This window comes from Plodia interpunctella, chromosome 7 (assembly GCF_027563975.2).
Source record: "Plodia interpunctella isolate USDA-ARS_2022_Savannah chromosome 7, ilPloInte3.2, whole genome shotgun sequence".
NCBI lineage: Eukaryota > Metazoa > Arthropoda > Insecta > Lepidoptera > Pyralidae > Plodia > Plodia interpunctella.
The window spans coordinates 4,891,023-5,012,918 of NC_071300.1; the positions used below are offsets into that span (position 1 = coordinate 4,891,023).

A 121,896-nucleotide genomic window follows, 5' to 3' on the forward strand; every position below is an offset into this window, starting at 1 on the left:
ATAAGTGGGCCCATAGATCCCCTATTTGTTATCAGTTCATTGTTTCTCTATTACATAATTCATTTCAACAAAATCTGAATCAAAATCAAAAGCTTAAACTTTTTAAGGTGGAAAATAACTATTTATAAGAGTACCTAACAAATATATATAACTTTATTGGCACAAAATTTTAAATTGTCATAAAATTATCTACGCTTTCTTGCTATTGGATTTTGCATGGCAGCCGCCGATCAAACACTGAATTTAATCTTGCACAATTTGACTTTTTCAACATTCTCACAATTCCATGCACGTCTTTTGTTCTTGTAATCTGAATTGGATTTATGAATTAGAGTTTTTACACATAGACAAAGATTATTTATTTGCATTTTTTTTTATTTGAGTTAACATTTTTTTACAATGTGGTGTTAAAATAAAAACTTGTTATATTATTTTTATAATCTACCTGATAAGCAAACAGGCATGCGGTCCACCTGATGCTGTGGTGACCGCAGCTTATGGATGCCTTCAACACCAGAGTTGTCATACGCTCGTTACTTACTTTGTGGCCTAGGGTATTTTACTACAGAATCATGTAATTACACTTTGTCTTATTAATGAAAACATTATAACCTACCTACTTTGACCAAATCATGAGAATTTCACGCTTAAGCATCGCTTTCATGTAGGATAAGTTCAAATTCGGCAAAAGAGAGTACAAATTTTCTTTGCAGCTCGACAGCAGCGCGCCTGTGAATAGCTAAAGAAACACCGTCTTTGAGGAAATTTTTATAAAGAAAATATATCTTGCACCGTCTCAGCTCAGAATCTCAGCTTCCATTTTAAAACGCAACCTTAAATATAATCTTAAGGCATTTCATGTCAAAACTGTGCTGTGAACTATTTAATAATGATGCCGTCTTAGTGCTGGCATTTGACTGAGAGGTGCATGTAATGCAATATTTTATTTAAGGTTGTTTGTTTATTTACATCTGAAATTTTTAAGTAACCAATACAGGAATTTAAATATGAAATGAACCATTTATTCTATTCTTGCTTAGAATATTTATATTAAAATTATCAATGTTAAAGAATTTGCACGTAGGTATATATTTTGAATGCTTTTCGAGTGTTTATTGATAACACTGTCAGCTTTTATTCAAGTCGCCCAAAGATACCTGATACGACTTTTACAACTAGCTGCCGATATTTAGTGACAAGTATAACTACTAAGTACCTAGATTATACAAATTAAAAGGTAAAAGCATCGTTTGAAAAGTAGATATATAAAACCCGAAGATATAATACACCTTTATATTAAAGAGGTATGTATATACGCACAGATATTAGGAAAAGAAATCAGGATTTCCAATATTTCCGGCATAAATTTCTAGAGAAGATATTATTAAAACAAGATATCGTTATACAAAGCACAATAATCTTCTAAGTTCATAAAATATTCATGAACAAATCTAAAGAAAACTTCGAAATAATAATGAAGGAACGAGTTTAGAATGTTACATTGATTTTGTTAAGATTCCGAAGACTGAATATAATATTTATCTGAAAATTTTCAACTCCATTCAAATATATAGGTTGCCGTAGTTGGGGCTAGTAAAGTTGATAAGGCTAGCGTCGCCCCTCTTTGCGAATGCTATTGTTCCCTATCAGCTGTCAAGGTATTCTTAGTCGCCTCCTACAATTTTCGAGAGAATATATGGAGTGGTTCTACACGTTTAGTTTGGATGACAATGCATTATTGAGATACGCATGACTCGATGTTTCATCCAGGAACGGCTCCAGACATGAGAACTCACAACTGCTTGCACTCCACTACGGTTAACTGCACGGACATGACTTTTTTGTCACACATTGAATGCAATAAGCTAAGGCAATAAGATCTCTCGGACAATAATAAAAGCTTGTGAAACATAAAAAAAAACTTATTCTTGTATTTGTTTTTCTCGTAATTTTACACAAAATCGACCCATAAGGCACTAATACTGAATATCACTAATAGGTATTAGGATTACGAAAGCATATTTTGTTGACAGGCAAAGTTTGGAGATCCTGGCGCCAGATTGCGGGCAGCGTAGACCCGGGGACAATTAGAAGCAAACGTCACACCGGACCTTAAAGGTCAGTGTCCAGCATAACGGAAATATGAATGAGAAGCGATGTCTTGATTGACTTGAGTGATGTATTTATTTTATTATTCACAACTAGCTGCACGGTGTTACCCTCGTCATTATTTGAATAAAATACCTACGTATTTATGGACAGTAACGCCATTGTCATTGACTATCATACTTTTTGAGCAAATCCTATGCGAATAGCGTACTTACGGGAATAATAAGTGCCACATGTGTCAGTTAAATTTTATAAAAATTGGCCCAGTCGTTTGAGAAAGAGAAGTAAGAAATATACTCACAAATTTTCGCCTTTATAATATTAGTGGGATTTAATAAAAGATTATTGTAAGGTGGCCTTATCTACATGGCATGCAATCGTAGCGCCCTATTTTCATGAACCATTTTTTAATTAATTAGAAATATACAAATTTGATGAATTTGGTTAGGTAATCAAGTTTTTACTAGAAAAAAAGAACAATATAATCATCGGAATAAAAATGGGTACTAGTATTTATTTCATATTAAACTATGGAGTCAAATTTGATACCAAATCTGAATTTATAACCAAAGCTTACAACTTATGTACTACTTCTGTCTGTATTTTTCGTAATTAGGTATAGGTATACTAGTTTTTTTCTAGAGTTATTATTATTATATGAAGATAGTGTTACCATACAACCATGTTACTATAGTGTCAGAAGCGGTATCTGCTGGAAGGAATGAAATATACCACTTGAACAACTTTTCCCTTAGACCACCTGCGCTCGAAGTTTTTAATACTACAAGTATACACACGGGTAACTTTCTAGCTATACCACTGCTACTCAGGTGGTTATTATTGGACCAAATGTGTGTGCAAACACAAATAAATATAACGAAGAAAACATACGTCATAATAATTTGAACCGTATTGTGGCATAGGGCTGGAATTATGTGAACAAGGAATTAATTCAAAAAACAATAAACCTGCTTGCAGCCTTGCAGCTTAACTGCAATTAGCAGCTTCTTTGTATTCTAATAGTGATATCGTAACGCCACGCATTATGACCTCTTTAGTCATATCGCGTGCGCGCTGGCATGATTTTTATTTCTTTCAGTCTAAATTCAAAATTTTAAATTATTGTTCCACTTGATATATCACATGTAGTACATCACTATTAGAATACAAAGAAGCTTTAATGTTCATCATATAATAACTTTAATGTTCATACATTAAATATAAAAACCATTGACAAAAAAAAATGATATGAACACTAACGATATCATAAGACCTTTCAAAATATATTAAACTAGAACAACATCGATTCATCCATTTGGAAGGAGTATGATAGCACACAGACAGACCCACATAAACACTTTTGGATGGCACTCAGACTCACACCACATAAACACTTTTTTTTGCTTCGGTAAAACGTAACAAAAATAATCTGTTGACCTTTTGTTTTTAATAGTATCTCATATTCAATTCGTCAGGCCGTATCATGGAAGCCTATACCTGCACCCTCACCCCTTTAATTCGTATAGGCACGTAAAACCGAAATTAACCCACTGTTCCTAATTACATTTTCGCATGCTTTACTTTTCCTTAAAAGGGTCGCTTTGTACACAGTTTACCCTTCCTACCAAATTCGAATAACTGAAAGTTTTAACCCAACTTTTTATTATGATTAAAATTTTACAGTATAATTCTTTTGTTGAGTGTTTTTACTTTATACTTTTATTAAAATACTTCCTGATGTGTAAAGTGTAGTTTCTTGTTACTTAAATTAAAATATTTCATTTCAAAGGGCGGTCTCAAAAGCGAGAAATGTTAAAACTAATGCACAATTTAATTTATTTATTTGCGCCGTTAAATTTGACGTTGATATTAACCGGCGCGCCGCTGACGTTTAGACAAAATGGCGTACTTTGCGTTTTTCTGCGCACGTTAAAAATAACGTCAAAGTTGACGGTGTAACCCACCCTAAGTAAATGTCACTTTCAACCAAAGACATTATACCTACTTTCAACTGGATAATTTTATGACCATCAATCAATCTGAAATTTCCATTGAAATAGTAGGTACTCGTTGTACGAAATACTTATTAAATCCATGGAAATTTCATAAAATAAAAGATATTTTGATGTATCCCTTTTTCGAGTAAATATGCTTAATGAAAAGATACAAAATATCTTCTTTTGTATCTTCATCAGGAAATCAAAGTTCATGAACTTTGATTTCCATTTTAAATGTTTAACAAAATAATCTCATTAAACTCCAATTACAAACTAGAAACACAAACTAATAGACACCGACAACAACCACAGAGGTATTAACCAAAACAGCGAAGACCATATCGTATTTCAATTGAGGCGTAAAGAGGTTTGACGAGCGAAAACATGACTTATTGCGTTCCTGTTAAAATTCAAATTCCGAAGTTACAGATTGTTGAAAATTATAAAGTAAACTTGTCATGCCTAAACGACTATGTAACATGTTTCGCGGGAGCTTAAAATTCCATCAAATAGCGTCGCTTCGAGTAATTTCCTCTGCATGAGCCCAGCCGACGCGACGCTCGTAAAAGACGTGCGTTTCGTTTCAACGTAATACGATAAGTAAGTGAAGTAGTTACACAATCATCAATAATCTATCTTATCATTATACGCGCAATCTGTGACAGACTTTGTTATGTTCTTATGAAACATTGAATAAATTGTCGTTAATTCAAAAGTACCAATCTATTGTATTCGAATAAACTACCTAATATATTAAGTAAGTTGTTAAAACGTAAATTTTTTTGTAAGAGATTAACTGATAATAATGTGAGAGTTAGAGTTTATTTGATCAATTTTTATATACACTAACCAATATAATATCAACCGTCTTATTTTTTTGGAAATATACGAGTACATAATATTGTAGTAAGTGTACGGAAAAAGTACATACGAGTATCGTATATACTTTTTCCGTACCCAGAAAAAAGATCTGTTCCCAAAAGAAATTTACTTCAATAAAGCCATAGGAAAAAGCTAGTTATTTTGTGAATTGCATATATTTTAATATTTTTCATCAACAGCCTCATGGATATTTACGAGTATATCAGCTCAAAATAAATCCCGGAGCGGTAACTATTCGGAATTCTAGAGATATCTCAACATTCCGGGTTGCGTCAGAATGAAAAATATGGTGCGAACATTGTGTTTATTTAACTAAGGTTCTGTAATTTATTAGAACAGATAAATTTCACCCCAAAACGCCAGTGGGGGAGCACAACGTATTACTCGTATTGATGATATCAACCAAAAGGGATTAATATATATCGCAGAGGCGCCCTATTTCGCACTCTCATTAATCGATTTCACGTGCTTGGCTATAGTATATTATAAGTACATACACAATATTATATGAGTACGACCAGATCAGGGGATTATGGAAAGAACAGATAATTTGCGCCGACTCAAGATGATCGCCTGACCGTACAAGTTGAGGCAAATGATGAAGTACAGTCGAGGGCAGACAAACCTGTCTCACCTCTTTTAACAATGGTAAGAGGGCGGTAGTTTAGTTTTATCTGCCCCCGACTATGTACGTATAAAATATAATATCACCAAATCAACTTTCCATTTCGACCCGACATATTATTCTTCTAATCATCATAGTAGACTACTAGTAGTAGTCCAGAGATTATAGACCAAAAATACTAGTTAGTATTTTTGGTACCAATCTCTTTCTCGTCTGGTTTTCCCGGTTTCTTCCTCAGCCGCTGAACGTCCGATAATTGGTACCAATATGATATTTGTTACCGTTGGTCCCATCTGTATTTGCAGTCACTAAAGCGACAACAATACGCATTGCACCCGCGCGGTGCGTCATAGTCCATACTCTTTATCCATTCATTTGTAAGTTTTATATTTCTACTGTTATGCTGTGTAATACGTAAAGAAATAAAAGCCAGTGCCCCAGCTGTAAACATTATAATACCTGATGATGATAGTCTTATAAACAAGCATATATATCATTAGAAGTAAAGCATAAAATAATACTTAGAATAAAATGCCTAGTTTTCCGATATTTGTTAGAGAATCATTGACGGACATATAATTTTGTGCCCATACTGGGGCGGGGTGGCGAGCCGTACAATTAGACATTTCAAATGCCCCATATATCGGTGTACTAAGCTCCTCACATGGCAGTTTACTTTATCCCCCTATAAATCCCCAATTGGTATATTTTAATCGACATAAATTATGAGGTATTAACGATAATAATCCACAGGGAAATGTATGAAGTCGGTACTTATACTTATAAATATACTTATAAACGTATTGGCAGACGTAGTGGTGGACGTTCACCAACCAGATAGTGTGATTACATCCTCAAAGTCGCAGAAAGACAGACGCAAGCTGCGTTCAATCGAAATTTAGGAAAGGCCTATGACTAGCAGTCAGTGGATTTTATGTGTCTGAGATGATGAGCATTCAACCGATGTTACAAAGTAGGTAAGTAGGTATGTATGTATGCAATCTTGTTTGATTGATTACTCTATCACGCCACATAGGCCGCATATTGCGTGTAATTTCCTTTCTGGAATAGGACCGTTCCAAATTTTCATACATTTTGTAGGCAACTTATAGTTAGTTGGCCATAATATCATTCCTAAAAAGGTCTCGGTATTAAAGGTCCCAAAAAGGTGGTTGAAGTCAAACAGGTGACAGATCGTAAAATCACAACGGAATCGGTAAAATTTGAGTGAAACGTTATTTGTGTATGTGTGTGGAAGAAAGAATATGACATTATATTTTGTAAAAACAGTAAAACTCGTTGAGCTATGAAAAGTGATTAACCTTTGCCCATATATTCTATATCTCAAGGGGTTAGACACACAGTATATTATCATTGAACTGACAGGCTAGCACCTGCCCAAATTGTTGCGTGCCGATGGACCATTAATCAATATATGCCGAAACTTGTATAAACGATACACTCTTCATAATAATACTCCATGATGTAGGGCTAGAAAAGGTATTGTGGATTAAGTAAGATGAAAATTAGTTAACAATGGTGTACAACTTCATTAATTTTATTTCGGGTTTCTTTCGTCGCTATAAAATATCGTAGCCCAGAATCCGCTTTCGAATTGTTACATCGTATATGACTATATTTTACAAGTCACTAAGTATATGGCGATATCTTCAATTAGAACGCGGCACGCGCTATTCTTCCGGTGTAGGTAGAACATCGTAAGGAGACACACACTAGTTGACTCGTCTTTCCATTAATGATGATAGTCGAAAAAAAATGTCGGCGACTTAAAAACAATCTGACAACAGTATTAGCAATATTACAATTGATTCTTATCAATTGTAATATTGCTATAGAATGGCTGATTAAAAATTGTATTGTAAAACAACAGTACCTACCTAGAATATTATGACGTTTGAAAGTTTCAAAACCTGCTTTGTCTATACCAACTTTTTTTTATGTATGATATATTTTCTAAGAATCAATAAGCCAAGACATTAAAATATTATCGGCTCGAAGTCGCACCAGCATTCTTGATTTCACCTGAGTATTTGAACTCTGCTTTGGTCAGCGTTTAAATTTATAAGTAGTTTAAAACTTATGGCTTCAACCGAGAAAGTTGAGTGGTCGTAAATTGAACGTATGTATTCCATACAGAGGACTCATTCAAATATCATCTGTTACGAGAACACAAACCTATTTCATTAAGAGCACCTATCAATTCTTTGGGATATCTTTTGCTGATTTAGCTCTAAAGAAACGGCCAAGTGCGATTTTTTTTAATCATACATATTAAGATTAGCCCTATAATATATAAATGGACAACACTCAAAGGCCCACATTAAGCTCCAAGCTTATATCGCGGGTCCGATGTACACAAATACAGAAGCAAATATACTTAGGTGAACATAAATACAATAAATATTATTTATGAAAGCAGTTATTCTTGAACAGATTACTTTGTCAGTAAAGATTGGCCTATTTCGATAAAAAATCTTTCTTTTTAAACTTTTCTAAGAAACAACAATATTTTTATAAAACTCCACTATTAAGTTATACATATATTAGTTATATATAGTTACAATTATATATAGTTTTACCTATTAAGTTAAGATTTTTTTGAAATTTTGCCTTATGATATAGGTAGCAGGCAAAGCAACTGTTGCCGAATCGTGTTGTAATACTGTTCTGTATATCCATATATACAGAACTAGTATTACTAATAGGAAAGTGTCTATTCTTGTGTCGTGCTCTCACGACTATAACGCTAGATCGATTTCGATGAACTTTGGTAGGCAATAGCATACAGTATATAGGTAACATAATTATACCTAATAGCAGCAACTAAAAAGCTGAGAACATAAACAACGTTTGTTTTTCGAGTTTTGACATAACAAATAAATAGATAATAATGATCCTTCCTGGAAAATAGGGAATATATATATTTTTTCAGATACATTTATCTTTTTTAGTTTAAGAGAGCTACAAATTCTTTACCTTTTATTTCTCTATTGGAAAACAGAGAAGGGTCTCACATACTAGTACCCTGACCTGGCTTCGCTTGGGTAAAACCATACGCAATCAATCACCATTGCTCTTTGCAATGAATAAACTCAAAAACAACTTTTTGAGTTTATTAATTGCAAACAAAAATAAAAATCTTTTCTCTATACATTCTTTAAATATTATTAATATGGAAATATGTATATGCAAGATAATGCAATTGATTTTTCTATATTATGTAGCGTTTAATTAGAAATAGGTATAAGACTTTTTGTTTCGTAAATGAAAAAAAAAACAAATTTAATTGTCTTACCCTAAAATTCCTACGTCTATGTTGGAAACATAGACGTAGGAATTTTAGGGTATTTGCCCGAACAACAAGCGAACATAAACATTGAAACAAAAACTTAAATCAATACTTATTTTTATATGAAAGTTAAATTTAACGAATTATAACAACTCGTTGCTTAAGCGTTATTCTTGACGATATAATTCAATCAATTTAACCTTTAAGTTTACTGGCGTTTTTCAAGTACCTAACCCTGTATGACCTACTTAAGTATTGACTAGATTTCTAAATTAGTATAATACGTATAAACATGTTATACGTATTATACATTTATACTCTTACTCGTCTTTGTAGTCTTGATAATAAAAATAAAAGCTTTTTTTATCAGCGGATAACATCCTTATTAATAATATCAATAGCTATTTACCTACGTGGAATATATTCTTACGGATCATAATTTTCCGAGAAATGTTATCCGGAAACATAGCTAATAGAAGAGAAAATAACAAAACGTAAACAAAAAGACGATGTCTAATTTATCCGAGTCGCTTGGCTTAAACATCTTTACTCAAAGAAAAATACAAGTAAACCACCAACCAACAAGAAAAATGGAACCAAGGCCAGTTGCTTGGGGCAATCACTGCGGAACACTCATTTATCCTTAAGGTATCAGTAAGTTAATAAGATGGATGTATTTTAAGGTTATTTCAGCGGGCATTATCTAAGAGATTATATAAAATTGAACGCTTAAATAAATGATTATGCAAGTTCAGATTATTTGTACCTATTCTTTTGGCTTTTAGAATTTAGGTTTGCTTTTATGTAATGTAAACATAACGTGTTTTTTTTAAGTAGATTATAATCTCAAAACATTTTGCCAATATTTCAAGAATCTAATTATACTTACCGATCATAACAGCTTAGATATTCTGACGTCGTTTTATGCGTCAGAGGCACAGATCAAAGCAGCTTAGAGGCAACAGCATTCAGGCATGATTCCAATCCATCTTAGTTTGTATTTGTGTCGAGGCCCGATCATAGAATTGGCTCTTGATGATTAGGCCATCAAACTCTGGATATATGGTTCAACGCTTAACGTTTGACAATTTGGCCAACGACACATGGGCATTTCACGATATGGCTGGAAGTGCAAAGGCAAGTGTTAATTATAACAAATTACATTCAAAAGTGAAACAATCCATCTTTCATGAGCGGGTGGCGATTTGCAATGCACAATGTATGTAGATACGGCATCTGTCTGTCCGTATACAGGTTAGCGACGTGTGTGGTAGCTATATGTCACCGGCGGGACACTGCGGCCTCTGAATTATTCATGAGACATATGGACCTAAGGCAGACTGGATTTTACACTAGAATTTTAAAGTATCTATACTTATGCTGCTTTAAAATATGAAATTGTTTTGTAAAAATGGAGGAAACGCTGAACGTGGATTTCACTGTACGTTGATGTATATTTATTTACTTTTTAACTTCTAATAAATATTAGAAAATTCTAATTCGAATATTAGAAAGGATTTTTATATATAATGTACTCTCATGTTTCTGTACGTAAGGGAGAAGTGCGTTGTTATGCGTCAGACAAAGCGATTTTCTTTTACGTTTGGAAAATAAATTTTTATTCTGAAATATTTATATAAACTTGATAACTAGCACGCAATTGATATTATCAAATTTTTGAGCTATCGAACTTCAAGTGTCATACTCTCGTTTCGCCCGTGTGTTATTCGTTTTCCACTATTAATCAAGCAAGTAATGGACATTCCAATTCTTTAAATATATCAATGAAATTTGGTACACAAATATAATTAAAAACTATATAGTTACGTTAACGCTCAACACTGGAATGAAACTTTGAGACACAGGTAGTTTTTTTAATCCATTCGGTTATAATTTTTGTTTGAAGTTTTCATACTTAAGTCAAACTATATAATAAAGTAAATAAGTATATTATTTTTGCGTATAGATATATACGCAAAATATATAAAATAATAATATAAGAATAGCAATTGACAAGGTAAAAACTGTAATAACAAAACTAAATATAAAAGTGCATGAGTCAAAAATCAAAAACGAAACTAGATACGTTCAATCTCAAAAACTGGCTTAGATTTGGCTTCGGTTTCCACTTGAGTTATGACTTGGCCCGCTGCCACTGCAAGCCTGGACTGCAAGCACGAATAATCAATTTTGGACATTTTTATTCCTTCATCTCTTAAACATTAACAAGCGCTCGAGTTAGTTTTGTAACATAACACTGCGTTTTCATTTCTATTGATACTTACTTCTTTTCGACATAGTCAACTGGTTTGAGAACATGAATAGAAAAATTGAGTGGAAACATGTAATATGCAGCCCCTTAAAAATATAGCTATCTGCATTTATTTTAACGTAAATGCTGGCTACAAATGTAGATTTACTATTTTAGCGATATTAGTCGCTAAAATACTAAGTCTACATACTACAGCCACTTTAGCGTTTCAGATTTCCGTCGTGTAGTATCGACGTGTATCATTTCGTTCTCTAATAATAATTTGAATATAGGTACATATTGAAAGCAGTGAATCATTTACCGCCGGCAAAAAATTTAAAGTCAAGATCTCAATTTCATTAGTAGTGAAACCCATTATAATACATAGAAAATCAGACAAAGCAAAAAGAAACACTTATTCAAACCTTCAAAGTTCAAAGTCACGAAAATATGTAAATAGATTCGTCTCGCGTTAATTCTAAGTTCACTTTAAATAAGTTCTCAAGGCGAGATTAGAATAATGATACAACTCGTTAATTAAAGTACCTGTAATTAGCTGAAGCACTTAAAAGTGGGTACATATTCTAGACCGGCGACGAAGTTAATAGGAATAATGTGGGTATAAATGGGAAAAGTTAACTCGTTTAGTACCTCCTTGGCGTCCGCGAGTCCTGCAGACGCTCCAAATTGGCCAGTACTTTACAATCACCCTTTTTTGTAAAATTACATCTCTAACGTGACCAGACTATGGGGAAAGCAATCAGAAATGTTCGAGTTGTATTTTCATAACATCTCAATATTTTATGTGCTATAATTCCAATAAGAGGTTTAATGGTTGACTGGTAGGGACTACATGGAATAAATTCGCCGATAAATACCATATCTTTTGCTATATTTTGCGAAAAAAAAAACAAATAGAGCTATATGGTAGAAAGTAATTTTAAGAGCAATAAATTTATTTATGGCCCAATGTGGGCGTTATTTGTGTTAGATAATATTTGAAACAAAATTAATTTTCTAAATTGTTCTATTTTGTTCGTCAGATCTAACATTTTTGTCATTTTGCACCTGCACTTTACTTCGTGTCTAGTCACATAACACAAGATAAAAAAATATCAATGATATATAAAATTGCAACAAAAGCATAGAAAGATAAAATTGTCTATGATCCCACGATTGCTAACTATATGGAGCTTTTGTTTAGAGGAGAGAACTTGCTCTTTGTGCGCGTTCTACCATTCGTATACTTCCTAAAGACCATGCTATAGTTCCATAACTCGACTACAACATTATTAAAAAGAGGACATTGCATTAAAATCGCAGGTCCTGATACTGCAGACTACAATACGACGCAGAAACAATATTTATCGTAACATATATCTGTCAGTCAGGTGTAGAGGTGAGACACGTTAAGGACCAGTATTTCCCAGTTTCTGGTCCGGCGTAAAACTAGCTTTGGGTTAAACCCATTTATGGTTAGGTGATATGAGAAGTTTGACGTGTGGTTATACTCTCGTCCGACGTCGTGAGAAGCGAGGAGATAAAAAAGTAAGGTAAGGGAAAGCTTTCTCAGCTGATAAACAACAAGCATTCCCTTCATCACTTTGCCTTATATTAACAATTATATTTTTCGAGTGAACCTCTAGGTTTGTCGCATTCGCATCACAACCGCGTATGTAAGAATGAGAGAGAAAAGATTGGTGAGATTATTTCAAGAATATAGGATTATAATAAAGGGGATTTTCGACTCACATCGTGGGACCATCGAGGAAGTTCAAAACCGATAATAGTATAAGCAACACGGACTTGGGAACTGTCCTGTAACAGTATGACGGAGGAAGCCCCAAACTTATTCTAATTACTTAAGGATACTTTACCTTATTGATGACATTCACTAGCTATGTAACGGCGACTTGGTTCTGTGTAAAATTTGACATGGCAGTGTACTTTGTATTATTTGAAGTTTTGCTAGTTTAGTTATTTGTATACAGGTTCCAAATATCGAAGTATCAGTAAAAAGTATATATTTTCCATTTTGTCTATAAAACAATTGATGTGGTAGTTGTTAAAAATATATAATAATAACATTTAAAATATTCAATTCCTGATATATACTATAATTACGAACAAAAATTGTATTCCCTTGGAGTTATGAGGTCAATTTTTGCGGTATGTTACAAATATCCGACAGAAAACGATTCAAAGTTTTAAAATAATTCCATTTATACGAACAAAATAATACTTACAGTGTTCAGAATACAAACAACAACATTTAGTTTGTATTACTTTACCTTATTTATGGACGCGGAATATCCGCTTGAAATTAAATAATAAAGTCTGCGCGTGGAGATGCGCGTCCGGGTCTGCCGCTCGATGAAAATTTAACGAATGACCGCCACAAAAGGAAATTGCACCGTGTTCCGTACGTGTGAACCCTTTAGGTACCGCTCCATCCCTCGCTTTGTTGAAAGGATCTTAAATATTTTGCAATTGAGATAAATAAAAAAAATATTTTAAGTAGAAAAGAAAATCAAAACTTAACTGTAGTACTAGATCTAACATGGGACTACTTGTGTATTATATGGACAACTTAGATGTCTTAAAAACATAGCAATCCTGCTCTGGCCGGCCGTGTAATGAAGGCGAAACTTTGTGTCGATATTTGGAAGTATACAACAAGATCCATTTCTATGGAAAGGCTTCGTAAAACCGGGATGATTCAATACTTTTCATTCTAAAATCCCCATAGGAACCCCGGTTAGTTCGGGGAACTCCCGAAGTATCTAGCCTACCTTTAGATCAATACATTTGAATATTCCTTACCCGCTGTCCTGAGTGAGTGTTAGAATGCTTCACAACGCGATACACTGTATCAATAGGATTGAACAAAACACAAACAAACAATGAAACAATATCACTAGTGAGTAAACGAACACACATTTGATATTATTGCACAACTTTTAAGTAAGTAACAACAAACCATTGTACAAAGTTACTATTTTAAGATCTAGTTAGGCAGTTCCAATACATAATACTGAAGTTAAGAAGTACATGTATTTCCTAGCTTAGGCATTAAGAATAGTGAACAGGAGTCCACTATTCTTTTGTCAAATCACGCATACCGAATGTATTTGTTATATGCTAGAAATAAACTATATTTTGATTTTTTTTTATTAAATAATCGTGTTTTCCTTATACAATCCAATATCAGGTATTAGCGAAACTCTCAACAATGTTTTTCTTAATAATTCAGTTTCAGCGGGACATGTCGGTTTCCTTTCAGTGAGTGTTCAAAAGTTTATTACCATCTAAATAGGCGTAGGATCTAAAAGGCGCGCGGCACGTGACGCTACAAATAAAAGCCCACTTAATTCACAGATCCGACTGGCAAATTTATGCCGCGCCGTATCTCTAATGCCGGGGTCGTGACAACGCGTACATATCAACGGCCCGTCAGGACAAGTCGTTTGAATCAACAATCGAACCCTCGTATCTTTCCGACTGCCTACCCTATAAATAGTTGGATGCTTGTTTACGTTGCTGTCGCTACTATCTATAAGGTTGACTATGGTTATATGTTACGTTTATGAGCTCAGTTACATATTTGGTTGAAAGCTAAAGTAAAACAGAATTTACCAGCTGCATCTTCCTGCACAGTTTCTAAAATTCATGGGAACACACCGAAAATTCTTTATAATAGATATGGGTAAAGAGTTCCTATTTGAGGATCTCAGTTTATCAATAAGTGTACGTGGTCCAGCTAAACGTGACCCTTGAGTTTTGCGACTCCTGGCTCTATCTACTACGTAAAGACGCGGTATTGTATTAGTTTATTCGTGGGTTCCGTAACGTAAACTAGCATCTTTATAAAAATAGCAAGACTAAAGTACCTATACAAGTAAATATAAATCGTTAAAGACTTATATAAAAGAAGTGGCAGTTTCTGTAAAAATAAAAGGTTTAGTAAAAGCTTTTCAGACTGACCTCATTCCTGGAATTGTAGTCTAGACGATTCTAAAGTCTAAATTTATAGGCACTTCTAAATTTGTGCCATCAAATAAACTGTATTTATTTGGATAGTTACAGTTTATTTATATATATTCTTAGGAATAGATTACGTCAAATAATACTTCTGTTATTCTCCATTACACGACATGGAACTCATAACTAAATTTGATTAGAATTTTAGTACTTAAAGTTTAAGACATTCCTTAAACTAACCTTATATAAAAGTTAAAGATTTTTTATTTTAGTTATCGTTTTTTTAATTTTATTTCAACGTAAAAGTTATCGTTCGATTCGATTTAGATCAATTCACATCAATTTAGTTTTACAAAAGTAATTTTTTTTTGAGGCAACTCAATTTTATTCGCAGCTAATGTTTTTTTTTTTTTTTCAAATTATGTGTTAATTCCGCAACATAATAAATAAAGGTTAATGAACCAGTCGAAACTTACGTTTGTGTTCGCCAAGTTTTTTGTCGTAAAATAACATCTTAACAAAGAAAAACAGGGCTGTCACTATAAATGATTGTATCGCGAAGATGGGTTTTAAAAGTAGTATTATAAACAGTGTTCTGTCTTGACAGGCAGGAAATAAAGACAGACAGATAGTCTTAACTTCTTACTATACCTAACATTCTTGGTTTTCGTCGTCTTTATTATCTCATCACGTGTGATGACATATGTCTGGATGTAACGTAAAAAAATAGCAGTAAAATTATATTCTTAATACGAAACTATTGCATACATTAATTTCACGAATTAGGGCTTATGTTACAACTTTCTAATTAAATACCGTAATCTGATAGATAAAATTAACTGCCAGATAAATCTGGCTGATATAATTGTGGTCAGTTAAACATGCAAAACATGTAAAACACAATTTTTAGCGCTATCTGTTCGATATGTTACATACAGTCTATTAGATACCTACTTTTTCAAATTACTATATTCATATTATATTACATAGGTTGGTCTCTTAGCTTGCCTAGTACAGTTAGAATTAACTAGACAGCCGCTTTATCAGTAGTTTTACATATTCAACGACGGACGGCTTGTTAACGGACTTCACCAAAAGAGGTGGTTTTCATTTCATCGGAGTCTTTTTTTATTGTTTATAGGCTAACCGCATATGTATATACCGAATATTCATAGAAAATAAGTAAATAAAAAATAAAAAAGCGGACTCTGCCCGCTCAGATATTACTGATTTAAGGAATGACGACGAACGACAACATATGAGAAAGCTACCGGGAATATGCTTAAATGAGAGAGAACCGAAAATAAATACTTAGGAAACATTTGTATCTGTTTTTTATTTGTGTATGTCATCTTACCTATATCCCGCTTGGTTATCAGATGCAGAAATTTTCAATAAACTCAATGTTGCTACAACATGTCTGCTCATTGTGGAGTTTGAAACTTCATAATATTACAACACGCTGTATACTCGAATTGTGTTGTTAGGAGTTTCAGCGACCATGTTCTGAAATTAAAATTCAATTTTACGTAATCAGCCAGTGTGTTCACTGTGATTTTAGATTGTTATATGAAAATGTAAGATTTTATTATAAACTTATCTACATATTTCAAACATAGATAAATAGAAGAAAATTCTAGATGGTTCTTAGTATCAGCAATTGACACAATCGAAAAGAAGAAGCGTAATTTTAAATTAGAAAACACCACTCCATTAATAGTGCCAAGAAATTGATGTATGTGTTTCATTCCACGTAATCACCACTACCCTTAGCCATGAGGAATACGACTACGAAAGAAACGAATGAAGCTTTGAAATATATTAAGTGAAACAAGATAATATCATGTTAATATAAAAAGGTTTTCGAATATAATGACGTCTTTTCTTTCAAACAAAAGGTCACGGATATTTATTTTCACTTCTCTTATTCATAGCAAGTTCTACGAGCTACGAAGAGGCTACGAGCTGCGGCTCGAGTAGGCTCCGCGTGTAGGCATTTCAGCTGATCTTCAATAATCATAATTTAAAACTTTACTGATGAATGTTATTAGTAATAAGAATGGTGTCATATGTTGCATATATGTATGTCAATTAAATTCCGGTAATATTCGAAAAGCAATAGTTTGAATGTGTGTTAGCGTGAGTTTGGTAATGACAATATCATGATAAAATTTGTCTGGTGTATTCAAAATTTTATATCAACATTGTATCCCAATATTTAGGAAATATGTAACATTTTTATATAAAAAATAGCATGGTAAAATAATAATTACTATCTTACACCAAAATAATAATTTTCCAAACATATTTAAGGTTATTTTCCCTCTAATTTGTAAATATTTAATCGTGAAACGTCATAAAATAATTTACTTTTGCAACGAACAAGGCTTATTCTAATTAAGCCGTCAAAGAGTATAACATCGTAGGCTGAATGAATAATGTAAGTCTCATGAGAGCTTTTATCCTTTTTACAGGCTCTAATGAAAACATGGCATTGTGACCTATTCCTAGAAATTAAATATGTTGCCATTTAGTGGTCCCTGTGGTATGTCTGCTAAACTTTTATTAGTCTGCCGTGTCTGTCTGTCTGTCTATTCGCGATAAACTCAATAACTACTACACGGATTTTCATGAGGTATTTGAGGTATTTCGTTCACCTATAGATAATGTGATTCCTGAGGAAGGTTTAGGTGTATAATTTATTGTGTTTTTGCCCGAGCGAAGTCGGGCGGGCCGCTAGTGACATATAAAGAAAAATCTTTTTCTCTTTAGACTTGAAGAAAAATAATATACTGGAAAACAGATTATAAACTTTCTTCATAAAGCTGTATTCAAATGTTTCCTGTTATTAGTAAATAATAATATATTAGGGGTATTTTTTAGGTAAAAATAAAAGTACACAAAAAAAATTAAATAATGTATTATGTTTAACGTATTCATTTTAAACGAAAATCACAGTTGTCATAACGGTAGTCCATAAATATTTTATTAACTGAAACAGGGCTATTTATACGTTGACATGAAATAAACTTTATTCGCTTCCGCAATAGTGCCGAAATAAAACTAAGAAAAACCCGAAAACGGGCTTCCGCGAAGCGTTTCACATATGAAAGTATTCAGGAGCTACAAGATAAATGTATATACGTTTACAGCAGTACAAAGCCGGGTGTTCGTGTAGCAAAATCCGATTCGTCATAAAAGTATAATAATAGTGGGTCGGGGGCGCCGCAACAACGGGTGGGTGACCTACCGAGCGCGCGCCGCCGCGGCAGTCTTCAGTGGAGCTTTCTAATGACCCCAGGCGTTCTCTGTTGCGCGAATACACACATAAAACCAACTGGATTGTTTAAAACTCCAATCTGATTGAAATTCGGCTTATTTCACGCGTGGTATACCGCCAGTGCGACAGGACAGGCGCACTTCGAACCACCCCTCTTGCGATTCGACGTCTCCAAAATGGACCCTAACACGGACGGAATAAGCGTGTTTTGTAATTAGTGCCCATGTCCGCGCAAAGCTAGGTGAGTTTATAAATATTTCATTATATAAACTTTTTGAGTTAGATTATAAGGGTAATAACTAAATAAACTTTCATGCTTATTCACTAAACTTGAATGGAATTGTTTAGATTAGAGGTAGAGTAACTGAGGATATTCTGTTGAAAGTTTTATTAAAATTTTATTATTGCTGTGCCAAATGCATTAAAATAATATTATTCATTAATATAATATATATTGATAGTTTTTCGTAGATTTATTTTGTAGTGAAATCGGTTAATTACCCGATATATACATACATATAAATATTAGCCCATTGTTGTAAGAGTAGCATTATAGCCTCAATTCTTATTGCCTCATATTGCGTAAAATGTCTGGTTTGTGCAGTTTCATTGAATTTTCATTTCTCTTTCCTGAATATATCATACATACCATTAAGAGAAGTGGCTTTGATTCAGCTGAACCAAATTTCCATTGAGGTGTAGCAGTAGTAAATCTATACCTAACTTTTAAACCAAGATTATTATATATATATATATACACAAATAAATAAGCTAGTATTTTCAAATTAAAAATAACAGTTTTGTTCAAAAAATGATTGAAATATTCGGAAATCTTGTCAACAGCTCATCAATGTACCCAAGTGCAATGGAAATTCGCCCCAATTACCACAGCATAAAGATCTAAGATAATTAGGTACGCGGTTGACTGTCCTCTATTAAAGAGTCCATGATATAATTTGGTGAAGTAAGTTATTCATGCAGTCCGTTTTCGCGGGAACCTGTAACAATCTCAGCCTTGCGGTGAGCTCGTAAACTGCCTGACGGGACTCCTCGTAAAACTCAGGCCTATTGTAGCTTTTTCAAATATATACACCGAGTGAGGATGTTTGAAAATTTCTGTTCAGTTTTTGTATCTTTCTTTCTATGTTTTGTATATTTATTTTGACAACAAAGAGATTCCAGCACGTTGCCGAGAGGAAGGGTTCCAAGAAGGCTGGCAACATTAACCCTCTGTAATGAGATGGTAAACCTTTGTGCAAGGAAACTGCCCGCTCTTGGATCGCCCGTTACGTCGCGGAGACGAGCTGAGATCTCAGTCATGAAGGATTTCATTCTATCTACCTTAAATATGTATTTATATCAATAAATTTGGAGGAAATGGTCCCAGAATGGAAGTACCGATCATCGGTTTGGTGCCTGCGCTGGCGGCCACAGTCAGGAATAAAAAATAAATAAGTCCCAAATTCTGTAAATAAATTATTTAATATGGTTATTTCGTTTCAGGTTATAATCAAGCTTATACTAGAATGTCATAAACATTGAGTATAATGTAGTTTCATAGTTATGAAAGAGATTTTATGCTTTGGGACCGAAAAAAATTATGGCGACGTTTGGAAAATTGTTTCATTATTACTGTTTCTACCCGCCATTTTGCGAGCTCAAAATACCCTGGGGTGTACCGACTTAATAAGGAGCAATAAATGTTCCTGTTATACGTCTGAAGAAGGTAAGGGTACATTATATAGCTATTTATGCCAAAAGAAATTTAAAATTAATAAATGTAAAATGTTTCACAGGTTTATTTTTAGATTGCCAGGACACTGTCTTAAAAGACGTGAAAAATGCTCTAAAGAAGGCTTCGCTTATCCATTCATTATCTATATTTGACCTCGACGACAACGAAGAAAACCTGGGACCCCATTTCATACCTCAAGGCGTTTGTATAAAACACATACACATATCGAGAACCAGTATAAGAGATATTGCTGATGACACATTTATGCCATTGAGAAAGTGCCTTGAAACATTGGGAATTGTGTCGAGCAAAATAAAATTTATACCGCAAAAAGCGTTCTCCGGCATGCTCAAATTGATGTCAATAGACCTTACTTCTAATTACATCGAGGATATACCAAGTTACAGCTTTTATGGTCTTCCGCTAATGAAACTGAACATAAAGGGGAACGTGATACGTGATATATCGGATTCAGCGTTTTCTAGCTTAGAACTTTCTCTGTCGGAAATTGATTTGAGCGAAAACAATCTTACTGCCTTTCCTATTGCATCTCTCTCGAAGTTACGCCATCTTCGTACCTTGAGATTAGCTTGGAATGAAATGTCTTCTTTCCCTATTGTTGAAAATTCTGATTTGATTGCTCTAGAATACCTCGACCTTAATTCGAATAATTTTGAATTTATTTCAGAAGACTGCCTTAAATTTTGTCCGTCCCTTGTTAGATTATCATTTCATTTTAACTTTATTCACAACATACATTACAGAGCTTTTTATTCGTTAGCTGAATTAAAAAATATAGACTTAAGCCACAATAGAATTAAAATATTAAACCCCAATCTGTTTCATAATAATAAAAAAATAGAATACATCGATTTGAGCCATAACCACTTACATCATATACATGGGTTATTTTCTAATTTACCATCTCTTGGCGAGGTATACCTTAGCCATAATAACATTTTGGATGTGCCAATAGATTCGTTTTTTAATTCTTATAAAATAAGTTCCATATATTTAGATAAAAACAGCATTAGCAATATACATAGTGAGAGCTTTAGTAATTTGATGAATCTGACTAAATTAAGACTAGATTTTAATTATCTTCATCAAGTGCCACATAATATTTTTGTAAACAACAGGAATATAGTGAAAATAAGAGTAGACAATAACAACTTTATTGATATAAGTAATAACACCTTAGATTCTCTCGGTAATTTACGCGAGATTAGGTTAAACAATAATAAACTTAGACTAATCTCTAAGCATCATTTTACAAATTCACTTAAGTTAGAAGAAATATATTTAAACAATAATGAAATCACTTTCATTGAGGCAGGAACATTTATTAAAATGTCTAATTTAAAGCTTTTAAATTTACAACACAACAATTTAGTGGATTTCAATGATGTATTGCCAAAATTACGATCAAATTTACTGACATTACACTTGGATTACAATAATTTGTCTCTTCTAAGTGCATTTATGTTCCTTTCTCAGGAAAAATTAAATCATCTTAGTTTGAAATATAATAATTTGAAATTCATAACACGAAACATATTCAGAAATTTGAGTCATATAACGCGACTAGAGTTGAATCACAATGAATTTTCTATTATCGATGATTTTTCATTTCAACATTTAAATTTGACGAGATATTTGAATCTGCAAAATAATTTAATTCGTAATATAACAAATTACACATTTTTTGGTTTAAGTGAACTCGAAGATTTAGACATTTCATGTAACAGGATATATTTTGTATTTGATATGGCTTTCGACTCTCTTAAAAAGTTACGGAGTTTAAATTTATCTTTTAATCCTCTCCAAATATTACAAAAAAATATCTTCCAACAGGGCTTGCCACTAAGTTCACTTTATTTGGACAATTGCGAGATTCAACTTATAGAAAATGACACATTCCAAGGTCTGAATAATCTAAAGATTCTCTCTATTAAAAACAATTCTTTAAGAGCTAGTGATTTATTGTCGATAAATATTCCAGGTTTGAAACATTTGTACTTGTCATTCAATATATTAGATTATTTACCCTTGAAATCTTTCTATCAACTTCCCCTTTTAGAATTTCTATATTTGGAACACTGCAACATAGAGCACATCATTGAGGGCACATTTAAAAATAACAAAAATCTTCTAAGACTGAACATTGCACAGAATATAATTAGTTCAATACCGATTAAATTATTTGACGTTCATAATTCTATTTCGGAATTTAATATAAGCAATAATTTTTTAGACTATGTGCCATATAACACTCTCCATAACTTCACTCAAATTGAAGTATTAGACATTGCTGACAATCTTCTACCAAGAATTGAACTTAGTGGTCTAGAGTCGTTAACTAAATTAAAATATTTGATACTAAGGAAAAATGAAATCAAATCTATAACATCGCGAAAAAAAGTTGAATTTACTGAATTAATAGCATTTGATGTAAGTTTTAATAGACTTGATCATCTACCTACGGTTATATTTGAAATTTTCCCTAACATACAAAATTTAAATATTTCTCACAATGACATAATTTACTTCGACTTTCTAATGACTTACAAAAAGAACAAAATTTCTTTAGTGAACATAGATATAAGTAAGAATCCTGCAGTTTCATGGACTTCAAATCACAGAGCAGACAATAATACGCTTGTAGCAAACTTATACGAATTACACATTTGTGCCACAAATATTACCAATGTTGACGATATCACTTTTGAATTTTTCACTAGCTTGCAACACCTGTACTTAAAATTTAATAAAATAAGACGATTATCTATAAGCCCTTTTTCAAAGTTAAACATTTTAGAAAACTTAGACTTAAGTTACAACAGAATTTCACAACTAAAAGCGAGTAATTTTCGTGGGTTAACGAAATTAAGGACATTATGTTTATCTAATAACAACATCGAGTCGATGGAATCTTTTGCTGAAGACTTGGGCAACTTGAAACTTTTAGACCTTTCCCACAACAAGTTACAAAACATTCTTAATGAAGATTTAATAAACTTGAAGGAACTTTCAGTTTTGCACCTAAGCTATAACAATATTAAATATATATCAGTCACGGCTTTTAGAAATTTGAACAAAGTTATAAAAATAGACTTAGACCATAATAAGCTTCAGGCCATACCAATAGAGTTGCTCAGTTCTGTAGAGAATCACGTTCAAGATATTTCTATAAAAGGTTAGTATAATACATTTTAAATATTACAATGAAAATCGATATAAATATTTTATAGTAATATTCTTATATACAATTATTTTTCAGATAATATTTTAATATGTAATTGTCAAAAAGATAATACGTGGATATGGATTCAAGATCACCCAAAAATAATCAAGTCAAACACAGTAACTTGTCTCAACGACGATTATCCCAAAGAGAAATGCGATGTTCCTATAATTTCTCAGTTGTCAGTGGACAAGCATAAAGACAACTCGGTGTCCGTTTCGTGGTTTATAAGAAACAGGACCGCTATTAAAGCGCTACAAATCTTATATTACGGTGAAGATGTCAGCTCTGAGGTAGGTGCATGTAATTAATTTAATTTCTGTATTTAGTTGCTGGTTACTTGAGGGATTACCCATTCGAAAACATAGAAAACATCGATTGAGCAATGTAGAAAATTTATTGCAAACTCAAACTATCTTTTAATTTCAGGTGAAATCAAAATATTTGGATGCGAATGAGGTATCAACTCGCCTAACGGATTTGGATCAGAATGCGAATTATGTAGTTTGCGTTATTACTTTGTATGATGATCCCGTTATAACTGTCGAAGATTTTGAATACAACAAAACAGCTGATATTAATTTAAATATTACAGCAAGGATTACTCAAGACATTGCTGCAGCAATTCTAATGCAATCGCCATCAAGTGAATGTATTTCGTTTAACACAATTAAAGAAAAAACTACAGGTAAAACCAAAATAGTAAAACCTTTTGATATATCCCAAATATTAAATCGTCGGATGGGTTTGATCGTGGGTTGTTCTCTAGGTTTTGTGGTATTTTTTATTATGGTAACAGTGTTGTTATATACAAAAATAAAAGAGAGAAAAAGGATAGCTAAATCTGATCCAACTTGGCGCGAAATGAATGATTACCATTCAATGCAAAGTAAGGAAGATATTTTACAACATTCTACCACTGCTTCTACAGATAATATATTGTTAGGTATGACCAAAAATCGTAAACATTCTATAGACCACTTAAAATAGATTTTAATATTGTTACACATTATACTCATATGCCTAAAACAAAGTTTGTTGTCTATTAGAAATTAGACTAGAAAATAATGTCAAATCTAAAATTCTAAACTACTTAATAGGCATGTTTTATTAATATTAATAGTACCAACTTGTTATAGATGCTTATTTAGAATAAGAAGCTAGTTTTCATAGATAGTTTAGTTCTTAGCTAGTCGATATTTTGTAATAAGAAAATTCAAAGATTATTATTTTAGTAAAATTTAGTATTAGAATTTTCAATATTAAATAAAACTGTTACTATGGTTAACTCATTTTGTTTTATTTCAATAATACCAGATAATGTCACGATGCCGATTGACCAGGAAATTGTTTTCTACATAAAATTATTTTTATTATAAATAATAACAAATGAACAATGGGTGAAACTTTTAAAAGTTTAAATTGAGTTAATAAGACCTTTAGAAAGGATTTTTATGTATTTATAACTTCCCGAAAACAGTATCTCGATTACGAAGAACCATTGAAAGAAGTAAAGTCTTCCTTTGATGTAAGCCTGAAGTTGGTCTTTAGAACGTCAAATTAATTTAAGTAAGTGACTTGAATAGCGTAATGTAAGTAATACTCGAGAAGAGCTATTTTTGGGACTGCCAATTTATGTGTTCGCTTATTGATTTCTACAGATTTAATTATATATTCGGTTTTTCAACTGATTAACTTTATTTACATATATAATATACTTTCTTCTAATATTAAAATTAGAGTGATTTCGATAGAATTAGATACAATGACATATAGAATGACTAATGTTTAGGCAGCTTAAGGAAGCTTGAATTTGTTACAAAGCCATGTAACTTGTATTAAGTTGCAATTACTAGCAACGACTGTTAATTCAACAAGATTTTTTACAAAAATTAATTATTTGATATATTTTTTATTGCTGTCAGAGAGATCTTATTGCATTCGATAAATAAATAAATAAATAAATATATTAGGACAAATCACACAGATTGAACTAGCCCCAAAGTAAGAAATAATGTGCGTTACTTCGCCGGGAGCCTTTCCTAGTAGCACCATCAAGTTATTCTATATATCATAATAATACACTGTCATCCGTTATAATTAATAACATTGTTTTTAGAAAATTAAACTGTCAATATTAATTACAATAATTATCATGCCAATTCTGATATAGCAATAATTATGATAGCCCCGTGGTCTAATTATGATAATTAGTGTAACATTGGTCAATTAGTGGCATTTTGAATTACTTCTCCACTTGTCTAATTATTTACATAGCCAGCAGTTTATTTACTAGAGCATAACTAAAATCTAATATCTGTATTTGATAAAACAAGCAATACTTCCAAAAAACCTAGTTAAAATTATACTGTGCAGTACAAGTAATTATATTATAAAGCTTGTATAATGCAGCAGGATGTGGCGACCTTTCTTGAAGCGAACGCCGCCATGAAATTTGGACAAAAGTAAAATCAGATTTGCAATGTTTAAGATAGTTTTTTCATAAGGTTCTATAATGTTTTACACAACCAAGCAGCAAACAGACATGTGACCCATCTGATGGGAAGTGGTCACCGCAACCATATAGTTTAGAATAACCAATTATTTATTTTTTTATTTATTTTACATGATCAGCATCGTTGATTTTCAGTTGAGGTTTAAAGTATTGGGAGTTGCTGGTGTGTGCAATGGATTGGCGCCCTAAAAATTGTACATGTTGTTGAAGGCAAAATACAGTTATCACCCATTAAATGAACATCGTTGTTTGCCGAGTGTTAATAAATTGTTTATAATAGTTTGACAAATGTAAACTCGAACAATAAATTGGCAAACAAACGAGAAGTTTCCTTCGTTAGTAAACTTTCTTCAAACGCCCTAAGCCCAATTGTAAACAAATTTTAGAGTGCTCACTTCAAATCAATTTTAGAATTATTTTCAGTGTGAGTCGCAAATATTTAGGTTCTTATATTGGAGATCGTGCAAACGGGAGAAGAAAAAGTAGGACAGTAGACTCTGAGCTTCGACGCTCAATGGCAGATAGAAACCGGGAAAATTAGAGGAATGAAGATGTTAAGATGAGAGAGAGATTTGAGGTAGATTTAGTATATAAAATATGGGCCGTAATTTCTAATGCCAGACTCATGACCGTGTCTATCCGAATATAGCCCGATTAAAGATTTATTAATATTTCTTAATTAACATACATTTCAACATACATCAGATAGTGAAGTCGTAGGTATGTATAAATATAAATAAGCTGAGTTACCTACGTATTTCGGAGATTATCGTTATAACCTGATGCATCTTCACATACTTAGATACAAATGTAACAAGATAATAAAACGATACGCGATGCGACAATACCCATAAAAGGTATGTCTTTAATTTTATGTACAGCCAATATTTTGATGTTGGCCGCTATATGCTGTGTAGCCAGCCACCTCTTTCTCCGCTCCTGTTACTCAGGTCTAAATATAAATTTACTTTTTGGCGCCTTACCATTGGCCACCCATAATATCTGGTCGCCTTAGGCACGTGTCTACAGAGTCGATGGCTATAATTTTACGTAACTATATGCACAGCGTTTCAATGAAAGATTTTTGAAGGAAAATTCAAATACTCATGCAACCGACAGATCTATGGTGAATCTTCGTGATATTTGTCAAAGGCTCAAGAGTTGCTCCAAATACTAAAGTCAAAAGACCTTTATGGCGGCTGGCACTTTAATGCCATTGTTCGAGTACACACTTACAAAACAACGGCAATAATGGCGTATGTGCCGGGCGCCATAAGGTCCCTTTTGATTTGGATGACCACAAAAAGTGCTACAAAATCAAGATACGACTTACTCACATGCACACTACACACGACACGACAGCTTCATACAATTTGAAATTCATTACTAGTGAAAGCGCGCGTGTTCTAAATTTATGATTATGATTTAGGAGACTTGAATTAAATCTGACACCAGTGTAAGCAGTAAACACACTCGAAAAGAAAGAAATAATCTATGATTAATATTTATTCATAAAAAACATTCTAAAGCGGAGTTGTACTTCAAAATAGATACCATTTACAAAGGAAGTCGAGCGTCGTTCTCACATAATAAATTAACATGACACGAATAGCTGTTTAAATGTCACCTAAACTTAAATTGTCATAAGTTAGAGAAAGACATTTACAGATTTATTAGTAATTTTGGAAGTAGTTGTTAAATTTCACGACATTTAAATTTAGTGAAAATCTTAGTAAACTTAAATACCCTGGGTTTTTCTCAATAGCATAGGTACATGTACTGAAGTTTACTATTAACCAGCATCCCATCCCGGTTTCGCTCAAAATACCATAATAAATTATACCTACACCTAAATCTTCCTCTTGAATACATCTATTAAAAAAACATCAAAATCCGTTGCGTGATTGTACAGATATAAGCGTACATAGGGACAGATAGAGAACGGGAACCAACTTTCATTTTATACTATGTAGTGATAAAACGTAAGGAGACGACGGCGTGCGATATACATATTGGTAACTAAAATAACAATAATATTTTGAGACAATAAAATATTTGCTAGCGAAATTCTTGAAGGGGTCTTGCATTTATTTAGGTACGTTAATTACAAGGGAGGGCCGCTTTTAATACCCAAGGGTCATGTGACAAATAACTGCAGAGATTTTTGCTAAAGAAGAATTTACAATAAAGTAAGGCATTTTACGTGTTGATGACACAGTTCATTTTTAAGTCTTTTTTGTGTAAGTTTATGTAAGATATAATTTCGTAAAGTTACAACTCGGTTGCTCCAGTCAACTTTGACGTTAACTGTAACCTGCGCAAAACGACGGCGCGCAGGTTAAAGTTAACGTTAACTTCTCTTGCGGAATAGACAGAGCCAAAAGTCCGAAATTCGAAAGACACGTTGAGAAGATGGAACTCACTCTCACACTCACTTGGTGATGGAAATGTGATTTTGAAAATAGTGACCAATTCTAAAAAAGTTATAGTAACTATCTCTATAAATAAATTAATTAAAATATCAATATAATAATATTCTTTTAAATAACTCTTCAATAGACGTGACTCCTAAATAGACTTAAATGAATACCTACTTCTATTTCAATAAAATTCAGATGCTACGGTTATTGGGGATGATTAAAAAGGTATTTTAAATAAATTTCTTAAGATCCTCTGTGTCAAGAATGACTGACTTTTAATATTGACTGAATTTCAATTGGCAGTTATTAGATAATTATCCTAGTACGAAATTATTAACATGGACAAGGTGACATTTAATGCCTAATAAGTTACCAGACATCTTTGAAAAACAATACGAACTAAGATATGAAACTACTACATTAAACTGTTGAGACGCCGAAGTATATTTCATGGAATTAAATACGAATAAAAATGGATGTGTCAAAGAGGACAAAAATCTTTTGGGATTACATCCTTGGTAGAATATTTTATGTCCTCTATGCAACAGTGAAGTTTTTTGTTACCCATTCACGCTATTTCAACTCAGCTAATATTTTATTTATTGATACTTTTATTGCACAATATAAAAGTTAACAATAGTATTATCTTCTTGAAATTTCATGAAGATATCTTTAAATAGGAGTATGAAAGAGAATATACGGTACGAGTACGGAGAAACCTTTCATGTTCGGTTAAATGTATATTGAAGCCGCGGGCGCACGTCAGGTATATAACATAATAAATTATTCTACCTATTGCTGCATTCATTGCACATAGCGGACCCTGGGCTCCAACGCAAGAGAGAGAATACTTGAAGAATGCTTCTTGTATAAAAAAACAAACAAAAATAGTATTTCCAGTCGTTTTATTATTGTGGTTTCTGTAGTATATTCCTATCTCGGTGAAAACATAAAGTCTTGTATGAAATATTCATAAGAGCTTAATTCGCTCACTAAAATGAAATCTAGTGAGATTCGACTCGACATGTCTCTGCGGTTACCGACTCAATTGAAACTGAGGACTTATTAGAAACCAGATGAATGAAAATAAGAAATACGACAGCTCAAGTATAAGAAAGGTTCATAAATACATACTAACTTATTTGTTTTTGTTTCTGTAAATATATTTTTATATCAAAAAATAAATGCCAATTAACCTGAAAATCTGCGACCCGTGAAAAATTTAACCCATATTAAAGTATCAGTAAAATCCCTCTATTCGTTCTAAAAATAAATTATGCAACTGTGTCGAACAAAATTGAGTTTATCAGCTGCTGTGTTCAATCTGGACTAAGCTAGTGCCCGTCGATATCGCAAGAACATCCATGTCAACTAGCGTCCGCTGTTGGAAAACTTTTCTCGGTACGAGGTCTATCTAGTTAAATATTTAGCAGCTTTTAATATATTCAATTTATCGCTAGAATAAGATATAACAATGTATTCTGCGTTCACTTTAAGGCTGGGTTACACCATCAACTTTGATGTTAACTTTAACTGAGCAGAAAAATGCAAAGTACGCCGCATTTTGTCTAAATATTAGCGGCGCGCCAAATTTATAATAAACGTCAAATTTAACGGTGAAACTCGCCCTAAATTGAGAAAAGACAACATGCCATAGTATATAACCTTTGTCTTATTAGTACGAGGGTAGATTAAAATAAAAAGCGGGCAAGTGCGAGGTAAAAAAATCGACATATTAGATCTCATTCAAACCAATTTTCGGTGGAAGTTGATATAGTAATGTATATAATTTTTTGAGTAATGAAGAAATGTATGTAATTTTTTTGAGTTTTATCATTCTCTTATTTTACCACTTTGGAAGTGTCTCTCGCGCAAACTATTCAGTTTAGAAAAAAATAGATATTAGAAACCTCCATATCATTTTTGAAGACCTATCCCTAGATACACCACACGTATGAGATTGATAAATACAATTGTAATTTTTTTTTTAGTTTCAGTTCTTTATTTAAAATTATTTTTTACATTCGCGCTACAGTTTGCCTAACTTAAGCGTGCGTATCGACTTAAAGCCAATAATCAAATGTACTCATAACACGTATACTCGTACTGCTCATCCTCAACCATTTTCCGTTTCAATTCAAACGCACACAGTTTCCTGTGGTCACTTGCAATTGCAATGACCATATACAAATCTAGTTTATTTTAAATAAACATGTAAATGTAAGGCCAAAATCTTCTCTGTTCCTATCCATACACAAATATTTTATAAAATACGTCCAGCTGGTTTGGCATAACTAAGTAACAAACATCCCCACTTTCAAACTTATAATTCACTGGAGTCACAGAGTCCACGCGAATGAAGTCACGAGCTAGTACGAAATCTGTGAAATCGATTTTCACTTGACCGGTTTATAATAATAATAGTAGAAGCACAACCAGTCACGTGTTTGTCGTAATTTATGATATGGATTATACTTGACCTGTTTTTGAAGGCTCCTGAGGCCCACTCGAACCATCCACCCTGGCTAATTTTAAGGGTTCGCAAATTCAAGGGATGTCCCGACCTTTAATCATAGTTTTGGGTAAAATAATCGTGTTTACATCTTTCACTTTGGTTTTCCATTTCAGTTGATTACGGGCAAGCCGAAAGTTTTATTCGTTAAAATTCATAAAAGTTAATGCCAAACACATGATAAACTAAAATATATACACAACGTTATAAATTGTAATTATGCAAGTGACTGATATTTCTTAGTTATCTAGTTACATAATTAGATCACACTTAACACAATAAGCTGATACTTTTTAAACCAAAAGGTTAAAGTGAAATAAGCCTGGTACACAGCTTGAAATAAACAAAGATTTAATAATATATTTTTGTTATAGTACAGTGTATTTTTAAGCAGGAGGATAGTACTATGACAAGCTAAAAATAATAATAAACTCAAATAAAGCACACGCAATATAATAAGTTATCTAGATCTAAACAGCATACTTTAGAATCGTATTCAGCGAAATCTCCCTTGAGTAATGCGGGTTAGACCCATTTCCGCAAATAAATCCCTCTTTCAAAATAAATAACCGCTTACCATGCTCGTGGCGGCCGATTAAGGGACCGTTGTCGAACTTGTTAAATGTGCTTATTTTATCACCATACATGGCGGCCATTATTATAATTAAGCGGGTAAATGAGAATAATTTAGTGCAATATAATTGGATTGAGAATACAGATAATGAATTAATAAATAAATATAAATATATGTATTTGTACTTTTATCAAATATCAATAAAGTGTACCTATTGTGGTTTCATAAAACGTTTTGTAGGCGATTGATTTAGGTATTTCTTACTTAGTTTTCCACGTGTGATATTTAACATTTTTTAAATATACATTTTTGTTATACTACAGAGCAAGGAAACAGACATGCCGCTCACCTGATGGGAAGTGGTTACCGCAGACGCAGGCCCATGAAATATTAATTTTTAATTTACAAATTCCAAGCAACTCAACTAATTTTCAAACTGTCCGTTGTAAATTTTCTATCCAGGGCGTCCAAGGCGGTTCGACTTGGATAGATAGATCGTCTTGGATAGTGACGTGTGGAAAAGTAAGGGGTTCCTTAACCGTCCTTGGGATCATGTCTCACAAGCTAATAAAAAGAGTCTTATCTTTACATATTAAAAAACAAATCTTCTGCCGCGCCGCCTGTTCGCGATAAACATGGAAACTACGCCACTGATTTTCATATGATTTTCACAAGTAGATAGTGTGATTCATGTATAAGGTTTAGCTGTATAATTTATTATGTGTTCACACGAGCAAAGCCGGGATGGGCCGCTAGTTGTAATACAGTTTGTCCTTAAAATTCTAAATCGTCTCGACCTATCGTGACACAGGCACACGCGTTCCAATAAATTAGTAGGCGTCAGTCGGTAAATATCAGCACTGGTAATTGTGCTGAACGTCAGATCCCGATGTTCGTTACGTCCCAGTGTTGCCTGAATACAAATGAATCCATTACCAGAAAGTGGAGAGATCGCTGGTCGACAACAATATCACGTTCGTCCGTGTATGCTGCTTTCTCGAGTGCTAATAGGAAATTATTCTGTTACATGAGCTTATATTGTATTAGAGTATATTAGTGTTATTGATGTAATGTGGCGTGTTGTTCCGTCCTAGAATAGGACCACTGTATAACCTCTCGTAGAATTTGTACAAGGCGACTAAGGGACACATAGCCTATGCAGCTGACAGACAACAATAGCATTCACGGACGTCAGGCAGACGACCGTAAAGTCACAGCTGAAGAAGCTTGTAGATCAAAATTCCGAGCTTCGTGGCTTCACATCCCTGTACGCCTTTGTAAGTCTTTGTGTCTACAATACACTAACAAGACCAAAAATAATTTTTGTTTAAAACTTTATAATTTTTTCGTCCTTCATTTAAAACAATGTTTATTGTTTTAACATTTAAATGTTTATTGTGTAAACATTTAGTATGATTTCAACTTTAACGAAAGAAACGGAAACTGAATATAGCCAGTTCGTTTAAATCCTTCGCATTTATTAATAACTGCACGTTTTTTATGGAACTAGATTTCATGAAAAATTATTCGATCTGAAATTCTCGGAACTGAGAAAATACACTTCCAGACAAACAGATTGAAAACCCAACCATACTTATTATAAAGCCTCTTCAAAAGTTATTTTCATATTCACTCTGGCTATTATTATAATTTTTTTATACCTTCTCCAAACGGGTATTACATTTTGTTACTATAGGGCGGATTTCGATGAAATTTAGTACATAGGTAAAATATTTCTTGGTAAGATAGTACTACAATTAGAGTATATATAAATTAGTTTTTTTATATTATTTTTTTTAATTTTTGTTTTATTCATATATAAATTTTTGCAGGAGTATAGAGCATCCGAGTGCAGCATATTGTGCTAGATATTTAAAAAATAATTTAAACAACACTATCTAGTTTACAAGACGAAGACGAACTATACGAAGGATCTATTTAAGGTATAAAAGCACTAGGTAATTATAATGAATAACTAAATTATTACTACTAAATTATTTAGTTATTACACCTCAATGAAATAAATATTCATGATAAGGTTCGTATGTAATTCAATTTTTGTATACAAATTTTGCATTACTTTTATTATTCTTTTTTCATATATTTTTCTATAATTCTCTATGTTTGAAATAGAACATTTTACAATAAATAAAAGATAATTATTTCACATCCACTATCAGGCAATGCAGGTGTGTTCGTGCCAGTTATCTGACACGCAACTCGCAAAGTTGGAAGCTCCCGTCAAAAACATTACATAGCAAAACGCTATGGTTTGTTACCTGAAAAGATAAATGATATACCACATTAGAAACATAATATACTTTTACAATCAAATACAAAAATAATACAAACAGTTTTCAAAACAATTTATTAGTTTCATGGAACTATAGCAATCAGAACCCTTTCAATTTACTATTTCACGAAAACTATATTTTCATTGAATCATGATCATTTACAAAATACACATTTATTTAGTTTTACCGAAAACTCTCTTCTCTTATCTTCATAGTCGTATTCCTCATGGTTGAGGGTCAAGATCGTTACTCGTGAACGTGAAATGAAACACACAAGACTTTCTTAGCACTATTAATGGAGTGGTTTGCCATTGCCTTTTTACACACAAGTAGCACCGGATGCAAGTGGTTGACGATGTAAACTACTATACATGAGTCATATTGGTATACAAACTCATGCGGCACGAGTAGGATTCGAACCTATTCACAGACAGGATCGTAAGCTATCGTGTTCAGTCGTTCGGTTATCCTCGAAGCACCGTTGCGTTTGGATAATAGCATAGAAGTGTAGTATTGTCGTTCCATAGGTAGCTGTATCGATGCGCTCGCCGGGTAAGGCTATAAGTGTAAAGTAGGCAGTGAAAAACTGGGTGCACTTTGATTCGTTTAAAATTATTATTTCTAATTTCACTTCGTCAAACCTTATTGGCCTAAACTTACAACGCACAGTTATTATCTAGTCTAATAGATTTTTCTGCACTTTTACAATAAAGCCATTGTTAGCTACAATTTTAGAATCTCTAAGATATCCTAAAATCGTTTGGAATTCTTTAGACTTAATAGTAACCTAGTTAAATAACATTTGAGACAACATTTTCATATCAAAAATGTATGTATGTAATAATAATTTCGAAATGTACTACAACAGGTTAAAAACTCAATTCGGTCAGCAGGAGGTGCAGAGGGGCGCAGCCCTGCTGAAAAAATATTTTTTGAATCTCTTGGTTATAGAAATATAAAAATGGATTACGAATTTTATTATCGATACCTTTATACAAAATTGAATTTTCTCTTCATCAATGTACAACCCTACAGAATAGGGAGGTTAGAGGTTATTCTGGAATTAACCCCTTTCCATACTTGTTGAATACGTTTACTCAGTTAGATTAAACGAAAACATTTAGAAAGGAAACGAACCGGTGGTTTAATACAACTAGTGTCCGTTTGGGAAAATAAATTGCTTTCATTCTTCCTATGTGTTTTCTTATCTATCACCAAAGTAACATATTCAGCAAAATATTCGTTTTAATATTAATTTTCGTTTGATCGCTAATCTTTGGAACTACCAAAGTCTGACAGTCTTACTGACTGTCTCAAAAGTTGTTTCAAATATATCCTTTTAGATCAATCGGGAAAATAGACCGATTGTTCCGAAGGGCTTTAAGTGTATGCCATGATGCCTTGTGGCTAGTGACAGAAAGTGTTTCCTTTATTTATATTGCGTAATAGAAGGCAAATTTTTACAACAAGTGCATCTATATCGGGCAAAGTGCAAATTCTTCACAATATTTTGTTTTATCGAAGACATCACTGATGTTAATAACTTTGAAATTCAGTTTTTTTTTTTTTTTGAAATTTTGGTGCTATTTATGAGTAGGGCTCAAGGCTATCTCATCATATCGAGTGTGTTATTACTTCACTGGTGTCAGATTTAATTCAAGTTGCCTAAAGGCATCTGACATGATTTTTGCGGCTAACTAAGCTAAGGCTAACTGGAATTCCGCAATTTACACGGAATTTAAGCAGCATAGCAGATAGGTAATGAAATCTAAAAGTAATACAAATATCTTCTGTTAATCGCTTTTAGGCAACAAATTTATTTACTGAAGAAAATAAAGAATATTTCAACTTTACTAAAAATATAATAGAGGCAACTAGTTCTCTCAATTGTTTTTAAAACAATACCATGATGTCAACAATTGTGAAGTGAATTGTGATGGGTTCTTGCTACTGACGTTATTCTGAGATCCAATTTTCAAGAAAACTCCATTTGGCAAAAATCCATTTAATACTTAGGTTTATTTCGTGTGATATGTCCTGCTTTATCCAGCCAATATCCCAGACCCTGTTGGTTTATAGTTAAAAAACTATTTTCTCTAAAGAACATATTTTCTTTACATTAAATGTGCGAGTGCCTACAAAAAATGGGAATATAATTTATAAAATAGACCATGTGTTCGCATAAAGGTTTATAGAAGAAAGTGTTTATCGTTTACCTTCTAGGCATCTACTTACGTACATTAGTGAAAGTTAGGTTGGCACCACAATCGAGTCAAGTGCCAAGAACACTCGCGGCAATGTGCAGACTCATCCTCGCCAATTACAAAGCCGCCCAGTTAATTAATCAACCATGGAATATATGACTACGAAGGAAAGGGCTAGGGTTCCCCTACCCAATATCTCTTAAAAAGGTAACTATTATTTTTCTCATTTTAATACAAACTGATATTATTATACTACTAATAAATATTTATTTTTTCTGTACTGTCAGGAATTTTTAAGTAGAATAAAATAGCAATTATCTACGCACAATTAGCTACTTCAATAATTGAAAATCAACTTACTGAAGAAATGATGTGATGACAATATGTTCAAGACATTTTCCTTCATATCTGTAGTGGTATTTCTGGCAACCGCTATAACAATGCATTGAAATACTAAACAAACGATGCCTTGTCACGTCTCAAATAGATAAGCGTATTCTAACCCCACTTACCAAACTGTCAATATTGCATAGCAATATCGAAGCACAAAACAGCAATACAATATTTTATTCTGTAACTACAAAAAAATTGGCGGGAAGCCAAAGTCGGCCATTTGCAACCCGGAGGCAGCGGACGGAAACATCATGCCTTCGATAACATTGTTTTGTCGTTGCTATCGTATATACAGACTGTCTAATCCGTGGACATGTTTGAATGTTGTTGTAGACTTAATAATACATTTCTTACGAATAAAATAGTTCTAATAATAATAACAAGGTGTTATATAACAGACACCTATCAACTATTAAATCGGTCAATAATATAAAAATAGTTGGAATTCGGGAGTGCAGCAGAAATACTTCGCTGCGCCAGAAATAGAGAGAGGAGATACAAGATTGACAACTAACCTTCGCTAGTCGGATTGGCACCAGATTAAATAACAACAATTTTGCGTTTTACTGCACCGGTTAATATTAACGTCAAAGTTGCCTGATGCAACTCATCCTTATAGTTTATGCTACAATCTCGTATAAAACAAGCTATTAAATTGATTTACAGTAACTCGTTAAATGTCAGAAATAAATGAACGTTATTATGTATACAGGTATAAGGGATCTAATAAACCCTCGTATGCGAAAACACTAGAAAACATTAGTTAAACGATACATTCTTGCCCAGATCTGCGCATCCGCATACTCGACAGGTTAGTTAATGTTTGTAAGTTCGTTAGATTAATTTTATCTGCCCCCAACTTTGAAGTTACACATTGGTGCAACACCAAAATTAGATTTAGATATTTACTGAACTGGATAAGTTACGAAAACCTACATCACCAATTTTTCGATATCTTAAATTCGTAACTTGCAACCATATTATTAAAACATATTTGCTCTAGTCGTCAGCCCAGAGGGATATGCAATGCAGTGGCTATTTGATGTAGCTGTCTTGATACATTACTAAACAGTCGATCCAATCCTGCATAAGCTTTGTTGCCTTCCTCCCCTAAGCTACTTTGTTTCAAAGTGAATGTTTGCTTGATACATATACGGTCCCGAGATATTGAATTAGTTTATTTGGCTATTCCTTCCGGTGGTTTGGATTTAAGAAGTAGACTAAAAAGCCTTGAAAAATAGGTAAAAAATAATAAAATGAGGTATAAAAAATATTACAATCAGTATTGCTGCAAATTTTAAAATGAAATAATTTATTCGTAATTTTGAATTATGAACTAATGTTGAAATTGAGCTATATTAATTTCATTCAAATTTCTACAAATGACATAAAAAAAGTGAACAACCCGTCATTGATCCGAATTTTATATTTTTATTCTGTCCGTAATAAAATTAAAACAAGAAATGAATCTGCATTTCCATGTGCATTTCAAGGAATGAAAATATTAAGAAACATATTCAATTTCATCCCTCATTTCGCTGGATTGGTCGCATCCCCGAGGCATGAGAACGGTCATATATTAACTAAGCCGTAGTCTGTATACAGAATCGTTTCGTTATTATGCAACATCTGCTGTGATATTCGCATAAATGTTTTGTTGTCGTCGAGTTATTATTAAATTCAACGAAGTTTTGGTCTAATATACATAGATTAATTCCAAATAATGACATAAAGTTTGTGTACCTCGTATGAAGAATTCAGTGAAGCTTGTTAGAATTAGCTGTTATATATATCACTTCATTGAAATAAAAGTTAGAGATCGAATGAATGAACAATGCGTAAAAGTGCCCACTTGAAAAACTGTAACGATTACGTGTATTACACGTGCTCTTCACAGACACCCACAATTTCATACAATAAACGCACACCAACGCGCAATAACACGCAAAACATTAGGTCGGTCCTACCCTTAAATCGATTAAGTTCTTATTTTAAACTATTATTGCTAATTGGGTCAGAAATGTCTAAAAAAGGATGAAGATAGAGTTAATAATGTTATTTTCTCTTTTACAGTTATAAAACTGTAAAAGTTAGGAATAGTTTCACATTTGATGAAATTTTATTTCTGTTTCGACAAGAGTTCTGGCTTAAGGATTTAAATTCGTTGAGCGAGATCAAGGCAAATAGCTTTATTTTGCATGAAATGCAATAAGCTCCGCTTATTTTATGCTATTTAGATTTAACGGATAAATATAATAATCTTGAAATAGCTACTTAATTTTCACGCAGTATTTTAAAATAACATTTCGATTTTTTCATATTTATCACAATAGTCCAATAGAATATAACGAATAAAATAACAATCTAATAGTATGTGTATTCCATAGATATTATTTATTTTATCTATGGTCTATTTCAACAGTCCAATAGAACTAATTTGTCGATCCTGTACAGATCCCGGTGATCAAAATTTAAAAGTTTTTTTTTTTGTTAAAATTAATCAACAATGACGCTTTCTCCAGGCTACATAAGTTTTTTTCTTTTGTAGCTCTACTACCATTGTTCGATGATGCAAAATCAAAATCAAATCATTTATTCAGAAATTAGGCCTTCACAGGCACTTTTTCACGTCATATTCTAAATTAACTGATGTTTACCAAAGCTACAAACTACTAGCATTTCGAAACGACCACTGCTGAGAAGAAATGCCGAAAGAAACTCATTCAAACAGTGTTGGTCCCTATTATGCCAGAAGGGCTTACCATTTTTTAAGTATAAATTTATGTATAATTTTTTATCAGTAAGTACACAATAAAGTACATAGTCAAAAGGTATACTGAAACATATTATGCTTGTGATCAAGTGCTTAAGTATTATATATATATATATATATATATATATATATATATATATATATATATATATATATATATATATATATATAATTAACCAAACAAAAATAACTTTTAATAAAAGATCGAGCTGACCAGTTCCCCCGGCAGCACCCGTTCACGAGTTGACGTTGACGAGTCCATCCATCCGTCGATCCATCGCGAAGCTCAACCACAATAGAGGGAACCTCCCGACCCGATCCACGACACCGCTACCGGTTTAACCATTTGAGTGTGCATGACATACTCGATCTCCATAATCTAACATAATAGATACCTATGTTACTTTCAGACACTTGAAGATCACAAATCACGTATATGTTTTACAAGTAAATGTCAAAATATATGTAATAAACATGTCAAGAAAATATATAAATAATAATAAAAAAGTAAGATCAAGTGTGAGAGGTGGAAGTTTTAGGAAGGGTCCAAGGTTTTTTATCATTTAAATAGTCGCTAATCGTGTAATAAGCATTAGCCATTAAAGCATTTTTAATATATGATTTAAATTTAGGCATTGGCAAGTTAATAGCCTCTACAGGGAGTTTATTGAACAATTTTACACTTTGACCCACGAAAGACCGCCTAATCATACATCAGCACATCAGCACAATCATGATGCAGCTACATCATGCACTCAACCTTAGGCCACAATGATCGATTCATCATTATTAATCTTGCACCGGTCGTATTATTGAATTAATGAACACCTTTAATATGAAAAATTGGCACTATAGTTATCACATTAAAAATTACTACATTAGCCAACAAGCGGATTGACGGCAGTTATAAAACGACAACCAAATCTTTAAAATTTTAAGGATTTTTTTAACGGACCCCAGATCACAGCCACGAATGCAAACGAAAACACACTCACATGAGAGGGAATATAAAATTTTGCGAAACATAAACATGTCCCGATATAAATTACAGCTTTTATTAAGCTTTGCGTGCATCAATTTGCGTTTATCACCGAAACAATACTTCTGTTTAATGGCGCTACTTAAAATCTACCATAAACAATGTCTGAGGAAAACAGAATGAACATCTTGTTATGTTATCACTGCGGTGTCGGAATTCAGCGGTCTCTTGGTTCTGCTGCGGAAATAACAATGGACAATATCGTTAAAATTTACCACATAATAAACAATAATAATGAACAATAAATCATTGCAAATTCATATTAAATAGCATTTTAAATAAATTCAGATAATATATTTTTAAAACATTACGTACTCAAATATGGACTAGTTACTGGGAAAATTACAGTCAATTTTGACCTTAACTTTAACCTGCGCGCCGCCGTCGTTTAGATGAATTGCCATGCTTTGCATTTTTTGCGCAGGTTAAAGTTAACGTCAAAATTGACTGGAGCAATCCATCACATATTGATGTAAAAATTTTACTTAAAACTAAGTTTACTCTGCCAAAGTCCATAGGCCTCCAAAGGCGTGAATTGACAAATCCCAATAAAAGCAATAGACAAACTGATATTTAAAAAATAGGTACCTATTTAAATCAGAAATTTTAATTAACTTGAACAATAGAAGAAATACAATTTTCTTACCGACAAAGAGAGCTTATATGTAATAGCGAAGCTAATAAATCGGTCGCTTAGATCTTTATTGGGTCCGATTGAGAAACAATGGTGCTACACGAACATAAAATAACATTTTCCGGGTCGACTGGAAATATTTGCAGCATATGGGAGTAATTTTGTGGTATAATACATGTACTATTGCTATGTGCTCGGAATTTTGTTCTCTATAAGTTTTTTTAAATGTGCAATTACGGCAGAAAGGGATGTGTTACCGATGAAAATTCGTATTTGTGTCAAAACCATTAGGTATGTTTATCTTTATTACGTCTAGTCAAGAGCTCGGTAAAACATATAAGTTATAAAATAAATATATATTTTCGTGTAAATGCTTGTTTTGATTGCTATAAGCCTTAATCGAAAAATTAATTCCTCGAAATATAATTATTTTTCAGAATAAAAGCAGTGGTACTGAACGTGTAATTTGTGACTATAATTTAATGGTGAAGAATAAATAAATGGACAGCCCTCAACATATATTTCACTATAATCATAATTCTGGGTCTTTCAAATAAACATGGCAATGGAAAACATTGGAATAAATATTTATAACCGCAATCTCACATTATTTTAAAACTAATGTTAGTTCACTTAGATTTATTTACATAACGACAAACCAGAAAGCAGATCGTCGACGAAGATTTTTGAAGAAAAATGTAAAAAGAGAAACAGCCGTGACAGAGTGCCATAAATGAAACCTTATTCCCGCTAATCTTAACTCGTAAAACGGAGATAACACTAAAATCTTACAAAAAATTACAAAAGTCCTTCTCTCTAGGTATATTTCAAGCTATTATCCTTGAGTGTGTAGTTCTGGTGTCAACACCTTTACGACCAGGTAGACAGAGGTTGTAAAGTCTCATTTTAATGTTCACGTTGATATTACAACAGATTCACACGCCAACGTACAACATAATTTCGGTGTTCCGTTATTACTTTTTAGAACTTCAAGGGTTTGTTGTATTTAATTGCGTGAACACTTTTCAGGTATGTTCGTACTTACATCTCGTATGTACGTACGTCTCGTCTCCTTCTCTTTAGGTTGATTCTCATAACTCTTCCCAATGTCCCTGCCCCATATAATCCAGAACAATCCTTCTAGAATTGGGAACTTCCAATAAAGTAATTTTTGTCATCTTTAGATTTGGATAAATACGCGAGTAATAACATCATACTAATATTATAAATGCGAAAGTTTGCAAGTATGTGTGTATGTATGTTTGTTGCTCTTTCACGCCAAATCTACTAGACCGATTGTTATGAAATTTGGTACACGGGTAGAATATAAGCTGGAAATTCCCATGAGAGCAAAGCCCCGGTGCACAGCTAGTTATTATATAAGGATAATTTAAGCGAATCTCATCTTATAATTACATAAATATTCAATTTGTTATTATTTATTACCACATTCAAGCTATTAGATTTCAATGTAGGGTAAAAGTAATAAATATTTCTTTTTTCTATGGTAAAAGTCCTTAGATATCTTTAATTATCCTAACTTGAACTTTTAAGAACCTGTATACAAGGTTCCAAGAAACACGGTGCCCTTTTATCTCATTGTTGACAGTGTGTGTAAGTATATTTAGTGGGCAATATACAAGGTGAATTATTTTCGTACCACAAAATAAAATGCTTAGATTCCTCCAACCAATGTACTTATTTAATATGTGAACATGAATAAAACAATAAAAAATATATCAACTGAGAGGGTCGGGTATTTTTTTCTTTTTACTAATCTATGAGGCAGCTCAAATGATTTAATGTTTGAATTCTGATTCCGATTTCCATCTATCTATAAATCAGTGTATGATACAATATCATCTATCATATGTAGTTTGCCGTCAATTATATTATGCCACATGAACAAGCCTCGGTAATTGCCGTAGAGCTATCGTAGCTAGTGCTACGATCGTGTCTACAAAAGCCTACGAAGCTACGCGTCTGTTCAGTCTAAATAATCCGTTAAAAAATCCTATTAAAGAATCCCGAACGCAACCGGGAACATGCAGAGATGAGAGATTGCATACAAAATGTAATTTTGTAGCGAAAGTTTTCTCAACCTGCCAAAACAACGTATGTAAAATTATATGAACAGAATGCCTGCCTATATAATTTTATTTATATAAGTTATTTCAACAAGTTGTAAATCATTTGAGTACCTCTACCACACTAAACGGAAAAGTACTTCGTGAACAAAATAAATATATCCAACGAAAACTGAAATACAAAGTGCCTAAAATTTGAAAGTTCCAAGTAGAAAGAGAATATAACGATTTAAAGAATTATTATCGTAACAGGTTTTCTCAAATGTGTCTATATTTTCAATTGTTTTCCTTTAATTATAAATGTATCTTCTTTGTAAAGAACCATGAAATATACGATATTTTCGCCAGATTATCTTTAATGTACAGACTTGCGCGTTTCATATTTAACATTAACATCTCCGAGAGTGTAGCATAGTTCGTTATCAGTTGTCATACATCGTCGTATTTCTCATGGCTCATTAGCCACGTGGTCATTAAGTGGAATGAAACACACGCCATATACTATCTTGGCAATATTAATGGAATGATTTGCCTTTACTTTCTCCATTTCATAACTTAGATACCTAATAAATCATTAAGTAGAGTGCAGGTTTCCTCAGGATGTGTTTCGTATTTAAATAACCAAACACGACTATATAATACTAATTGATCAATTTCAATTTACTGTTTTAATTAAAATATATTTTGTGACTTATTTAATATCATAAGACATAACTATATCGTATTATTGATCTTTGACATTTATAAAACTTTTTTATATTTGTTGTAGTGAAATAGTCGTCTATTCGGATCCTGTCCAGATCAATTAGGCAATAGCAACATCTTAAGCACATTTTACAAAATATTGTCATCAATTTCGTATGTTTTAGTAATCTGTCTAACGGGTCCTCTTTGAAACACAGCGGCGTTAATGTGAATGTACATTACAGTGTCCTATATAGTCTGATACATTTGGTATTTTCGGATCGTATCGCATCGCGCAGCTTTTACTCAAAAAGGACGCGGGGTGATATTAATTTATCAATAAATGCTTTTCATTATTTGTGGAAATTAGGGTGGATTGCTCCAGTCGACTTTGATGATTTGTGTAAATCAATCATGCAGCCTCACTAATAAATAAATATATTAGGACAAATCACACAGATTGAGTTAGCCCCAAAGTATGTTTGAGACTTGTGTTATGGGATAGTAACTCAACGACACTATATTTTATAACAAATACATATATAGATAAACATCCAAGACCCGAGTCAATCAGAAAAAGATCATTTTCCATCATAACCCGACCGGGGATCGAATCCGGGACCTCTCGGTTCAGAGGCAAGCACTTTACCACTGCGCCACCGAGCTCGTCAATACATCTGTCTTGTTTATTTATACATCTATAGTTTATGGAATAGGAGTGGGTGAGTGACTGGGTGTAACCCACTCTTAGGGCGACTTACATCTTACTGGTATTCTTTAATTAAAATAAAATTTCGTAACAACTGTTTGAGTTGTCTGAAAATTCTCATCCAATAACCTGTAACATGCAGTGATTGAACATCAAATTGATTTTCATAGAGCCGGGCGCTACGTTTTGATTATATCAAAATTGCGACTCTCTATTCTGCATCTTTATGCCTTGTACATAGGGCTCAAATTGATCGGGAATGTCTATTCTAGGTTGACTAGGATTCACCAAGAGTGTCTATTCTAGATTCGGTTGAATCAGAGCAAACATTCCACTTTTAGTATTAGCGATCGGTAAATTGTGATATATGTCCTACATTGAAGTAAAATTATAAAAGATAATAATTTTGTAAAGTATGTACAAAAACAACAACTTTCTAGTGTTATATTTTCTTTCCAATATATTTCTGTGTCGTTCGTATCCACTAGTTTACTTAACAATAAACGTAAAATGTTTTACAGGCCTTTTATATATTCCAGACTATGATTCTAGCGAATCAAAGTAACTATTTAGGGTGAGTTGCACCAGTCAAGTGCCCGCGCCCCACCGACCTATAGACAAAATGACGTACTTTGCATTTTTCTACGCAGGTTAACGTCGAAGTTGACGAGTGCAACCCACTCTTAGTCGCATAACAGTAAAATTATCGCGTGTACTTTGTCCCCAGCGCTAATGCACCGTTGTAGGACACCGTACGTTAGGAGATAATGCGGACTGAATCAACATGGCAGGTGTGGGTGGTGATATAGAGGCGGAATATTAATTTGTGTACCTTGGCGCCTGCAGTATGGTAGGTATTAGCCACATTCAAACTCTGATAGCCTGTAATTCCGGCGATTAAGCTGCGAATATACGTAATGCGATGTCTTGGGCTTAAGATAGGGTTGTCTGGTGTTATCAAAAGGAGCAAAAAAATATCAGTTTTGAAGTTACAACTTTTTGATGTCCAGAGATTTCTTATAAGTATATTTTTAACCAAAATTGACATACCTGTAAAACAAAAATAGTTTTCAAATAAAAACAATAAAGTCATGTCAAGTGCAATATATTATTTCCATTTTTATCACAAAAAATAACAATGCTTTTATTAGTCCACGAAATAGGCATGCGGGTGGATATATTATGGATATAAAAAGTGCCAACCCTACAAAGCGGGGCGCTCTCGACAATATGGGTCCAGCTAATCCAAAGTAATTATAAAATTATTTAACGGGCCCGCGTTTTGCTTTCCCAACACCCATGAATATGAATAGGGACAAATTAAACGTCATCTTTGTTTGTCCCGCTTTCGTCGGAAATAACAGGGTCAAAATTAAATAAGTTGTATAATTGAAATTTATCATGCATGATTCAAACACCGACTCAATTCAGGCTTGACTCGCAGCAAGCCTGAATTGAGTCGGTGTTTTATTAAATTTATTAGTACATCCAGGTTATAAACAGAAAATATAATCATAAACGTTATAAGTACCTTATTAGGGTTGAAGTAGCAAATCACTGTTATTATTGTGTCAATATATATTTTTATCCAATCACAGTTCCACGAAATGATGAACTCACTAACATTAATATTTGAAAAAAATACTTCATAATAGGTCCACAAAATGTTTAGAGGGTACTCGGAATAGATTTATGACATTCAATTAGTCTAGTAGAATACGACACTTGTTCGAAAGAAGCAGCGATGGCACTAATTGCAAGGATCCCCAATTTGTTACAAAAATTCCCGCCCAAAATATTGAAGAAACGTAGACTCAACAGCTAGTCTACCTATTATACAATGTTATATACTTTTATAGCATAGTAATTTATTTATGCTAAGTAGTTAATACAAAAAAGTTATGGAGATTAATAATTAAACTTTAATTTTATTTTATTGTTTTTATTATAAGGATAAGTTCTCTCAACAATAATCACCTCACAGTTGTTACTACGATAAATAAATAACGTATATCTACTGGCTATTTATAAAGTTAAATTTGTTTTCATTCGTCGTTTCAATATTATTTTTCTTTGCCATGGGAAACGAGTTATTTTTAAATGTTACTTTATTATTTTTACTACTATGGATTTATTTTCAATAGTTTTGTCCAGAAATCCCAACTACTTACCTATTTATATATGAGAAAATAAGTTGTTTACCTCTTCGCGCTTTATCTATTCAACCGATCTTCTTGAAATTTTTTATACTATAGACTGTTTAAATGCGTTTCATTCCGAAATGCCTGTCTCTATGAAAAAATATTATGTTATTTTGATTTTGAATTTCTGATTAAATTATTTGAAGTTGAATTTATAGTTGAGAGTACGGAGAAAGGCTACTTTTGATTCCGGGTAAAGTACATTCCCCGTGAAAAATTCATGCAGATGAAGCCACGGGTAAAAGCTAATTTAATACAATTGTTTTAATAAAAAAAAGCTCCGTCTTGTATTTCTCTCTAGGCACAGTGGTAAATTTTTCTACCAAAATTTACGCCAAGCTGGTTAATTAGTGGTACAAACGTCGCATCGCAGCTGTTGAGAAATGCTGGCAATTGCGGCCAAGTTATGGGCCTCGTTTATTTTTGCCGAGAAAAACATACCTTCATTTCCTTATTTTATTTTACGTAAACTAACAGACGCTCGAGAAAATAATATTCAAAATTTTTAATTACTTCAGTTCTGTTTACGTTGATTTTCCCTTATATATAAGTATTTAGGTATTGACCTTAGAAGATGCAGAACGAACTACTAACCTTTTAAAATAAATACTATTGTTAAAAATATATATAACTTTCCACGGGTATCAAATGGTTGATTTTTAGTTGCGCATATTTAGTTGCGCGTATGTTAATCTGTTACTGTAGAAATTCTACACATTACCATACATAAATCATATAACTTTAAAATAGTCCCTACATCCTACATCGTCCCACTGCAGGGCAAAGCGTAAACCCTTATCACGATTAAAATCTTCTTGGAAAATAAAATTAAAATGCTGATAATTAAAAGTCTAAAACCGCGAACGAGGAGTGTTTTCCACGTCAAACACATAGCTATACTAGCGGGATAGGTCGGGAGCTCCCTCACTGCTCTCGTTAAATTTTCACATGCACTTGACGATCCTGCCTGGCTTACGTTAATTATGAAATCTCATTTCAGAGAATCTACACGTTTGAGTAATGGCCCCTGAAATGAGAAGTGTTCGGCAAACATAAAAGTTTCTATTAACAGCCGAGTAAAGGGATTTAACCACTAATGAGGTTCTTCGAAAACATATTTTATTAAAAGCAATTCGAAAATAAAATCGAATTGTTCATTTTATTGAATGAAATGAATTTTGTAATAATTGGTTTAATTCAATTAATTGAAAAACATTTTATAAATTATATCTGTCCCGCATCGTCACATATTTCTAGTTTCATTACCGGCCATGACGTCCCGCGTAAAAAATTTCGCGTAAAAATAATCCTTTAATTAATGAAGATCCGGCTGTGATTTTACGGCGGTCGCCTGCTCGATGACAGGATTTTTTTAAAATTTTATTTTTGCCTATCAACTGTCTAGGTTTATCCTTTAGTCACCTCATACATCATCCATAGGAATACCTATATGGAGTGGTCTCGAAACCACACACCCATGATCACTCAACACGTTTAACTATGAAAGGCTTACGTACAAATAAAATTACAACGATTCGTAATGTATTTAAATGTTTTTTAAATAAATTCATTCATTACATAGTTATAAATATGACATAAATACGAGTGCTGTTTGACTTATTGTGAATTCACACAGAATAATAACATAAATAGATAGATACTTTAGATAGTATCTACCATTTACAGAAGTTATGACTAGGTAGGTATTCAAAGATAAATGAGCGCAAAGGCAGTCTTATCGCAAATGCAATTCCTTCCAGGTAATCTTTCAAAAAGAGTATGAAGTGAACCAAGACGGTGTAGTGTAAACAACATTTTGAAAATGCTTTACAAAATACACATTGCATGTTTTTAAAATAACATACAGACTTCACTTCTAAACCTGGATAATGTTAATGACTACGGTTTTATGTCAAATCTCAAGGACAACATTAAAAAAATATCGAATATTTTTCCTAAGAACGGAGGGTTTTATTTTGTACCTTAGACACATAACTTCCGTCGGCCGAGGATCTCGGATGATAGATGGCCTCTTTCAACTGATTTCCTTCCTTTAGCTATGAAATTTTTCAACTTTAATGGTATGCCCCCACACCATACCTCTATATAAAAACATTGATTAATAATGCCATACTTCATATTCCGCCATCGTTTAAAAATGCGATTTGTAGCCATGTTCCGTTTTATTATTCTAGATACTTTTAAAATCACGTTGAAGTCAATTATATTATTTTCGTGGTATATATTATTGAGAATACAATATATGCATTGGAATTTCGTATTTAAAAATAATATGTTCTCCTGATAATATTACTGTTAAGATTTCTGAAAGTGAAGGAAGAAAAAATAAGTCATTTTAAAATATTTTTTCTTTTATGAAAAAATGTGATAGTTTGTATTACAAAATCGCTAAATATTAACTGCGGGTATTCCTAGTTATGTTTAGGTAAAATATAAATGAGAAAAACTTATTTTATTAACTATTCGTTTTCCTTACTTTTTAAATTATAAAATGGCAAAAAAAGTCATACTATCACATAATTCATGTAAAATATTACTAACGATAACAAGGCTCTATATTATTTATACTATCATTGTGGACTTTCAATGAAACGTCGATTTTAATATAGAAACTTTACTGTTCGAGTAAAAGTAGCATGCACTTAGAAACTTGGAAGAACGGATGGAGGCGTCAATATAACAAAAGCCTCTGTGAATAATAATTAATAATCGAACACAAAGGAAACGCTCGAATAATGAAAATTCGTCCTCTGATTTATTGTACCGATATAAAATTTGTCGAATGCCGCAATCTGAGTTGACAAAATGGAACTTGCACAATATAGTTTTTACATCCAAAAACGTTATTTATGTATTTCTATGTATTTCTTTGGTACTTAGTTAAAAAGCTAATAAAATACCATAATTATTAATTAAGAAATGCTACATTTAATAAATGTTTAAGGTTGCAGATACTATCAACTGAGTAATTATTAAGCTAATAAATTTGCCGAGCCGTAAAATTTGATATTTTGTGTCATATGACACGCAAGACACTGGCCATAAATCCGCGAACCAATGATACAAGTAAACGCGTGCCGTATATATGAACCGATAAATAAATTTCAATGTGCAAATCTTGCTAAAACGTCCGTACACAAATATATAGGGGTCGCATCGCATTAATCTTCCCTTCATTTATACAATTATTCGTATTCCACAAACGTTTCGTTTTTCACAGATTTTTTTTCCTCTGCCTAACATTTTTGTTACCTGGAACTAAAATGCTTGAATTTATCGTTATGTATTGATGGTACCTGGATATTAAAGCAGTGAGTGAATGTAGAAAGTATTATAGGTGTTTGAAAGTGCGGAGGTTTTAAATTTTCGTGTGCAGCAAAAACGTGAGAGCGGAAATTGTACAGCAGTGAAATATTGCGAGCGGCTGCGACACCTAATGAACTCGTTTCATGTCACTAATATTGTGCATAATATTGTCCAAATTGGGAAAATTTCGTCATAAAATGTTACATACAATTACATTTCTTATACTTCCTTAATTTGAAATTTGAGAAAGTTATATGTTTTATTTGTTACCAATTATAATTTACGAAAAATAATATAGAAACCGAAAGGTATTATAAGAAATTATAAGGTATGTAAGTAAATCACTGCATAACAATAAAATAAAAAAGTTTAAAAAAAATATAGCCGCCAAATTATTTTATTAAATAATCTACTAATTCGTATCATTCGAAAACTCTAACTGCCTGAGGCAACATCCTGATCTGAACCAGAGTTTGGACACAAAAGTTCCCCGCTAAGTCGCACAATAGGTTTGCGAAAAGATTAATCGTCCGAAGAAAACCCTCTAAGCCGGAGCGAACAATTTTTCATCTTTATCAAAATGTTGAGTATGAGCCGGTGCGATTGTCTGCATATAGCGATGCTCCCATAATCTTGTATTTTTACCTTGAACAATAATTTATTGTTCAAGGTAAAAATACAGCGCAGTTTTCTTCCTCAAATGGAATAATATAACTTAAGATATAATTTGCATGCTGAGAGATATTAGGTTTAAATTATAGGGAAGTCATTGCATATTTGATATTATTTCTATTCGGACATCTCCTTTGACACTGTATAGAATCAGGATTTCTAGGCTAACACCATTCCGAAAAAGTTTTTTACAACTCTTTTAACTTGTAAAGAATACAATACGATATCGAATACCTACTTAGGCATTGAAAAATGTCTTGATCTTAACTATTAGCTCGATCTCTACTTTAATATATCTTCATTTGTTTAATTAATTACACACTTCAATAAATATTCATTCAATATTTCAGTTACCAAGTCACGCGCGGGACGGCCATTGCTAAGTGAGTATTGGGTATTTCTTTTTGAAAATAAAAAGATTATTTCTTCTTATATTTTGTTTCATAGATCGTTTGCTACTCAATTTTCGTTTTAATTTACGTAATTACAAAAATCATATTCCACTAATGGAACAAAAAATAACCAGAATTTTATACAAAGTTGTTAGTCTGACTGCAACCAAGTGGTAGAAACAAGTTTTTTTTTTTACTTACAATGTTACATACAAGCAAAGTCATACAGAATGGAGTTTATGAATTCATGAAAAAACTGTTGGTTTAACTAAAATGCAGTAACTCATTCACTCAACATTCATTCTGAACCCTGGCGTGCACTCAAAAATAATAATTTTGAAAGTTGGATCCGTGATTTTCCTAAACCTCTTTAGGAGTACTGTTGATGTCATAATAATATGTCTGGGCTTTTTATCCTCTTATGGCATCCATGGGAGTATATAAGACTAGGTACTCACCTAGTCTTATTCTATGGCGGAAAATACACTTTGCCATTTCCTAAACAGTTCGTTAACTGGCAAATATGCATCAGCGACACATTGCTTTGCGATCAAAGTTCAGCGGTGGGCACGGCCACGTTTAATTCAATTTGGAAAAGCGCCAGATTTCCGATTCGCTGGCAGCGTGTCCTTTAAATAATAGAATAGCCGAGTCACATAAACGGACTGCTTAACGTTTTCATTTTAAAAGCTTTTGTTGCAAAAACGAGTCGGGAAACTTGTCTAGGTGGTCAACTATTTGAATGTAACACATTCATTTAAATTACTTCATTTACTACCTATATTTTAAGAGTTATTGAAATACAGGGTCCTTGTGTCTGTTAAAAAAAGTTGTCTAAAGGCATTTGACACGACTTTCACAACTAGTACTGCAATATAGCAGCAGCATTTGTATACGCACTAATGAAGAAACAATGACTTTGTGTGCTGGATTTTCCAAGATGTTTTCCTTCACTGGAAGTAAGTGGTGGTCAATGAGAAGTATTATAAGAGTCAGATCTGGGGGCACAACCTCATGACGATAGGACAAACTTGGTGATACAAACTCATGACGATAGGACTTGAAACTCGATCGGTATGACGGACCAACTGAACAATTAAAAAAAATACAACATATTTGATATGAAAACGGCTAAGTACTTGATACTTTCAAACGTAATCATGGTCTGTCCGTTGCAGAACAAATGGAAAATAATAATTCTGAAATTGAGGGAAACTAGCACCAAACAAATCATAAAAGTCCATATATTACATACAGTACTCAAACGCTGACACCGAATCTACTATTTTACTGAAAGTACATTTTTTACGAGATCGTTGGTTCGTTGCGAGCACCGTTCGTTCCGGCTCTCTGCGTTTTCGAGCTTTGTGGAAATAGTTCAAAGCAGCTTCGCAGCTAAGCTCGTTCTAGGCTATGATAAAAATGAAAAATTACCCTCATATCTTTTGTTTCCCAATCGCTTCTTTGACGGTTAAAACGGATGCTTGTTCAAGTATAGAAAGTTGAAGTTTTATTGATACTTTTGTCTCTTTCTTTTTGGTATTCTACTTGCGATTGTATTTGGCCAGTAACATTCCTCATCATCAATCACTAAACACAGAAACTAGCGAAAATATCTTTCTTATCTTACTGAAAGACAACGAGCAACCAAAGCTACTGAGCGAAAAACAGTTTATAAGGACTCAGGAAGGATTTCCTGAAATTCCTACGGAAACGGAAAATACTGAATTTTGACACTCGTGTAAAGTTGAAAGGACAAAAGTTATACCTATAGTTTACAATAAAATAAAATAAATTTAATTGATGTTAAGTTAAGTTAACAACTTAAATGCAGTTTAGAAAAATATTAATTTCATCTAATTTAAGTGATGATAAATGTATATAAACTTCCTGGGACGCAATCTTTGCCAAGGACTATGGTAATTAAAACAATATTAATTACTAGCGGAGAAGCACATTATCGAACCTTATTAAATTCTGCGAAGAGACGAAATCATTAAACTTAATGGAAAAATCCCTTATTTTCCCTAGCAGCTGCTTGGTGTGACGGTCACGACTCCAAAGATTAAGGGAGGGAGCAACAACAAAATAAGACTTAATTAAAGTGGAACAGCTCTCATTCGCATCTACGAATTTTTGGTAGCGAAAAGGATGCTAGTTGTAAAAAAAAATATTGCGCCAGCTGATTTTCTCCTCGACGCAGATTGTAACGTGCTACTCACAAGCCAGCAATCTATAATATTATATCTGAATTTCTGTTGACAAGGTAAAAATTGTGTACAAATTTATTCAGAACATTGTCACTTTGATTGATTCACTTCATTAATTTTTATAGTTACTTGGAATTATCTTTAATTTCAAAGTATTTTCCTAACTTGCTGTCATACAAGTCCCATAATATTTGTTTTGTTTTTTGACAATTAGTAAGTAGTGACTGATCTGGCTTCATTAAATAGCCTATTCCACCAACACGAGTAAGCCTCCTACTATGCGTGATTTTCAAGTCTAGTGATTCTTGACTCTATCCCCTATATACGAAGTAGATAAACGTGATATCTGAATGAAAGTAAGAAATCTTGTAAACCGACGTTGCCGACTCATTCTTTTCAAACAAAGCGGTTGTAGATTTCGAGTTAGTAACAAATGTTTTAACGTTTCGATACAAGTGGAAGTGCTAAATCTTAGAACGTAAATCACGGTGCAGTATAGCTCACAGCTATTCGGCAAATAAATCTGTGCCGGCGTTTTGTGTTCGCAGCGTCAGGGATTGTACCGGCTTGAGTCCTACTTGAATAATTTAAAGATCAAGCGCGACTAGGTCAGACGACGAATAAGTGATGACGTCACGGCGAGGCTGTCTTGAGAAAGGCCTCTTTTATCACTATACAATTTAAATGGAAACAAAAAGTGGATATAGAGTATAGTGTATTTGGGCACCATATATCTGTGTGAGATATTTAGTATCTTACTCCAGCTTAAGAGAATTTTAAAAAATAAATATAGATACCTAACCTAGCTAACAATTAGAAAAAATAGGTATAAGTAGCTCATTGGAAAACTCAAATCAAATGATTATTAATATTGAGTCAAGATTACGCTGGCGTCTACAAGGTGTCAACTATAATTTGGCTACAACTTTCAATATTAGGATCTTTTTCTCGAAAATATTATATTGTTAAATTAAACACAGTTGCACCGTCAAATTTGGTATCGGTAAATCGGTAACCGGTAGATGCAAATAAAGTTATTAGATTTAAGTTAGCACTTAAGTTAAACGATAATTCCAACTATAGCCGATCCATTTCATCTCACTACAAATCCGAACAGGAAATAATACTATCCGAACGTGAAAAACACAACAGTGTCACTGTTATAGAGCTGACAAACCAAAGAAAAAAAAATAGATCAACAAGGACAAAACAAAGGACGACGAAAATCCGAGGCGCGAGAACGACTTTGAATTTCAAAAACGCTTTGATGTGCCACTCCGGCCTCAAATTGTTGAGCAAACAGGCCCCTCGGCCGTGGTCGCTTTTTTCCATTTATGTCAATAACCAACACTTGATGCCTTCTGATTAAACTGTCGCTGGTGTGACGATGTGAACAACTGGAAACAAAGCGATTCGGGCATAGATTCTCTCTCCTGATGATATTTTGAATTTGTTTTGATACCTGCCAGTATTACGTGTGATTTTTCTGTCCTGTGATACTGGCTATATTGTAGGTATTGAAATTGAATGTGGAAGTAGTTGAGGTGAGGCTAAAGCACAAAATGTTGGTTGGATAAAGTCTTTTTTTAACCCCCGACGACATACGAAGGGGAGTTATGAGACTGAGAAACACACGTATAGTTTTTATAGATCGACTATCCGGAAGCAATTTGTATGAATTATATTAATAACTGCAAAAAATCCTAACTAATCCTAGTAAATCATATTGATGATGGAGTAATTAAAATTTAATGTTATTTTTAAATTTTGTATGACATAGTAAAAATAAATGAAATTACAAAAAATCTATTTGTCTTGCAGTGCGGTGTAAAGCCGAATTGAAGACAATTTGATAACAATCAAAGGAAATGAAATTGGCAACGCATTGAAAACAGGCGACGGCAGAAAACCAACAATTAAATTATACGAACGAGTAATAAAAGCGTATATTGGAATCGCCGAGAAGGAATAATTGTATTCCATTAATTGTCAGAACCAAAACGACCAAGTTTCCTTTAATAATGTTACATAAATTGGATTTTTAAGTTCTTTATTGGATTAATTAACTCCTTTTCTCAAAAAGAACTTGATTTCTTAAAAATAAAATAAATACTTCAAATGCGAAAAAAAAAATTGTCTTTCCACGCTGAACTAGTAAACGTTTTTGATGACGATATTCATGGATATAGTTAAATATAGCCCTTTTTTGAAATATCGTCGAGGCACTGTAATCATCTGTTCGAATCATTCGTTGTAAGTACATTTTAATCATTTTGATTAATAAATAAATTCAACGTCTATTTCTGTATGTACAAGATCCACTGTATTGTTTAGAAAGTCCCAAATACCAGGAGTCCATGCGAGTCACAAGTTTCTAACAAACATTTCTGTTTAATGAAATAGTTTAACTTAACCCAATAACAACGTTTATCAACTATTGGGATAGTGCACTCAGACTGTTTCGGAAATAATTAATTAATTAAAACGTTGAGGCCTGTATCACCAAAATAACCTGTAACCTGACAGATAATCTAGAATGTACATGCCAGTTAGCTTCTGAAATAATTTTCAACGCTATCTGTTCGATATGTTACATTTAGTAACCTATAAGATACCTACTTTATCATCGAACGATGAAACAAGCCCTTTTTTTATTGAATTAAAGTAAAGGGCGTTTTATTCCACTCTGTACACCTATCTTTCCTTGGAATTTGTATTGTATTTACATGATTATTTTTATGTGATGTGGTGTACAGGTAGAGCGTGTTCATTCATACATAAAATTAGTCAATTCTATAGTCAACATTGAACTGTATTCCAGGATATCTTACATAAGTTCCGCACATTTGCATCGTTCCGATTTAGTCCATACTAGGGAAGCTTCCGAGTAAACAACAAAGCTGAAATGTAAACGGTATTTTACAGTGAAAGACATAGTTGTTGCGAGCCACTTTCCCAATATAGGTACAATGGAACTGGCACTCGTATAAAAATTATGACTAATAAAGTTAAAAAATAAAAGATCGTTTCAAATTATCTGAAATGAGCACAGAACAACGACGATAGGACAGTTTATCCTAGTGCCGTAGAATAAGGAGAATTGGGAAGGGGCATTATGTTGTCATATATTGTATATCATGTGTGAAGACTAATTTTTTTAAAAATCCCGTCATTATCACCTGATTATGGCTTTCAAAGCTTTGTACGAACGCAGACAGTCATTGTGAAAAATTAACATTTTTTAAAAACATTTTAATTTTCCGATCATCTGATCGGCAAACTTTATGGGAACCAGAGAAAAACCATCCTTTTTTGTTTTAGATTTCCTTTTCAATTTTCCTATGACGTCATTCTAACCTGCTATGAATATTTATTTGGTCGCTAAAAATTTAAGTAGGTATCGCTTATTTTCTTACAATAAAGACTCAAACACGACAAAAGCTAAATGCAAGAACGTTATAATATTCCAATTCATGGTCAAACGTGCTAAATATCGTTGACATTTAAAATGTTTTTAAAACCAATATGTCCTGTAGTTTACTGAATATTTAATATCCCTAGTGCGTTAAATATAAATGGTATATTTATATAGCAACTGCAAATATCACTCATGCAGTAGTGCAAATGTGAAGCCCACGTCACGATATACTTTGGCAGTAAAAACACGGCGCCAATATTTACCCACTCGCGAATTCGGTACCCGTCGACTGCCTATTTAGTTACATTTATCTGGTTACGATGAAGTGTCCCATCGACACAATATTTTCCAAACTTAAACTTTATTTACTAGCTGCGTCCCGGGGTCTCGCTTTCGCTTTCTTTTCCCGTGCGATAAAAATTTACGACAAAAAGTACTTTAGATACAAAAAATTTTTCAAATCGGTTAAATTCTTCCAAAAATTATATATGGCTACTAAAAACTACCTATTATACTAAATATTCCATTTTTTAGCTACCTACTTTATGACTAGTAGTGATAATAACCATGAAATAAAATGTAATTTTCTCTCTTGGTCATTTATTGGCTGACTGGTAGAAAAAGACCTAGGCTTTAAGTCTCCCTTATGAAGATTTGTTATTGTAATAAAGTTAAATAAACATGACTATGTCGAAGAATACTGTAATCCAACAATCTTAATTCAATATCTATATAGTCGTATCTAGTTGTCTGGATTCTTCGGTAAAGTGGTTCACTATCTGTAAGACGCTGGTCGCAGCATTACGACCGTAGACTTGTATGTTAGTTTAGTGCGACTAGTCTCAAACTAGCTGAACCGCTTCAAAGTTAAACGTGAACAGTGGTCAGTTTACTACTGTCTGTACTAAAGGACGTTATCGCGAGACTTGTATACAACTGGTTAATTTATATAAAATTGCTAGGTCATATTTGAATAATTCTGTTATAAATCTTTTAACGTGTAATAACAATAACAAAATATTGTAAAAATATTTTTGTCTATAAGAAAAAATGACAAAAATACCAATTCAAAATGAAAGTGTATATAAACTATTAAAAATTTAATTTATATTCATTCAATCATTTCGCTTCAGTTTAGATTTTAATTATTTTGATTCAAATGTTAACTTGTATGTATAAATACTTATTTTCCTTAACGTTAATAAACGGTAACACATTTTACCTACAAATTTCCAAAGAAATTTCTCCACGTAATAAAACGGCCGGAGCAGTCTTTACAGGTCAATTTCGTTGGATATGATGGCCGAACGATTTCAATATGCGGCGTATTTGAAATATCTCCTCGGTGCGGTTCCTCCACGGCCGCCTTATGGAGACCGTGACAATCAATTAAATTACTCGAATAAAATATTAAATTAAATTCCTTTCTTTATAGTCGTTTATTCCACGAGCCATGATTAAATTTTTAAGGATACTCTGGGCGCTGTCAGCACCTTTAGCTGTCTCAAAAATTCTATACAACATTTATTACTTATTATTAAGTGTTATGGATGAATAATGAGATTTTCTGTTACCAAAAAGTTTGTTAGTGATTGCAATGATAAAAATAACAACTCGTTTCGACATTGGGGTCTTCAAGTAAAGAGCATATCGCTTTCTCAAAAAGGCAGCAACGAATCGGTTACCCTTATAGTATTGGTGTCCATGGGCTGTGGCGTTTCCTTACCATCAGGCACCTTGAAGACAACAAAGACAGACAATCCATTCGGCAACTGCAGACTGATATGAATTTACGTAAATATCTCAAGGTTCTCATTATGGGGCCAATTAGAGCAAAACAAAACTGAATTTTAATTAAATTTCTCCTCGCGACGTTCCGTCCTTCAAAACCAGCCATGCGGAACATGTGTCGTCCGGCTATATTTTAAGTCGATGTACTTTCATTCTGAAGCCCTAAGACGAATTTAGAGGGTCGTAGGGTGATTTATATGTGGGATAAAAGAAACGAGCGTTTTTAGAATGTGCTGGAATATTTTGGTCTACTTAATCGTTCCAATAGACTTTCAAGTTTAGCATTTATAATTTGACGTGAAAATTTATTATATATACAATATTTAATGCAATTTAATTATATATATATATATATATATATATATATATATATATATATATTCAATGCAATTGAATTGACATTGAGTCTAATAAGTTCGCGTATCACTCAGACACTCCACCCAGACGATCGCATGGCGACTTGTGTATACTAGGTGTGCCGACTGGCAGGGTCGCCATGTAGGGATGTGCGACTAATTTAACCGAGTGCTATATTTATTCGACTCATCCAATACATAATATATGTCTATCTAACTCTAGCTACTACTACACCATATTGTATCCTGTATAAAGTTTGACATTTATTCAATAAACGTTGAGTTATTCTTAAACTTGAGATTTTCAAGTTATCTAGTGTCTCTTGAAATTGTTTAAACTTGCAAACTTCAGTAGTTTCAACTTACCAGAAAAGTAATTAAAGTACCACACAAAGTAATAAGAAAATAGACTAGCAATTTCGTCTTTTACTAATATATTCTAACTTCTTTTGAAAGGTAGTCTAGAATAGTTGTTTTACTTCTATAACTTTCCTTAACGGTGCAGACAGTCCTTTTTGTTTGGTAAATATATTTTTTGAATACTCAATATTTTTCTGTAATATGTAATATAAATTTAAATGTACTCAAATATTAATATAAACAAAATATTAGGAATAAAATATAGTGAAAACATGAAACCGCCTCCTCCTTTTTCCATTAAAACTATTATGTCATATAATTAAATCAAATTTCGGATAGGTTGATTTCCATAGTACCTCTCTTGCCAGGGTTATATTGAAGGGTGGACCGCATAGTAATTACACTGATTGACATGGCACACAACACCTTCCATTAATATAGTTCAGTAACGGTAGCATAGCCTCAATTATACGAAATTATATAATCAAATTTAGATCATTATATTCATTAAAGCCATTAAATCGCCAATTAGACTAAAACATATTACTTAGTTGTATCAAAATTTTCCACGTGAAAATGTACTTACCTTTAGGAGTGGGTCGCACGGTCAACTTTGACGTTAAGTTTTAGCCTGCATCATTGATTTAGTAAGTACTTAGTACCTACTAAATCCATGGTCTGCGCAGAAAAACGAAAAGTATGCCATTTTGTCTAAACGTCAACGGCGCCTAGGTTAAAGTTAACGATTGGCCGACTGCCTTACGCCATCCTTCTTTGGGAATGCTTTTGTTACCTATTTAATATTTTAGTCATCTCGTGATAAATTTATGCGATATAACTTTTCTCAGTTCTACACTTAATTTAAAAATATTATGATTATAGTTCATTTTACAAACACTATTGCAATCTTATTGTTAAACAACATTTGCTATTCGTTATTATTCTTACCCCTTGAAAACAGAAGCTCAGTACGATGTCTTACATAATTATATGTACGAAATAAAGATAAGGTTTAATGTGTATACCCGAAACCAATATTCCAAGATCATAGGCGATCCTCGAAGTACATTGTGAAATATTCCGTTCTGTGCACCAATTCGTTTAGCTCTTAACCGTTCGGTTTGGATTTTGGGTATATAAGTACCAAGAACCAGACAAAATATTTGTCTTCCTCCTAGAGCACCTTAAGCTAAGTAGTTATTAATGATGGAAATTATTGTAAATAAGAGATATCGATTCGAATAAATCATCAGCACAGAAACTATTTTACGTCAATTGTTATTAGTTTACTATTTTTAACTCCGAATTCACAGACACATATTATCTTACTTATATCAGTTTTTTTTTTACATCATACATACTGAGAGCTCAAAAATATGTTGCTTTACGGGCGAAATCATTTTGGAAGATGGTTCAATATATGTAAGCCGAAGCTGGTAATGACCTATACGTTTAATCTGATTACAATGTTGTCTAAGACAAAATAATACCTAGTATTGTTTTTAAAGTTAATTATATTATTGTATATTACATTTAAAATCTTCAAAATAAATAGACACCACCACTAGTAACGTATTAAGTGGGAACTCATTTTTTTTTTTGTAACTCTAAAAAACGTTAGGTGCTCTAGACGGAACAGCGGCAGCTATTCCAATTGGTGCACGGAACGGTTACCCTCACATTGTATATACACGAATGTAGTTTTGGAGGGTAGTGCACAAAAGATCCCATGGGATCGAATTGTCTCGAAGGTCGACCCATAGATAAGATTAACGCGACCTTTGATGAGAGCATTCTGAAACCACGTGTATATCTTGTATATCTTTTGTTGGACATCTAGTCAAATAATTAATTAAAGCAATATGTATTATTGCTGTTTATTAACAAAATGTGATGTGTAGTCGAGCTGAATATATGCACAAAAATTTTGTTAATGTTAATCAATTAATAATAGTGACACAAAACAAAACCGGTCTATTGCGAGTTGAACTAGCGTACATTGATATACCAGACAAAAAGTACACAGTTTGGAAAACCTTTCCTAATTTACCCCCCGAAAATTATCCTTATATGGAAAAATATTTATTTGTACTGCACGTGTTTGGGTCATAAGATTACGTTTTTATACCATCTTACCAAATTTCACCTGATTTGGTCCTGGAGATTCGGAGCAAATTGGTTGTGACAGACGCACGAATTCTCTATGGGTTTCATTTTTTTTTATTTTTGTACGAAACCCTAAAAACAATAAATTATTAATGACATGCAATATTTATATGTTGTAATATTTTTATAAATTGTATATGTTTTGTTTTTAGATAAACTTTCCAGCAATCAGAAAAGTTTATTTGCCATTGGAGGCTATTGCAAGGGCACTCTCTTAATTTACGTCTTAGTAGCGGACCCTCGTTGCCCTCACTAATAACTGAAATAAAGAAACCAGGAACTTCTACAGTAGCGACTTAAAAAGTTAATCACACAAACTATTGCGTGTTTGATTACAATCCTGTTAACTACAGACCCGTGACATGCATCAACGTGTACGCAATAGTGGCGTAAGAGCGGATCAGGGTTGAGCGACCGCTCAGGGCGCTAATTTAAAAGGGCGCCTCAGGTTTATGAAAATGGCATGCAACCATAACCGGCGTCCCTGTTAGTTGTATAGCACAACACAACAAATGGCCACTGCTGGATAGAAAAGGACATGCATTAGTTTCTACAAATGATGTTAGGGCATGCCGTAGAAATTTTGTACAGGGCGCTAGTAGTGTTAAAACCGGCTCTGAATCGAAGCTCAAGCGATACATCCTTTTTGTTAACAGAATATTTTTATATTAGCGAAATAAGGAAAATGGGAATATCTTGTAGAAAATATACCGTCCTGCTCGCTGATGAGCAAGATTAATGAAGCAGAAAGACTTTGATCGATCGTGGTTTTACCTAATAAATGTCCCAAGATTCCTTTGGGAACAACAAATCCCCATGCTAAATCAAATGCCCCTGTAATGGATTTGTCAAATGTAAGTAAATACTCGATATCTAATGTTCGTATTTCTATGTAGCTAAGTGCGTGTGTCAGGTAAGTGAGCATATGTAGGCACGTATATAAATAGTTCGATAAACATTTTTCAGACACGTTAGTAGTAGTTTTTATTTTATTACTTTTTTGTTTTTTTTATACACCCTTATGTTATGACGTTTCATTCATAGGTTTTTGTATTTTTATTTTTGATCGAAATGGTTTTTGATAAAATCAACATAGATCGACCTTAAGTTACCATTACCTGTGAAACGTTACATTTAGTAACAAAAATAGTAATTTTCTTACTACTAAGTATTGCAATGTAATATGTATTCTTAAATCATTATTTAAGAATAAATGTTACGCTGCTAGCCATGTTGTTCTACGAATATCTAAAGACAAGGCTTAAAGGATGTCGTTAATTAGAATTAACACTTTACATAAAACTAATCTCGCGTATACCGCCGTACAAAGGAAAACAGCGCGTTGTTTATGCAAATTTCATATAAAAAGAGGATATTGATAAGAATTATTATGTGCGAAACTACTTATGTTTTAAATACGTTGGTTAATTTATCGTACCTGGACGATCGAGCGCCGTCTGTATTTTTTTGCGACAGCAAATTTCCCAGATATGGCATCCAACGTGATCGATATTTTGTGCGCACCTATTTAAATTTCGTATTTCAACAAAATCGTATGTTTCCAAAAACGCAAGTATAAAAATATTTAATACAAATATTGCTCGTTTAATAGTAAATGATAGTTTTATTTTCTTTATAATAGATATTTTTTCACTTTAATGTAAAAAATATCAGACAAAGAGACCACACGTTCGTGTGCCCTCAAATGGCTGACATATCCTATTCTTTTTCTAAATTTTCTAGTTTCTTAACAATATGATGATTTTTAACTGCGTATGTCAAATTTATTTTTATGTTTTGACTACTCTAGATGTCAGTATTATCTAGGTCTTACGCTGCCACTGATCGAACCCGTGTGTATTTGTTTTCAATTGTTTCCAAACTATCAGCATGCATTTAGGATACGGGAACGTTATTACCATGTAGTTCCTGAACTTCTGCATGTGCATCAGATTTCACGAAACGTTAACGAATTACCGGAGTTATGAGTTGGGCATACGAGAGTTGCCTGTTAATTCCCACAGCCGAGAAATCCACAAACCTACAAGTTATGTAGGAAACAAATGCCAGGGCCTTGCAAAATGAGGCAAACCTAAAAAGCGCTTGCTTGATTTTGTCAAAACAAATTTTATAAGTGCCAATTGTCTCACTAGTAAGGATGCTAAGGCCGCGTGCGAAGTGAAAAAGAAAAAATAATAATTCGGACCCTGGGCTTCGACGCTTTAAGGCTAGGGAAGGACCTGGGAAAACGCTCTGATGCGAGAGAGTTTAGTACATAAACTCATGTGCCTATATATATTCGATGATGGAATACTTCGTGTGTTGTGTGGAAACCTGCATGCAGTCTACCCACTATATTATGTTGACTAATGTATACCGATATTCCTATAAAAGTAATATCAAATGTTTTAAGAAGACTTTAGTAAAATCCGACAATACACACTGTATAAAAAAGAAAAAGATTGCAACTGATTAATATTTCCTGCAAATAAAACGTTAAATGGAAATAAGCAACATTAAGCAACCGTTTACGATTCTGGTAATCCTACAAGTCGTTTGAAAGTCTCGTTTGAAACCACCTAAGGGTCGGTGCAAATTAGTCACTTAGAGGTTGATGACTGCTGCCATTTAGAATTTTGGAGAGAAAAACAAGTGTTTATCAAGCAACAAAAATACAGGAACATTCGCTCTCGGAAAGATGATAAAAATACAATGTTTTTGTATAATATAATCGTACTTCCGGGTCGGATAAAATTCAACTAAAAATATATGACATATTTTTTTAGTTACTATTTATACTATATTACAAGACACAAACAATGATTTATTTATGTAATAAAAATGGCCTAAACCAAAGAAAAACGGAAATCCTCCAAAACAAAAAAGATTTGAAGACTTCTTTAAAATTATAATAAAAGTCATCAAATATTAATTAGATTTTCTAATGGATCTTTTTATCAAAATTTAATGAATTTGGACTTGTTAAAATGGGGTTTTAATCGAATAAAGAAAATTGGCACTGGTAATAAACTCTTCACCCTCCACAAACAACACATTATATCGGCTCACGCGAACATTTTCAAGTTAAAACAATTCCGAAACTAACTAGACTGACGTTGTAATTAACCTGGTTGAATAAATGAGAATGTCCAAAGAGACTGGCTTTAATTTATCAGCTTATTTTTATTTCGGCATGTTGTTTTCGGTCCCATGATAATTACGTCGAACAACTTTGATGGCACCAGCCCGTGTTCGTTGTAAAATAACTGGGCGATTTTTTTATTAATTTCTAACGCGAAACTCATTTTGGTTCAGCAAGGTTTATAATGGAGTTTTATTACATTTTAATAAATACTCGTGTTTTCCTGATACTTCTAAAAATGTGACATTTTTATGTATATTTTCACAAAGTTTCACCTATTCTTCTTATCTATAGGTACTGGCTATACTAATACTACAAACAGAAAAGATTTGTATGTTAGATGGTCGAATTAACTCAAAACAAGACCGTTTTATCGTGAAAAAAAAAACGATCGAAGTCACGAGGTCCCTCGCTATCGACAAAATAATAAAAATATTTTTCCATTTCATAAAATTATACGGTTTTTACCCAATCAACTCTTACTTTTACAAGCTGTCGTTACATGAGAAGACTATAAAAATAACTTTAATCCTTTTATTAATTAAAATATTATTAACAGCGTGTTAAAATCTGACAATTTTCATGATCGAGTGTCGAGCGCGCGCAGCCTTAGCCTACATTTTAATAACTATGACCCTTGTTTAGTTTGCAAACATTATTAATTAAACTTGATAGAGATATCGATAACCTGTTAGCAGAGATGCATCTCTCGAGACGAGGATGGAACGTTGTATATTAACTCGCATATGATTCATTTACTGATGTAATATGATGTAAAATTCTTAGAGCGCATCATTATACCCATGACGTACGTATCCCTGATACTCATCAACTTATTTTTATGATGAGTTTATTTTATTCTCTGAACTGCAGAACCTGAGCTAATTTTGAAAAATCTATATTGGTAAACTCATATGTTGTAAACACGTGAGTTTATATGACCAATAGGGATTACATATCAAAATTTAAAGTGAAAATCATTTATCCGGAATATTGGAGATGGTCAGACGAAATCGTATGCTTTTGACTGATCTAAGTTAAAATTACTACTTCATTGGACTCATTCACTAAGCAAAATAATATAAAACATTATTTTTTCCGAATAAAGTTTTTCTTTCTTTCATTCATCATTTTTATTTTAAACTGATATGTAACACTCTATTAAGAACATAATTGATACGTTTGAAAATGTTTGTTGTTGAAAATGTTGACATAAACATTGTTAATTTTGACCAGTTCCTCCGCTTAATTTCAAGAAAGTTTTTATAAATCACTTTAATTTAATAGTTCCTTGATCCTGCACATTTAACCTCAATTGCCGAAACATCTATCATTCGTAAAATTCAGTTAAATAACTCTGAAAACACAAAACAGCTGCAGGTTGTATAAGCGCTGTTAAATTCCCGGCCCAAAGTCATGTTTTCGTAATGCGTTTTTAATGTTCTCATATTGCTATAAATCACCATGGCTACCCTGGTCCAGATAGCTTTAATGGCTTATTAAATTAGTTTATAAAGCTTTAACCGGCAATATTCCACGGTTTAATGAAACCACAGGGTGGATCCTATTGAGCCCAACGAGTGAATTCATTAGAGTAATGAAAGATTAACGGAAGGAAAAGAATTTGATCTTTCCTTGTTTGGAAGCACTTTGTGCCTTATTTAACATATTTATTTTCGTCCATATTTATAAAGATATATTATTAAAGGTATTATATATTATTAAAAAAAAATACTTGTTATTTTTTTGTAAAGAAATAAATTCAAAAGATTGTTGGACAGACTTTTTATTTAAGATAGAAATCTTTGTGCAAAGTTTCATACCTTTCAGTTTCAAACCTGCAGAAGTAATAAATTATACACGTACAGGAATACACTACATATTAGTAGATACAAAAAATCCGTCCGATAGTTATTGAGTTTATCGCGTACATACAGACTGACAAACGCGACAGGGCACTTTTTATAATAATATGTACCTTTTCACAATTTGTTACATTGTTAGGAAAGCCTACACGTACCATTAAAGGGGCCCTGCGTATTACCTAGCGAGCGTCTATGCGAAGAGCTTATTCTAGAAATGATTCTATATAGACGAATTCTATAAAAAATCTATGTAATTAGATTGTAAGACCTCATGAAATAAATGAACCAAAAAATGTAAAATATTAACATAAAGATTTTAATGGTTTGAAACATATAAACGCTGCAAATTCTATTATATAATACCGAAACATTTTAGAGAATAGTTAAGTATGTGCTTTAATTTATTTATTAAAATGAGTTGCCGCTATCATGTCCCAACTTTTGGGTCCGAGTTTTAACTATTTAATGGACCTGAGAATTCGTAACCTAGATGTAACCCCGAGGGTAAACCCTATGATATAGAGTTGGCCTCACTTTAGATGTTTTATTGTAAATACATTCGTATACTAAATTTAACCCAAAACATTAACTTTTAGATTTTCGTTAGATTCACGTACCAGACATTTAGTAGACAGACCTGCAAAGAAAGTACATACGCATAAAAAATAATGTATTTTTAGAAAACCTTATAACATAATGTAATGTTTATATCGATATTTTATGAATTTACATAAGCTGCAGTTTAAACGATAAGTTATAATGTTAATTTAAAGATGTGTTTTTATATTTTATTTGCTATAATTTATAAATATGCAAAAAATAACTATGGAGGATGCTTTAAAAAATATTTTTTCAGATTCCGTATCTCTAATAACAGAACGCTTACGAAGTGACCCTAATCACTTCGCAATAATAAAACTATTATTGCGAAGTGATTAGGGTTAGTAAGTGAAGTTAAAGTAGTAGAAACCTACTACTTTTTGCGGTGAGTCTGAACTTGGAGCAAACTATGACTCGTCTCCTATCGTTTAGGCTGGAATTCGACCAGAGCTACACTACGGTATGCCTACCGACTCTAAATGACGGACAACAAATCTAATTCCGTTAGTCAAAAATTACAAAATTCTATTGATTTCGGTCGCGCACCCCGCTCAGCTGAGCGGGGAGCATTGAACAACCAATAGAAACAAATGAGTAAATTTTATTGGGTCTTTAAAATTTCGCTCCGCACAGCACAGCTTCGGTCGAGTGCGGTCCTTACATTCTACCCTTGTCTGTGCCTGCACCGCAGCTGAGTGAGGCATTTAAATGAGTCGAATGACACAGCAGTCGTAGTGGGGAACAACAAATGGTTTTACAGACGAATACTGTGTGACAACTAGACGCACCACAATACTACTTGTCTTTCTTTTAAAAGTGAATTACTTTAGAGGCCATGATGGCCATGTTTATCTCTCTCTCTATTATTTAAGCATTCGTATCCAGGACCAGCAATGTCACTTGATTTGAATATTTGGCTAAATTAAAATTGAAATATTCTAATTAATTTATAAGTATGCTTTTACCAATGAAACGTGTAAGTATCTCGGCAAATTCTATAAAAAAGGTTCTTATTCTTAATGACTTCGTTACAATCTCGCCCTTAAAATCGTTTTCAATTACATTGTCTGACGTTATTTTCGCATTGAAAAGAAGCTCATTATTACATCATTAACACAAGGTTAGTTCCAATACTCGTATGTCTGGCATAAAAGCTTGTGGCCAATCCAATTAGACAGTTTCAAATGGGCACAAAGGCCATGTAACAAGATATATATTTTATTGTACTCAAGAGATTTAGACCGTTCTGTTTAAAGCGCTTTAACTGTTCTCTTCATTCAATTTGAACCTACTTGGTCCGCTTGAAGTCATTTACACAACGATAATGAAATTTACATAGAAAAAGAAGATTTTATAAACATAGCTACTAGCATGCGACTCTTGCTTGAATACAACTGAATACAAGTGTTGGCAATAACACATTCAATATGAAAAAAGACTCCTGCTAACATTACCTAAATTACTTACCAATTGAAAGGTATTTACTTTATGTAAGCATTTTTTATCTATTTTTAGAATTTAATCAGTCACGGCTAAATGATTTTTGATACCTACAGGGGTAAAACCGCTGCGTATCAAGGCCTGGATTGAAGCTATTTATATCACTTTCTTCGCAAATCGTCTTGATTTGTAGTCTTTTTACCTAATCGAATTGGGAATTCCTTGGGAAAGAACCTTGATCTGAATTTCATAATTGTGAGCTACCACAATTATGAAATTCAGATCAAGGTCCTCCCAAAATAATTTCACTTTGAACTGAACTTTTGATACAAGATCATCGAGATTGTTATATTGTTATTACAAAAAATATATACTTACTCAAATTCCATTTGTTTTTCAGACATGGAGTTACTTGTTATTAGAAACTACTTATTTAAGTTATTCAAAAAGTACCATTAGACTAATTTCACTAGGGTGAGCGTCAATTTCGTTGTTATAAAAAGAAAATCTAATCATTTTGAAACGAATGTACTGTTAGTAACGATTTTAATTGAGCGATTTATTAAACTTTGCATGCCAATAACAGATAATCATAAAAGAGTAAATATTATTAAAGTCGCCTAAGGGCATCTACCGTGACTTTTTAGACTACCTACCGCCATCCAGGGGCAAGTAATCGCATGCAAACTCAACGTCAATCAGTATGCAGTCTAAGTAAATAACAAAATCTAACAATTCAAAACAACACCGTACAAAATTCAAAATCTGTAGTGTACCTGTAAACAGATACAAAGTGTAACACATTACACCCACCCTCGTCCCTCCTCTCGTAAGTACTCCTACAGTAAACAGAGACCAGTGTGTCGACATTTATCACCCGTGAGCAATCACACTTACATATTAGACCCATACGTTAGCGCTGGGGACAAAAACCACTCATGTTATGGTAAACTTAGAATTGATTCCGAGCTCTTTGAGAACGGCCTCTGTTTTTAACGCCAGTAGTAGACATGTGTGTCTGGAGACATATTACTTTTTTCATTCGTTTTTCTATATCCCCTATGTCGTGTTTTCGCTTTGGCAGACTTCAATATTGGGCTTTTTTCGTGTAGAATGACGAATACCAAGCGTGACTGTAAATCTAATAAGAAAGAAATCGTGAATGCTTTCAGTGTTTTAAATACGATTCGAAGAACGGGATCCGAAAAAAATTACTGGGATGTACATTGATTTCAGCTGTCTAAACACTCTCTGAGCTAAAAAATCAATGTGTAAAATAATAAAGATTATTTTGATTTCTAGTAGGTAAGTATTTAACTATACCAATATGTAGATATTAACAAGACTTAGGACGAACCTTTTTTATTCTTTATCAAATTAGTGAAGACCAATAAGACGCCCCCGATACATCATTATCTGTAGTGTCATGTGGATTCTTCACCGTGCACATGTAATCTTTATACAGACTTCGGACACAACTATGTCGACCGAAGCAAAGAAAATATGTCCAAGTGCGGATAGCCCGGAAACTGCTTGTCTGTGTGGCACATTTCCCCAAACTATTATTCCATGCTGTGTTTCCCTGAGTGCTTCAAAAATGGAACCCTTATAGAATCGTTATGTATGTCTGTCTGTCCGTCCGTGCGTCCGTATGCAACTTTTTTCTAAAACTAAAAGAATTATACTGTTGAAACTTGATCAGTAGGTGTATTCTGTGAACCTCATTAAGATTTTACACAAAAATAGAAAAAAAAACAATAAATTTTGGGGGTCCCCACACTTAGAACTGAAGCTCAAAAAATTTTTTATTAAACCCATAGGTGTGGGGTATTTGGGTGAATTATCGAGTGTTTTGAACGCCGTCATTATCCTCCTTCAAAATAAAGAACCATTATAAAATCTTAAAAATCAATTGTTATTTAAATTTTACACTACGGAGAGGGGTAATGACGGCGGTCAAAACGCTCGAAAATTCACCCATCTATGGATAGGTCTTCAAAAATGATAATTATTGAGGTTTCTAATATCATTTTTTTTCCAAACTGAATAGTTTGCGCGAGAGACACTTCCAAAGTAGTAAAATGTGTCCCCCTGTAACTTCTAAAATAAAAGAATGATAAAACTCAAAAAATATATGGATGGTGGAAGTTTACATAGTAATGTAAACTTCCACCATTCATATATTTTTGATTAGATTCGATTGAATTGGTTTGAACGAGATGAAGTAGTTTTTTAGTAAGTAGTTTTTTTTTATACGTCATAAATCGTAAATCGCAATTTACCTTTCATTTAATCAACGCAAATATAAAAATATGCAAAAATCGCTCAACAAGAACTACGGAACCCTTCATAGGCGAGTCCGATTCGCGTTTGACCGCATTTTTTTTTATTTAATTTAAGTAATCACTTCCAGTATGTTCAGCAAACTAACAATAACAATCCATTAATCTCGACAAAAAAATCTAAAATACAATCAGCAAATATGGATGCAGTGAGCGTCCTGATTTCCTGGTTACAATACCAGCTGTGTACCGGAAATATATACTGCAGCTAGGTCCCGAAACCTCTCGTGTCTCGACGTCCCGGGATTTTCCGTACCTAACTTTCGAGATAGTAGATTCAGCATAACTTGCTTCATTACGGTAAGTACAAATAAAAGGGGCGAAGCGATTACAAATACATAACATGTTGAAATACAACATGAAAAAGTGCCTGCGAAGATCTAATCTCTGAATAAATGCTATTACTTTTTACTTTCACTTTGTTAATTTAATTAATATGGTCTACCATGTAACTACTAAGTAACACAATCAATGTGTTGTGTACCCAGTAATTTTTCTTTTTATTCTGTTTAATAAAAATATATATTTTAAAAAATTGTGTTTTTAAAATATTGATCCAAAAATTTACTCAATTAGAATTCTTCAAAAAGCCATAAAAATACCAACAATTCCTCTCAACAGCCCTTCTTAAAAAACAAAAACTGCAACTGTCTAAATCCCGGCACTTTGATTGTAGGCTGTCTCTTGTCCCGGAACTTTGAAATTGTAGGGTAATTCCCCATCCCTAACTGACCTATATGTATCTCTATTATGTGCAGATGAAGGCTTATCTCTAAACTGACCGTGCCGGCACAGTACCGGCGACTTTGCCGTGCTGCTGTGATTAAAATTTGCATGCAAAAACGTCACGTCTTTGAATATAATACTATCGAACAAAGGACGTAGCAAATAAGGATCTTAAACATAATATTACTTTAAGACGTATATGATTTAATAGGGTTTTTTAATCATTTGTCTAATTCCAAAATCTAAAGAATATTTCATGTGAGAGTAGAATTAAAAGCTTTATCAAACAAAAAAAAATTGTAAATCACTCTACTATTGCCGGAGAAACCATTAAAAATTCATTAAAAAATATATTACGTTCATAATGTACATTGAGTTCATTTCAATGAATCTGTTACTATAAGTAGTATTAAATCTTATAGGAAACGCGATAAATCAATGAAAGGCGCGTTTATTGACAGACGTTTCATTTCGGAGGCGAACTCGAAATCAATTTCCTAGCAAAGTTTAAAGTCGGTATCGGGTCCGGCCCCGGGCGACCTCTGGACAACCTGAAAATTAGATTTTGCTGCTCGTGACATTGCCCATATACGCCGATTTCCTAAAGGTAATTCTTACATTTGAATTTAATAATGATAAATTTATATCCAATATTATTTTGTTTATGAATCAGCAATTAATGTTAAGGCTATATTTAAAATTTTTGGTGTAAGTTTTAGCTTAACTAATTAAAATGTCAGCATTTTAATTGGTTTAAACTATTCTGAAATCCATGAAACTCAATAATTTGAATGGCACTTGCTCGAAATATAACCTACATACACGCCCCACGACACAACACAAAGGCACAACTGGCAGCGATAAATTATTTTGTAAATAAAAAGGAAATGAAACTACTACGTATAAAATGTGCCTTTTTTCATGACTATGAGCCATAAAGTCCACGCTTATCTTAAAAAATTATAATGCGACATTATTCCAAGTACTTGTCTGGGGTGAATCAGATAACAGATTCATTTAGGTCGCATAAAAATGGTATACTCTAGCCGTAACGAAGGTAGGCGGGCCGCCCTAACTTGCCGTCGTGGTGTCGTCCATAAATGCCCTTAAACCTAACACGACACTTATTACAAATAGTCTTTTCATATTCATTTCATGCGTAATCTCCATTTTACATTTAAGTTGCCAAGTAAAATCCCAAAAATTCAAAAAGTAACAGCCGTAATTTTATTCTCGTTTGAACGCGATTTTTTGTAACAAAAATTCGAATACTGTTAACACAGTGGAAAGATTCGAAAAGTTCACTGCACCGAACAAATTCAACGGCATCGTTTGTTTTTGTCAGTTGCGATAGTTTTTGATATACGGACTGAGCAAAACGCATAATGGATAAATGTTAGTGGGAACACGCTGAAGTAGCGCTTGATAAAATTCGCGGCAGTTACTTGTCTATTCGGGCTCGCATAGCAACATATCAAGGAGTGCTGAAAGCTGACAGCATGCCCCCCGCTGTGTATCCCTCCCACTCGTCCTATGTTTTTTATCGTCTGTTTTCGCATTGGTTTGCGATTCAACAACATTTCATTGTTAACATTTCCAGCCAGTGCCAGCTCAAAGCAGTCATGTTCAAAAATTGAAAATAGAATGTTAAAGTTCTGCATACGGTTGGCTATGAGTTTTGTTGAGCAGATTAACGGCGTAAAAAATGTATATGAACTGCCATTTCCAGACACAGCGAGAATTAGGTCAATTCATAAAGAAAATTAATGTATAAGTGGTTCAAACTGCTATCGTTCAAATAAGTGGGCTTCATAAAACTCGTTTTAATACATTATTTGAGCTTAAACTTCCGTGCCGCTTAAATTATTTGCCCGTAGAGGCTGGAGCTGGTCCAAATTAAATTACACGCAGAAAATTTTCGGTCATATCGCGAAATTCGTTACGATTTTTGTATAGGGTGATACATTTTATAAAGTTTTACTTAGATTCTGTGCCAAGTCACTGGCTGTTGGGAAGTAGAGAGTTGAGCTGTATATTTCTGGTTACTAGAATAACAAAATTATTTTATTGTAAAAAGTCAACGAAATAACTATATAAAAGTGAGGCAATGTCTAAAGTTCAACCGTAAACAGCATCAGGAAAATAAAAATCTTAGGCTTAGCACACTTTGGAGTTTTGAAATCTGAGCTTCGAATGGATCTATTATATTTCACGCATTATATCTGACGAGGTCCGTCGATCCGTACATTGATGTAAGAATTACACATTACACCATTCTTGCCCACCAAATACAGACCACGAAACTCACTTTACATGAAATCTACTTTGGCATTTTAAACCCTGCGTCTATAAAAGTTAGAAAAGTAGCCTTTTTTTCTGATAAAGAATATGTAAAAATTTGAAAACTGACATAAGTCGAGTTACCTCTGTTTTCACAGGACATATAATATGATCTTATGCAATAACGATATAAAAAAGTAAAATTCATTATGGGGACATATCCCATGAGAGATCGTGAGATTCAAATCAAAACTCTATTCTAATTCACGGCTGCAGGTACGATTAATATATATTTTGATAAAGCTCATTGGTACTTTTATCAGTTTTCAATGTAATAAAAACGAAAAAAATTAATTAATAACCGGTATGCTCTGAGCGTATGGGTTACGAGTATGAACTAAAATATTGATTATTTCGTGAAACAGTCGAAACATTGTGAATAAATAAAAAAGGGCGGCCGCACACCGCAGCCGCGGAACGATATAGTTGTGCCGCATACAAAAAGCCGCAATCGCTCTTAACCGGGCCATAAAACAGTTAAAATGCAAATATGGGATGTACTTATGTTGTTTGTTAATTTAAAATCTTAGTTAATAAATAACATAGATACGTATATATTCGACTATTGAATGGTGGGATATAACTTAAAAATTTAATTTGTTTGGCCGCTTGATACGTTACAAACTAGTGTTTTATTTTTTATGATAATAAATCAAGAATCATTATTATCATATTATACATTGGTAAAACCCACATAAAAATTCACGGCGACACGGCCCCGCATACAACCGGTTCAATAATTTATTAGGCTTTCACAAAATTAAATTCCAACAACTTCCATAATTACTTTTGATAATGTTTATTAAATGCCAAGTAAATCTATGTACGATTTTCAGAAGTGGACCCTCAGACCGCACGCACATTAAAATACATAGTTAGTCTTATCTCTAGGTTTCGTTATTTTACTATGTGGTCACGGATTGTATCCAAACCTACAATTTCATCATACCGACCGGAGGATTATTTACACAGTATGGATTTCCGTATACCTAGTTAAGCGTCGCATACAAGTCATCGTCACCGCAGTTTATAAATACAAACCTATATATTGTAGACTAAAATTCATGCAAACAACTAAATATTTTATTTAAAAATGTAAACTGTGTACTTACATATAAGTAAGGTATAGTTGAAAAAATATTTAGAATGAAAACTGCAAACTTATTTTATTACGGCGCAGTAGTAAAGTTCTTGCCACTGAACCGAGAGGTCCCGGGTTCGATCCCGTTCGGGTCATGATGGAAAATGATCTTTTTCTGATTGACCCGGGTCTTGGATGTTTACATATATATGTATTTGTTATAAAATATAGTATCGTTGAGTTAGTATCCCATAACAATCTGTGTGATTTGTCCTAATATATATTCATATATTTATTTATTTATATAAGTCACAGACCATTTTGCCTATTAGTCTTATTTAAAAGTTAAAATTATTGTATTGTTCTTTATACAGAGACCTGCTCTTTAGTATTTGGGATGTTATAATCTATTCTCATATAAATGGCTACGAGTCTTGATAAAAATAAGATTTATAAACATTGATCCTTAAAAGGATCTTCAAGAAATTAAGTTTCTAACAATCTAAACGCACCAACGAGAGGTCAAATCAGTTGAACGAATATACCATTTGAAGTTTGCCATTTTTTCATTGGAACGCGAAATGCAAACTCCATTTACGCTAACAAGTAAAAGTATTAATCACAAACGTAAAAAGATATCGGAACAAAAGTGGGTACTTTATCAAAGAAATCACGTAGCAATGTTACATAAAAAATGGTTTCCAACGCGAAATGTAACCGCTTAACTTTTAAACCGTATACGTGATTCAATTTAGAAGTTGTATCTCCAGACGCAGTGAAGCCGAAAACTGTCGTTGAAACCTATTCAACTTTCCGTCCATATTTTAAAAAAGCTTTTGACCCATAGACCTATTTTGGTAATAGACGAAATATCCGATTTCAATGATCAGGTGATATGATTACGCTAAAAAGGGATTCTCATGGCTCAAATACAACACATTATTAGATTTTTTTAATAAAAATTCTTGTCAGAAAACAAATTAAATGTGCCGTCACAGTATACTAATGCCACATTCTCATTAGGCGACACCTGCACCACCTTCGGAGTCATCACGTGGTGTTGCCGATTCCTTGTTAGAAATTTGAAAAACGAAATAGTTCCTATTTCTTATTCTATACCTATTTAAAAAGTAGTATTAAAACGTAGTGGGTGGTAATATTAATTACAAAATAAAGGTAATACCTAATAATATAAGCAGCAAGTCAAGACCGTTTAAATTCATAACAAGTTGCATTATATCATCATGATTCTGTCTTCTATTCCGTACATGTCACTGTTTCGGTCATATGCTACTTGGAAGTGAACGCTTTATCAATATATCTCAATTGTGTCGAGTTTCACTTCTGCGAAATTCTTATAGAGTACGGATCAAAAATTGGACTAAACAAATTAAATATTCTTTGTTTCAACTTATTTTTATTATCGATATTAAGTTAATTTACTGTTCTGTTCAAAGACAACTGTTTCACATAATATGAACGGAATAATTCTTTGACTAATTAATATATAAGTGAGTTTATTAAACATTCCTAGTCTTGTCACCTATGTATTTTTATTTTTATCTACGGTCGCCTAGATACTACTAAGTCCTTTGTAAACCGGGTTAGATAAATATATCAGATTCTTATTTATTAGCAGTTATAGAAATTAAAACACTCCAAGTATAATTTTAAATAAAAAAAATATTCAAAATAAAATCCTCTCTTCAACTAGCGGCGTAACAGCCTGCGTTCACTAACGCACCATTTAAAAAGTCAACAGAAAGTTGTTGAGAGTACTTTTCTTTCATTGTTTCCGGGCGTGCGGAGGGCCCTCAAGACTTGAGGAAATTGTCAATGAAGGTGGAGTTTATCTTCCGCAGTCAGCCGTTTGGGCCGCGACGTGACCCGGCTCTTGATTCTATTACTGGCCAGTGACAATAGAGAATTAAAACTGGAATTTTCACGGAGCCAACGAGCCGCTTATTCAATTGAATAATCAATATCTCTTAAGGCGAGACATTAGCAAGCGGACACAGTAAAGTTCCTTTTCGCTGGCTGGTTGTCCAGACAACCAGCCAGACAAGGGCCCAGGCCCTTGTTAGACTATTGGGGTAATTGTTTTTAAAGTTTTTCTTTTAATTATAATGTTTAATTAAATTTTGTTTCTTCAAAAAAATACTACTATTATCGCTTAAATTACGGTGAATTTCGCCGATAAGGGAAAGAAGAGGATTTTTAAAAATCTAGTCTTATTATTTTTATTTGTCATTTTGATTGTTTATTATACCATAATTATATAAGTTTAGCATTTTATCTTTACGGGATATATTTCCTGCTTCAGTACTTCTAACCTATTGTTCAAACTTGACATTTAAAGACAATACGTTTTCAGAAATTCCTAATTAGGCCTGGCCTTAAGTTAGAGCCGCGAGACGACAGTCCTTATCGCCATTCTTTTGTATTAGAATAAGTCTGCCGGTTCAATAGGCATGGACGACGTAGTGCATGACTCACTTGTTTACTTGTTACGATACGCCTAATAAGTTTATGTTTGAGGTAGTTTTAAAAATCGTCCGATAACTTCGTACTGGGGTGGAGGGTTGATATCCTGAGATACAGGATATTTTCTAGTTTAGGTATCAACCCACCATAATTCTTCTTCCTTTTTACTCCAATAGAATAATTAGACGAGTTGTGTTGTATACTTTTGTGGTTATGGTGACAAATAAAGAATTATTATTATAGTTGAGTCTTTAAAACTAATGTCAGAAACTTAACTATAATAATTTGAACTAAATTATTAAATCGGTTATTTCCCAAAGTCTTTTAACTAAAAACATTTTAGCTCATTCAGTGTAAAAATAGTTAGCTAGGTATCTAAATTGTTTCTATAGTTCCCGAAATAAGATCTGACGAAATCATATTTTAAATTTAAACCCTTAATATTTTGCTTTTATTACAAAGATACAAATTCTAGAATTAATCATTATTCTAAGACGAGTATCTAACTAATTATTTAGTTATCAAAGAGATAATTGAACCATTGCGGGGGCTTAGTATAATAGGTAAGATGCGCAGCAATGGCTTAAACCCGGGTAAATTCATTTACGACCAGTTTATGCCCAGGCGCGCACTAATCTGCAAGAGGGCTTTCGCCAGGCAAAATAGTTTATTCCCAGTTTACGACCAGGCATATACCCATCTCAGGAGGGTGTGGTTTCAATTGAGCTCGTGAGGCGCTAAGTAGGCTCCTACTTGAATGTCAATTGCGGTCTCACAAAACGCCTGCATTTGCATGATTATTCGTGAAATTTTGCATACATTTAGCTCAATGCTTTTATCGACTCATCTTATTACAAGATAAATTGATGAAGAGAAAAACAGTGAAATGCTAGTTAGCATTTTGCTAGGTTTTAATCGGCTATATATAAAAAAATACATGTGTATAAAATATAAATAAGGAACAGCAACTTTACTCCTGCATGTGATAAGTAATAATATTTCTGTAGTCCTAATTAAGAAAATTAAACTCGTTAATACCAATCAAACAAATAATAAATAGTTGTGATGAAATTTCTATGTTATAATTCAATAACTTGATCCGCTTTTATGTGTGAGGTTTATTTGACCTATAAATCAATTCCAGGAATTATAACATACACGATTTTGTAGTCAAATTTGTAGTTAATATTCAAAGATAATAGTTTGGTGAAAAATCACCACCTTGATTGTAAGCTAATAGAGCAGTCAGACTGCTATAACAATACCGTGTAATAAGCACCTCATCCGCAGATATTACTCAAACTGTTCTCAAAGAACAAGGTAAGTTCGCAACTACCCGCTAACTCGACTATCAAGTTTACAAACAAGCGAACAACATCGAAAGTAATTGATTTTACAAGTTGTTTCACTCTACTATTTGATATTATTGACTTAACTTTTATTATATTCAGAAATAAAGATACTAAACTTGCTCAATAATACGATTAGCCCTTTACAACATAAACGAAAATGTCTCTTTGTCTGTGTAAACAACATTTTTTCCTTTCATTAAAAATTATTATTCCTTATAACGTATTCATACTAAACAGAACGTGCATAACGAATTTCTAAATAAACTAAACCATAATTTGATAATATGCTTCAGTGGAAATAATACCGTTGAAAACCATTTGAAAGCTGTTGGTTTGAATTATGTGAGAATAAACACGATTTGCTCTCGCCGCTTTGAATAAGAGCGGTTTACCGGCAATGCAATATCACATGCAGTACTTCTATTTCAACAGAATTATTATCGATGACAATTGACATTAGCCGTTAAATTGGGGTTCGACTGAGAGTCTGCTATCGATCCAAATCGCCTAAAGCTGATTTCGTTCAGAAATTTAATAGAATCAAATCGTATGCATTATCTGAAACGTGTTTCATGTCATCCATAGGGGAGCGCGAAGACATCCACGCCCTGACGGCGGCGGTTCATCTGTTATTTGCATGTGAAAGAGCGTCAAATGTATACTTGAGTATGAACGACGCAAGGGGGACAAGGATAAAGCAATAAATTGTCTACATTTCAGCCGACTTCAATAAACGAACAATACCCGACAATGAAAATTACGTTTTCTTTTCTTGCATAAAACACGAGTAACAAAAGCCATCGTCGGATATAATTTAAAAAGCAAAAGATAAATTATCGCTTTATCCTTAACTATGCATTTTTGTTATGAAAATTTAAAGAACATTTTTTATGTGTCATAAATTTATAAAAACAAAATGCCTATATTCATTAAACGTTAACAAAACATTAGTAAGAACTACATTAGAAGTTGTGAAACTCAATAACAACTTGTGTAAAACCCAATATTGCAACTAATTGATTTCGTAAACTTGTTTTATTTAATTGCTCCCGAGCGACTGCTTCGAAGTTTTTATTGACTGACGCAAAATTCCAATTATTCTGTACGAACCCTGTTGTATAATCTGTATAATCGAATATCGTGCTTCTTAAATCAACATATACAAGTAATTTTGAACATTCTTCACTTGATTTCGTAATTAAGATAAGACTTATTTAAGTTTAGTCTACAAACAATCTAAATAAGATCAACTTATAATTCTTGTAAACTTGAAAGTAATTTATTGGTTAAACTTGTAAATTGATGCGAATTAGATTTAAAATAATAAGGCCCTAATATGTATATAAAAAAACGTAAACTTATTCAGCATTACAACTCACACAGAAGTGTACAATAAAACACATTAAAAAAATGCTAACACATTTTTAAAAAAACAATAAGATTGTTAATTGTTATGTTTATCTTTTTGGTTCCAATTGTATAAAAGTAGGAAAGAATAATAAAGTACAATAATATATACAAAGACAGTATCTTTCCTTTCCTTAATCATCCCGTACAACCATAAAAGACAATGTCCACTGCAAAGCAAAAATTCTAGCGGCTAAAAGTAATCCACATCTGAATTTGGTAGTTCTTAAAATTATACATAATATAAAAATAATTACAGAAATTAATTAAATGTATGTTATGTGCATTAATTTATGGTCAGAAACTTCGGAGGCTTCCTCTGCGACATGGTAGCGTTTGGAGTGTCATTATTCGCAATAATTACTGCCGCGGTTGATTTAGGAGAAACAATTCCCACTTCAGTAGACTCGTTGCTGCTGAAACAACATTTTAAACAAATCTAGTTGATTTAATTAAAATCTGAACTTCTACGAATCCGAAATTACCGTAGCTCAATTTATTTTCAACGAGAAATTTAATTACTCTTTTTGCATTACTCATATTTCATTCACTTCACGTAATTATTTTATGAAGTGGATTAATACAATTCTATTCAGGCATTAAATTTTATTTAGAACAAATCATTGCGATAATCGAGTACTGGGATTAACAAGCTTGAGAAGACACCGAAAAATGTTGAATAACCTATTTTGAACCAAATAACATCGTTTTGTTATGAACTTATCTGATATTTATGACACTTTTTTCATAATTTGAATACTTTAACAATTTAAAAGTTTCAAGCTTGAAGTTTGTCTAATGCGAGCGCCATTAGAAGCCTTTAAAGAGAAATTTAGCGCCAAGCTTCGAGATACTGATAAATAAATTTCAAACATCGCCGATAAAACAAAATATTTTAAACCCTACTTGAATGAGGCTCATAGAGTTTATTTTCGAAGTAATCTCTGAAGCTAACAGAAGGATTTGAAGTAACAAATATACATGCTAAACTCCCAATAAAATGTACAGTGAACGGCATTTAATCTAAGCAAATTTATTGAAATATTGCTGCTATTTCCCACAATATAAAAGTCAATGTTATAGTATAGGTGTACTCTTTTTACATAGCAGCCAAATTTAAACACCGAAAACGCAAAAAGAAATAATAATAAATGACAAGGAACGATTAATTAATGATAATTTTTCTTTCCAAACTCCGATTATCTGATCGATACATTTTTATAGAAAATTAAAAATCTGACAATTATTGCTAATAGATTTATTTGATCTACTTAGTTGCCTGCTCCATTCTGCCTTCTAAACATGATGTGAAAATAATTCAGGTTTTCGCGTTTGAAAAGCTATCCTGTAAAAGTGAGTATACACGCAAATAGGATTTGGTTCATGAATGGGCCCAAGTGGAGCATAAAATTATAGGAATATAAATAGTGTTATTAGTCCGCGGTGGTGCAGATAAGAGCCTTTCGTCCAGCTTGTCGGTATTATTTAGGGGGCGGTTGGCTCCCCGCCAAATTGAATAACAAAGTGGCGATTAGGCGACAATTCCACAAAAGAGAAAAATGGACATCGACGTTTCCACTACTTTTATCTACTTCTTTAGCTGTAAAGCAAATTTAATTGGCTCAAGTAGTCAATTAAATTGGCTTCCACAGAAAATAAGATAAGTACTCACTGCTGTTGAAAATTAAGTGAACTGAGAAAAACAAACGGATCTAATCCTCTGTGAAATACTCTCGATCCTTTCTTACAAAGAAATCGTTCTGAGTATTTTATTAGTCTAGGAGCAACTCCATGTACTTGTGCGCATAAGAAATTGAAGAACTGTAATGGGAAAAATATAGAACCAGGCAGCATCTATAATTTCCTGTAAATAAAATTAATTACAGTAAAATGGCTCAACTAGTACGACACGCAAGTACTACGGCAAGTAAACGGATGTTTTTTTAATTTTCGTTGAAGTTTAACGTGTAAACTGTAAGCTTTAAACTGAAACTGCTGTTAGCAGTGTTTTACGTAATCTTGTTGGGCTTAGTAATATCCTAACTGAAAATTCCTATTTAACCTCTCGCTAAGCGATGCGACGTTATCATGTTCTAATAAATATGGATACCTGTTCAAGTAACACAAAATTTTAAAATATTATATTCATCTCATAAAATTATAGGCATTTTAAACAATAGTGAGATTCAAGTAACTCACGATATTTGAGTGAAGTTGTTATAACGAGAACTGTAATGTGGCTGAACGCGCGGAAAGCCAATTGGTTCGCATAAACATTTTCCAATTTCCCAATATGAATGACAAATTGGATTTATAACGTACGTCTCGGATCCATAACTTTTTATATTAATTTTGTACTCGATATGCCGAGCATATTGCTATTATTTAGTTTAATTGATTTATCTATAAATATGATTTCTGAGAACGAAAACTTCATTATAATCATATTAGCACTATTTGATAGCTACGTAGTATATGCTTTTGAATACAAAAATTTTTCACGGCAACCAGGAGTATCGAAAGCAAGTATTCAAATAAATATATAACAAAATATGTTTTTTTTTACCCTACCGATGAGCATATATAAAGAGAATGATGAGTATAGGAAAATGAGATTTTTCCAAGAGAGATTATCAGAGATTTATAGATTTATCGTAGTAAGTGGGAATATGGTCCATTGAAACAAGCGTGATAAAAAGTTAAAAGTAAGACATAGAAAGATAAATATGATTAGTGACTTGGGTATTTTTATAAAGCACATCTAAATAGCTATACCTATAACATCCAACGTCATAAACGTATGCAGCGTGCCTTTTTACGAACTATTTCAACATGAAATCGCTAACGTTGTTTAGTTGACGCTGTTTACAAAACGTGCGATATTAGCCTATGGGGCGAACGTGGAGGGTCCATTTTTGTTTGCATGTTTACTCAGTCGCGTGTTGTACCACGCCAACCCCTCCAATTAAGGGCAAGCAAAGTGCGACGAGTGCAAGTAAGCAAGCCCGGGCGATATCATAACGTTTACATATGACTTTTAAACGAGACTGCGCCAGTATTTCATTCTTTACAACTTCGCCACGGTAGTGGAAATTTTTAGTAGGTAAATGGTTTAGACCAGGTACACACATGTGCTTACGTAACATAGAAGTCCAGGCACTGTATAATTAATATTACGTCTGTGGTTGAAGTAGAGATAGATTTATGGTTAAGATTTATGGTGACTATTTTGTCAGTTATGCCTATACAAGGCATAATTTTTACAACTTTGTATGTCGAGTAAGTTCAACGAAGCCAATTTTTCCTTGGTATTTTTTTCCAGACAACATAATACGGTAATGTTCGAAAATATATTTATATATGAAACTGCACTTTTAATAGCAATAAATAAGAAGATACCTAATTTTATTTTCGAGTTCATTATAAAGTTGAATTGAATATTTTTATTAAAAAGAAGTTCATATTAAAGAGTTTGAAGTAGCTCGTACGTTTCAGCAGTCATAGACCGAAAAGTACATTACCCATGATTTTCTGTCTATAAGCACATTGGGTAATATACTTTTCGATCTACACGAATCTTGACGCGGACATTATGTAAAATTTACAGATAAATAAACGGGTCCATTAACCGCAGAACAGTGGACCGTAATTACGCAAGGTTCTGTTAGATTCGCAGAATGCCAGATTAGGGGTAATTAAGTCTTGTGGGAGAGCCACCGACGAGCACCATTATATGGGATAATGAGGTGTCCAGTCAGCCCACTTGTAATATGTAAATTGAATTTTCTATTTGCACTTGCATCGATATAAAAGTAAATATGTAATTTACAAAGTTTCTAGCGATAAATTTTTTAGTCAGTATATAGCAAACCAACGAAGTCGGCGAACTGAATTCCCAGTTTTAATAAGATATAAAGTAAGTTCTTTGGCAGGATGAATCTTCTATAATAAGCTCTCTCTCTCTCTCGCTATTTCGGTAACTCCCTCAACCTTAAAGAGCCGGAGACCAAAGTCCACATTCCTACATCTTCATTTCCACTGATAATTATAGTAAATGCTGTTGAAAGCTGCTAAATATGGTTGTACTAATCTATTATCTAAATATTATATAACCTAAAATACATTATTTGAATGTAAAGTATTGAATGATTTATCATTTTAGTAAAATTCTTCTTCCCGTACTTTGAAAAAAATCCAAGCTTTTTGGACAGAACTAGCTGAAAATCTTTTTCCCGCGATTTCCGAATCCAACTGGTAATAAAACGCGATAGGTTGGCGCGCACCTACCAACCGGCCAACATTTATTTTCTGGTGAAACCCTTTCTAGTGAAAGAGCCGTACACAGGGGCAAATAGCGGGAAAAATTCCAATACCGCGTGCTAGCCGTGCTCGCAAAATGACGGGAACATGTATGGGTATGCTTCCCAAACCGAAGGTATCAAATTTTATACTGACTTTTTGAAATATAATAATTATTATGGGTATATTTACGTACATATGGATAAGATTTATTACATAATATTGTAACAATGTAGCTTGTACCCAGTTTCGGGTATTTCGCGATAAGTCCGTCTTTGTGCCTTGTATTGTGTGATATTTATTATCGCCTGTATTTTTTCTTTGGTGCAATAAACAGTATGGTACACCATCGCTTCAACCCTATAAAAAGAACATGTTACCCTTCTATGTATCTATTTATTTTACTCGGTGCCCTGGCCCTAGTATTGCGTGCCTAACGTTTTCGGGTCACACGAACTGCTTGCAGAAAAAGTGGGCTGAGATCAAATATTCATAACCGACGGTCGATGAACCAATGTCGCTATACTCAAACTATACCTACGTGAAGTCGTTAGTAAATACATTGTGATTGTGAATAAAAATGTGGTTATTCGAAAGCCATGTAAACACCGTACAGACATACAATCACAAATGGAAAATAACCCCCTGGTGGGTGAAGCTAGAGGGTGTACGGGTCCTAAAGTAATGTTATAACAAATATAAACATCGTTCTAATGTCTTAGTTCCACTACATGAAGTAGCATTGTATCAATTTTGAGGGATTATGACAATATGTCATGCATATTTTACAGCTCCCTCAGAGTAATTGTCTGTAAGTAGATAAGCTGCGCTTTTAGTGTAATCGTATGTAAATTAACCCTTCTGTACCTATATAGTATAAATACATTTCAAAATGTCCTCAATATTTTTATAACAAGGACGAAATTTATGCATAATTTAATATAAGACAAGCTCAATTAACATTGTAAAAAGATTACCATAATATGATGATTTTGCGATTCTGAATTGCTTAAGAACGAAATGACGATATGAGAATGAAAGAGAGAGATATGAGAAAGATTTAGCAATTGCCGTGATTAACGCGTTCAAACAAACACCATCTTCATAAACATATATACCTATATAGACTCTGAAGTATATCATACCATGGTGCTTTGCCGCATACCAGTCAACTGCAGTCTGCAGTTGTGGTCGAGTTCAATTTGTTCCTGCAACCAATCGTGCACGGAATTCTGTGAGGCAGTGTTAGCTAAGGCTCAAACATTCAACGATTTGTACATGTAAATTACTATTTATTTTATTTGGTGTAATCTTAGCATTGTATGTGGAAAATAAATATCCTCTATGTTTATTCTCCACGTACAGTGGTTTTGTATATCCACAAGGCACATAGGTGCGTTAGTTCTGTCTGTTCATCTATCTGTAATAGCCAATTTATTTCTACTATGTTAGGACTACAGGATAGATACCTAGATATATTTTGTGAACAACGTGGGTGCAATTGACCCAGTAAATTTATAGTAAATCAATCAGTGAATAGCCTTTGTCCATAATTATCATTCATCGTCACACGATCGATCAACTTTTTTGTTTCAATTATTCGTAATGTTATTGTTTTGTTTGGCTATCCACTATTCCCCTGAAACATAGAACTGAATATAAGAATTGGATGTCTATAGTTGACGTACTAAAGGTGAGTTATACCAGTCAATTTTGACGTTGACTTTGACCTGTGCGCCGCTGACGTTAGACAAAATGGCGTACTCTGCGTTTTTCTGCACAGGTTACTCTCTGAAGTTGACACCGTTGTCATTCTTGACCCTCGTTCTATTGGGCTAGGGTAGGGTACGCGAACGCCTTACAAATAAGGGACACAACCTATCCGTATGTAATATGTGAGAAAAAACAATATAATGCACCAAAAACAAGATAAAGTAATGTATACAATAGGCACCCTTATCGCTAGTGCAATCTCTTTCAGGCTACCTTGAGGAAAGGAGATATGAATATAAATGGTAGTGCTATGAATATAAATGGAACTGACTTTAATTAATCAGACTTAAATACTTGTAATAGTAAAACTTAAATACTTTTCGTGTGTGTAATAGCTGCAAAAGAATATCTATTTATGTTCAACTTTTCTATATTCTCTTTTGAAGCTATCCTGAGTTTTTGAAAAACGAAAGAGTATATATTTTTGCAATTTATAATAAACAATATGAGCAAAATGAGGGCGAGCGTCCCCTTACGACCCTTTGCGGCGAGTCAACGAGACGAACATAACGATGTCATTTGTCAAACATATTTCACCTGTTCCCACTGTGTATGTTAAATAAATTATTCTGTTTTAACTAACAATGCAATTTTAATTTAGTACATACGCATATATCTACGTTACTATTTTTAAATCATATTAAATATTTGATAGGCTAAGGTACGTATCTGCAATGTGTTAAAATCAATAGATGTGTTAGATATAGGTGCCAATAAAGGCGATCAACCTATTGAAATGTGTCATACGTATTCCTGTGTTTAATATGTAATTATTGGTGTCCAATACTTAATAACTGTTAGTATCTATTTAGTAATTTGTATCCGAGGAATAGAAAAATTTAGGCACTACGCCACGAAGGTTTCCATCACAATTTTTTTAGCTTATACAGTACGCGACCACACCCTACCGTACATATAACCTTATCTCACTTACATATTCATATACATATAAGTAATTACGATAGTCTACATCACAACGCGTTTGTTTTCGGACATTTTATCCCAGGTATTTTTTTATTTTTGTTGATCTATGATTTTTTAAGTATCCGATTATTATATTGTGGTTATGTAAACAATAAAAATATAAAGATAATAAACACATTCAAATAACTTTTTTTTAATTGTAGAGGAAAGTCCTATAGTAATTGCACGCGGTGCTTGGAAACACGATCACGTGACGCTTTATCGAGATCCATAAACTAGAGGTTACTCTTACAGTAAGTGAACATTAACCTCCTCGACTTTAAAACCCCTTTAAAAGACTTTCTATTTTATATTTCCTACACAAAGGAATTAGAAAAGTAATAAATGATTGAATATACATATACAGATTATACTCGTTTTTTTACACCAAAGATTTTTTTCTTAATTATTAATCAATTCTATTATTTTTTTTCTTAATTATTAATCATTTCAGTGTTATTCGCTTGTTTAGTGAACACGATTGCCTACTTTAAAATATTGAAATATTCTTATGTCTTCAAGATTATTCGCACTATTCTCATCACCGGTCATTCAAACGTCACCGATGCTGCAAGACAAAATTGTATGATACAATAACAACGCAAACAAAACCGGGTCAGGTCAATAATTAAAACTGCAATTAACCCTTCATACAAAAAAATGTCAAGACCAAAATGCAAAAAATAATTTTACATACAGAAGATATATTTGCTGTTCGGAGCAAAAAAGCATTTGCAGGGGAATATGCTAATCTTGTTAATTAGTGGCGTCTGCCAGTTTCCCGTGGCTGTGAGAGAAAAATACTCTGGTTGGGAGACTTATGGCCGACATTAATATTGTCCGCACTTCCGCCTGCCGACCGCCTATTTTCCAGCTCCTAAATCTGCCCATTGCATATCACAACCACTTGTACACTCGTCCTAACGGACAGAACCCTTATTTCACAGAATTTAAAAGGCTTTTATTTAAGTGTGTATAAGGGCTAAGTTATTTTGATAATGCTTCTTTGCTGGTTTGGAAGTAGACATTGTACAGTTCCAGCTGCTTCTCCTCCAGCGCAGATTGTAAAACTCAATCAAGGGAAAGCGTTTCTTCTTTTAGCGTTTTACCCGAGCGAAGCCGGGACAGACCTCTAGTATCCCATAAAAAGCGAGAAGGCAAATTGGTGCAAGCGCCTCTGATATTCAAAATAGTGTGAATCAATGTAATCCATGAGCCTTGTTACAAAAATATGAGAAAAGTCAAGACGGTTTAAGGGACAAGGACTACAAATTTATCCAAATCATTCGTCGTTTCAATTAATGACCGCCAATATGGGACCCAATTTGCGAGTGAGTCTAACGCAAAAATTGCTTAGAAAATTTTTGAAGTTAGTTCAAACTTCGATTAGTTGTTAGTTAGTTGAAAAATTCGATGATCCCAAAAATGTATATAACTCAATATCGCAAAAATTGTCGCTTGAACTAAATAGCCTTTCAACCGTCGTATGCAGTAAGAAAACAAAAAATATATTTTTTTACATTCTACAACTTTTTATATGGCTGGTGGAGAAAATCAAGTGTCGCCCAACATCGGCGTTGAACGTGTTCAACCCAAGAGCCTTCCAAGTTTTCTTTTCGTCGTCGAGTTTTCTTTTCCGAAAAAAAAATCAGGAAAACACGAAGAAAGTACATAGGAATTATTATGATAATCTTTTTTTCTAAATGCCTTTGAATTTACTTGGTATTTCATTAACTTAACCTTAAACAAATACGCAAAGTAAAAACATGTTTTACCAATTTAAATGTAAATATAATCACTATAACATTAAAATTTAACCTATTGATGATACATTATTTGTTAGGGATTTGTCACTGACTTTGAAATTCGAAGAATTTGTTAGTAAAATTGTAATAATATATGTATGAAATAAAATGTATTCCGTTATGGTCACCGGGTCATATGACCTAGGTAATCAAAATTTCACAATTTTGTGTCCTGAAATCATTCGCTGTAGATTTCACCTAGGTCACCAAAATCCAAAAGTTTTTGTTATATCTTCGAATCACCTAGGTATAACAGTAACAACTTAACAAAATGGTAAAGTTTGTGTTCTGCGAACCTTATCGAAGATTCATAGCTGTAGCCAAGGTTAATTATTACTCGTAATTAACGAGTATTAATAGTTATAGTTTTAACAAGTTTTAAAATCAAGGTAAAGGCTAATCTACCTCTAATGACCTTTGAATCGCTAAATGACCTTGTTATCTAACTTTATTTATTAGTTGTAGATAAACAGCAAATTTAAGCCTATAATCTGGTAACCTCGTTCCATCAGATGGGCAGTTAGTAGGTAATCTCTAGTTGGTAGGTAGTTAAAATATGCGATTTTTTATGGTATAAAGTAATAAAGCACACTTAGCCTTGACTGATAAGCAACAATACCATTTCTAATTAGGTTTGACGTCAGACTACTAGACTGGCGGTCATCGTGGTTCTAAAGTCAGACGAATCTTCAAACATACATGTTATATTTTTATGATGACCCCGGGCTTAGAGGTATCACAGCCAGAACGTGACTGTTATGACATTAACGACCAAGAGAGAAATGAAAATATATAACATGCTAATATAGGGACATATACAAAACATACAAGATACTACTAGCCTTCTTTTTACTAATCACTTTCGCTAGATATGGGAATCATAACTAATATTATAAATGCGAAAGTAGGTACCTAAATTTGTTTGTTACCTCTCTTCTATCTACTCAATAAAATCTTCTTGAAATACGTTTAGTTTGAAGTATGAAGGAGGACATACTATATTTAGGTAATTTAACCCTTAGGTTATCTCGGAAAAACAACTGTCCCCCTGGGAAATTACCGCGGGCGAAACCGCGGGCAAAAGCTAGTTTCTAATATTTCCCTCTTTATGGCACGCCAGTTGGTTATCCGATGTTAAGCGATCAAAATCAATTTTGATTGTTGTAGGACATAATCAAATAAGCGAAACATGTAATCCTGAAAAACAAAATTATTTACTGAAAGTGTATTGATATCTTTCTGAAATTCACGATAAAAACTGATTCTTATCTGCACGTAGGTGTGACAAAGTCTAGAAACACACGATAGAAATAAACTGAATACCTATCAACTATTGGCAAAAATAGAAAACCCTAGAAAATTACGATTAGAAAATTAATTTTACGCTTCGGGACTTCTCTCATTTGAACTTTGGTGAAATTTTTATGCTACCACTTTACCAAATTTTTTTTTCTCTAATATGATTACATTCTCACATAAATATAAACTTATAATGTATATCTAGGATTCCTATGGACAAAACCACATTTTCTTGTACGTTTTAGAGCAATAAGTAAGTATTATTTTACTAATCAGAACTCAACGGTCCCAAATACAGAAACTAGAACAATATAGGTACAATACAACTGAACTATCGATAGGTTTTTGTGAAATAGTTCAGCTAGGGAGTAGAGCCCACTCAAAAACATACGTAGTTGACGAGGTCACTTAATAAATATACTAAATATCTACTTTGCTTATGACATATTGTCATGTAGCAATTCCCCATAGTATTTACTAACATCATGAACTCTTCCATGCTGGTCTGGAAATGAAGGGAAAACATAGAATGTGCCAACTGCTTCTCTTTCCGCGCAGATTGTAAAAGACTATCGAAGAAAAGGACTATTAAATGGAGATTCTCTTCATTGAGGATAGGCTAGCAACTTATCACTCTCACTCATCTGAGCGTTTTCCCAGTTACTTCCTCAGCCATTGAGTCGAAGCCCAAGATCCACTAATCTCACTAATTACACAAGCTACTTGTGATACGTGATTATAGAACGAACCTGGGATCTTTCGATCCGGTCTTAACAATTAGACAACCACCGCGTATAACATAAGAAAACAATTAACTTTGTTACTCCTACAAGTAATTGAGCAACAGAATGTACAGACGGTTTTCTCTTGACTATCACTTGCATATTCGTAGGCAGAAAGAACAGTTCTGTAAATCAGACGTTCTGTCAGAGATTTATGTGCAAATAAAGCGGCCGCAATGTCGCCTGGGATTATTTCAATTTAACGCCACCGCCGACGCGATAAATTCGTGTGTGCTGTAGATAACTACTAAACAGGATTGATTTTCTCGTTAGTGCTAATTAACAGCGACCAAAAATCTCATTATTATTCCAATCAATGGCCCGCGTTTGTTTAATTCTATGTTGTTAGGATTGTATTTTGTGTGGTCATTTCATCAAAATACCTAACTTAGGTGTGCAAAATGCTTTTTGTGGGCCCTGATTACCTACATAAATAAAGCCGTGTCGACCGAATACAAAATATCAACAATTTTGGATACCGCAGTAGAAATTAGTTTACGTTACATAAATAGAAATGGGTTTACGCTTGACAATAACATGGGATTCCTCTCTAGTATAGCTTTATTCCATATCTTACCCTATGTTATAGAGTCGACTAAGTGACGTAACCATGGCACAGCTGATAGAAAACAATAGCAATTTGGTTTTCTATTGCCGTCAGGCAGGCTGTCGGTAAAAAATCACATGCTGTTTCCCTTAGTCGCCTCGTACGACATCTACGCGGGGTACACTCGCCATAATTACATCACATTTATGTATTTGTGGGTTATTGAATGTTCAAAAAACATGTTTATTTTCAGATTTCAATTTTATTTATTCTTCCTATTACTCTTACTATTCTTTTAATTATAATGAAATATTTTTTCTAATGAAAAGCACAACCAACTCAATCCGTCGAATCTCATACCACACAACTCATATTAATTTATTACTTTAAATGAATACACAGCGGAAATAGGTACACATACACAGCGGAAAATATGTGAGGTAAAGATTCAGTCTTATAGATAAATAATTTTTGAGCTCTAATTTCAAAGGTCAGTTAGCACCAACTTATGTAATTTAAATTTTAGCAATAACTCTATTCCTGGGACATAAACCCAGAGAGATCTACAAATTATCAGGCATCGTAAATTTTACTAATCGTTCAGACTCCTTCCACAGCCTTCTCGCTGCGTCTTCATCCTGAGATGTTTGAGACGGTTTTTTTTGTCGACAATCACTGAAATACTTCCCGCTCACCTCCCTCACCTCCGGGGACACCGCTAAGTATATGCAAGTCTGCGATGCCTCCCAAGGAGTTTGAAACATAAAGCTTATACTCTTTTCAACTAACTTTCGAACGTAATAATTAGGAATATGTCTGAATATATTTGTGGCCGATACGCCTGGATGCACCGCATTAACCGTCACCCCGGTACCTTGCAACCGCTTACTCAATTCATAGGTCATTAAATTCATAAACAGTTTACTGTTCGCATACACGAGGTGATCACTCCAATATTTCTCCATGTTTAAGTTATCAAAATCAAGAACACCGTATCGATGTATTAGGGATGACAAATTGATGATTCGGCTAGGAGCAGATTTTTTCAGCAGTGGTACTAGAAGACAAGTTAGTAGGAAAGTGGCGTAGTAGTTCACTTGCATTCCTATTTGCAGGCCGTCTTCGCTGATGTAATTCCCGAGACCTCCGGACGCCGCATTGTTGATCAGAACGTTGATTCGTTTCTCTGTCTTATTTATATTTTCACAGAACTCGCGAACAGAACGAAGCGACCCCAAGTCCAGCTGTCGGCAGTGGACGTCTGTGTTCCCTGTTTCCTTGACAATGAGCTCCTTGGCCATCGCTGCGAGGGGCATGTTCCTGCAGGCTAGTATTACCCTCGCTCCTCTAAACGCCATATCCTTAGCTACTTCAAAGCCCAATCCGCTGTTGGCTCCCGTCACTATCACCACTTTCCCCACCATATGAGCACTTGACTTACATATTGCGTGAGTTAGTTTTTGATAAATCTTAGTTGTCACTACTATTAACAATATTATTAAGATTATTGTCAATAAAATCATGGTTGTTGGACTAGAATTCTATCACTTTATCAAATACGTCCGTCCTCCTGTGATTATTTTTTAAAATATTTTATATTATATTATATCCTATAGAGGTCGAGAGATAACGTCTCACGCAGTCACTGTACATAATCACACATGTGGAACTAGATAACCGCGCTGCGATTATGTTTACGCTTTTAGAACGTGTCCCTGAAGAACGCTCGGTCAACTCTTCTAAAAATATAGTAACGTTATGTCGTCTTAGTTATATAATTAAAATTAATTAGTACCTCTTTTAAACTACTCGTTATCCATAGGTACTAATATTATAAATTAGTAAGTGTGTTTGTATGTTTGTTTGTCCGTCGTTCATGTAAAAACAGAGCAACAGATTGAGGTGTGGAGAGCTGAAGAGTCATAGGTTAGGTATATATACCGCGGGTGGAGCCGCGAACACTAAAACTAGAATAGACATAACAAGATTCGACCATAATTATCAGATTTCCATATTGCCGGACCTTCTGTTGCTACCTATCTCATAAATTTTAAAGATTTTTCATAAAAAATAAATGGTTTTTATTATTAAAATTCTAATTAATACCTTGTCTATTAATATTATACTGAATTAAAAGAGACTTTTATATATTTATTTTTAAGTTATAAAATAGAAACTTGCTTTACTTTAGTTGATTATAAAAATGATTATGATTATTATAAGCCACATATTTGATAGAATTGCCTAAATGATAGCTAAAACTGTGTCAAAATTCATTATAATCCAATATAATATTACACATAAGTACATTAATATGCGTGCCAGTTGCCATACAAAATATTCGGAAAAAATGGCGTTGGAAAATAACAACGCGCACTATTCCTTCAGGCGTAGTCGTGAGGCGAAAGTTGCGTAATCTGTATCACTTGCATTCATTAATATGAATTTTTTGGTGCGCTCCGTGACTCCGGTTTCATAGGAATTCTGGGATTTTAAGTATTAGTAGTATCCAAGTACCTACGAACCAGTTGATATTCTACCCCTATATAATTTTATCAAAATCAGTCCAGCAGATTTTGCGTGTTTGAGTACCAAATATATTCAGGTCCTCGCTCACATCCACACTTTCTTTATCATATTAGTAAAAAGTAAGTCTGAGAGAAGTCTTTAACCGTTGCAACGTTGGTTTTGCCTCAAAAATGTTTGTCCTGGCTAATAAAGTAATGGAGAATCTTCAAGTACATTATGTATATATACTCATCATCATCTATGGTAAGGTGCACAAGATTTTGTCACGAATCTCGAATAATTATATATAATGTGCGCAGAAATGTAGCTAACGATTTGGGGGAAGATTTAATCAGCGTAGTGTTCAAATAACTCAGTAAATTAACTTTATTTCTGCACTTAATATAGAATAAGTATCTAATCTAACAATAAAAATCATCTGAGAATAGATATGTTATATTATTAGCAATCGGCGCCAAAAGACTAAAGTTACTACTGTTCCAACTACGTTAGTGGCTCGTAACTTGGCCCACTAAACATAACGGCTTCCCATTCCATTAGAGGAATGCCTGTCACTGGTAATTTGACATTGGATATATCCAGTGAAATGTAACGGGTGTGATTACTCGATCAGACAGTGCTTGCCCCATACATCATACCTTCGTACGAATTATTAATTTTCATCCTGAACCCTTAATGGGTAGCTTAAAAATTAATGGCATGTTTCGTCTCATACAATCTTCATGATGTTGACCCAAAATGCAATTTTTTTTCATGTTACTATGTTTATACATTTTTTCAAATCGATATCTCATTTGACGTCAAAATATTAAAACTAAACTTGGACTACTGCCGACTTCTAAGAAGAATTGGAACAGCAAACTTCGCCAGTCTTTTTGGTAAGAAAATAGAATATGGATATGAAAAAGTAGAATAAGTTTAAGGAGACATGTCAATTAAAGTTGCATTCTAGGTTTTATGTTCTTATCGTGTTGTGAATAACACGCCTGTATTATACCTATGTATTTACAAATTATAGGTATAATAGGTATAATGTTCTGCTATAAATCTGTAAATGAGTAAAATGAGTGTCATAGTCATAAATCTGTAAAATGAGTATTTTACACAAAAAATATTTCGACAAAGCTTTTATTGTCATCACGGAAACCTTGTTGCTTTCGAGTCCATCCTGGGTGCACCATCTGGTAATGCTTATCATAATAATGCATTGTCAAACTGAAGCGAATCGCGGGGCCCTTCTAAATCTATGAATTAGACAATTTCATCTCTAAATTTGGTTAGGTATAATAAGATATGATTATATACACAGACATACAGATGTGAAAAACCTTGTAAGGATTTAAAAATGTTATTTCGAAAGTTTTAAAATTTAACTCGTTAGACACACCGAGATCCATTTCTCTTGTTCATGATCGGAGAGATCTGAGTATTAATTTGCCGCGTGACGTGACATCAAACGATATCATTACCACCGAAACGGTATCATATCAACCTCTTTTTATCATATTTTAATACAGTTACAAAATTTATGTTTAATATCGAAATAAAGTAGCATATTTTACAGGTAAAATAAGTAGCTAAGTATAATTCTTTTGTTACAGGCAAACGATAATTTTTGACACAGAAACATAATTTCGCGGAAGATGCTACAGTATGCAAATTAATTTTCCTGTATTAATGCTCAGTTCAAAAGGCTGTAAAGCTCCTTAAAAATCGTCGGATTGCCCAGTGTAAATAAGTTTATAATTTTAATTTAGCTAAACCATTCTAATTAACGGTTAGACTCAAAATCGAGCCGTAAGGGACCGGCAAATGGCAGAAGCTTTCCATCGAGATCCCCTGTTGATAAACTTCTCAGCCGATAAGCTTGTAATAGGTACTTTCATTAAGCTATTTTATTATATTAGTTATCAAAATACTTATTTTACAAAAATACACAAAACCTATATATAAACTTACAATATTATTACACTTAGGTACTTAGTATTTTTTTGGTTCCTGACCAGAGACGGCTTGAAGCTGATAAAAGACAATTAGGTACTTTTCAAAATTAGTTAATAAGTATGTGCGACATGTATAACAAAATCATCAAAAATATTTACACCCAATTCATAAATTGGGTGTAAATATTTTTGATGATTTTGTGATTGATTTGCGCCTGGGCAAACCCAGGCGTAAATCAATCACGGTATGTACTGAATTAGAGCAATGTAAGTAAGTATGTAAGTATGTATGTATGTATTGTATTCGATCTATATTCGTTACTCCTTTGTATGTTTGGATTTTATGTGTTTGCCGAATAAATGATTTCTTTCTTTCTTATTTCTTTATCCTATAATAATAGGTAATATAACAAAATATAATAAGGTTTTATTATAAATAAAATATAATAAGGTTTTACGAGTTTGTAAAAAATCCAGATCTTTAAAAAGAGCAGAGTCCTTACGGACATGGACAAATTTTGTAGAAAGGGAAGAGAGTTTTATTTAGTTCTCAATACGGCATCCGACTGGCAGCAGCGCCTGTTATACTAAACAGCGCAAAGATGACACTTCTGAAATTTGCCAGTTGGCAGAGAATTGGTAAAGTTTTTTGCTTTTTGATATAGCTGATGGTCCTAATGTGTTCACCATTTATGTTTTTTGCCTAATATTTGGTATGCGTATTGTATTATTGTTTCCATGTGTGTGGTCATCAGCTACCTTGAATAAACAAAGTATTTTATCATAATTATCACCCATTTATAAATGTTCTGCTGACGCACTTGTCCTCTTAATATATTATTCAAATTTTATCAAATCATTTATATTTATACGTAGTAGATTAAGGTATTAGAAACTATGAGTAACTTTTGCACATCTACAGCTGGACAGTATACTTAGTTATTCAAAACTACCTACATGGTACCAAACCATTAATAACCTAAGTGTTATAATCCAATCAGTAACTTACATAATATCCAAAACAATTCACCATTTGCAGTGTACTTAAAAAGCAATTAACATTCTGAAAGATTGTAAGTATCTGATTATAATTATTTATCTATTCCATAGTAGTGATATCACCACTGTAATCATAATATAAGTGCACCTACCTAAATGTTACAACATAATTAACAAATATTTCTACAAAATGGTTCTGTTTTTAGTAATTGTTCTAATTATTTTAGTTTATTTAATAGTTCTGATCTACGCTAAATTAACTTCTGGTATATGCAGGTCTAGTAGACATTTAGTAGGAAAGGTTGTGATTGTGACAGGAGCAAACACGGGTATAGGATATGAAACGGCAAAGGATTTGGCTGAGCGCGGGGCCAGGGTGATCCTCGGATGTCGGAATGACCAGCGCGGGACCATCGCTAGGGACAAGATAATCGCTAATACTGGAAATAAAGATGTGCATTTCAAGAAACTTGATCTTACATCATTAAAGTCAGTAAGAGAATTCACCACTGATGTCCTGAAAACAGAAAAACGTCTCGACATTCTTATCAACAACGCTGCTCTGCTGACGAGCAGTGCGAAAAATGGAAAAACTGAGGATGGATTAATGGAAGTAATGCAAGTTAATCATTTCGGACCTTTTCTTCTCATATGCTTATTACTACCATTGTTGAAATCTTCAGCTCCAAGCCGAATCATAAACGTATCATCAGTAGCACACTTCTGGGGTGAAATAGACGTAGATAATTTGAATATGGAACAAAAAAGAGGAAAAATCATTACTGATCTTCAAGTTTATTCTGATACAAAATTGTGTAATGTGCTAATGACGGTAGAACTAGCTCGCCTACTAAAAGGAACTGGAGTCACGACTAATACTCTGCACCCGGGAGCAATAGATACTAATATTTGGAAAAACATACTATTTATTAAGTATATATCTTTTATTTTCGTGCCATTTTTTAAGACTCCTTGGGAAGGCGCGCAAACTACAATTTATTTGGCAGTTTCTCCTGAAGTTGAAGATATCAGCGGAAAGTATTTTGTTGACTGCCGGCAGAAACCGGCTATTAAATTAGCTGATGATGCCGATCTGTGTCGAAAACTATGGTCGGCATCAGAAAGATTGGTGAAAATAAAATCAAATTAAAAACTTTCTCTTTTTCATACCTTACTTATTTTTGTCCTGCCTATAATTTGTACAAAAGTCACATAATTGTAATAACTTTATTTTTCTTTCTTTCTTATTTCTTTATCCTATAATAATAGGTAATATAACAAAATATAATAAGGTTTTATTATAAATAAAATATAATAAGGTTTTACGAGTTTGTAAAAATTCCAGATCTTTAAAAAGAGCAGAGTCCTTACGGACATGGACAAATTTTGTAGAAAGGGAAGAGTGTTTTATTTAGTTCTCAATACGGCATCCGAATGGCAGCAGCGCCTGTTATACTAAACAGCGCAAAGATGACACTTCTGAAATTTGCCAGTTGGCAGAGAATGGGTAGAATTTTTTGCTTTTTGATATAGCTGATGGTCCTAATGTGTTCACCATTTATGTTTTTTGCCTAATATTTGGTATGCGTATTGTATTGTTGTTTCCATGTGTGTGGTCATCAGCTACCTTGAATAAACAAAGTATTTTATCATAATTATCACCCATTTATAAATGTTCTGCTGACGCACTTGTCCTCTTAATATATTATTCAAATTTTATCAAATCATTTATTATTTTTCAAAATGTACGTAGTAGATTAAGGTATTAGAAACTATGAGTAACTTTTGCACATCTACAGCTGGACAGTATACTTAGTTATTCAAAACTACCTACATGGTACCAAACCATTAATAACCTAAGTGTTATAATCCAATCAGTAACTTACATAATATCCAAAACAATTCACCATTTGCAGTGTACTTAAAAAGCAATTAACATTCTGAAAGACTGTAAGTATCTGATTATAATTATTTATCTATTCCATAGTAGTGATATCACCACTGTAATCATAATATAAGTGCACCTACCTAAATGTTACAACATAATTAACAAATATTTCTACAAAATGGTTCTGTTTTTAGTAATTGTTCTAATTATTTTAGTTTATTTAATAGTTCTGATCTACGCTAAATTAACTTCTGGTATATGCAGGTCCAGTAGACATTTAGTAGGAAAGGTTGTGATTGTGACAGGAGCAAACACTGGTATAGGATATGAAACGGCAAAGGATTTGGCTGAGCGCGGGGCCAGGGTGATCCTCGGATGTCGGAATGACCAGCGCGGGACCACCGCTAGGGACAAGATAATCGCTAATACTGGAAATAAAGATGTGCATTTCAAGAAACTTGATCTTACATCATTAAAGTCAATAAGAGAATTCACCACTGATGTCCTGAAAACAGAAAAACGTCTCGACATTCTTATCAACAACGCTGCTCTGCTGACGAGCAGTGCGAAAAATGGAAAAACTGAGGATGGATTAATGGAAGTAATGCAAGCATTTCGGACCTTTTCTTCTCACATGCTTATTACTACCATTGTTAAAATCTTCAGCTCCAAGCCGAATCATAAACGTATCATCAGTAGCACACTTCTTGGGTGAAATAGACGTAGATAATTTGAATATGGAATAAAAAAGAGGAAAAATCATTAATGATTTTCAAGTTTATTCTGATACAAAATTGTGTAATGTGTTAATGACGGTAGAACTAGCTCGCCTACTAAAAGGAACTGGAGTCACGACTAATACTCTGCACCCGGGAGCAATAGATACTAATATTTGGAAAAACATACCATTTATTAAATATATATCTTTTATTTTCGTGCCATTTTTTAAGACTCCTTGGGAAGGCGCGCAAACTACAATTTATTTGGCAGTTTGTCCTGAAGTTGAAGATATCAGCGGAAAGTATTTTGTTGACTGCCGGCAGAAACCGGCTATTAAATTAGCTAATGATGCCGATCTGTGTCGAAAACTATGGTCGGCATCAGAAAGATTGGTGAAAATAAAATCAAATTAAAAACTTTCTCTTTTTCATACCTTACTTATTTTTGTCCTGCCTATAATTTGTACAAAAGTCACATAATTGTAATAACTTTATTTTACAAATATTGATATTTTTATTAAATTGGACTACTGCCGCAGACTGTTATTAATATTGATCATGACTGGACTAATCTAATCATACCATGACATGGTATGATTAGATTATAAATTCATAGTATTGAATATGATTATCACAATAACTGGTTTAAAAACAACTGGTTTAAAAATCAAAATCATCAAAGCATGAGTAAAAGTACTCAAACAGAATTCATGGGAAATTGTTTAAAACATACTAAGTTTTTTTACAATTTACCGCGTCTATCTGATATTATATCTTCTACAGCGGCGATATCACGACTGTAATCACAACGCACGTTTACATACTCTATAAAACGACTCTACAATACAATCAGTCCACCAAATGATTCTGAAGAAATGGTTCTGTTTTCAATAATTGTTCTTAATGTTGCATTAGCTTTAGTTATTTTGCTTTACAATAAATTGACGAGTGGTTTTTGCAAGTGTAGTAAACATTTAGTAGGTAAAGTGGTGATAGTGACTGGGGCTAACACCGGTATAGGCTATGAAACTGCGAAGGATTTAGCGGATCGCGGGGCACGAGTGCTTCTGGCGTGTCGGAGTGAGCAACGTGGAACCGCTGCCAGAGACAAAATTATTGCTAACACAGGTAACAAGGATGTACACTTCAAGAAAATTGATTTAACATCATTGAGATCAGTGAGAGAATTTGCTGCTGAGATTCTTGGGACAGAAAAACGTCTTGACATTCTTATCAACAATGCTGCCATGGGTAGTGCGAGAAACGTAAAAACTGAGGACGGATTATTGCAAGGAATGCAAGCCAATTATTTTGGACCGTTTCTGTTAACATACTTATTAAGGCCATTGTTGAAATCATCAGCCCCCAGTCGAATTATAAATGTAACATCTATTGCACACTTTAAGGCGAAAATTGATTTAGATAATTTAAATATGGAAAAAGAAACAGAAAAAACCTTTAGTGATTTTCAGGTTTATGCTGTATCAAAATTATGTAATGTGCTCATGACAGTAGAACTAGCTCGCCAGCTTAAAGGAACTGAAGTCACAGCTAACAGTCTACACCCAGGAGCAGTGGATACAGATATTTGGAAAAACATTCCCATTGTCAAGTATTTTACGTTTCTAATAAAACCTTTCCTTAAAACGTCTTGGGAAGGCGCGCAAACGACAATCTATTTAGCAGTTTCTCCTGACGTCGAAAATGTTAGTGGCAAATATTTTGCTGACTGTCGTCAAAGGCCTGCATCGGAATTAGCTGATGATTCTAATCTGTGTCAAAATCTATGGTCAACAACGGAAAAAATGGTCAAAATAAAGCATATTTAAAGTAGAGGTCGTTGTTTGATTTTGTGGAATTGACCAATGGAGTTGGAATTGTAACTATTATATAAAACAAGTATAAAAAATACGAAATTATTGAACAGGCAAACCCAGAAGCAAAATTCCAAACATTACTTAACAATGGTTCTGTTTTCAATATTTTTTTAGTATTTCGGTGGCCTTACTTATTTCCCTCTACAATAAATTAATTTGTGCAATATGTAAGTCTAGTATACACTTAGTTGGAAAAGTGGTAATAGTGACAGGAGCATTAACTGGTATAACTGGTATAGGGTATGAAACTGCGAAGGATTTAACCGAACGTGGGGCCCGAGTGATCCTGGGATGTGGGAGTGAGCAGCGAGGGACCACCGCTAGGGACAAAAAAACTTCTGAAAGTTATTTTGTCCCTAGCGGTGGTCCCTCGCTGACTGAGGTGACTGAGAGGACTTGAAACAGAAAAACGTCTTGATATCTTCTTATCAATAATGCTGGCATTTACGTTTCAAAAAATTTAAAGACTGAGGATGGAGTTAGGAATTCAAGTTAATCATTTCCATTGTTAAAATCATCAGTTCCCAACCGTATTATAAGCGTATCGTCATTAGCGTATGAATTCTATGGAAATTTGGACATAGATAATTTGAACATGGAAAAAGAAACAGAAAAGTCTTTCAGTATTCATCAAGTGTATCGTTTTTCGAAATTGTGCAATGTATTGATGACAGCGGAACTAGCTCGTCAATTGAAAGGTTCAGAAGTTACGGCTAATTCAGTTATTCATAATTTACACCCGGGCACAATTTACACGAACATCTGGAAAACCATACTCATTGTCAAGTATTTCACATCATTTATAAAACCATTCATTAAAACTTGTTTGGATTGAGCGCAAACCATATTCTATTTGGCTGTATCTCCTGAAGTGGAAAATATCAGCGGCTGCTACTTTACTGATTGCCATCAAACATCTCCATCAAGACAGGCCAGGACACTGACTTGTGTCGAAAACTTTGGACAGTATCGGGAAATCTCGTAAAGCTGAAAAGCAAACGACTACGAGTTTCGTCCCACTCGAATCCACTCGAATCAAGTGTGAGTCAAATAACTTATCTTGAAAAGCTAGTATTTCTATAGGGTCGTTGTCCAAATCTATAATGTATTGAAGGTATTATAACCTTTTAACAATTATTCAATTTACGTATTACAGTCCAGTTTTTTGTAAAACATCTACTCATTTAGTTATTAATTAATGTCATACCTTTCCCATTGGTAGGATAGAATTAATTGTATTGTAACGAAATATGTATCTTTTTCTACTCCCATAGATTGATATAATATAAATGATTTTAATGAAATTATCGATATTTATTTATTTGTATTGGTTACAGAATTAAAATGAAAGTAGACGTTCTTAAAGAATCACGAATTGTTCTTTTTAAATATAATCCTATGAATATATGTAACAAAAACGGATAAATAGATAAATCTTAATGAAATGATGGATGTTTAAGAAATATTTAACACTAGCTTTTGCCCGCGGCTTCGCCCGCGTTTATTTCATAGTAAAATTTCTAGTAAACTCACTTGCAAAAAACATGATGGCACAATATGTAGGAAACGGTACGGGATATCTACTTTACATTACATAGCAGGAAGCAGTATTGGACAAGTTTACGGGAGTCACGCAGCGGGAAACAGAAAATTGAAGTTAATGTTAAAAAATGCGAATTTGCATCATATATGTTTACCAGTATTACAGAGTACGAGATAAAATTACTGAGATTTTGCTATGAAATTCACGCGGGCGAAGCCGCGGGTTAAAGCTAGTACCACTAATAAATTTGATTCGCCGTGAAAAGTATTCACGAAGATATCTACTAGTAATTGTTTCTTGAACTGTATGTTATGGCCAGCGAAGTGTAAAAGAATGAAATATAAAGGTAAGGTAGGTAAGGTATTCTCGCTGCTTTGGGCTACAGCATACGCGATACTATCATTATTTTTTTTATTCAGTCGTATCATCGCGGGATTGTCGGCGTCGTTAGAAACTATTATTATAATATAAACTAGACATTTGTTCGCCACGTAATTTGCCGGTTTACCTGACAGTATATCTTGTTATTTCGCTGCTATGTCACAAACATAGAGGCTGCAGCGAACGCGCGGGGTCATTACACCGAAAATCTGATGTTAGAAACCTTAGTGACATAATAATAGGATATAAAAAATCACGACAAAATACATTATCAAGTTAGTCTTATATAGGTCAAAGTTTTTAAAGTTACGTACCTCAAAAGGAAAAAACGGAACCCTTATACGATCACTCCATTGTCCGTCTGTACGTCTGTCGATGTTATTTTACTCTTCAATATCCTGTATGCATTCATGACAAATTTCTAAATCGTTGCTCCCTTGAAACTGTGAAAAAACAAACTTGAAATCTCAAACTCTATAGTGTACTTCCCGTTGATATAGAATCAAAAAATTTGGCAAGAATTAACAATACAGATAAGAATAAGAGAAGTCATGCTCGAGATTTAAACCGTTGAGGACTTCCTTCGTCGGAAGCTCCCCTGGGTTCACCATCTGGTCATGCTTATTTCATAATAATGCATTGTCACTGGAAGATGAACGTAGTCGAAATGCGGCTGACCAGTGCAAGTTCCACAAAGACATTGTTTATAAGGAATACGAGTTTGCAAATGGCTTCCCATCGTGTGCTACGCGTAGACCTACAAGTTTGTATACAAAAAGATGGTTACGGAATCTCGGTGGGCAAGTCCAACTCGCCCTTGACCACTTTATTTAAATATAATTCTTCTATAATTCTGTTTTGCATCCACAATAATAAATTCATAATTCTCCATACAAAAAGTATCATGTTTGCTCTGGGCTTTTGCAAATAGTGGCCCGCCTCGCTCCCAATATCTCGAACTTGAGAAAATAGCGGGAATCGACGAAAAAGAAAAACCCTATATCTACCATCCAAAATGTTATTATATTTACCGATAAATATTCGTTGTCACATTTGTTGTACTTTTATTGTTCTTGACGAAACACATAAAACAAAGACGCAAATATTGATAGTATTTTCTGAGACTATTTCTTCACGTGCACTGACCAAAGTTTAAAATGGATATGCACTGTCATCGTTCCACATGCCATGATAGTTTTTATCTCTTAATGTTGGATTATTTACGAGCAAGGAAATGTAACGAGGGTCATCTGCGGCCAGCCCAGAGCGGAGCGTGGTCACCAGCCGCATGCCATCTTGACTCTTCTTTAGCTGTTTTTCTGTTCTCTCTCTGGTCGACATCAGTCTACGCTGGTCCAACTGAACCTTCCGTACTTTCTTCTTGACTATGTTTACGTAGTTATCTATGTGTCGTTGAAAACCGTCTACAGACCAAAAAAATTTCAAGTCCACTGCCATGATAATCAGAAATCCAGTATAAAGAGCCAAAAGTCCAAGGCCGAAGTAGTAAAGTTTCGTATCAGTAACGGAAAAAAAAGGACATTCTTCACCAAGAGTCAGACAACTCCAAAAATAAGACGGAGACTGCGTAAAATATGATTCTTCCTCACAATAATTATTCATGGTGACAACAAATATTACAGCGAATTTTATCTGGTTTTGTCTAATTATAATATACCTATTTACATAATTTTGATTGGAAAGAGTTGATATGTTTTTGTCAATGCTGTCACATATTGACTAAAAAGATTCGTATTCATAAAAAAACGAGATGATTTACAGCTACCTTCGCGAAGTGAAGAAATAAAAGATAATTAAAAAATATATCTTTTTCCAACCGCAGACACATGTAAGAATATGATACCGCAATCATTGCTAGACTAGACGTAGTGGCATCTCGTAGACTGACAATAGGAAATAAAAGTGCACAATACGGCCACATCGCTCCACTTGAGGCAATATCGAATTCCCTCCTCTCGCCGGACAGCGACGAAGAAATACAGCGGTCAGGTCCGAGACTCATTGTGCACAGTTGATATATACTATTTATTTATTATGGAATATTCTGCCATGCTTCTTTGGGAAACACTGCTTCTCCTCTCGCGCTAATTCTAAAGTCATTGTTTCATTAGGTATTGTTTCAGTAGGTATATTCGTTGTTCTTAGATTATAATGTATTGTGTGTAGTGTAAATTTACCTTTAATTTTCTCAAAAGGCAACTGATGAAAGGCGAATGATAATCCTTCCTTGCAATGCCTAGCGGCATTAACATTAACACGGTATGATTTTACCTGGGACTTGGGATGTACATGGAAATTGTGTATATATCTATATATCCAGTTTGAAATACCAACAATTCCTTACATATATTTTACAAACATTATGCCTACAATAAAACATGGTATCCATGTAGATTAATTTGTTTTCATACTTCTCTTTCACTTATTATAATTTTTAACACATCGCCTGTGTCCATCTCGTCCACAACAAAATGCAACTCTTGACTGAATTTTAAAATGTTTTTCCTGGATGTGCTCGGAGGAACAAGTTTGACAAAGTTCGGCATTCGCTACTCGCCAATGTTCCATATTTTCGATATAGCTCTCTTTGAGTACTCTTCTTATAACTTCTGCTTATATTTTATAGCAAAAGTTTAAAATGCAGTGACGAGATTCTAAGCCAACAGCGGACTGATTTATAACTTCATTTTGGTTAAAGTCTAATAAATAAATTGAAAAGGATAAACAATATCAATCGATATATAAATGGATCACAGATATTATTTAAAAAATATAGGTATATGAAATTTGGCAGAAGTATTGGCACACTTTGATTTTTGTACTCAGTTGTAGATTTCGTCTTAAAATAAACATTACTAAAAAGTGATGACCCTAGTTCCTAACTCACAACATCTTCCTCTAAATTTAGAGACAGGTATTTGCAGTGCAATATTATGCGACAAGTACTCTGAAGTTAATACATAGCTTTAAGGTAAGAAATATTGAATCCGTTGGATATTACAATTGGAGCTACTTAAATAATAAAGCTTTTTAAGCTATCAGAAGTGTTATATTGTATAATGGATTAACAATGTACTTATTGCTGCATGCATAGCCACAGTGCTTCATCAAGTACGAAATTTTACGTAAAAGTATTTACCGTATATATATATATATATATATATATATATATATATATATCTTTAACACAGATAACATAAAAATAAAATAGAACAAAATACCTATAGTTTTTACACAACATTGGCAGCATTTAACTAATATTGAATTTTAAATACCTAACTAGTTTATATATCTCACCTACATCAATGACAATTACATATGCCTCGTCACTGTGATTAGCTATTTTCCTAAGCAACTATATTTAATCGATATGATTCGTTTAGGATCTTTGATATCCTACCTATCACCATAGTTTGTCATCACCATGGTAGTAGGTGGACAATATTAGCAGAAGAGGGGATGGGACATCTTTTATCTTTCAATTTCCATATAGGATGAACCCGTAAAATGGAGAATGAAACCGTAGAAGCGTAGAAAAACCAAACTGACAAGATGATGGCTAATCGTAATTTTATAATGGGAAAGACCTGGGTAAAGAGTATAAAAATGGCAATGACAGAACAAAAAGAATGGAATGAGAATGAGCCCACTACTACCTCACTCGCTTACCACATTTACTACCTATGCTCAGCAGGGGGTAAACTATGGTTGTAGAAAAAAATAATAGACTTCATACTGTGGGCAAAAGCTCTTCTAAATCCTTACGATCTAACATATTATAAGACCAAACCCTCTGCCGCGTCTGACTGTCTGTTCGCGATGAACACAAAAACTACTGCACGGATTTTCATGCGGTTTTCACCAGTAGATAGCTGATTCCTGGGGAAGATTAAGGTGTATGATTTATAATGTTTTCACCCGATCGCAGCCGGGACGAACCGCTAGTAAGTTTAGAAAGGTCTCAAGAGAATCTTCAGGAAGAATATTTTAGTTTTATTTATTTATCAACCAAATATTTTCTTGAATTGCTGGCCTGTGTCCAACTGTAGACTTTCAGGTTACATAATACTACATATATCTAAAGCAAAACATTGTAGCCGTATAGATAGTAATGAAGATAGTTTTCGGTGAAAACAGAGTTCGCCACATGCAATCCACCGCTTAGTCGCATCTTAATTGCTTAACTTTAACTAAGACTTTCCTGCCCGCTCTGGGTTCGTTTAAGTTTACGCATAGTGGAAATAAAAATTTGCTTACAAAGTTTCTAAAAGTAATTTAAATTGTGTCTATGAAATAAGGTCAAACAATATATGTAGTGGATATTGAAGATAAAATCAATACCCACGAACATTACGATTATATTTTTGAACTACGAAGCTAAACAGTAGTCAATTCCTGTCTACGGATACTAATACATATAGAAATTAAAACCCAGTCTCAGAAAAATGTCTGTGAAAAATAACCACAAATAATTTGTAGTCTCTCAAAATTAAAGTTCAAATTTTATTACCATTCATATTGTTCCAGAAAAGAAACGGCAGCTCTCTACAGCAAACTCCAATGAAGCTACTTCTACATGGATGATATATACAATGGATATGGATGGAATAAAACAAACAAATGTTCTTGTTTTCTTTATTCACTCTTCACACATACACATACCTATACACAACTGACAGACGTCCCTAATAAATAATCCTTACCTTATTTGTTAATTTTACACAAAGCTTCAGTTTCAACTTATCTATAGAAGTAAACGAACCTAAATCTAAATATGTATACATTACAATTAAATTACAATGAAAGAATGGCCTTAATGTCGGAAAACAATGAACGATGGTCAAAATGAAAACTTAACATAAAATTAACAAACACAGCCATTTGAATAATTAACGAACATATCACAAAACTTAACAACAAATCAACGCTTAAAACGAATTAACAAGAAACAAAAACAACTTGATGTATAACAACACGATAACAATATATAACAAATACACAACATTATTAACAAAGTGCAACGATTATTTTGCCCCAAAATATGATGATGTTGATTTAGATAGTTATCCTGCAAATTATGGAAATCTACAAAAAATACTGATAATATATTTATTTCAGTTCAATATTACATCAATGAAAGTGAAAATATACTTTACGAAGGTTGATAGGGAGAAAACAATCATCGGACTGTACACACATTTTAAGTTTTTAACGCATTGATAACTCATAAAAATATTTCAATTCTTTTTTATCTCAAAAGATACCTATCGCTTGAACATAATTGAACACTTCTTGTTCGACAAATGTCAAAAAAGCGATAAAGGTTGAGTTACGATGCATAAAAAAATTAAGGGCGTTCTGATAAGGTTAATGATAGACACAAACCATATCAGAAGGCCAAAAATAACATAAAAACAAAGAGATACTGGTAAGAAATTGAATGAAACCAAATCAGGCACTTTAGGTTTATAAGGCACAATGTGATTGTTTCAAGTAAATATGGATTCATATGGTGTGCTACGAAATGTGTTCGAAGTAGAAATATTGTAGAGTATAATTATATACAATATTGCAGCATTTGTAATTTAGTGGTCTTTTTTAAATTTTACATATTTTTTGCGTACAAGGCCTATTTTAATTGAATTAAACAAAAACTCAACCAATAACAACTAAATCAACTAACCAGGTAATAGTAAAACTTGACGAAAGTAATTGTATTGTAGTCGAGCGCAAATAAGTCTGATCTACAATGGGCAGGTATGGTTCAGGTTTTTCTGTGCTAAACTGTAAAATAACATGTTGCAATTTTGTGTTCAAAAATGGAATTTCCGAGTTTAGAAGTTAAGATCTGTTTTTTGAAAGAATAAAACAAAAACTCAACTGATTTCTAACAATTAATTCAACTAACCGGGTAACATCAAAACTTAACGAAAGCAGTTGTAAGTACAAAAACAAGTTGACAGTTAATGAACATAATGGTTTAGTATTTTGTACGAGACCTACTTTTAATTGTAATGAGTATTCAATACAATCAAAAGTAGGTCTCGTACAAAAGTAGGTAAAACAAAAACTCAACTGATTTATAACAATCAAATCAACGAGACGTGAAATAACAAACATAACTGGTTAAGTAACAAAACTAAAAATCAACACTTAAACATTGAAACAATTTCGGAGAGAGTACATTAATCTCGTCTTCCTCAAACAAGAAAACATAAACTCGAAATGATTTTTGATTAATCGCATCCATGAACAAAAACTAATTAAACGAAAAATCAACTGCTTTGGTGGTTATTAAACAAAAACTTAAAATAATACCAGGCCAGCTGGTGAAGTTAAAAACAATAACAACAAAAAGTTAATTGAACATTTTGGTGATTTTTTAAAGAAGTAACGATAGCTTTTTAACAAGATAGGAAAACTTAACAGTACTAGAGCAAAGCTAACAAGAAAGAAATTTTCAACAATAAGTATGATTATTTTTATATTTTTTAAAATTAATTTGAAGTTTGATCTTAGTTGAAACATATTTTACTGCTCAGTCTTTTAACAGTAATCAACAAAACTGTCTGTCCATTCTAACAAAACAATTAACAATAACCATATGTCGTAGTAGAAACTTAACAGCAAAACAAACTTAATTTGGTAACTTGACCGGTAAGTAACAATACCGATCATTAAGGCACTCCTGATCCAAAAATTAAATTGTTTTGAACCGAGACGCTCTTAAATTGAAATGTCCTTATCCTGCGTAAATGAATGAAATGAACCTTATAAAAACTATTATAAGTCCTATTCAAAGAAAAAAATACCTATTAAATATACAGTAAATACGAAACTAAGTGCTAAATTCCTAAACTACTTTTACGTACGACCTAAGTTTAATCCTATCTTTGGGAGTTTAGAAAGTAACTTCTGTTGGTCACCTGAGTTGCCATTCTGCGAGATTAATGTTGATGAAATTGGGTCAAATTTTATTGATGTCTCCATCAGTTGAATTTTGCCCTGGGCTGCTACAATGTCGGAAATTTTTGGACGATAGCTGTATTCCAAAATATTGTTCTTTATTCTTAAGTTAAATTTTACAGCTGTAACAAAATAAACACTTTAATTTAAAAAATGAGAAGCGTGAAAAACAAGAAGTAAAAGTAAAAAGTAAAGTAAAAAAACTATTTATTTAAGAAGGGAATTATTTATATTTATAAACTTTAAATATTCGTGAGGAATAACATGATACTTGTAATATAATAATCAAATAGATATTTCATTTGATACAATACATAAATCTGCCTCTATATCACATGTACAAGATAAACAAAAAAATTGCAGATAAAAAAGACATTGCGTTAGAACAATACATTAATAAAAAATATAAATAAAATACATACCGTAGAGAGAAAAAGACACCGCGTAGGTGAAAGCACACCATTTCCTCTACAGCAGATAGCTCTTGCTTCATTTATTAGTTTCAGAACGAATCACGATCACTACGATTTTATCAATTTTTAAATTTATCGATTACTAATAAAATGACCCGGGGGCCCGACAGCGGGCCGGTCCCCCGGGGTCTTCACTGTATGTCCTCAAATTCGGAAGTGATGCGACACTCCCAAAGTACCCTTATATATGATTCCCGAAATCCCTTCCCTGGGACCGTGGGAGCGCTGGCGCACGTGGACTCCTTGCGTAAGCGCACACAACAGTTCCCTTTCTTTCTTCTGATTTCACCCCTCGGACGTCTTGCCTTCTATCTATGCTTACCTGTACTTATTTAGGGGGAAAATCTCACCCGGTGGGAACTGCGTAATAATCACAACCAAAATTGAATGATTGTACTCGCACGATGTACGATTTAGAAGAGGGTAAGTAACTTTCTCACGGTAAGGGCTTTTGTAATTGAAATCATCATCGCAACGTTATTTTCGATTGTGTTACCGTTATTGCGCAATATTTTTGAAGAAAGTCGTCAAATAATTTATTCTTGAACTTCTGAAATTGAGCACACGAGTATCGTTTTATAGGACTCATTACAGTAATAACGTTTACTAATTATAAATGGTACACAACTGCCGAAATACATGCTTCTTTTTTGGGTCATATTCTTGAAAAGTTATCCATATTATATTTACAGGAATCGATATATTTTGGTAGGTATAATCGTAAAGTTTGTTTTGTTGGAGAATACTAAAATAATTGCCCAACTATTATTAAGGTAGCGAAGTTGTGACAATTTCAGGATGATGTGTCTCTTGTTGTTGTATATATTTACTTCCCTACATGTTCGTATTTAAAATATAAGTATATACAAAAATTTATTGTGCGGAAGATAAAGTTTAAAAAAAATATTCTAAATAGATACAAGTTTTCTCAATGTAGTTTCACAACATGTATTTTATTAAAGGTTTTGAAAAAAATATATACCGAACCAAAAGCAAAAATTGCGATATTATAGTCATGCCCTTGGCAAAAATCAAGTGTGCAAGAGTGAGCTGGCTTTTATAGTATTGGAGTCATTAATTTTCGAGCTCACAAAGCAATGTCGATTGACTTGCCGGGAGTCCGAACAAAAGACCTATTCAGCAAAACCTGAGAACATGCAATGTTCAGAACATTGATTCCAATAATTTAAAGGTAAATAAAATTATTTTACTTAGCTAAAGGACTCGACAGTGATGATTGCAGTTGGTTTCGACGAGAGTTAATGTTGTAAATCATGTTTGTCTTAAATGTAGCTAGGACTGGTCCTAGAACATGATGAAAAACATACTACAAGTAGTATTTTACTCGTAATTATGTATCTTGGAAAAAAAAGTATTTTCTAAATATTTTTATGTCATCTCGTTTAGTGATTTAGAAGAAAATAACTAATATCTGTTTTATTCATATATTTATCATGAGTTATATTAACCATCAAATGTCAGGTAAACTTCTATAACTTTTCCGTAAACATGGCGATGAGTTTGAGTCAATGTTACACGAGTAAAGTGCCCTTATAAGTTAAAACTCAAGTTTGAAAGTCTCGTGTATATACAATGTTAAGTCCTGTAAGAATATTTAATATCCATTTCTGTATACAAACGAAAACTTTTAGGTCGATGTAGGTAATTTTCCACCTCGAGCTTCAAGCTGCTACTAGATAGTAAGAGCTTTCACATGTAGCTTTTCGACCAAATATGTAGGTAGATTAAGTTCAAAGAAACCTGGCAATGACAGACAGACACACGAAGGATCTTATCTTATCTTATAAGAACTTTATAATTTACTTGGAGGTAACATATAATGATTTAGCCATTTGTATAGTATAAATCTATTGCTCTATTCTAGAGTATGATATTCATGTAAAAATAAAGAAATAAGTATACAAACTGGGCTAAAAGAATCGAAAAATTTCAAATCAACATTAAACACAGATTATCGCAGATTAGAATTGTAGAAAGTTAAAATGTCTTGATTTTGAGAAGTTATTTTTGGTCAAATAAGTTAGGTATTACAAAATAACGGTTTCATATTTCGGCAAAATTGAAGTTACTTGTTATTCATTAAGCAAGTAAGCGTCGCTAGGTTGGGGCGAGCCAGGTGCTCGCTATGTGGCGGTCGCTTTCTCACGCTCACCAACAAATATCCAGAAGACTAAAACGCGATTCAAATCGTTTGAACGTATAACCTATGAATAGCATTACCTTAAACCATTCTCTACTTTTATGTAACTTATTTTAAAGTTTGCATGTTATTCCAGACTTCGATTTACATACATTTTACTATGATAGATGATGACCAGCTTCTACATTGGTTACTTCCAGAACAAATGTACTTTCCAGTCAAATGTAATCTTTGTATTCCCATATCTTTTAATGATAGTCGTATAAGGCGGGTAACGTATATTTAGACACCAAAATATGTTTATTAGTTTTTTCAACGTCCTCTATGTAATTTTTCATTACAAAGTATTAAATTAATTAAAATTACCCAATGCCACAAGAACATATGATATGATGTGAACACATTTTGTCATTCTGTCTGTGAAAGACATTATGTATGTTTTATTACACACAATATAATGGCAACAACGATCATAACTCTTTAATAAGAAGAAGCTAAATCCTAAGCTATAACCTAAAGATACTTCTCGTAGGCAATGAGCTCTTACCACCAATAATACTGGCCACCAATAATACTGGTAAAAGTGGTTTAGATTTTAAAAACTCTTGGCTCTTTCTATCCCGTAAGAAATAAGATGTCATACTGTATCTGTGAAATCTGTCACTTCACTCAATCCCACAAATGCATTGCCAAGTTTGTAAGTTAGAAAGAAATACAATCAAATAAATAAGTCGGTCGGCAGTGCACAGATGTGCAGTTTTCCAGGCACAATCGCAATGCAAGCACGTCGCAATTCCTCCAATCGATATTTCAGCCGATCGCGTGATTGCTAGATAGCCGATGTCACTTTAAACAAACTATTTTCTATAAAAGTTGCCAGGAAAAATTGCGGATTGTAAGTCAAAGTAAACACAAGAACGCATTGTCGACGGTTCAGAAATATTTATTCGAAGTGCTTGGAAAGGTACTCTGAATAAATGCAGACTTTGACATATATTACACTATACCTAAATAAAATAGTTAATTTCTTACAAATTCGTGTTGTTGCAATTTAGTGAAAACAAGTAAATACAGATAATCAAATAAATAGTAATTACTTATTAAGTTAAACAGCAGTTATATTATGATACAAAATAACACTACCAGAACCCAATCTTAGAACCACTGTTCTAAGATTGGGTTCGGTATACCCGAAGAGTCATGGAACTATGGTTTAATATTCCTTTATAAATCTGCAATTTTGGCGTACAATTTTGAACCTTGCTGCGTTGGAAATAAGATTATAATGCAACTATGCAGTGCACACAAAGCAGAGTCAGTTACAAGATTATCCTACGGGATACACTGCTATTGTACCGGTGTCGACCATGTTTCCTTTATTGTGATTTCTATACGTTGTTAGTAATCAAATTATTGTGACCGTGGTAAAAAAAAGTATAACATTTACCAAGCAAATAAATCGTTTTTCAGTCTGATGAGCATCTTCTGTATAAGCATCGTTACGCTTTACATTTGTTCATTTGTCAAACATTTTACCTAACTGATTATATGTATTTAGTTAATTTCTCAGTGAATCATATTGAAATTAGAACTAATTGGTTTATTTATCGGCATGGCGTTGGTTACGTCATTTAACATGATCTACATAACTTCAGCAGCAGGTAGTTAGACAAAACTAAAGAAAGCACGATTGGTGGAAGATCCCACTTGCAGGTGAGAAAAACTTATAGTACCTAATTCCTAAATTTTAAAAATAGAATTAATTGGTTTGGTCGTCGTTTTCTAACAAAATATCTTTGAAAGACGTCCTGACGACGAGCCTGATGACACGCGTAACTACGTTCAAATCGGAGACGTAATTTGTTGGATAAGTTGCATCGCAATTAAAAAAACCTGGGTTTCATTTCTCGATAGATATTTTATAAAAATCTACAATTTTTTACTTTCCTTAAATTCGAAATGAAAAGGGAGTGTTTGCCACGATTGAAAGATATTTTTAATTCGAAAAATGCGCTGTTTTTATTTTTTAAACGCTTCATTTTTACACGTGCATTGACTTTTTACTACTAAAATTTAAAGCTCAAACGAAAGTAACTGCAGCAAATTATATTGTTACCTAGCCCAGATTTGTACATCTTCATAGACACATTAATTTTACAAGGCACTTACTTAGGCGGGAACTTGATGGACAAGCTGCTTAACCAATCATTTATTAATAGTCGGCAATAACCCAGCAAATATTAACGAAGATCCCAATGATAGAATAATAGACAGGAGAGTTTAATATTTCGGGAAATACGCTCGATATATGATATGCAAAATTCACAATTATGTACCAGCTTATTCGGCCTGAAAATTCTCAATTTCCATACAGCATAATTCAATGACGATGATAATTCAGCTACTGGTCATAGTAATTACAATTTCTCAACAGTCCAATCGACTTTATTAGTCGACACTAAGAATAAGGATATAGTCATTAAAGTTATAGTTTCTCAACAGTCCAATTAAGGAAGTCGCCTATAGCTAAAAAGTACGTTTGGAGCTTTGCATGAATCTATCATAGCCACGTTTTATGAGATATACTAAGGTTGCCCATGATTCTACCTACAGGAGAGTTGCCACGGGTATAACTAGTTATATGTATTGTGTCCCCAAGTATCCTTACAAAGAATAAGAGAATCATCGAAACTGGCGTAGATAATGAGGGAAGTATTGAAAATAGTCTCCGATTTGGAATTGAAATCAATGTAAACGCATTTCTCAAATGCATTCAGAGGGACCCAGTCAACAGAACATTGTATATATTTGCACATATGTATTTAAAAATATAATATAGTGCCCACCATTTAACAGAATTTTGCTGGGGGAAATCACACGTGCATTGTACCAATGATTCCCAATGTTTCCAGAAATTATAAGTTACTTCTCGGAATTCAAATGAGCATGGTAAGAGTGTGCATTTTTGTATAAATATCGAAAATACTGTAATTTTTGTAATATGTTTAAAATATTAAATCCAGTTAATTCCAAAATACCTAGGGCTTATTTTTATTACATAATATTTAACTGTCTAATATTATTTTAAATCTATTTAAATCTTCCATGCGTTTAATAGCTATTATTATTACAGCTATTATATAATAGCTATTATTGCAACGGTTATATGGAAAGAGGGTTGGACGAGATGTTAAAGTTTGGGAGCCGCTTGTCGGTGACGCTTTCCTATGAGTTTTGTTAAGATTTCTCAAACAACGCGAACTCGGAGTGTTCCTCAATTATTCACGCACACACTCCCTTTCTAGCCCCATTTCTTTTCATATGGGACAAAAGCGGATTCAGGTCGAGCCAACAACAACGGAAAGATTGCAAACGACCTCCGTATAGGTGAGTTTTAAGCTTTTAATATTAAGCGCCGAGCTCCGGGCAACTTTATTACGAGCGCCAAATGTATGGCTCTTTGTTTTGGATTTTTCTATGTAGGAACCAAGTCTTATAACACTGGTCTCACAAATTTGAACGCCAGAGTAGACACGCTAAGAAGTATGTATAGCTATCAAATACTCACATTCCCCTCCAATTTACCAAATCTTTGTTTTATGATCTTACGAGTGTTCAAGAAATAAAATGGAAATGAATGATAGGACTACGGTTCTTTTATTTCATCACTGACTTGGTGTTTGATTTTCATCGTAAATGTTTACGACTGAATATTTGGTAAAAAAGAAATCTCCATTTAGAAAATTAATTCGAATCTGTATTTAAATAACATGTGTAATCGACCTAAAATATTTTGTTAATAGGATTTTACTGATTTGGTTTAAGTGATTTCGTGCAACAATATTTTTTATATATTTCTCAGAAGATGCTCCTAATAAAATAGTAAAAAATAAGTACCTAGTATATATAATCAAGAGGTGGCTATAAATTGAACTAATTAGAGTCAATGAAATAATATATGAAACATTTTTGGCGAATAATTATGAATAAGTTCTAAATATCACTTTACTGACTCGTATAATAAAATATATAAATATTTTAGAAATATTACGGCAAACAGCATGGTAAATGTAGTAAGGGTAATCTAATTCATAACTATCACACTTACTCAAAAATAAGGTTATAACGTCTAAGTACCTAAACGTTCAAATAAGTAAGTAATAAGTCAACTAAGTACATAAGAAGAATTCTAAAAGGGCTCGGCTCCTATCTCAGTATTTGACAAATACTGGCGTAATAACATACATCCTTGTACACGACATATGTAGAACTTACGGCAAAACGTTATCAGGGCGTATTCCACCTCTCGAGGGTACTGTGAGAAACTGTTTATGCAAATAAGAACGAAACGCTCCCCACTTTGATATACTACCGAAGGCGAGGTATAACCTGGGGTCCTTTTCAAATTCGCCCCAACTCGATTGAGCGAAGGTTTTTTTATAGCGCGGATACAGTAATCTAGTTCAGGTGTGCTCTGGAAAATTCTCACATATCTGACCCGGCGTCTTAAGTAGGTGACAAACGTGGCAAAGCAACGCGGCATGTATTTACTTGTGGCCTATTTTGTCTTAAAGTCACTCATACATGAATAGAATCGTGCAGCGTTCAGTCGCTAACCTAGGACGCCGAGTGAGGTCGCATACGTTCCCGATTTTATTGCATATTGAGACGTACTATTCCTGTGATATATTTCCCTAGACCGGTGCTACGGAGGCTCTCGTGTTATAGTCTCGGAACATAATACGAATCCTACCAGCCTGTCGAACCCGTAAAAGTAATATCGAAGAAAGATTTGGAAAAAATAAATGTATCGTCGCTATCCCTGCAATTTGTTCGACTTATCTGAAATAATATTATAGAAACTCGTATAGTACACATAATGTGAATAATAATAGAAAACGAGAATTTTTTTTTAGAATTTGTGAAATCCACCACAAAAGTTGCCAAAAAAGACACCGGGACGGGAATTGTCGAAAAATTTTTAATTGGGTCGTCGGCAAATGGAACGGGTTCAATTCTCAAGCGGAAACTAAACGTTTTCATAAGTTGCTGGCTGGCATAAAGTGCAGGTGGTTTCGGTAATCCGGGACGCATAGCGTGGGAACCACAGACATCGGAATAATTCATAAAACCTAGAATTGGCATAAACACGTTATTATTTAAACAAGAAGATTATGAAGTTCAGAAATAATCTCTCGCTCGAGCGCTCTCTATGAATTTGACTAGCACATATAAAAAAATAGCTACAGAGATTAGCATCTTATATCAGCCTTTAAAAAAATATATTTGTGTATGTGGCACCCACCTAGTCAAATCCGTAGAAAACACTGTTAGGAAATTCCTACAAGAGTACGCAACACGCACAGCTAACTGCCTAACACGGGTTTCTGTTTAATACACATACACATAATAATACACATTTGATACACACAATGTGTATAAAATGATTATGATTTCTGTGGTGGGAACGTTTGGCTGGCAGAGGCGCAAGGCGAACTTGCAATTTGCTTTCACGCCACCTGGTGAGACTCTGATTGCACACTTTGCGATGCACTTTATCGAATGGGTTACCCTGGCAGCATTGGACGACGGCTATATTGTCTATTCACGACTCCTTTGATAGAAAAACCTTTGTTTTGCACTCGGATTTTGTGCTTGCCGTCAATTTTATTTATTTAAATATTAAATTCTATAACATTGATAATTGCAGCAAAAATATTTTTCTATTGCGTAACTTCAAAATATATTTTGTAAAAATGTATTGCTAGGTACTCTTCAAATAGACAACAAATAAAAAATAAACTGACATTGAACAAGAATACATCACTTCATTAAACAAATACATTTTAAAATAACGATTTAATTACAACTTTGGTTTAACACACAATGAAATCAAGGTCTATTTAAATTCAGCCCTACCTGAAATTATCTGTTAGGTCATCTGTTCATTATTAATTCCCGTCGATTGTATTTCCGTCCCATCTATCTATACATTTTCAACCATTTCACATATATTTTGAATTTGAGAATAGTCAATTACCATAAATAGGTGTGTGAGGCGCTCGCAATGGCGCTAGTCATACGGATAGGTGCACCGGGGCAATCAAAATCTGGGGGCCCTCGGACACTCATCAGCAACCGTGTCGCTCGTCTTTTGAAAAAAATTATAATTAATATTTATCATTTTTAAACAAATGACTTTGTTAAAGTGGGTCCCTATATTTTTTTGCAAGAGATCATGGTTACCAAGTCATCATTTCATTTAACCTTACTTTAGTTGGGGTCCTCAGATATTATTTGCACCAGAGCCTATGTTTACCTAGTTACGCCACAGGCGTGGAGGTCGAAATCGAGTTCGTCATGTTGAGATCGTTATTGTAAAGGCATTATCTGAGATCAGAGCCGGAATATAAATGTAAGGTCCTGGAGGTTCGGAGCAATATGTCAGGCAAGAACGTCTGTCAGGAACGAACATTGATATTGGGAAGTTCATACTGCCTAAAACATGTACTACGGGTGTATGCAAGATTATCTTTACAAGGACCATTACTTTTAATATGATATATTATTTGTGGAATATTAATTATGAAGCACTTTAATCTATAACTAGATTAAGGTTATAAACCAATAAGTACTCTTCTGAACTAAAATGATGCTTGTTAGTAATCTCCAAACGTAGAGTTATTGTCTGTGAAGTTTGAACAGGTTTGAGGAAAAATATCCCTGACGATGCGAATAATATAATCGAAAAATATATTGACTTGGAAAATAGATTGGTTCATGCGTAATAATAGGTTTAGAAGTTAAACGTCTCCAAAGTTAAAGGGCTCTGAGATAGCAAACTCGTCTAGACAAATTAACTTCATTTAAATTCAAACTTCTATCTATAGACGCTTATATTTATTCTCTTTTATTACAATTTTGCTGTAATATTTTGAGTTTGAGTTATTTACTTGAGTGAAATTTACAAGCCTCAGCGATGAAGCCATGACACACTTTAATTATGTACTACATCAAAACAATCAAATCATTCTATGGTAATCGCTTTTTTATATAGTGATTTCAATGCGTTTGTTCTCAATCTAGAAAAGCAAATATGAGGTATAAGGTGATACACACAAGGTCAAATATACTCACTAGATCAATAATTCTGTAAGCAAAAGAACATTATAATACTTATGCTTCAAATCTAAGTAAGTACTTATTTAGTTTAATTTGGATGAACTTACCGCTGAACTGTTCCAACAATAATTTTCAAACATATAATATAACTAGCTTCGCCCCGAGGCTCGTTCCCGTGGAAATTTCGGAATAAAAGGTATACTATGTGTATTTCCAGGTTTCATTCTACCCGTGTACGAAAAATCATAACAATCCGTTCAGTAGATTTTGCGTGAAAGAGTAACAAACGTGTATAGATACATACATGCACACATCCTCACAAACTTTCGCATTTATAATATTAGTAAAATATTATCTTCATCTATTGAAATCTATACACGGAACGGAATCCAGTAAATTCCTATTGAAAGAGTACAAATGCATTAGAAGTGTTGTGCACTAATGGAGTGGCCCACAGGCAAGTCGGTGGCCGACGCGTGCCGCCCGCATGCCCGCACGAGACGATCGCACGATACACGAGAATGCTGCACTACATTGTTTCATCTCGACGATCGAACTCTCCAAATGGAATTAATATGCCATTGTTGTTACTAATCGATAGGATATGTGTTTTTTACAAGCTTTTATTTAACTTGCTCCGTTTGCTTATAGGTAGTACGGGTCGTCATTCAAGTAAAATATTTAACATTGCCATACCTGCCCCTGGTGGGTCAAAAAACAATATATACCACTGAGAATATAGTGTTGTGTCTACAACCTGAGATCATGAATGAATTTATCCTCATTTTTCCTACGATGCATACGATGTGACCTGTATATACCTAATTAAGAACGATTTTTATATAATGTGATGAATGGTAAAACATTTAATATATCAGGTTAACTATTTAAACCGCAAATTGATACTGGCGACTACTTTGGATATCATAAGTATTAACTTATGATTTGAAATTATAATGTTTCGATTGATATTTGTTTTGAAACTTTAGGTATAACATTTTACTTTTGCAGTCAAATTATGGCGTAATACTGACGTAATATTGTATCTATAACTATACGTTTAAGTAGCTCTGTGGTCGTAGCTTTAGAAAGCACTATGGTTTTATCATCATGCTTCGCAAAACGTCGTGTTAATATAGCTTTGTCTTCACCTCCAATTTCTCGAATAGTACAATAACATGTAAATTAATGTCTGCTTCGTAACAGTATTTATATGAATATTCAAATAACGATCAAAGTTTCTGAAAAGTGAAATTTATAAAGTTTTACTTATAATGTAAAGGTATTTAAAAAACTTTTTATCCGTAAATATGGCTACTTTATTTTTCTGGTAAAAGAAAATTAATTAACATTCACAAATCGGGTAAAGTCAATAGTTTTCGCACATTTCGGACCAGGCATGCATAATGAAGTGATAGGGGAGTAGTTTGTGTCAGAAAACGATTAACGAAAGTGGTCGGCGGCGCTGTGTTTGGCACGCGACACGACGCGACGCCGCCGGCCCGCATATGACGTCACAGTTTTGTCCCACGTCTAGGGTTGCCATCTCGTATATACGATACTAATTATTTGACCATCCGACTTATCGTAATACGACGCGCCCGGGGCCCCTTATTTTGATTTAGCCCAATACTATCGTGAAATGAAACAAAGGTTTTTTATTGAAAAATATAAATATTAAATAAATATATTAGGACAATAGCTAGCCCCAAACTAAGTTAATATTACCGGCACGGCTCTGTGGATTTGTGAGTATTTGATGTGAACCAAAAAAAAAATAATTCATAAAAAACTGCCCCTTGTTTCCCAAATGTTCCGTATAGATTATTTGTTTCTACGTTATTAAATGTAAATTTATGACAACCCTACCCATGTCAGCCAG

General features: G+C 33.4%; 5 protein-coding genes, 3 long non-coding RNA genes and 1 pseudogene across 11 annotated transcripts; 5 read left to right on the forward strand and 4 right to left on the reverse strand.

Moving 5' to 3' along the window:
- Positions 1 to 9,977: 9,977 nt before the first annotated feature.
- LOC128671489 (uncharacterized) lies at positions 9,978 to 18,528 on the reverse strand. The gene is made up of 3 exons (XR_008404851.1): positions 18,406 to 18,528; positions 16,513 to 16,661; positions 9,978 to 10,046 (listed from the first exon to the last, which is right to left on the reverse strand). It is a non-coding gene; the product is annotated as an uncharacterized LOC128671489 (long non-coding RNA).
- Positions 18,404 to 24,681, forward strand: LOC128671488 (protein artichoke-like). Of its 2 annotated transcripts, XM_053747976.2 has the most exons (6): positions 18,404 to 18,676; positions 19,279 to 19,399; positions 19,939 to 20,161; positions 20,232 to 23,366; positions 23,451 to 23,707; positions 23,844 to 24,681. In XM_053747976.2, the coding sequence occupies exons 3-6, from the start codon at positions 19,999 to 20,001 to the stop codon at positions 24,402 to 24,404; spliced, it is 4,116 nt and encodes a 1,371-aa protein (XP_053603951.1). In that variant the 5' UTR covers positions 18,404 to 18,676; positions 19,279 to 19,399; positions 19,939 to 19,998; the 3' UTR covers positions 24,405 to 24,681. The 2 variants fall into 2 exon arrangements, with proteins under 2 accessions (XP_053603951.1, XP_053603949.1); XM_053747974.2 differs by lacking the exon at positions 19,279 to 19,399.
- An 8,828-nt stretch (positions 24,682 to 33,509) lies between these two features.
- Positions 33,510 to 104,426, reverse strand: LOC135309750 (uncharacterized). 3 transcript variants are annotated; one of them, XR_010369941.1, is made up of 4 exons: positions 104,303 to 104,426; positions 103,586 to 103,714; positions 81,597 to 81,788; positions 79,429 to 80,337 (listed from the first exon to the last, which is right to left on the reverse strand). It is a non-coding gene; the product is annotated as an uncharacterized LOC135309750 (long non-coding RNA). The 3 variants fall into 3 exon arrangements; XR_010369940.1 differs by having other exon boundaries at positions 79,429 to 80,340; XR_010369942.1 differs by lacking the exons at positions 79,429 to 80,337; positions 81,597 to 81,788 and adding an exon at positions 33,510 to 33,714.
- On the reverse strand, positions 91,635 to 93,058 carry LOC128671284 (retinol dehydrogenase 13-like). Its single transcript, XM_053747632.2, has one exon. It carries the CDS (start codon positions 92,913 to 92,915, stop codon positions 91,956 to 91,958), a length of 960 nt encoding a protein of 319 aa, XP_053603607.1. The 5' UTR covers positions 92,916 to 93,058; the 3' UTR covers positions 91,635 to 91,955.
- LOC128671285 (retinol dehydrogenase 11-like) lies at positions 97,012 to 98,032 on the forward strand. Its single transcript, XM_053747634.2, has one exon. It carries the CDS (start codon positions 97,054 to 97,056, stop codon positions 98,011 to 98,013), a length of 960 nt encoding a protein of 319 aa, XP_053603609.1. The 5' UTR covers positions 97,012 to 97,053; the 3' UTR covers positions 98,014 to 98,032.
- LOC128671287 (retinol dehydrogenase 11-like) lies at positions 98,197 to 99,903 on the forward strand. The gene is given in 2 exon segments (XM_053747636.2): positions 98,197 to 99,360; positions 99,362 to 99,903. Coding segments are annotated over 2 exon segments (567 nt in total). The 5' UTR covers positions 98,197 to 98,929; the 3' UTR covers positions 99,498 to 99,903.
- Positions 100,163 to 101,303, forward strand: LOC128671286 (retinol dehydrogenase 12-like). Its single transcript, XM_053747635.2, has one exon. The coding sequence runs from the start codon at positions 100,346 to 100,348 to the stop codon at positions 101,297 to 101,299; it is 954 nt and encodes a 317-aa protein (XP_053603610.1). The 5' UTR covers positions 100,163 to 100,345; the 3' UTR covers positions 101,300 to 101,303.
- On the forward strand, positions 101,336 to 102,602 carry LOC128671413 (retinol dehydrogenase 11-like; annotated as a pseudogene).
- Positions 104,427 to 107,913: 3,487 nt separating the features above from the next.
- Positions 107,914 to 110,883, reverse strand: LOC128671288 (uncharacterized). The gene is made up of 2 exons (XR_008404827.1): positions 110,681 to 110,883; positions 107,914 to 110,380 (listed from the first exon to the last, which is right to left on the reverse strand). It is a non-coding gene; the product is annotated as an uncharacterized LOC128671288 (long non-coding RNA).
- Positions 110,884 to 121,896: the final 11,013 nt, after the last annotated feature.

What these genes read in the sequence shown, in the direction of transcription:
- LOC128671488 (XM_053747976.2), top strand. Translation starts at nt 19,999, where the DNA reads ATGAAAGAGATTTTATGCTTTGGGACCGAAAAAAATTATGGCGACGTT. An exon ending in TCAAGATATTTCTATAAAAG is followed by an intron (nt 23,367 to 23,450) that starts GTTAGTATAATA and finishes ATTATTTTTCAG; the next exon opens with ATAATATTTTAATATGTAAT. An exon ending in GTGAAGATGTCAGCTCTGAG is followed by an intron (nt 23,708 to 23,843) that starts GTAGGTGCATGT and finishes TTTTAATTTCAG; the next exon opens with GTGAAATCAAAATATTTGGA.
- LOC128671284 (XM_053747632.2), bottom strand. Translation starts at nt 92,915, where the DNA reads ATGATTTTATTGACAATAATCTTAATAATATTGTTAATAGTAGTGACA.
- LOC128671285 (XM_053747634.2), top strand. Translation starts at nt 97,054, where the DNA reads ATGGTTCTGTTTTTAGTAATTGTTCTAATTATTTTAGTTTATTTAATA.
- LOC128671286 (XM_053747635.2), top strand. Translation starts at nt 100,346, where the DNA reads ATGGTTCTGTTTTCAATAATTGTTCTTAATGTTGCATTAGCTTTAGTT.